The 144,179-nt window shown below is 41.6% G+C and overlaps 6 protein-coding genes across 9 annotated transcripts in view; 2 read left to right on the forward strand and 4 right to left on the reverse strand.

Moving 5' to 3' along the window:
* Positions 1-215: 215 nt before the first annotated feature.
* adck1 (aarF domain containing kinase 1) lies at positions 216-82,660 on the reverse strand. Of its 2 annotated transcripts, none has more exons than XM_074660768.1 (11): positions 82,422-82,660; positions 79,583-79,722; positions 76,946-77,029; positions 43,499-43,702; positions 31,921-32,079; positions 29,823-29,981; positions 28,599-28,715; positions 25,760-25,909; positions 20,489-20,686; positions 3,618-3,811; positions 216-1,026 (listed from the first exon to the last, which is right to left on the reverse strand). In XM_074660768.1, exons 2-11 carry the CDS (start codon positions 79,712-79,714, stop codon positions 867-869), a joined length of 1,557 nt encoding a protein of 518 aa, XP_074516869.1. In that variant the 5' UTR covers positions 79,715-79,722; positions 82,422-82,660; the 3' UTR covers positions 216-866. The 2 variants fall into 2 exon arrangements, with proteins under 2 accessions (XP_074516869.1, XP_074516870.1); XM_074660769.1 differs by lacking the exon at positions 82,422-82,660 and adding an exon at positions 80,633-80,761.
* A 2,169-nt stretch (positions 82,661-84,829) lies between these two features.
* On the reverse strand, positions 84,830-88,078 carry slirp (SRA stem-loop interacting RNA binding protein). Its single transcript, XM_074661613.1, has 4 exons — positions 87,941-88,078; positions 87,630-87,688; positions 87,057-87,164; positions 84,830-85,272 (listed from the first exon to the last, which is right to left on the reverse strand). The coding sequence occupies exons 1-4, from the start codon at positions 88,005-88,007 to the stop codon at positions 85,204-85,206; spliced, it is 303 nt and encodes a 100-aa protein (XP_074517714.1). The 5' UTR covers positions 88,008-88,078; the 3' UTR covers positions 84,830-85,203.
* A 1,173-nt stretch (positions 88,079-89,251) lies between these two features.
* On the reverse strand, positions 89,252-93,748 carry alkbh1 (alkB homolog 1, histone H2A dioxygenase). Its single transcript, XM_074660939.1, has 6 exons — positions 93,579-93,748; positions 92,406-92,514; positions 91,689-91,851; positions 90,864-90,954; positions 90,214-90,407; positions 89,252-90,013 (listed from the first exon to the last, which is right to left on the reverse strand). Exons 1-6 carry the CDS (start codon positions 93,714-93,716, stop codon positions 89,557-89,559), a joined length of 1,152 nt encoding a protein of 383 aa, XP_074517040.1. The 5' UTR covers positions 93,717-93,748; the 3' UTR covers positions 89,252-89,556.
* Positions 93,749-97,051: 3,303 nt separating this feature from the next.
* Positions 97,052-104,581, reverse strand: ldah (lipid droplet associated hydrolase). Of its 2 annotated transcripts, none has more exons than XM_074660604.1 (8): positions 104,424-104,581; positions 102,927-103,068; positions 101,611-101,745; positions 101,273-101,442; positions 100,854-101,094; positions 99,020-99,102; positions 98,096-98,854; positions 97,052-97,794 (listed from the first exon to the last, which is right to left on the reverse strand). In XM_074660604.1, the coding sequence occupies exons 2-7, from the start codon at positions 103,066-103,068 to the stop codon at positions 98,666-98,668; spliced, it is 960 nt and encodes a 319-aa protein (XP_074516705.1). In that variant the 5' UTR covers positions 104,424-104,581; the 3' UTR covers positions 97,052-97,794; positions 98,096-98,665. The 2 variants fall into 2 exon arrangements, with proteins under 2 accessions (XP_074516705.1, XP_074516706.1); XM_074660605.1 differs by having other exon boundaries at positions 97,052-97,806.
* Positions 104,582-108,384: 3,803 nt separating this feature from the next.
* On the forward strand, positions 108,385-135,072 carry apoba (apolipoprotein Ba). Of its 2 annotated transcripts, none has more exons than XM_074661614.1 (29): positions 108,385-108,583; positions 109,346-109,387; positions 110,037-110,149; positions 110,270-110,415; positions 111,683-111,830; positions 112,040-112,192; positions 113,557-113,681; positions 113,764-113,840; positions 113,946-114,402; positions 115,799-115,943; positions 116,060-116,206; positions 116,348-116,565; positions 117,781-117,988; positions 118,083-118,253; positions 118,409-118,612; positions 119,430-119,603; positions 119,719-119,924; positions 120,036-120,218; positions 120,439-120,569; positions 121,245-121,455; positions 121,619-121,791; positions 121,895-122,067; positions 122,449-122,570; positions 123,255-123,628; positions 123,941-131,509; positions 131,646-131,757; positions 132,835-132,867; positions 132,981-133,167; positions 133,311-135,072. In XM_074661614.1, exons 1-29 carry the CDS (start codon positions 108,526-108,528, stop codon positions 134,469-134,471), a joined length of 13,221 nt encoding a protein of 4,406 aa, XP_074517715.1. In that variant the 5' UTR covers positions 108,385-108,525; the 3' UTR covers positions 134,472-135,072. The 2 variants fall into 2 exon arrangements, with proteins under 2 accessions (XP_074517715.1, XP_074517716.1); XM_074661615.1 differs by having other exon boundaries at positions 116,354-116,565.
* Positions 135,073-136,342: 1,270 nt separating this feature from the next.
* Positions 136,343-144,179, forward strand: part of hhipl1 (HHIP-like 1) — a 10,038-nt gene continuing 2,201 nt past the window's right edge. The window contains exons 1-7 of the mRNA XM_074661616.1: positions 136,343-136,954; positions 139,600-140,246; positions 140,338-140,481; positions 140,694-141,022; positions 141,846-141,972; positions 142,747-142,892; positions 142,990-143,071. Coding sequence (XP_074517717.1) covers positions 136,655-136,954; positions 139,600-140,246; positions 140,338-140,481; positions 140,694-141,022; positions 141,846-141,972; positions 142,747-142,892; positions 142,990-143,071 — 1,775 coding nt within the window. The 5' untranslated portion in view covers positions 136,343-136,654. The remainder of the gene's footprint in view (positions 136,955-139,599; positions 140,247-140,337; positions 140,482-140,693; positions 141,023-141,845; positions 141,973-142,746; positions 142,893-142,989; positions 143,072-144,179) is intronic.

Consider the following 144,179-nt stretch of genomic DNA (forward strand, 5'->3'; position numbering starts at 1 on the left):
CATACAGATTCTATAAAGTACACACTATGTATTCAACTATTCTGTTTTGGCATTTAGCATACATTATATATATGCTTTATACAGCGTGGTTACAAGTAGAGTGTCCCTTCTTAGTGAGGAAACTTTGTCAAAGTGTCATTACCTCCTGGAACATGTCAGCAGATACAGTACGTAAAGAGAAGTAAAACAGGAGTGCAATAAATTACATTGTACACTTGAATTTTACCATTTTTTTGCATACTTTTAATTAATTCACTATGAAATGATGAAACATTCCAAACAGTTTTGTTCCGCGTGTGTATTCCAGCTCACAGGAAGTGGATGGATGAAATAAGACAATAGAAATGGTATAGCGTGTCACCATCTTAACAAGGACTACAGGTCATGTTCTACTACAGCAAATATAAATTAAAAATAAATCAGAGCTTTGACACAAACGAACATGAGTATGGAACTATTTCTTGACAAACTAACTAACTTCATCCATCCGCCCAGTACTTCTCTGCAGCATCTCCACATGGTAATGTACCGTACATAATTATACACAAGACAATTGTCCATGTCAATTTCAAGTTTATGGGAAATGAGAGTAAAACAATAAGTATTTATCTTGAGTAAATTAAATACAATAGAAAAGAATATCTCAATACTGCCGACTGACACAAAGACACATCAGTATGTTGTGTCCTTGTATCTGTCCATAGAGGTACAGCTTGTATCATTAACATAAGTGTGTGTGTGTGTGTGTGTGAGAGCACATTATTCAGACTGTTAACATGCAGTGTATTATAAGCCCCCTTGAGAGCCAACAGTTCCAGCATGTTGTTAATGTCCCAGTGGGATGCGCAGATGTGTCCACATGTGTCTCAATGCAGAAACCCCAGCAGAGCAGTGAGCCAGTGTCCCAACGTGGAGCTCTTCAGCCACATTGCCAGTTCATACATGTTGAGTCTCCACAGGCCGAGCCACTCTGCCAGTGTGATCTGTAGATGCTTCCTCCTGGACTGAGCCGTACTCCTCTTGTGCCTGACAGCCAGAGAAGGAACGGGGTCAAAGGTCAGGCACAATTTTAAGGTATTTGGATGAATCATCAAGCATTTTTTTTTTTTTTTTTTCAATTCTGGAAAAGCTGTGAAGACTTGGACAATACTTCTGAGGTGTGAAATAAAATAAACAGCTTAACAGAAATTACATCTTGAAAATGTAAACAAAGAATTGATCTATAGACAATAATTCCTCAAAATGTGTATTTATTTAAATCCTTGTACTTGGGAAACGTCGTATACTTTTAGGTGGCGTATGTGATTCTAATCCAGTACATTTTTTGTCAGATTCAGTGAATGTCTCCTCGCGGTCCTCTGGCTGTTGGTTCTGTCTGAGCGCTGTGTTCATCCACAGTCGGCTCTGTAAATGGGACCGAGCCACTAGGGCTGAACCCAGTCTTATTTCTTACATTAAAAGCTTCAAGTGAGGTTTTCGAATGAAGCCTTGAGACATTCAAGGCTTCATTCGTTATGTGTGAGCCTTCCTCTGTGTGTATGCGGCAGCAAGTGGGAGAGCAAACTGCAGTAAAAATGATCCGGGATCCAGATTTGGGACCGGCACCTCCTTTGTCACTATCAAAATCTGTGAATTAATTTTGTGTAATATTTAATGTTATCTGTTATGTCATTCTTTTATTTTTTCCCATTGAAGTTACTCGTAAATCACTAGTTTGCCTATATTTGATGTATTTTAACCTGCAGCGCACTCTCTCAGCGCTCCTCAAGGACATAAGGAAAGAGGGCGGTTTCTACTGCTGACAGCACATGGACACAGTGTGAGTTGTAGAAAAGGTTCTCCTATACAATCCTGGAGTTGAGGTGTGGGAATGAGGTAACACTGCAGGATCTCCTGGTTCCTGTATTACATTACTACCCATGCCACTACAGTTGGTTAATATTTTATAGGATGTGCTTATTCAGACAAGCTCTACCACTGTCAGCAGTGTGTCTGTGTGTGTGTGTGTGTGTCCAGAGCCCTGTCCTTCAGCCATCAGCTGAGAGCTGAAGTGACAGCCCACATGTCCCCTCTCTCCCTACCTATAGTGGCAAATTTCAATTTCTCTTCCAAAGCTACTTACTTGTCAGCTTAGTTTGTGTTTAGTTCTGCCGGTGTCACCATTCCACTGTGTGCATACATCTCAGAAACTGAAGCATACAGTATTATTCACAGCTCCTCCAGGAGTCGTGTGTAGGTTTGATGTTTTACTGTGGACAGTCATTTAATGGACTGTCTCTATAACTGTAGCAGAATAGTAACCTAACAATGGTCAAAAGACTATTTTGAGATAAAACTGTCTCAACACTCCTACTTCCACAGTCTAAAAGACATTTTCAGAAATCCCTGAAGACCTAAATTTGCTTTAGTTCATTGCTTGGTGGCGTTTCTGCTGAAGACGCTCATCACAAACAAATTCACATCCTAGACCAGGGGTCAGCAACCGTTACTATCAAGAGAGCCATTTTAGGCAAAGAAAAAAAAAAAATCTGTCTGGAGTCGCAAAACATTTGAGCATTGTGATGAAGGTAACACAGTTTATAATCTAAAGTATATAGTATATAAGTCTAATGCAGTGAGGGCCAAAGAGCAAATGTACGACGGAGTATTAGGGCCAAAAAAATCGGAGATTTCCAGAATAAAGTAATAATATTACGAGAATAAAGTCATAACTTTACGAGAATAAAGTCATAACTTTACGAGAATAAAGTCCTAACTTAACGAGAAAAAAGTTGTAATAGTATGAGAATAAAGTCATAACTTTACGAGAATAAAGTCATAACTTAACGAGAAAAATACTTGTAATATTACGAGAATAAAGTCATAACTTTACGAGAATAAAGTCATAACTTTACGAGAATAAAGTCCTAACTTAACGAGAAAAAAGTTGTAATAGTATGAGAATAAAGTCATAACTTAACGAGAAAAAAGTTGTAATATTACGAGAATAAAGTCATAAATTTACAAGAATAAAGTCATAAGTTTACGAGAATAAAAGTCGTAATAGTATGAGAATAAAGTCATAATTTTACGAGAATAAAGTCATAATTTTACGAGAATAAAGTCATAACTTTACGAGAATAAAGTCATAATTTAACGAAAAAAAACAAAAAACGTAAAATTACTCCTTTATAATATTATGACTTTATTCTCGAAATCTCATATATATTTTTTTTTGTTCCCTCAATGTGGCCCTAATACTCTGTCGTACCGTAATACCATAGACCTACAACAATGATAAATAAAAATGAAAATCCACAATAAGCCACTGGAGGGGCTAAAGAGCCGCATGTGGCTCCGTAGTCGCAAGTTGCAGACCCCTGTCCTAGATTAACAATGTGCAGACTCCAAATACAAATAAAATGTCATGTAGCAATAGAAAAGTGCACCGATCTTTGCTTCTAACAATGCCATCTGGTAGCCAGGCTGCATGTGGATTTGTACTTGAAGTCACAATCTATGCAGCTTAAACAGATGACTCACTGTGTAGTGTTTCAGTGTGACTTCTGGTGTGAATTCAGAGCATGACGAAATGTCTCATGAAGATAAAAAAATAAACAGTGTACAGTGTTTCTGACCTGGCCATGGCCCGTATGCAGCAGCGGGACATGTTGATGAAGGACGAAGAAGAGGCTCTGGTCTGTAAGGTGGTCTCGATGCCCCTCAGTAGGTCATTGGTCTTCAGCAGCAGCAGCATCTGCCGGGGCACTCGATTCAACAGCTGGCTGATCTGGGGAAGGTATAGCGCTGCGTTGGTCCGTATCTCAACGTCCTGCCGAGGGAGACAGACAGGAAGACCAATCAATCAATCAGACTTTATTTATACAGCACCTTTCAAACAAGTCAAATGCAATTCAAAGTGCTGTACAGACAATTGACAAAATGTATAATGTTAATGCACACCAAAACAACCAATATAGAAGTTCACTGAATAAGAAACCAATAAAAGATGGGTTTTTAAGATAATAAAAGTTAAATAAAATACAAGGAATAAAAATAACAATAAAAATAAATAAATATAAATTACGAAACTACACAAAATAAGCAGATTATATTAAAATAATGAAATATTAATACAATAAAACTGAATAAAAGAGATAATAATGATCAGCAATAAAATGTTGATTAAATAAAATAGAGTAAAATAAACACTATAATAAAATAAGTATAATCAATGAAACCATAAAATTGAAAAAACACTACATAAAAGCCAGACTAAATAGATGGGTTTTTAGTTTACGTTTCAGTTCCTCTGGAAGGTTGTTCCAGCGGCTAAAAGCAGCATCACCAAAATGTTTTTGTTCTGCTCTGTGGAACAACTAAAAGAGAAGCACCGGAGGATCTGAGGGGCCTTCCTGGTTCATAAACCAAAAGCATTTCTGCAAAGTAGTCTGGTGCAAGGCCATGTAGTGCCTTATAAACTAATACAAGAATTTTAAAATCAATACGAAAACCAACAGGTAACCAGTGTAAAGACTTTAAAGGGGGCATATTGTGCTCATTTCCAGGTTCATACTTGTATTTTGGGTTTCTACTAGAACACGTTTAAATGCTTTAATGTTCAAAAAACAAATTATTTTTCTCATACTGTCTGTCTGAATATACCTGTATTCACCCTCTGTCAGAAACGCTCCGTTTTAGTGCATTTCAAAGGAGCGGCAACGGAATTGCGTTGCTAGGCAACAGCTTGGGTCAATGTTTACTTCCTGTCAGCTGATGTCATTCACATACACTGCAACAGGAAATAAACTGGGACACATTTAGAATGTTTATGTTTAAAACCGTGAAATTGTGGAAATATTGTAGATTTGTGACATCACAAATGTACAGAAATCCTGACGGCTTGTTTCAAATGCACGGTTTTCTGAATACGGGCTGTGTGTATTTCTCTGTGGATTCAGTGTTTTGATACTTTCACTGTATTTATATATCACATAAACCTGCTTTATAATACAAAAGACATGAAAATCTCACTTTTTACAATATGGGACCTTTAAATAGTCTCTTAACTGGTTAGATTATATAGCCTACTGATGTTTTCACTGATTTTGACTGACTCGATCTCTTCTGGGTGGATGCAGCCCACCTTCTCTTCTAGGTACGTTAGGGCAGGACAACATATAATTTGCTTTCATGATTTTTATTATTAGCATGTGAGTCATAATTCTAGCTAACAAGGTGGGGAACAAGCACAGGAAACTTTTAAATGTACAATTTGCCTGATAATCAGATGAGATGACTGGCTCTTTGGCTACAAAGCTCTGATTGCATGGTTGTTTTTTTCCAACCAGAGGAACAGTGGTCAATGAGCACAACACCAGTCCTATTAATCACTGAACACATCAGAGATGTGGGTGGTGACAGGTGGTGATGAGGTCTGGAACCAGGCAAAAAATAATGTGAAAAACATGCTGTGCCAGAAGTGTTTTTAAGATCGTAAAGTTATAGTTGCCCATGTGGACAGCCATGTCGCCATATCTATCTATCTTGAGAAAAAACATACGCAAACATCCAAGTAGAAACTGACTGAAACCTTTTAGTATAGTTCCACGTTTTAAGAAGGAAAGTGTGGGTTTTTAATCAGATACAGAATAATTGAACAAAGAGTAATGAGCACCTTGGACTCATCCGTAAACTCAGAGTACTGTCTGTTGCCCAACACCTCCTGTTGTTTCTTCACTACGCTGAGCTTAACAGTGTCAGACCTACTGACTCCAAAAATCATTAGCCTCCCTATCTGAACTCCCAGACCTCAACAAGGGGGAGCCACAGCACTCATCATAGCAAATTACACTTCACATCGCTGCCGTCTGGCCACAGATACAAGACTTTGAAACGGAGGAGGGCTGCATTAGCAGGAGCTTTGTCCCTTTCTGTCATAGCAGCCCTAAATAAAATACCTGACCACTGCTCATTGAGATTAAAAATCTCTTTTCCTGTCCTGGCCGAGATAGGCTGCAGCACAGTTACACGGTTGCAGACATAAAACAAACACAACAATTGAAAACGAAGACACAGCAAATTACAGAATCAAAAGGTATCAAAAAAACATTCATCAGCATTCAAAACATCTGCAGCCAGATGTGCCTTAATTCCAAGTCTTTTAGAAGCACTTTGAAGACATTCAGTGAGACCAGCTCTCCAAGATTCAGGTCATTTTGTAGCTGATTCCAAGAAGAGGGAGCAGCACACTGAACGCCCTTTTTCCCCAGTTCAGTGTGGACTTTGGGGACAGTTAGTAGGATTAAGTCCTGGGAGAGAAGACGGTAACTTCCCGTGCTTTTTTGAAGGATGTAGGTCCGTAAAGGTAAGATGGAAGCAGACCAAGAATAGCCTTATAAATAAGAATATGCCAGTGGTTCAGTCTACGGGTGGACGAGGCAGACCATCCTACATACTGTACAAAGAGAGATGGTGTGTAAGGGTAAGCATCCGGGTCCTCCAGAATCTGTAAGCCACACTTTATAATAAGATACAAGTTTGAACCGAAACATGTAGAGCGGTGGTATTTTCTGAACAACTTGCAGAATTGATCGGTAATTTTCCAGATATAACAGATATCACTCAGTCGCACTAGAACAGTCACACAGACGAAGAGACCGGTAGAGACATGCTGCCATCTTGGTGGTCCTGTTAGTGACTAACAAGTAGGGATGCACCGGGTATGTATCGGGTCTGATGCTGTGCTCATGTCCTCGTACTCACAAAACGGCTCCGATACAACGGCACTGATACCACTTTACGGCAGCGTGACGTTAACCTCTCGTCACCATCTTTCAGGTGCTATCGCACACGCTCACGCTCCACCTCTTCTAACAACCATGTCATGCTAGCTTGTCGGGGGATCCATATATGGGCATGTAGGGCTACAGGAAGAAGCATGAATGAGTATACAGTATGTACAGTATGTATTTCCATATGTCCAGCATATTTGTTTTGCGTATTTGTATGTTTTTCTGTCAGACGTGAACATGTCTACATTGTGAAGCAGAGATCTAGCGCTCATTGCCGTGTGCGTGGGCTACAAGGCGTGTCTGAACGCCACAAATTGCAGCCAAAGTAGTCCAGGTGAAGGATGAGGGGATTAAAACGAGAATAGTACTGCAGAAATGACGACATAGTGTAAATGATGAAGAAGAAAAAGGAGAGACAGAGACAGAGGAGAGACGGAGGGATGACGTCTGCCTCCATGATAACTACTTGGTCTCTTTGATGTTGAAGATGGCTGCTTGGTGTCCTGCTCTACTCTGCTTCAAAGGCCTCTCCCTGCTGCACATCAACACTATTAGTCATGGAACAAAGTGGACCGCAAGCTTACAAACACAGTCATTTAGCGATCTTTAGACAGAAAGTAAAATCAGGAGGTGTGCAATCTCTACAAGTACAGGACATTACAGGAGAGAACCCAACAACGGTGAAATTACAAGCTAATTGGAAAGAATGGAGAAATACCTCTTTGTATCATCCACAACTCAGAGCAGTTTCATCTGTTTTTTCCGGCCCGAATCGCACTGAATGCCGTTCTTGCTTTTGGCGTGTCATTTGTACGGCATGTGGTCTGTATTGACTGTAATGTTAATGTATCGTCCGCTCAGAGATGGTGATGTAGAATATAAAGTGAGAGAGACTGCTCATTGCGGGTGGGAGGAGAGGTGGACGGGTCCAACACACACAGGACTTTCAACCAGGAGGCTGCTGGTCATGTCCCAGAGTGTTGTTGACTTATTTTGAAGTCGACGTTTGTGACGTGTTTTCTGTGCTTCGGTTATTTTGTTTCCGTGCGTATTTTACTTAGTTTACGTACTTATTTTAAAAGAGATTTTTATGCTTTTTATGTGGATGTCCAATGAGTGCTGATTAAAGCATTACATTCTTCAGTTTGAGCTATATTGACCGAAAAACTTGGTACTTCTGGCAGCTATGGGGCGCAATGCCGCTCAAAAACGTCCTTGTTCTCTTCACTTGTGTTTGGTTTCCACCAGTGAAAATGCACTGGGGTGTCATGGACGAGGATTTTTTACAGTGTAGATTTTACAGTGTTTTGGCTGCCTCAGATATTGAGCCGGAGAGGCCACTCGAGGCTGCTGCTGCTGCAGCGGGGAGGATACGGCCAGTGGGGACCCTCCAGAACCTGAGCTGTCGAGAGCAAACATCGACTGGTGGAGCCTTTGCTCAAATTGCCCTCCGATGCCAACAGAAACAGATTTTTCTGCTGTGATGCGTGGGCAGTTTTTGTCGGATGCTGTTGCCGACGCAACCCAGAGAGCGCGAGCCGTGTGCGTGTTACTATGTATGAAAGTTTTCCTCCTCACTGAGACAGAGGTGTGCCAGAGACCTTCTCCAGCATCCTGAAGATGCAGAAATGAGCAGAAATGAGCAGAAATGAGCCGCTGCTCAGCGGGCCGCTGCACGGCAGAGAAAAACAGCATGTAGAGCCGGCATATTTTCATCTTAACTTGGGGAGTTAAGGATTCATTTCGACCAAACCCGAGTTCCTGACTGTTGGAACAATGGAAACATAATGGACTAATGGTTTCATTTTGTTTCTGTCCAGTTTGAATGAAGTGTGTTTTACGAGTTAACAAGACAATTCAGCCCGTCTTAGTTCGGTGTACGACAGAAACATGAATTCAGAAGGTGTACATTTGAATTTTTCTGATAAGTTGTAAGAATAGTTCCTTAATTGACATTTTGTGAGTTTATTTTTGTTAAACTAACCGTAGTTTCCTTGCGTTGAACAAACAAAGAGTGGGCGGTGAAAACTAGATGTTTGAGAGTGCTCTCGACCACTCCTCAAAAATATTCTCTTACCAAAGAGAAGAGCAAAAATAAGAAAAGATTGGTGAATCCCAGAAATCAATGGGTACTAACAAAATAAGAACAAATCGTGAATCTGAACAAAAATGTGTTCTTATATCGCCTCCTAAACGAAGCCCATTATTTGTCAAGTATTTACATTTTATTAATAAAAATCCAATAATTTCATTTGAAGTTTATTTTTTAAAACAACAATGCGTGCAAACTTTTCCATAGCCCTGTATATGAATAGTGTGAGTGTGTGTGTGTCAGCATTGTCAGAGCTGTCAGTCCAGATAAACAGAGAGCTGACAGGCAAGCACACAGAGAGACAGACAGCTAGTCAACATCCTGACACAGATAAACTCGCTCTCTGCTCTCTGTCTCCTGCCCACAGGAAGTGATGTGAACAAACAAACAGCATCTAGTAGCTCAGAAAGACCCAGCCAGTGCAAGTCCTGAAGCCGGAGAGAGAGCGACAGGTGAGCCACCTGCCAATCACAGCTGTCAATCAGCGCCCACGTTGCAGACATCATATGAGCCTTGTAATATTATTGATGGAGGAACAATTTACATGAGACCAGAGGAAAACAGTTATTGACTTAGCATTTCTAGCGAGAAGGTGATGCTTTCTGACATACCAGTTTCAGGCCACCACTTTTTGCAGTGTGTCCCGCACCGTTGGCACAATAGTCTGCCCGTATCGGCGGCTTTTTCTTCAGTAGTATTGGACATTATATATCATGTATTATGTATTTACATATATATATATATATATATATATATATATATATGTACTGGATTCATCCTCCAGCCATGGCTTGGGTCTTACTGTAAATGGCTCAATATAAATGTGACACTACTTCCTGTATAGGCATTGAGCATTGAGCCCTTAAAGCCCCCTCCAGTGTATTTTGGCATTTCTATGATATTCCATATTTTATTGAATCATTTCCTGACTAAGTTGATTAGCTTCACTGTTTGCCAATTTTTTTTGACAAATAACTTAATTTTGTGCTCAAAGTAAAAAAAAAAAGAAGGTTGTTGGTAAAATGTGAATATGACATATGACTATAGTAGAAGCTGCAGGTGAAAGGTCATCCTCCAAGCTGCAGGTGCACTCGGATGTAGTTAGCTAGTTAGGTGTAGTTAACTAGTTATGTTTAGTTAAGTAGCCCAACTTGCTGCATTAGCTAACTGAGGGTTTTCATTTTATTTTTAGATTCCTCCACCTTAGTTTAGTGTTTATTTTCACCATGAAATTTGTGTGTGTGGTAAACGGGTTCAGTCAACGCAGTGAATTACACAAAATCCCACCGTCAGAATCAACACAACACACTGACTGTCTCTCTCCTTCGCTCTCTTCTTTACTGTTTTGTCTCCTCTAGGAGATAAATTAACAGAAAGCAGCCGATACCGGAGGTTTGCCGGCCTCCAACAGGTCCTAACGACAGGGAGTGCACAACTTTCAGCCCAAAAGAAAACAAGAGCAAAGTCCCGTTAGAGAAATAAACAAATCACAGTGCAGCCCGGTGCGGTGTCGGTGCTGGAGCTGAGGAGAGAGCGGCCGGTGCTGGTGGACGGTGCACCTCCAAAACATCCCGAAAACTGCATTTCAAACAGCGGACCTCTGCAACATGTCTATCCGTCTTCCGGTGCGCTATGGCCGGCATGCGGCGGTGCGGCGCCTCGGTGCAGCAGCAGCCTCGCCAGGAGGAGACGGTGAAGAAGAGAGCGAGTGAGAGAGAGAGTCGGCGTGTTGAGATAATTCTGGTCTCATTTGTGGTCTGATAGTTAGATAGATGAACAGTGAATTCATCTAAACTGGGTTGAAAAATTATGCAGTCTGGTTACCATGGTGATGAATTACATCTGACTATTAACCACTTCCCCATGCTCTGTTTGAGAAAGAACGTTAACCAAAAACCAGGAAGTAAAGCTGGCTGGTAAACATAATTAGCTGATGCAGAACAGTTGCCCATGTAGGAGATGAGGTAGTAGCACAAATCCTTCCTCCCTTATTGTCCTTGAATCATTAGTAACCCCCCCCCTCCCCCAAATTACTTCCCACCTCTCCATGTCTTCTCTATTTACTTAAAAAAAATCAAAACCAATAGTTACCAGGGTAAAGACATAACCCCCCCCCCCCGCCTCCCCAGTCCAAATGACAGGGGGCTGGGTGTTCTGAAGTGCTCTGCTGAGTCCTGCTTGGGGAATAACAATTACTAGCAATTACAGGAGGTTGGTTAGCGGGCCTCACAGCTGTCAGCAGGACACAGAGGAGGCGACAGTGCTCTCATTTGCATCTGAAAGCTTCAATAAGGACATATTGTATTGTGAGTGGTGCGATAAATAGGCCGTGCAAAAGGCAAAGGGAATGCAGTCGGAGGGGTATGGGGGGGGGGGGGTCTGTGCCGGTGATTTTTCTTTTCTCCCCAGTGTATTAGAGAGTCTGCAGGATAATTTCATACAGCAGGCTACAGACATTAGGAAATGGTGGGCAGCGACAGAGGGAGAGGAAGATAGATCTGCTATCACCGACGCCGGTTTTACTCTGCAGAGCGGGGCTAATGCAACTGTACTCAGGACATTAACAAACATACACCTGTTGACTACTAGGTGGTCAATTTTGAGGTTGGAGGAGAAAGTGAGAAGGTGTCCGACGAGCCGTAGTAAAAAGCCTTTGAATTAACTGTCAAGTCATTGTACTAGCTGGATGGCATCTCTAGACATACTGTCACTCATACACCAATCAGCCATAACATTGTGACCACCTGCCTAATACTGAGTAGGTCCCCATTTTGCCGCCAAAACAGCCCTGACCCATCGAGGCATGGACTCCACTAGACCTCCGAAGGTATGCTGTGGTATCAGGCACCAAGACATCAGGAGCAGATCCTTTAAAGGTCCCATATCGTGCTCATTTTCAGGTTCATACTTGTATTTTGTGTTTCTATTAGAACATGTTTACATGCTGTAATGTTGGAAAAAAAACTGTATTTTCCTCATAGTGTCTGCCTGAATATACCTGTAATCACCCTCTGCCTGAAACACCGTTTTAGTGCATTTCAACGGAATTGCAACAGAATTGCGTTGTTAGGCAACAGTTTGGGTCCTTGTTACTTCCTATCAGCTGATGTTATTTTACATCCACTGCAACAGGAAAGAAACTGGGACACATTTAGAATGTTCATGTTTAAAACCGTGTAATGGTCTAAATATTGTATATTTGTGACATCACAAATGGACAGAAATCCTTGAAATCCTTGTTTCAAACGCACAATTTCTGAATACGGGCTGTGTGTATTTCTCCGTATATTGAGCATTTTGATAGTTTAACAGTATTTATATAGCACTTAAACCTGCTTAAACCTTGCACTTAAACCTTGCTCCCACTGGGTCAGATTTTTGAGAACAAAATAAATTACCATAACTATGCAGACGACACACAAATTTATATAACTCTATCACCAGGAGACTACAGTCCAATACAAGCACTGAGTGAGTGCATTGAACAAGTCAATAATTGGATGTGCCAGAATTTTCTTCAGCTGAACAAAGACAAAACTGAGGTCGTAGTTTTTGGAGCCAAAAAAGAAAGATTAAAGGTTAGTGCTCACCTACAATCTGTGATGTTAAAAAGCTCAGACCAAGCCAGAAACCTTGGTGTAGTCATGGACTCAGACCTGAGCTTTAACAGCCATATTAAGACAATTACAAAGACAGCCTTCTATCACCTGAAGAATATAAGAAGAATTAGAGGACTGATGTCTCAGCAGGATTTGGAAAAACTAGTCCATGCATTTATCTTCAGCCGACTTGACTACTGTAACGGCGTCTTTACCGGTCTTCCTAAAAAATCGATCAGACAGCTGCAGCTGATTCAGAACGCTGCTGCTAGAGTCCTCACTAAGACCAAGAAAGTGGATCACATCAGTCCAGTTCTGAAGTCTCTACACTGGCTGCCTGTCTCTCAGAGAATTGATTTCAAAATACTGCTGCTGGTTTACAAAGCACTAAATGGTTTAGGGCCAAAATACATTTCTGATCTTCTGCTGTGTTATGAACCATCCAGACCTCTCAGGTCATCTGGATCAGGTCTGCTTAGTGTCCCCAGAGTCAGAACTAAACATGCAGAAGCAGCGTTCAGTTTTTATGCACCAAATATCTGGAACAAGCTCCCAGAAACCTGCAGGACCGCTCCAACTCTCACTTCTTTTAAAACAAAGCTTAAAACTTTCCTGTTTGCGGGTGCCTTTTATTCTGACACTGCACTATAACTTTTACTCTTTTGAGTTTTATGCAATTTTAGCTTCTATCCTAGCTTTTATTTTTAGCTTGTTTTTATTTTCTAATCTTTAATGTTTTAATGTTTTTATGTTTTTATAACTGTTTTAATTATTTCTTGAATGTTTCTGTAAAGCACTTTGAATTGCCCTGTTGTTGAAATGTGCTATACAAATAAAGCTGCCTTGCCTTGCCTTGCCTTGCCTTATAATGTAAAAGACATGAAAGTCGCACTTTTTACAATATGGGGCCTTTAAGTCCTGTAAGTTGCGAGGTGGGGCCTCTGTGGATCGGACTTGTTTGTCCAGCACATCCCACAGATGCTCCATCGGATTGAGATCTGGAGAATTTGGAGACCGGGTCGACACCTCGAACTCGTTGCCATCCACATGATGTAAAAGAAAACGTGATTCATCAGACCGGGCCACCTTCTTCCATTGCTCCGTGGTCCAGTTCTGATGCTCACGTGCTCATCGCCATCGTAGGCGCTTTTGGCGGTGAACACGGGTCAGCATTAGGCACCCTGACCGGTCTACGGCTACGCAGCCCCATACGCAACAAACTGCTCCTCCCTGTGTGTTCTGACACCTTTCTATCAGAACCAGCATTAACTTTTTCAGCAGTTTGAGCTCCAGTAGCTCTTCTATTGGATCGGACAACACGGGCCAGCCTTCCCTCCCCACGTGCATCAATGAGCCTCGGGTCTGACCCTGTCGCCAGTTCACCGGTTTTCCACTTTTGGTAGGTCCTGACCACTGCAGACCGGGAACATCCCACAAGAGCTGCAGTTCTGGAGATGCTCTGACCCAGTCGTCTAGCCATCACTATTTGGCCCTTGTCAAAGTCGCTCACATCCTTACGCTGGCCCATTTTTTCTGCTTCCAACACAATGTCTAATATATCCTCCTCACTGCCAAGTGCCGTTGTACCGAGATAATCAATGTTATTCACTTCACCTGTCAGTGGTCTTAATGTTATGACTGATCAGTGTATATATTGAACAAAGCCTGAAGCTGTGAAGAAACCACATGCTGTCTGATTCCAGATGTTATTGTCCTGACGCCAGGCTACCAGAGTGGTTTGTTTAGGAGACAGTATTACTATCATGGCTCACATGGCACATTCAGCATAATATGCTGACATGAAGTGTCCATGTTTGTTTCCACTTTCTGGCCCTTCCATATTATTTGGCAGCAGGTCACACATATCAGAGCGGAGCCTTCTGAAGAAGTCTATGTTGACTTGGATGCTTTTGATGCCTGTTCAGGAAGTGGAAATGCATATAATACTGAACGTATACCAAGACAACATGGTAAACATGGAGGATGTGTTGAGTTTGAGAATCAGAAAAAACGTGACTAAATATATGTTTGACTTGTCAAAACACTACCTGGTTACATTTTAGACTAATGCCTTTGTTTTTAATGTTTAGTGGAGAAACATTCATTAAAAAGAGAAATATCCCCGCGTATGTGAAAAAAAAGGCACCGAAAAGCCACAGCTCTAAAAGCACTCAACATGTGCTTAGTGCATGTGATTGCATTAACACTAATGGAATGCATCATCAGTTGTTAGAAGCAGGACTTGAAAAAAAATTATCCATGCATAAGAGAGTGAAAAGAGGAGAGAGAGAGAGAGAGAGAGAGAGAGAGGACGAGAAGGGAGAGCAGAGAGGAGACGTCGGGAGGGGACAACAAAGACAAAGCAGAGCAGAGGAGTGGTGGACGGAGGACGTCTTCTTAACTCCAGAGTGCTACACAATCAACAAGTGTGTTCAAGTAGAGGACACTAGAGTGGAGTCTGCCTAATGGTGTGTGTGTGTGTGTGTGTTTGCGTGTGTGTGTGTGTGTGTGTGTGTGTGTGTGTGTGTGTGTGTGTGTGTGTGTGTGTGTGTGGCCTAAATTGATGGAAGAGCTTTCATCTCAGCTGAAGTGGGAGACAGAGGGAGGGAGAATAGCACATCTCACTTGCACACATTCTCACACTGGAATATAACTATTATGGTGATGAATGCATAAAAATGCACATACACATACACACACACATGCACACGCACACACAGACACACACGCACACACACACACACACACACACACACACGCACACGCACACACGCACACGCACACGCACACGCACACAAGAGCATATTCTGTTCCCTAAATAATGTGCAACCTGGCAGTGAATGAATGAATGAATGAACACAAAACTAACCAGTCCCTAAAACTCTCCAGTTTCCTTCCTTGCTATAAGACATGATGTCATAGTTTCCCCCTCTGCAGCCGTTTTGTCCACAGACCTGCTTTTATTGCGCCGTGAGAGCCGCGAACACGTGTTTCAGTGAGCTGTTAGATGAACAGCTTTGTGTCTGTGCGAACAAACACACCTCCAGCACATCACCAAGGCAATCATCAGCTCCTTTTTACCTTGCTATGCTGTCCTGTGGTGAAACCTTTCACACCATGCTGTAACGTTGGCTGGCTGCTCAGGGGAAACTCATTTTGGCCACTTGATACTCCGTCTCATTCTTTTGTTCGGTGCTTATTACACACAAGTGAGAATTAGAGGTAGGGGGTGGGCGATATTGCAAAAATATCTTATCACAATTTCTTTTTCAAGCTGGTTTTAAAGACAATTTTGCAAGTTACTGAACATTACAACCAAACTAATTTCCCCATTTAAAAAAATAAGGACAAAAAATAACAGATCATTAAGTATGAACAGATTTTAATATAAGTGTGAATATTTAACAAGAATTTAGACTTGGTTTAGACTTTTGCATAAATCCCATCCCAAAATGAACATTGGTTTCAAAAAGGTAAACACTCAAGTAAAGTGCACTCTTGCTACATAACATTAAAGGAAGTGAATTTGGAAGCTTATTAGACACAGATCCGCAGGTGGAATATAGACAGCCGTAATAATTGCTACTGTCGGCTCTCGGCAGATAGGAGGGTCGACACATCACTGACAGAGCCTCTAAATCAGGGGAACAGTGACTGTCAGTGATTCGGCTGTTTGCACAGCAGCCATTATGCACATAAATACAGAGTCCGTCCCCCTTGGCTCTCTAAAACGCTGTTCTGGACGGAGATGGTTGTGGTTTTAAAAGTGTGGATGTAGCCTTAGGCACAATCAGGACTTGGGTTGGGTTAGGGAAACACTGTGGCTTCTGTAAATATTATTATGTTAAGGTTTGGCAGTGGTCATGGTTAAAATAATAACCACCTGGTTAAGGTGAGGTAAAGATCATGGTCATGGTTTAAAGAAACCAACCTCCTGCTGACTTTCTGGCTCTATAACTACATCACACTCTCTCCTCCACCAGAGGGCTTTGTCACTTCACTGAGATCACTTTTACTCCTTTATCTTGCCTGAGAGTTCTTTGAGAAATCACAGTGTTTTTTCCTTACCTTACTTAATTATTACCACAATTTATTACAGACAAAACACACCAAAACAAAAACAGAATGCAAGCGTAACAACAACTTTTAAAAAAAAAAGCTGCTGCCAATAATCCCAACAACACTCTGTGAGCTCTTTAATGGAGCGATACCAACGTCCTCTGTGCTGTCAACACCAGAAGAAAATAAATGCATTTTGAGAGAAAAATACTTTTCACGCCTGTTCCATCAACGTTGACACATGGTCCTGCATCTACATTATCTCAATATGTGTTAACAACAATTAGAGAAATTAAAGAGCAGTAGGCAGTGGACACAGAGCAGAGCAGCAGACAGGACATGAAGGAACAAAGTAAAATCCCTGAGCTGAGAGGAAACTGGAGGAAGCACACATGAAATCACACACACACACACACACACACACACACACACACACACACACACACACACACACACACACACACACTTATCTTTTCTACCATGGAAATTACATCATGTGGAAGATCAGATTCAATCCTGATCCACCAATCCGTACATTTATGGTTATTACCTCCGCAAAGGCCGAAGGCCTATAGGAGGTTATGTTTTCACCGGTGTTGGTTTTTCCGTTTGGAGGATTACTCCAAAATTCCGCGATGGATTTGAATGAAATGTTTTGGAGGGGTGGGGTGTGACACAATGAACAATCCATTCAATTTTGGTGGCGATCCGGATCATGATCCGGCTTCGGGAATTTTTTTTATAATAACTATGCTCAGCCTGTGCATTAACACCACAGGCTTTAAGACATGCACAGTGTGACTGATGACGCGTTCATGACGTGTCACCCTGCCTCTTTCCTTCTGCCTGCAGAGAGAGGTACAGACAGCGGGGGACACCTCCCTCCGGGGGGTGGAGGGAGGGGGGGGACACCTGTAGAATCGGCATTTTTTCACATTAAACTCAGAAAAATTACAGTTGAGTTCGACCAAAGCACACTTGGTGATTGTTGGAAAGAGTAACAACGACGGTTTAGGTGAGTTTTACTTTGTTTCTGTCCAGTTTGAATGAAGTGTTTTACGATGCTCCTTATGCGTACAGCTGATCTCAACGTAAACAAAAACACACGTGGATGATGGCGCAAGCTGAACGGAGATATATATATATACGTATATATGGTTCTATACCACGCTGGCTGACTGACAGCTGGGAGTATCCTTTATTAGGAGAAGTCCAGTTTGTAATTTTGAAGTTAAGCTTGCACATTGTTTGGTAAATTAAAAATAAATTGATAAATCCATTAACATATTGGTAGTGTCATTCTTCAGAGCACACTGATACTCATGTTGAGCTTTCTTTTTTAAATGTCACTTTGGCAGTAATTATGCAGCTTAAAAAAAATAAACATTTGTATACTGGTGTCCCTGAACTTCCATAACGTCAAACCTGAATGTTACTCAAATATCTTAAAATCTGTTCTTCAATAATATATCTAATATCAGTTTTGACTGATTCAATGTTTCATGTTTCATCAGCACCCTCAGGACAAACAGTAGTATTAATGCTACATCATCAGTGTGTCACACTGCAGGCGGAAGGTGCGATGCCATCTACTGTGTATGTGCTTTACTGGACTGAAATGTTCAACAAAAGAATATTATCATTACCTTTTTCTTGGTATTTGCATCTCGATGTAATGTCAGCTCTGATTCCCCAAATATATACATTTCATTTTTAGAAATACCAAAAAGACACAGGGAGTTATTCATGTATTAGTCCCTGCCAAATTCTGCCTGGTACTGCCCGTCATGTGTGAGGGGGTGGCACGCTGTAGCTGACTGCAGTGTAGTGTAGTACTTTTGCCAACTTCAAAATGTTGCATAAGGGAGGTAAAAATAAACCCTCTGTCGAGCACAGATGGCATTGTGGAACCCCCTGTGGGAAACGGGACATTTGCAAACACACACAAACCGGTTTTACGCCAGTGGATACCATCTTATCTTGAAGAATAATCTAATACCAAATAGTTCATTCATAACGTTGACATTCACATTCTAAATCAACATTTGATTTTTGCAGTTTACTGTTTGTGTCTAAAGCTGGTATTTGTGCACAGTGTCAGATTAATATCCGGCTACGCTAATATAATTAGTCTTATACTATTTATAGAGTTAGATTCCAGCGGTGGCTGTGTGGGATTTCCAACTCTTGTGATCCAAACATGTCCAATAACTCCAGAGCGTTAAGTCCAAAAGTTTAAATTTATTGAAAAAAGATCGTTGTAGTCATTTCCAAAATTCACGACATATTTTTAGCTAACAAAATATGTTTGCTTTAATCCATATTTGTTGGTGTTTAGCCTTTCAGAAACAACATTTTCACTGCTCTCCTGCCCGCTGCACACAAACGGAGGAACGCACTGATGAGTTATATTCATTAAAGAGAGTTGATTTAAAGGTCCCATATTGTAAAAAGTGAGATTTTCATGTCTTTTAAATTATAAAGCAGGCTTAAGTCCTATATAAATACTGTGAAAGTATCAAAACACTCAATCCATGGAGAAATACACACAGCCTGTATTCAGAAACTGTGCGTTTGAAACAAGCCGTTAGGATTTCTGTCCATTTGTGATGTCACAAATCTACAATGTTTAGACCATTTCACAGTTTCAAACATAAACATTCTAAATGTGTCCCAGTTTACTTCCTGTTGCAGTGTATGTGAATGACATCAGCTGACAGGATGTAAACATGGACCCAAGCTGTTTCCTAGCAACACAATTCCGTTGCCATTCTTTTGAAATGCGCTAAAACGGAGCGTTTAAGACAGAGCATGAATACAGGTATATTCAGACAGACGGTAGGAGAAAAATAATGTGTTTTTTGAACATGAAAGCATGAAAACATGTTCTAGTTGAAACCCAAAATACAAACACAAACCTGAAAATGAGCATGATATGTCCCCTTTAACTCATTTAATCCGGTGAGTCCCTTTATTCAAACTAAGGATTTTGTCAGAAGATTCCCCAAAAAATTTTTTAGGGTCATGAAATATGACAACAGACATTCAAAACTTCATCCGAAAACCTTAATAGAAGCTTTGAATGCAAAATAAATGACATTCAGTACAGCCGTAATAATAACTCTGGTCATGTTAATGTTTAGCGGTAGTATTTGTAACTCTTTGGCTGGAAAACTAGTGTTGGGAATATTTGCTAACCTAACAGCTAACCTGTTAAACGACATGGCCAAAAGCACGTGGCCATTCCAAAGCCATGGGCATTAACCTCCTTGAGTGGAGGCTGTTATAGCAGGTCTCAGTCAAATTTGCTCCCATTCAGCTACAAAAGCATTAGTGAGGTCCAATTCTGATGTTGACTGATAAAAACCGACTCACAGTCGGCTTTCCAGAGATTGAGGTCAGTAAAGTTCTTTCACACCAAACTGGGAAAACCATTTCTTTATGGAGAGGGCTTTGTGCACGGGGACAAGGTGAATCAGGAAAGGTTAGAAAAAACAAAACTTTATTTATCCTGAAGGACATTGCTGTGCAGCAATTGTTTTGTTTTAGTAGTATGTGTAAAGCACTAAAGCGTTTGAGTCCCTAAATCAGCCTTAGGCTAAATTTGCACCCAAAATGCTATCGAAGTTTAAATAAAAGGGTAACTTCTACAAGGTCAGAAAAAAATGTATATCTAGCCATGCAGATTTCAGTTTTACTTGCAGAGGTTGGGAAACATCCACCAGATATCCAGCTTTAATACCCTGTCTACACCTGATGCATTTCAGCCGTCATGATCACCATCTTGGGCACTCCACGTGGAACTGCAATCCAAATGTATTTTTCACTCTTCAAGTCTCTTTTCATCCAACTTGTGTACTGCCTGATTTGCTTTATGAGCCTCTGTGAAGCCCTTTGTAACATAAATCAAGTTTTAGTTGAATAAATACTACGCACATGTGTGTGTGTGTGAGCTCATACAGTACCTCAGAGCGTGTGACGGGCACAGAACCGATGCCGGCGTTGACGGCGGCCCAGGACCGAGCGGTGAGCACGCAGGCGAACAGCGGGTACAGATCTCCGGCTCCCAGTCTGAGGCTGTAACGCTCCACCCCAGACATGTCACCGTTAATCAGAGCCTGCCACAGCCGACAGTAGTTCAACCTGAAGTCTGGCTGCAGGACCTGGAGGGGGACGGGATCAGGTGTCCTTTGTTAGGATTGTATCTACTCCGTTGATCATTTATGGTAAACCGTTAAGACTAAATTGTATTTGTATTGCAAACAGCTGTATTTCTGTACATAAATGTTCTGCATGTCACACCCTCCTGGTGAAGATCATCACTGGCTAATTCAGAGATTAGTACGCACACACATGAAGCATAGTTTAAGCCTTAAACTATGCTTCCTATGTTATCCTTAAACTTTAAGGCATCAATTGCATTGCATATATAATTCAAATGTGAATTCTTATATCACATGTGCCGCTAGTATGTGTTAAAGGTCCCATATCGTGCTCATTTTCAGGTTCATACTTGTATTTTGTGTTTCTACTAGAACATGTTTACATGCTGTAATGTTAAAAAAAACTTTATTTTCCTCATACTGTCTGCCTGAATATACCTGTATTCACCCTCAGTCTGAAACGCTCCGTTTTAGTGCATTTCAAAAGAATTGCAACGGAATTGCGTTGCTAGGCAACAGCTTGGGTCCATGTTTACTTCCTGTCAGCTGATGTTATTTACATACACTTCAACAGGAAACAAACTGGGACACATTTAGAATGTTTATGTTTAAAACCATGAAATTATCTAAATATTGTATATTTGTGACATCACAAATGGGCAGAAATCCTAACGGCTTGTTTCAAACGCACAATTTTTTAAACGGGCTGTGTGTGTTTCTCAGTATTTTGAGTGTTTTGATACTTTCACAGCATTTATATAGCACTTAAACCTGCTCTTTAATATAAAAGACCTGAAAATCGCACTTTTTACAATATGGGACCTTTAAGGTGTATTTGATGTAAGGGATAACGAGGTGTCCATTATCAGGAATTAATATGATGGGGAGGCCAAGTCCATTAATTCCTGATAATGGACACCTCGAAGGTGTATCACACACTTTACAACCTGTGTTAATGTAAATATGTTCATTTGTGATTATTTAGGCATATTCATATATCTGCTGTACATTTTAACAGCAAGTTGTTAGAACTTCATTTTACTGAGTTTTCAGCCAAAAACACCTTGAGTCCTTGCAGTCTAGCAAATTTGCTGGATGCATTTCCTTCCTCATAAATCAACTGCAAAGCCATTTTTAAAAACATTTCAGATCTTGCAGTGTTAACATCCTGCTCACAAGCCGTCTTCACTGTCTCTGCAGGTGTGTTACTGCCACCACCTGTTCAGCGGAACAGCATGAAATCAACAGCAGGATGTAATCGCGGCGCCCACATGCTTGAACATGTGCATGTGCTGATCCTCATGTACAATACAAACAAAACGAGGACCCACTCATAAAAAACACTGTTCCAGAGTTTATATTTAACCTAACCTGCCTGTCTTTGGACTGTGGGTGGAAACCTGAGCTCCTGGAGAAAACCCACACAGACACAGACACTCTGTCTATAGAATTATTGTGTGGATTTGTTTTGTTGTGATTGTACAACACAGGGATGCACAAAGAAATGCAAGTTGTAGTCCCTTTAATGCTTCACAGTAAAAAAACAAAAAACTGGTGGAACACAGAGGATGAGCTGAGGAAAGAAGCTGCTCTGTAGTCTGGTGGGACGGCGGCGGATACTTCTGGATCTCTTGCCAGACGGCAGCAGGGTGAACAGGCTGCTGATGGGTGGGTATTATCTTTTAAAGGATCATCACATCAGGCTCATTTTCACGTTCATACGTTCATACTCCTTGTTCTGTGTGCCTGCATATAGCTTTATTGACCCTCTGCTGGAAACGCTCAGTTTTAGCGCCTGTCTCTTTAAGGCCCCCACCTGAAAAAGCCCAGTCTGCTCTGATTGGTCAGTGTTTCCCATCTTCTGCATCTGTGTTGTCAGCATCATTGCAGCCCAGGAAACAGTGTAACACAAGCCCCCAGGAAGAGCGCCGGTCGCCGATCCCGACTTTCGTAGTGGCCAAACGGCGGTACTGCAACTTCTGTGTCCGTCACGTGATGCCATTGGGCCCAAAAATACTTTTTCTCATAGACTTATATTGGGAAAGAGACGTCTGTAACTCAGCGGATCATTTTTTTTTAGGTGAATCAACTTCCCAGTGGGAATACCTAAATAGCCCTTATTTAAAAAATTAAGTTTTTAAAGTTGTAAAATGAAGTAATAGCTGAATCCAGAGTTATTTCCCTTCCTCCCTTCATGTTAATGAGACCCAGACCGAGGCTGGAGCGCCAAGCTGTGATGACGGCGTGACGTTGGGACCCCGGTGAACGAGTCATGTGACCGAGCGAACGCTACTGCGCATGTTCCATGTGCCCAAGATCCGGGTACTTTTCCAGGCGGGAAGTCAAGCCGTTTTGTCTTCATGCGCCACTGAGCAACTTTCATAGGAATGAACGGGGCCCCGCCTCCAACGTTGTATCCGGTTCTCTTAATACATCCGTGGTGTAACAAAGTCTAGCTGTGTTTAGCTGTGCTTCACTGTGCCAGAAATCCCAGAGAAGAAGAAATCAAATACTTCACAACCACACATGTTCCAGCGGGAATGTGATCCGACATCGGGGAGAAAGTAACAATATCGCAAATCTCAGATTACAGGTTTCCCTGAAGTTTGGCTCCGGTAAATACTGTGGTTTATATCTCTTTGCTAATAATGTTAGCTTTGTATTTATGCATAAACTGTAAACTGTAAAAAATAGGGCTACATGCTAATGTCACAGTGTTATGCTTTTGTAGCCTGTGATATTCTGGATGGCCTGTCATGTCTCCCCAGTCTCTCCTGATGCCAGCGTTCAGTCTTCCAGCTCTGGTGATGTTTGTGATGTATGCTTCCTTGGCACCTCTCCATTCATCCAGGCCTTTCTGGTTGGGGAATGATTTTATTGTCTTATATTATTTGCTGATGTCACTGTTGATCAATGTGGTTCTCCTGGGTGATGGCATCTCTGAACAGGGGCGGACTGGGACCAAAATTCAGCCTGGGTCTTTGAGATGTAGAGGTCCTTTAATGCGAGCGGCTGGGGGGGTGGTGGTGGGAGGGGCAGTATATAGAGCTAAAGTTCGATGTTCGAATGCAAGTGACTGCAGCACGACGCTCCCTTTCTGTGCAGCCTCTCCGGTGAGGGATGGATTAACCTGAAGACTAGACACAAATATTTACCCGGTGCTGAGCCAATCAGATTTCAACAAAAACGAGGATCAGTCCAAAATTATGAGGGGCCGCTTGCACCCCCCCCCCCTCTCAATATTGAAAGTATTAGACTGGTCCAGTGTGACAGGCAGCGGTCTGCTGCTGGGAAGGCCAGGCTGGCCCATGCCTGGGTTGTAAAAAAGAAAAAAAAGAAAGACCAGCCGCCCGGGAAAATTCCTGAACAGTCCTCCCCGTCTCTGAACATGCACCAGTCTGTCTTGTAGAACCGCTGTAACGTCATCTCTCCACACTGTTTCGTATGGTTTGACCCTTTTAATCAGCAGGTTGGGAGGAAGTTGGCAGCAGAAGCAGCAGGGGGAGAGAGGGAGGGCTTCGTAGCTGCCAGGAATATTGATGTAAACATGGTCCAGGGTATTGTTTCCCCTGGTGAGGGTGTGGACACGCTGGTGAAATTTAGGTAAAACAGATCTGAAGTCTGTTTGATTAAAATCACCAGCTACAATAAAAACACAAATTATGGATTCTTTCTGTGTGGGTTTATATTTAAGTAATTTTAATACTCCTTTTATATTGTAGTGAGTTTATATATTCTTTATGATAAGTCATATCATATCGTCATATTCAGTATGCTGCTGCTATTAAATATCTTTGAACTGTTTAAACTGCCTTAAAAGGACCAGTGTTTAACATTTAGGGGGGGATCTATTGGCAGAAATGGAATATAATATTCATAATTATGTTTTCTTTAGTGTATAATCAACCAGAAAATAAGACTGGTTGTGTTTTAATTACCTTAGAATGGGCCGTTTATATCTACATAAGGAGCGGGTCCTCTTCGCAGAGTCAGAGACAAATTCACACACTGGATCTAGAGAGGGACATTCACGTTTTCTCGTCGGCCACCGTAGCTCTCCAACACGCTTGGAGCACGGGAGACGCTTTAGGTGGTTGCAGTCTGCAACCTCACCGCTAGATTCCACCAGATCCTACACACTGCTCCTTTAATAAAACAGCTTCTGTAGGTGGTTTTAATCATTGTGATCCAGCTCAACAGTAAAAAAAGGAGTTAACTAATGAGCTCTTTCACATTCAGTCCACCAGCTAAGAAACCTCCAGACAAACTCCAGCACCTTACAAACACATGCAAAATGTAGAATCCAGGCACAGGCACACTGGAAAGGACTGTGTGTGTGTGTGTGTGTGTGTGTGTGTGTGTGTGTGTGTGTGTGTGTGTGTGTGTGTGTGTGTGTGTGTACATGAGGAGAGGATTAATATTCTACTCCAAAATGACAGCTGAAATCAGAAGTCATTAGAAATAAATTGGTGCCATTATGGTCCAAGGAATGTCTCTGTGTGTGTGTGTGTGTGTGTGTGTGTGTGTGTGTGTGTGTGTGTGTGTGTGTGTGTGTGTGTGTGTGTGTGTGTGTGTGCGTGCGTGTCAAAGATGAAAGAGTTGCATATTTATCAGTAAATTGTCTTCATGACTACAGGAGCAAGCAGTAAACGAACTCATGTCAGACCTGTGGACGTCTGCGTCAGTCTGCGGGTGTTTGTAAAAGCAAGTGTTAACAATCAAAGAGTGAGTGTGTGTGTGTGTGTGTGTGCGTGTGTGTGTGTGTGTGTGTGTGTGTGTGTGTGGAACATGAGAGTGCACATATGCGTCTGTATGATTAAGGCCGCGGTGCACACTGCACCCTGATAAGAACAACATCAAATGAGTTGTTTATCAAAAAGCTTTTATCCTGCTGCAGCTCTAATAAAAGTGTTTGTGGCATCCATGTTTTGTTTTTTTATGTGCATCTTGACTGTGTGTTTGCTGCTCTACCCGTATACTCAAGGCCGAAGCCAGCAGCATGAAAAATGGGCTGTAATCTTACAAACTAATGGTATTTTCTTTATGCGCGGGGCAGCCTGGTAGATTTGTCACCTGATAAAGGCCGTGATCGAGCAGGGCGATCTCCGTCTTCTTGCTGCGGGGACACTTTCGGACCAACACGTTGCCCGGGTGCGGGTCGCAGTGAACGAAGCCGTGGACGAAGATCATTTCACTGTACATCTTTCCCAGGTTCTCCGAGATCTGTTGGGGATGAGACGGAGAAAAACAAGGTGAAAACATGCAAAAATGGACAGAAATTACATTTAGAAGACAACAGAGCTTAAAAATATGAACTTATCACGTTTAGCGTGGTTGATTTAATTGCTATGGTCTCACCTTTAGTGAGTGTGACGGTATTAGTTTATTGTTGATCATTATTAATGATCTATGCACTGTTAGAAGAACTGTTTTAGACATGGGGGAATTAGGAATGCACCGGTTTATCGGCCGAACATCCGTATCGGCCGATATTCACCTTGTTGACTTGTTGACTATCGGCAAATAAGATGCCGTTCTCCGATGGCAGTGGCCGATGATTATCTGTCGTGTTGCATCAATTTTGCTCCGGCTTAATGTCGTTTTGTTTGTTTTTGATCGGTCTCGGCTGAAACGGCTTTTGAAGCAGAAAAGAGAATATGTTTCATGGTAAAGAAGGTTATATTTGAGGTTGTTTCATTCATTTGTATAATTGAATTTGTGCTCGTTCAAAGACGGTGTAATGAAATGCTGGATGACTTTAAAACAGCTCAGTTCTTTTAATCTTGTGAAGGGGCTCATTGCATGGGTGGAATATGGTTTCAGAAAAAGACAAAATGCAAGTCTTATAATGAAAATAACACTGTGGTGTTTAAACTACATTAAAATGCCTTTATTGTACATGGCAATAATAATTTAAAATGACTAATGCAAGGCCACTTGTTTGTAAGCCCTGTAATATCGTCCAAGGGGTTTTTATAGTCTTAATTGAGATCAGTGGACGAATGGTATTTATTTAGCCCACACATTTAATAATCTAATCATTCTAATTACTCTAAAACATAATAATAATCTAAATTTGATTATATTATGTATTATTCATGTGTTTTTTTGTATGTTCCTCAAATTTAAAACTTAGGTTTCCTTGCGTTGGACAAAAAATTATTGGACGGTGAAAACTAGATGTTTTTGTCTTATCTTGGTGAGAGTGCTCTCGACCACTCGTATAAAATGTTCTCTTACCAGAGAGAAGAGCAAAAATAAGAAAAGATTGGTGAATCCCAGAAATCAATGGGGTGCTAACAAAATAAGAACAAATCATGGATACGAACAAAAAAGAGGAAATTTGTTCGTCTTCCTGCGTGAGGCCCATTGTGTCACAAATTTCAAAGGCTCTGGTGCCACTGAGTTTTATAAATGTAGTTCATTCACTGCAGGCTGTCATATCTGAAATCTTACCAATATGGGGGGAGAATGCAAAAAATCAGTAAAGCAAAGCACTGTCCCATTCTGGTCACGTCAAGGGGCCGAGTTCAGAGGGAAGTCTATTTGGGCCCTCATCCATCTTGTGATTACAGACAGAGGGTCCAGCATGCACCACTGCCACCTAATAATGCCATCCATCCTGTCGCTTTGTGCGTATGTGTTTTATTACGGTATGTCCTCTATCTACTCATCAGCTGTCTTATTACACTCATCATCTCTGCGTAATGCTCGTGTAGTGAGTCCCTGTCTGTATTTGTGTGTGAATTTATGTGTTCATGTGCACATGGAAAGCCCAATCATTTATTTATTTATTGTGCGGTGTGTATTTGTCATTGTCTTCTCTATCTGTGCTCCTTGAGAGTGTGTGTGTGTGTGTGTGTGTGTGTGTGTGTGTGTGTGTGTGTTATTCAAGTCAGTCGACAAACAATTTCAGATGTCATGACCACATATGTATGTATGATACCAACAGTATTGTCTAAGTTACAACTTTGCAAGTTACTTCATCAATTCTATGAATAAAAATTAGGATTAAAACATTTTTGAATAATATCGTGGGCCAGCATTCGTACTTCGACTCTGTAGGTACTACTCAGATATAACACGCATGCATTCGGGCTGTGTAGACACGCTGTTAAAGCTGAAGTAGGCGAGATTGGAGCAAATGTGATTAAATTATAATGATTCTTTTTATAAAACGGTTGCTATATCGTGACAGTAGTACATGAAACAGGTAACCTGAAAAAAAATCATTTGTCTCTGTGTCCTCCGGTGCTCCTAACGGCATCTGCAAGATTTCACAGACCGGAGGAAAACAAGCAGTAAGAGCTGATCTGAGGTCTGCTGTCCAGCTGCTGTCTATGAGAGCCGGCTGTCAATCACTCGCGAACTCCGACCAAACGGTCAAACTAGGCAGCGCTGATTAAATAATATATAATCAATATTATGTTACGTTAATGCCTATTTCTCTCCTCAAATGTCCTCAGAATCATCTTGTAGTGCACGGTTTAGCTGTAAAATGAGAAAGTTTGTGACCCAGCAGCCATGTTGAGATCAGGTTGAGATGTCTTGAAGAAACGCCAAGTACCGGTCACATGACCGGAGCACTGAAATGACCTGTGATTGGTCAAAGTCTCCCGTCACGGGCTACATTTTCTAAAGCCTGAAAACAGAGCCATGAGGAGGTGCAGAAGTCTAGTTTTCTCTCAGAACACTTGAATTACAATATGATGAAAGGTTATTATGGAATTTTTGCCCAATGATGTCAAAAATATACTGCCTACTGCCACTTTAATGCGTGCATGTGTGTGTGTGTGTGTGCGTGTATGTGTATGTGAGTGTGTGTGTGTGTGACAGCACCTGGATTATCAGTCAATAAACTATAAATTTCAGTAACCTCCACACACACACACAGCAGGGCAGCATGCGGTACCTCGTTGACATTGATGCCGTGTTTCTTCATGTAGTCCTTGTCGTTGACCTGCCCCCCCTCAAGAAACTCCATGGTGAGGATCCTCTTTGTGGACAGCTCCCAATGGATCATGGGAACCTGTAGAGAGAGAGAGAGAGAGGGATAGAGGAGCGGTGTGTGTGTGTGTGAGAGCGGTCTTACAGGTGTCTTACAGGTGTCTTACAGGTGTGTGACAGGTGTGCATTAGGTGGAAGGTTTGGGTTCAGATAGCCAGTTCAGCAGTAGTAGGGAAGTATACAAATATAAGAGCTTTGAATCAGTGTGTCTGCTAAATTGATAATATCATTATTAATATTAAGTCACTATTTGAAAACTACTATAGCACAACCCGTTTTTGCACTGCAGCTATATTACACAATAACAACACCATTTACTTGCAAATATTAATAACAAATGTTTTTTTTTCGTCCCTTTGTCCCCGGCTCCTGACAATCTACTTTACTCAGTTTAATGCTGATTGATCAACAAGTACAAAGGAACAAGAAAAATCTAAGGGCGTTAAATCCTAAAAAAAAAAATGGCAAAAGACAATATCTGGTTTTGTCACATACAGAGCAGGAGTTATGGACTGTCAAAAGTTTGAAAAATGTGACTTTTTAATTATTATGTTAATTTTAGACCACCACGCTGGCCAACTGGAGTTTTAATGGATGTATCGGAGGGCATTTGCACAAAAATTATCTTTCATTCTGCCAGGTTTAATGTCTCTTTCACATGCCAACTAATACAATTAAAAAATGCAGAATAAAACGAAGCCGATGACAGACAAGAAGAAGACAAAACCAAAGAAGTTTTTAGCTCTGTGGCTTTTGAACGTCGAACAAAGAAGAAGTCTAATTCGCTCTCACCAGAGTTAATAAAAAGTTCTCAAACAGACGTATTAAGTAAAAGGACACCAGGACATTAAATGATAATGGACGTGAATTTGCGGCGCTCTGCTAACCCTGCTCTGCTGCCGGGCAGCACAGAGGAAGCTGTCATACACGGTGTAAAGGTCTGACCTCTATGAACTGTATGGAATACGATTTTAAATACCTTAAATTGAAACAGACCATTTCTTATTATTCTATTGTATACTTATTACCAGCTGTTTACTAGAGTCCAAACTAAATCCCACTGTGGACTCCATAGGTTATTATACCAGGAAGCCTTGTAGAAATGTATGTACTGTAGGCATGTGTGTACCTTGAGAAAGGGGAAGTGGCCCAGCATGTCGGCCACCTTCTCAGCATTGTGTCCTTCATTAAGGAAGTCCAGCTCTAGCGGCATGTTCTTCTTAGCCTCTTCCACCAACCACATGAAGCCGAAGTCTGGGAAGACCCAATGGACCGCCCTCAACATCGCCTTCAAATTACAAATCACAATCTGTCTCACTGTCATGTACAATAGAACACGCATAAACATATACAGTGATGTCAGTATGGCCCAATTCCACCCCCCCACCCCTTCACCCTCTTCCTACCCAATTCCACTCCGTTTGCACGTTCGCGTGGAGGGTCCGCCATATTAAGTGCCATTCCAAACCAATAAGCGGGAAGTGGGTTATAAAGCCCTTCAACAGCGAGCCTGCATCAATGCCGACTTAGCCAGCTGCCCTTATAGATGACGTGCAGCGCCGTTTTGTATTCGTCATGGAACACGCTCCGATGTCAGTTCCGTGCGACTACCGGTATAAAATTGAATTGTAAACTGCTCAAACTGATAGGCATTTAATTTATTCTACTTTATTGTCATACAAACGTCAACAACATAACGTAAATAGATTGTATTTAGGATCAAATATACCCTTGTTTAAACTAGAATATATAAAAATACAACATATATTTATTCTTTTTTTACCCTGTCAGGAGTTATAACCCCATAATTTATTATATATTCAACTGTGCAATACTGACTTAACAGTACAATAATTTAGTGCATTCATTCAGCTGTGCAATAATCTGGTTTACTCCGGCATTAACACTGCATTTATTTATACAGTACATTTAAACTAATATTCTTATTTTACACTATTCTTGAATTTGTATAAATGCGTGCAGTTATATCATTTGCATAGATCCCATTTTTTAGCAGTATTATTTGCACTGCTGTTATATATGTTTCTTATTTATATTTTCTCTTTCATCTATATTTCTCTATTTTTATATTTATATTTTAGAACGGGAGAAAAACGGACCTCAATTTCCCCCCCGGGGATCAATAAAGTATTTCTGATTCTGATATTTATTTCCTTGCTGAAGAGAGTGAAGTCCGTCCCAAAGTGGCTGCTGTATTTCTACCGTCCAACTTAAAGAAGGGTGCTTCACTAAGCTGTGAGTGTGACTACAAACGGAGTTCACTTCACCACGGAGTGGGAGGGTGGAGGGGCCGGATTGGAATTGGGCCTATATATCAGGACAAGTGCACTGGATGGGATTCTGTACTGAAAGTTCATTACTGGGTGACAGAAAACCTGCTGTCAAACGGTCCATTAGAACCTTCAGCTGTGTTGTGCTTCCGGCCAAACTGAAGAGGCACACATCTGGATCGGTTTATCAGTCATGGTTAGTAGCACTCAGCCTGTGTAAAAACAGCTGGAGCATGTCTCGTGTGGCTTTGAAGGAGCTTTGTCAAAATCGGATGATGTTTTCAGGGTTATCTGAGCAACCCTATCGCCTGTAAAAACCCTGATCCTGGATGTCACGTAATTAACTGAGCGAGATGCTGGTGATTGGCGCCTCTCGACATAGACACCAGTTTGATCAAGTAACGGTAACTCTAGACAACTGTGTGATTTCTCTGAGGTCAACAGCCGAGATTCTTGGTGTTACGTTTGATCCTACTCTCTCTTTTAAGAGAGAGGACACACAAAAATAGCTAAAATCAGGTATTTTCTGTCTCTGGCTGATGCAGAGATCCACATTCACGCCTTTGTTTCTTCCAGACTGGATTGTTATAACATTTTGTCGTTGGGCCTGCCACATGTTAGCACTTAAAGTCTTCATATGGTTCACTGCAGCTAGACTCTTCTCTCTCTCTTCCATTCTCTCCCTATTAAAGGGTTTGTTAGGAAGTTTTGTCTTATCTGAAGCGATGATCTAAAGACAGAGGATGTTGTATGCTGTACAGATTGTAAAGCCCCCCTGAGGCAAATTTGGGATATCGAGCTGTAAAAATAAAACTGACCTAACCTTTTTCTATGTCTTCATTTTTCTTTTCTTGCACTCTTTGCCAGTTGCATGTTATGTCACTGAGAGAGAATAACAAACACCCCCCAACACAATTTAACAGACACAGGGCTCACCTCCATCACCACTATGTCCCTCGAGCTTTGGCTCTGGACTTTGGGGTGTTGGACCTTGATGGCCACTGTCCTCCCATCATGCAGCACTGCCTTGTGGACCTGGGCTAAGGAGGCTGCACCCTGAGGCTTCTCCTCAAAGGAGACAAATAACTCTGACACCTGCAGGAGAGAGATAGGGAATGGAGGAGACAAGAGGGTAAACACAATGATAAAGAAGATGGGAGGGAAAGGGGAGTGGAGTTGGGAAGTGGAATATGAGTGGGATCATCAATCTCATCATCTGGATTTACAAAGCTATTATTAGATAGTGTACAACCGAAGGAGACTAAACTCATTACAGACAGAGAGGCTTTAGAGAGGGGTCTTTATATATTTTTGTGTGACGCACTAGAAATGTTTGAATGAAAAATACTATACTGTATTATATATACATACATATATATATATATATATATATATATATATGTATGTATATATACATACATATATATGTATATATATATATATATGTATATATATATATACACAAACACACTCCTGTCTATCTGCATGACAACATGAAATACAATTACAATGTAAGAGATTATTGATATAATAATTTGCCGTCAGCAGCTGTTTCCAGCTGTACACATCATGATCATCTTACATAACTACAATTTATGAATCAGTAAACTCAGAATATATTGCATTTAAAGGTCCCATATCATGCAAATTTTCAGGTTCATACTTGTATTTTGTGTTTCTTCTAGAACATGTTTATATGCTTTAATGTTAAAAAAAAACCTTTATTTTCCTCATACTGTCTGCCTGAATATGCCTGTATTCGCCCTCTGTCTGAAACGCTCCGTTTTAGCACATTTCAATGGAATTGCGTTGCTATGCAACAGTGTGGGTCCATGTTTACTTCCTGTCAGCTGATGTCATTCACATACACTGCAACAGGAAGTAAAATGGGACACATTTAGAATGTTTATATTTAAAAACTGTGAAATTGTCTAAATATTGTAATTTGTGACATCACAAATGGACAGAAATCATGACGGCTTGTTTCAAATGCACATTTTCTGGCTGTGTGTATTTCTCCATGGATTGACTGATCGATACTTTCACATTATTTATATAGCACTTCAACCTGCTTTATAATAAAAACAACATCTCACTTTTTACAATATGGGACCTTTACAAATTACTGAGTATTAATATGATAATAAGGTGGCTCCATTCTAGAGTGTCAGAATGAATGCTGATGTGTCTTCTTTGTTATTCTTAACACAGGAGTCTTCAAGGAAACACCCGTCTCCCAGTTGGTTTCACTCTATACACTATACACTAATAACTACAGGACCAACTGTAACAATAAAATCTGCTGATGAGCAGACGGCCGACTGATGAGTTCCTTTTGTGCTCTAAGAGAAATTCCATTGAACAAAATATCAACAAAACTAGAAATACAGCCTCACAGTTGTATGCTTCCACCAACCAGTCAAGTGTCAGTTTACATCCATGTCTGTCCAACATGTCACTGCTTCATCATTTTATGTTAGACATTTGTGTGAAATTGTCATAATTAGCATATGAATTCTTGAGTTCCTGGTGAGGGCCTGGTGACCTTTGACCTTTGACCACCACATCTAAATCTAAAAGTTCATACTTGAGTCCAGGTGGACGTTTGTGCCAAATTTGAAGAAATTCCCTCCAGGTGTTCCAGAGATACCGCGTTCACGAGAATGGTCCGGACAGATGGACAATGTGGCCGTGGCTGTCACCGGCGAGTACGCTTAATGAAGGAAAACAAACAAACCTATGACAGTGCTTAGAGAGAGGAGCGATACCAGTATAGATATTGGGAACAGTGGGAGTCTGAAAAAGACTCTGGACCCAGATTCAGATCATAGGGACCATTAATAACATCAAGCCTTGGCTGCTGGAAGAGGCATATTCATCATAACCTCAACATACAGAGACAGATGCTGTTGCCTTTTGATATACTCTATCCACCCACAAACCTCTATCACAGCACTGAGCATTAAGCGCCCAGTGTACCCTTTGAGCAGAGGTAGTCCCTCATCAGCCTCCACTCGTCTCTGTGGACACACAGAGCACACACACACACACACACACATACATAAATGAGTGTGTGGGTTTGAAGGTTAAAGAGGCTCCCCTAGGGACCTGGAGTCATTAGAACAGATTTATTGTGTGCTTTGGAAGCTCCACACTGCCCTGAGGCCGCCCTGCCTCATGGATAGAAACCTGTTAACTGAACAAGAAAAGGCCGCCTGCAGCATCTACTTAGCTTCTACACATTGCATTGCCTTCATATTTTTTAAGTAGGTGGTGTTATTCTCAGCACCAGTGATGCTGGCTTTCACCAGATCAACCTCAACAAGGGGCTGCGTCTGGCTCATTATTAACCACTAATACACTACACGTAGATACCAGGATACACTACACCGAGATACCAGGATACACTACACCTAGATACCAGGGTACACTACAACTAGATACCAGGATACACTACACCTAGATACAAGGATACACTACACCTTGATACCAGGATACACTACACCTAGATACACTACATCTAGATACCAGGATACACTACAACTAAATACCAGGATACAATACACCTAGATACAAGGATACACTACACCTAGATACAAGGATACACTACACCTAGACACCAGGATGCACTACACCTAGATACCAGGATACACTACACCTAGATACCAGGGTACACTACAACTAGATACCAGGAAACACTACAACTAGATACCAGGATACACTACATACAAGGATACACTACCCCTTGATACCAGGATACACTACACCTAGATACACTACATCTACATACCAGGATACACTACAACTAAATACCAGGATACACTACACCTAGATACAAGGATACACTACACCAAGATACAAGGATACACTACACCTAGACACCAGGATGCACTACATCTAGATACCAGGATACACTACACCTAGATACACTACACCTAGATACCAGGAAACACTACACCTAGATACCAGGATACACTACAACTATATACCAGGATACACTACACCTAGATACACGGATACATTACACCTTGATACCAGGATCCACTACACCTAGATACACTACATCTAGATACCAGGATACACTACAACTAGACACCAGGATACACTACACCTAGATACAAGGATACACTACATCTAGACACCAGGATCCACTACACCTAGATACCAGTATACACTACACCTAGATACCAGGATACACTACACCTAGACACCAGGATACAATACACCTAGATACCAGGATACACTACACCTACATACCAGGATGCACTACACCTAGATACCAGGATACACAACACCTAGATACCGGGATACACTACACCTAGACACCAGGATACAATACAACTAGATACCAGGATATACTACACCTAGATAGCAGGATGCACTACACCTAGATACCAGGATACACAACACCTAGATACCGGGATACACTACATCTAGATTATAGGATACACTACACCTAGATACCAGGATACACTACACTTAGATGCCAGGATACACTACAACTATATACCAGAATATACCACACCTAGATACCAGGAGAACAGCAAAACAAAAACAATCAGGCAAGAGTGGCTTGGACTGTGTAACAATACTATATTCAGTTTTAACAGTTTTCTTCATCTCCTTGTATTTTTATATCTGGTATATTTTTTTGTACTTTGTACTACTAACTTTTTTACTGCCTTTTTACTAACATGTTTTGCACTATGGAACTGTGATGCTGGAAACTTGAACTTCCCTCGGGATCAATAAAGTTACTATCTATCTATCTATCTATCTATCTATCTATCTATCTATCTATGTGGAACATACACCTTTCACCAATAAGACTAGAATTACCGCCTCATGGTTGTATACCTCCGCCAACCAGTCAAGTAACAATTTACACCCATGTCTGTCCAAAATGTCATCACTTCATCATTTCATCCTGTTAGACATTTCTGTGAAATTGTCAGAATTAGCATATTAATTATTGAGTTATGGCCAAAAACATGTTATGTGAGCTCACTGTGACCTTGACCTTTGACCATCAAATTCTAATCAGTTCATCCTTGAGTCCAAGTGGACGTTTGTGCCAAATTTGAAGAAATTCACTAAAAGCATTCTTGAGTTGTTGTGTTCACGAGGTCCAGACAGATGGACAACCCGGAAACTTAATGCCTCCGGCCACAGCTGCCACTGGCGTAATAGAACCTAAATTGCCTATGGAGAGAAGAGCGGGTCAAAGCCGGATAAAGCCAGAGCTGCTACCATCATCACCAGCCTCGCATGACGCAGCTCTCAAGTTGCAGGGATGTCAGGTGGAAGGTAGGTCTTATTATCAAACTTCACGCACTAGGATTCAGAGGTCAAAGGAGAGCAAGAGAGGCCGCCGTAGACAGGGTTCGTCTTTACTCAAGTGTTTGAAAAGCCAAAGCATCAGTCTAAAAATGGCAAAGTTATTAATATCATTTAACCCAATCTGTCTAATTTTTCACATGTATGCAGCTTGGTCTTTGGAGATATCAGCCTTTAAATGGCTAACACAACATGGTTTCCCCAGAGGTATGGCATTCATATCACAATATACGACCGAGGCCTTCATTCTTCCTCATCATCTACTACAGTGTAGTATTCAGCGTGCTCAGCTTGTGTTGGCTTTGGCTTCCTATTCATACTTCAAACTGTACCATGGGGGGAATTCCCCTGCTGTTTGTACCTAGTGAAACATAAAAAGAGGCTAATTTGAACACGATGTTGGCCCATCAGGTAGAGGCTGAACATGAGCCCCGTAGAAGATGCCGTCAGATGATAAATTATGCAAGCAGCACAGGATCCTGTGTGGGAACAGCTGAGTTATTCATTATGCAAATATGCTAAATGGAATGAAATCGTCTGCACCCACCGGTGTCTACCTACTACGACGACGAGCATCCAATGGGATCTGACACGCCGAGGGTGCTTTCGTGGGTTAAGGAAACATGTCATTTCTCAGGTGGGCTTGTCACTCGACGCAGCAGCGTGAAATCTGAGGAATCCTAGTGAAGTTTAAACATTTTTTTTTTAAATTAAGATAACTTTTAGATACTGTTAAACAAATTAACGGTCAAGCTCTGTCATGTTTGCAACGTTTGTAGTCCTGGTTGTGTCCCCAGTGCCCGGACTCTGGTAGCCTCTGGTTCAAACACTCTCTTCCCACCCAGTCACTGCTCATGTTAATCTCAGCTGTGGAGTTAATAAACATGGTAATGTATGCGCGTGGGCCACGCTCCCAGAAGGCAGACCCGCAGTGACATACGTTCCCCGAAATGAGTTATGGCACAAATAAAACGGCCCCTGAGGCCTCACAGTTGGATGGCAACACATCGGCGTCTGTGTCGGCGCGGCAAGGTGGCCATTTTGGCTGCTGGCGGCCGGCCACGGCCCCAGCTGGATGAAGACACATAAATCATTACAGCACAGAGGAGAATAAATGAGAGAGATTGCTTCACTGAGGAGAGGAAATCAAAGTCTCTACTCTAACATCCCTGTCCGACTGTCTTAATATAAGGCTCGGAGGGTCTGAATCTGTGTGTCTATACACACTGTACATTCTCAAACAGTTTCATTTAATTCTACCGCAGAGGGAACTGGGCCTTTAGGGGGCAGCTGTGGCTCCTTTTAATCACAAGGTTGGTGGTTTGATTCCCAGCTCCTACCGTCTGCATGTCCAAGCGTCCTTGAGCGAGACACTGAACCACAGGTTGCTCCTGATGGGCAGCTCTGCCACCATCTGTGCATGGAATGTGTGAATGAATGAGTGAATGAGTGAATGAGAGGCAAATGATAAAGCGCTTTGTCTGGTACGGTAGAAAGACTTTATATAAATGCAGTCCATTTACCATTTAGTTGAAACAGCCTAATACTAGACAAACCTTTACTGCTAACTTAACTAACCCCTGCAATTTCCCTTGTGTTTTCCACTTGCCTGTGTTTCTAGAGTCCCTTTCCCACGGGACAATAAACCCACTAACACCTGGCTTTTGTCAATTGGCTTTTCATTAGCGGGACAAATGTCTCTGCAGTAGTCACAGGTATTTATTGGTTCCAGCTACGATCGGCAGTGATGGAAACATGACACCCGGGTGGACGCGCCGATTTTCACCCCTTTTCCGGCGCGATGCTGTGTTGAAGTGAATATATCATAAATAAAATCAAGAGAGATTTGGACAATTATTATAATTTATTAACGTACAAAACATACAATTAATATGCTCTCCTCAAAGCCAAAAGACTCCAGTCAGACAACAGGAATTTGACCTCAATTATCATCAAACACACTCATCAAAACCGCCTTGGTTAGACTTCCCACTGTTCCAACAATCACCTACGCTGGTTTGACACTTTGAAAGAGGGATGGAAGTCTCCTTCCTATATGAACTTTTGCATCCAGCAAATAAATCCGTCATGGAAAGAATCAAAGTAAGCTACAGACCACACTATCTGAAGAATTCAGGAGAGCAGCTTTAGAAGCAGTTCATTCTTCGTCCTCCTGCGCTCGGCTAAGTCTGATTCAATTTAAGGTGCTCCATAGAGAGCACTATAGCAGGGCTAAGCTCTCCAAAATTTACCCAGACGCAGATGACAAATGCGGTAGGTGTCCGCCATCCCCATGCGATTTAACACACATGTTCTGGTTGTATCCCAAATTATTTGGGTTTTGGGAATCAATCTTTCATGCAGTATCTGAAGTGCTACAGTGCAATATCACACCATCTCTGGAAGATCTGCTGAGGACAACTTCCCAACTAATATCCCCAAAAAACGTGATCGCTTTCATCTCCCTACTTCCTCGTATAGGAGAATCCTCCTGCTCTGGAAGTCCCCCCTACCCACTTCATTTAAATCCTGGTTATGTGATGTCTCGTCTTTTCCTGACATATGAAACGATTAAGTTCACTATGAGAGTCTCCTTGGACAGATTCTACTCCAGCTGGCAACCGCTGATTGACAGGTTGCCTACTGACGAAAGTGCACCGTATTAATACATTCTGAGCCTACACCTAATGCATCCAGCCCTCTATGACCTTTTAATGGTGCTACGATGTCCTGGGTGCCATGTCTGCCTACTGACCCCATATCAGTTCTGTTTGGTTATCTAACTACTTATCCACTCAGATGACATCGGTGCTTTGGTTTTGTTAATATTGTTAATATTGTTAATATCTGTATATATGTGTGTATACAGGTTGGTGTGTCCCAGTGTACACTAGTCATACTATACACTAGAAGTCTAGATTTATAAGCGTAGTTATCATTATTTCATTATTTGTATTATTTTTTATTTAATTTTTTTTTACTTGTTTTACTCCATCATTTAATCTACTCATTTATTTATTTGTTTTATTTTTATTTGTGGAATTATTATTATTATTATTATTATTATCATCATTATTACTAATTTATTTTTCATTGACATCTGTCGGTTTATGTATGTAGGTGCGTTGAGGATTGTTGGATTAATTGCTTCATAGTTCTCAAACTAGTGAGTGTGACACACTGATGTGTGTCATCACCATAACAACCACCAACAATCGCCATTTACTTTTGCCCTCGTCAAATGACAATGGCAAAGTTTAATGTCCGTTCTACTCCTAATGTATTTCTATGGGTTTGCCCATCCATCCTGTGTGATATTGTTATATTGAAGTACCCCTCATTAATAAAGAAAAGTTTGAAAAGATTATGCCAACATGAAGAGTAAATTAAATAATCCCAATGCCTCAAAATATGAATAAAACAAGGTGAATAGTTTAAGCAGGATAATCCAGTCTGACCCATGTCGTTACTAAACATAAGAGCATCAGCGGAAAGGCTACATGTTGGCTCAGTGTGGATGATGTCAGTTAACGTACTGCCACTTCCTGAATCTCCATGTCCACAGATGTCCCTCCACTCATGCCACCCTGCCTTAACCCCAAGTACCCATGATGCACTCGTATTTTTTTTTTTTGTTATGTTATGCCTCAGCACCAACTAAGTGTAATATTCAGCCTGGAAACAGATTAGAAACGGATATTGGTGAAAACGACATATTGCACAAGCTGGCCTTTCAGCACTTTCACTGTAGAGGGGAGATGACAGCCAGAACTAAGGCAAAGCTCTCCAAATCCATGCACAGTGGGAATGCATGACACCACAAATGGTGCTAAAAAAACAGCACGGCACTACTCACCGCTTGTGTGAGAATATCCAACAGACGTGAGAATGCATACACGTGTTACAAAAGAAGGCTGCTCCCCTGACTCTGCTCATCAGTGTCACTTCTTCTCATGCAGCTCCTAAAGGGACCAGGGGCTCATTCATTCACCGTCTCTTCAAGGATGATGACATCCCACACAGATACAGGAGGAAATCAAACTGAATGAACACCATCATTAAAAGAAGATAAAGAAGAAGAAAGAAGAGAAAATTCTATAGAAGTGGCTGAATGAATTACAGGGGAGCAATTTGACTGCAATTGCAGCTCATATTCATCTTATTAGCACATCCCACTGGTTACTAATTGTTTTATATGAGAGGAAAGATCATGTATGCTTTCCATTATTGCCGAACTTCCCTTCAGTGTGTGTTGTTTCTATCCTCATCACCAAGGCTTGTCTGGATAATACCGGATGCTGCTTGTAGGCCTGTCATGTCAACTGTCAAATGTCCATTTTCAAAGGGGTCCCTTGACCTCTGACCTCTAGATATGTGAATGAAAATGGGTTCTATGGGTACCCACGAGTCTCCCCTTTACAGACATGCCCACTTTATGATAATCACATGCAGTTTTGGGGGCAAGTCATAGTCAAGTCAGCACACTGACAGCTGTTGTTGCCTGTTGGGCTGCAGTTTGCCATGTTATGATTTGAGCACATTGTTTTATGCTAAATGCAGTACCTGTGAGGGTTTCTGGACAATATGTGTCATAGTTCTGTGTTGTTAATTGATTTCCAATAATAAATATAGACATACATTTGCATAAAGCATAAAGCATCCCTTTTAAGGTACATTTTGAACAGATAAAAAAAATGCGATTAATTGCGATTAAATATTTGAATCGATTGACAGCCCTAGTAATTTTTGACCTTCATTATCTTGTAAATGAATGCTTGTGAAATATACATGCTGGCCTGTTTAATGTTGCATAAGAGTGAATGCTGCCAACCTACAAAATCCTTCAACTTACTAGTGATTGAAGTGGTGATTTCTGGCTATAGTTATTATTTTAATTATTAATCCGAGTTCCATATTGATAGTTTAGTATGAGACTACATTAATTGGGTATCATTTTCTCTTTGTTAGGAAGGATGGTGCCCTGCGAGTTGACTTAATGTAAATTAAATCATATTATTCAATATAATTAATAATTAGTTTGATAATTACTTCTGATAGCCATTTGAAAGCCTTTTTGAGCTACTGCACCGACATCATTTGGTACCCCGTTATTATTCATAGATAGTGATAATTTATTAATAGAAATATATTTATATTAATTGATATTAATAATTATCTTTAATATTTGCTAATAACCAGACATGCGTCCCCAACAACACACAGATGAACTTCATTCTAGTGCCGTCATATAAAAATCAAATATTGCCACAAAACAATATCTCTACATATTGAGTGATTGAACACACCGGATACCTGGCCAGGTATGTTCCAGGTATGTTCTACCTATGTTCCAGGTATGTTCCAGGTATGTTCCAGGTATGTTCTAGGTATGTTCCAGGTATGTAGCAGGTATGTTCTAGGAATGTTCCAGGTATGTTATAGGTATGTTATAGGAATGTTCCAGGTATGTTCTAGGAATGTTCCAGGTATGTTCTAGGTATGTTCCAGGTATGTTCTAGAAATGTTCCAGGTATGTAGCAGGTATGTTCTAGGTATGTTCCAGTTATGTAACAAGTATGTTCTAGGTATGTTCCAGGTATGTTCCAGGTTTATTCAAGGTATGTATCAGGTATATTCCAGGTATGTTCTAGGTATGTTCCAGGTATGCAGCAGGTATGTTCCAGGTATGTTCCAGGTATATAGCAGGTATGTTCCAGGTATGTTCCAGGTATGTTCTAGGTATGTTCCAGGTATGTTCTAGGTATGTAGCAAGTATGTTCCAGGTATGTTCTAGGTATGTTCCAGGTATGTTCTAGGTATGTAGCAGGTATGTTCTAGGTATGTTCTAGGTATGTTCCAGGTATGTAGCAGGTATGTTCCAGGTATGTTCCAGGTATGTTCCAGGTATGTTCTAGGTATGTTCCAGGTATGTTCCAGCTATGTAGCAGGTATTTTCCAGGTATGTTCTAGGTATGTTCCAGGTATGTAGCAGGTATGTTCCAGGTATGTTCTAGGTATGTAGCAGGTATGTTCTAGGTAAGTAGCAGGTATGTTCTAGGTAAGTAGCAGGTATGTTCCAGGTATGTTCTAGGTATGTAGCAGGTATGTTCTAGGTAAGTAGCAGGTATGTTCCAGGTATGTAGCAGGTATGTTCTACGTATGTTCTAGGTATGTTCCAGGTATGTTCTATGTATGTTCCAGGTATGTCAAAGGTATGTTCTAGGTATGTTCCAGGTTTGTTTCAGGTATGAACCGCACAGCAACATCCCTGACAGCATATATGGATTGGCCTATATGGGTCTATGGTATGTAGGGAGCAACATGTTCCTGGATTTGCTGATGTAATGCACTCAACTAAGTATCCACACACACACACACACACACACACACACACACACACACACACACACACACACACACACACTGAGGAGTGTGCGGTAGAGGGAGAAGACCAATGTTGTGTATCTGAGAATGACAGAACAGTTGCCTCCAGCAGGCTCTAAAAGGCTGTCATAACAACTAGTCTGAAAGCAAAGTCGGCGCTCGGCACTAACAGCAGCATTAACAGCTGCATCAGGAGTACGGCTTGGTTATGAAATGAAACGAGGACAGAATGTCAGACATACCCACTTCTGCTTTATCTGCCTGCCATAAACCACAATCCAAATCAAACCATCCAACTACAAACCCAAAGAAATACTCAGATAAATGAGTTCAATAAATCCATTTAACATTACAGCATATGTTTTGTCTTGGCTCTGCATGAATGAGTATTAACTTTGACTATTCTACTGATGAGTTTAAGTCCCAACAGCATTTAATTAGTAAAAACCTCTGAGAGCAATTGTCGTGATTTGAGCACCTTCACTTCTAACAACAACTCAACCTAATAAAACATCAGGCCGATTTAACCAAACATGTCTTTTTCTTATGACGTGAGATTATTAGTTAGATTAAAGTAGATGTTGATTGATGCTGTATATGCTGGAGGGAAACTAAAGCATATTCAGCATTAAAGGGGAACTACGGCCATTTTCTAAATTCATACATGTAATTTCTTTGGTCTAATACAGTCCAAAAAATATTAGTAAACCGGAACAACTGTAGAATCACCTGAATACCAACAGAAAGCCACCCGTAACCGTTACAGAGACAGGGATAGTCTATTTGAACGTACCTCCTTTCCGAGGTCTTCTCTGATGACCTGCTGGATCTCCTCTATGCTGCTTTGAGGAGCTTGGCTGTGGAGCACCTGCAGCGTGGATGTGTACTCCTCAGGCAGCAGGTAGCCCAGAGCGCCGAGGTGCTGGCCCACCTTGATGAAAGTACCCCGGTTGGCACAGCACAAGTCTCGAAGACGCTCCGCTGACCGCAGATGCACCTAAACATGTGATGGAACAGAGAAGACAAACAACACGTCAGAAAAAAAGCAGACAAAGTGTCGAGGACTGCAGGGAAAATCAATATGTTTTCTTCTCTTGGAAGCACGAGTGCATGAAGGAGATATCTCATTATGCAATTTGAATATTTGGACCTGAGGATGGAGCCAATTAGAGTCTCTTAGAGTATGTTTCCTTGCAATCTGACACAGCCCTCTCCAGAGGTCATTTGTAGTGACTAATCTCACACAGCAGCAGAGATCTGAGACTGAACAGAACAGGGAGAAGATCAACGACGGATGTGTGTACTACAACTCTGAGAGCTTGAGTTCTCCTCTGGTCTATGGTCAACACTGCTTTCTCTTACATGAACACAATTGTTCCCTTATTCTAATATAACACAGATCTGAAATGATGATTAGACGGCTCACACTCTTCTGTAGTCCTTCCAGCAGCCAGTCTGGGGACATTACTGGCTGCTGGAAGTGAATCCTTCAGAGAGTTCATGATTTCCTGTACAACTTGTGTTTCAGCACTAAGGAAGTGAAATCAAAAGAAAAGTAATGTGTGGGTCCAGTGTGTGGTCCAGCAGACCGCAGGTGGCTGCTGAGGCCTGGAGAGGGAAAAGGGACACTACTGTCTAAAATCCCTTTGTATGCTGGAGTATTAACGTAGGGATCAGTAAAAAAAAATAAAAAAATCAATGAGACAAGAAATTTACTAATAAAAATAAAATAAATATAAATATTATTTATATTTATTTGAATTAATTTTATTTTAAAATAAATATAAATATAAATATAAAATGAATATAAATATATTTAAATTTATTTTATTTTAAAATAAATATAAATATAAAAAAAATAAAAATAAAATAAAAATATTCCATGTTATAGTACAAAAGTATTGCAAAGTTGAACAAAAGCACAACTATGATACTAACACAACATAATATACAGTACGTATGAGAGGAACATCATCAAATGACACACTATTATGATTAAGGGCCCTTGATGGTGTGTGTGTGTGTGTGTGTGTGTGTGTGTGTGTGTGTGTGTGTGTGTGGTGGCCCCATCCCGTCTGTCCCATTACAACCAGCTGGAAGCGATAATGCTTATAGAGAGCACATCTCCTGAGACCAGTACAAATAAAAAGCCGTGAAATTAGCTCCCCTTAACCTCTGTAACCCCAACTACACACACACACACACACGCACACACTCGCACACACACAAGGCAGGCTCCCACTGGACCGTTTGACATGAGTGTCATCTGGGCAATGATGACAAAGCAGTGGCGGGAACAAGTCGCCAGAGATTACCAGATGAGCCTTTTTCTCCTCATGTCTGACCGGGTGGAACAGGGGACGGAATAAATAAGCTTTAATGCAGAATTGGTAGAACAGTTCAAGTGGTTTATCACACAAAAAATGCACAGATATTATTTATACAAATTCGATTTCGGGGTTGAATTCCTACCCCACTTTCATAGTAAAACCTACGTTATAAAGCTCTTAAACCAAAACTAAACAAACTAAGGTGATCCTAATATTTGGAGGATAATTAAAACAACACAATGGGTTTTTGTTTTTTCGTTAGGGCCACATAGGGGGGAAAAAGAAACATCTGAGACTATTAATTGTTATAATCTCAAGTCAGTGTATCTTTTGGTCATTCACAAAAAAATTCAATAACTTCAGATGTATGCAGTGTACTACCATCAAAATTACTTCACACATAAATGGCCTCTTTCGGATAATACTACAACACTTAGTTTGGAAAAATATGTTTTTGCATTATTTTGGTGATTTTGTATTGGGAAAAATATATGAATATTTTTATTGCATCTCTTTTCAGCGTTGCACTTCGTAGACGGTCCCTGACCGCTCATCTCACAGCCGGCTGCACATAGAGATCAATGTTATGTGTCCAGCTCGAAGTTGTCTACCTCACTACGGTTAGAAAGAGCCCTCGTTTGTGTTTTAACAACGTTTCGTTTATGAGTTATTGATCCGGGAAGTTCGAATCTGTCAATATCTTTCCAACTTTACGGAAGTTTATTCTTCTGCAGTCGTGTCTTTTTCTGTGAGACACACTCTTTTATTGTTTCGAAAAAATATGCACTGATCCATGTCCACATCACCTTCAGTTACACAGCAACACAGTACTTGTTTTTTCTCTCATACACAGCACCTTCCTCATTCCATGGATGTATGCCTCTCTTACGCAACTTCCGGGCATTTTTTTCGTTTCTGTTTTCTAGTGATTATATTTGTTGTTTTTAAAAATAGAAAATTAAAATCAACCCGTTTTTTTAAAGTTTGGTTCATCCCTTTTTGACCCTGATAAAGAAAAATGCCTTGTAATTAAATTTTAATTTTGGGATTTTAAAAAGAAAATCAAATAACCGCTCCTTTTTTGTATTTTAATATCCATTTGTGAAAGGAAAATCGAATGACCAAAAGATACACTGACCATCTCACAATGCTGGGAATAAAAAAAATTAAATCTGAGAAAAATGTCCGAATCGAAAATTCGAACAAATCTTACAATTTTGGGCCTGTTCTCAGGTTGATGTAATAAAATAGACTCCTCATTCCTTCCAATCTGATATCTGATAATAGACAATTTCCTAAGGCCTTCATTGTCTTTTGTAAAAACAGAAATTCAGCACTGATGGTCATTTTATCCAAAGCCTTTTTCCTTCTTGATATTTTTTAGAAAAAAAATATGAAAGTGAACAAAAGTCTTTAAAAAAAGGCTAAATAATTTCAAACACTTCTCATACATTTTAACTCCTTATCTGAAAACATGCTGAAGTTAAAGTTGTTAGTTTTTTTTTTGTAAAGTAATGTACATCAGGTGTGTTTCATTGCGATTTTGTGTACATTTGCCATAATTACTTAGCTGCATGGATGCCCAAGAGTTAATAGAGCATTTTGATAAAAACATTGCACCTTATCATCACTAGTGGACGATATGATTTTATATTATATTATAACACTGTCTACATAGATAGTTAGACTTAAACTTAGAAAGGACAAGGCCTCTCTGCTTCATCCTGATGAGATTAAATGAAAAATGCATGAAAAATATTATTATTATTATTATTAGATTGTTCAAACTAATCTGTTTGAAAGACATATGAAACAGAAAGAAACTAAGCTGCTTATCCACGTTCAGCCAGTTGAATGGTTCATAGTGTCAGTCTGATAGTGATAGTGATCATGAATAATGAAAGGCGTGTTGGAGTACTGTATCCTTATCAATAATTATCACCAACAAATCAGTGATCTCAATTGAAACCAACCGCCTCGGCCTTCAAACGGCCAGATCGCATGAGGTCACGTCGGAGCCTTTCTGCGTGCTATGAGATGGCCCATGGGCTCGCAGCCTAATCATCACCTTCATCATCACTCCTCTCCCTCCTCTCTCTGCCAGTAATCAGTACGCTTTGTCCGACGGAAGGCGGGCTCACAGCTTGAGGATGACATCACCATGGCAATGCTGCTCCGCTGACAGCCGAGGGCTACGCTGCTCTGGGATAGGCTTACGCTGGCCTCCGCCCACCATCTCCACACGCGCGCCGTCCAATCAAACGGAGCGCTGGCGAATTAGACACACGGGTTAATTTGTGGTACAACACGGAGACAGGAGCTCAGTGCAGAATGCCTCTGGGTATCTCTAACACTCATCCTCCTCACACAGTTGGCAAGGACAGTAAATAAAACGCTGGAGGGCTGTGTGTGTCTGTGTGTGTGTGTGTGTGTGTGTGTGCCTTGGAGGGTGGCGTGTTGATGAGAGAGGGTGAAAGAATAAGGGAGCGAAGGCTAGAAAGACAGGAGAAAGATAAAGCAGGGAGGAAGAGGGGGGAAAGGAAAGTAACGTGGGGGATGAGTGAAGGAAGGAGAAAAGATGGACGATGGGAAGGAAGGAAAGAAGGAACTATAACTGGATCACATTTTCATCAGTTTCTTTCGGTTACTTGTCATGCTAAAATGGCCGTCTATAGTTCAGCTTTTAGAATTGTGTGTGAACAAAGTGGATGAGAAATGTGTAAAGAGGCAGTTCAACAACAGACTACGTCAGATGTGCAGGCCTTCCAGAGGGGCGGCCATCTTGATTTCAATCATTGCTTTGGTTCAGAGTCATTTATCTGGGATTAAATAAATAGCAAAGGGGGACTATTTTCGAGCCCTAATCCCATTTGGGAAACGCATCTCCGGCCTTAAAGATATACTTGCTTATAACTACGAGTGCGGACGACGCTCCCTCGCGTAACTGCGTCTGTTTGGAGCGTCGGTTGTGTACGTCCTCAGAAATCAACACGAACCAAGCCCCCAGGAAGAGCGCCGGTCGTTGATCCCAACTTTCGTAGTGGCCAAGCGGCGTTACTACAACGTCCGTATCCGTCACGTGATGCCATTGGACCCAAAAATACTTTTTTCCCATAGACTTACATTGGGAAAGAGACGTCTGTAACTCAGCGGATATTTTTTTTTTAGGTGAATCAACTCCTCAGTACGAACACTCTAATAGTCCTTATTTAAATCATTAGGTCCTAAAAGCTGTGACGACAGCGTGACGTTGGGACCCCGTGACCGAGTCATGTGACCGAGCGGACGCTACTGCGCATGTTCCATGTTCCCAATATGTTCCGGGTACTTTTTCCAGGCGGAAGTCGAGCCATTTTGGCTTCATGTGCCACCAAGCAACTTTCATAGGAATGAACGAGGCCCCAACGCCTCCAACGCTATATCCAGTTCTCTTAATACATCCATGACACGAACGTGTAGTCAAAAGCAAGTATATTTCCAGCCTTACTGTGTATGGGGTCTGTGCTCTGAGCACTGGACCGGAGAGAGGCCAGACACACGGCCACCTGACGGTAAAGATCAGAGTCAGCGCGCTACACATATTGGCCGTCATCTTTTCTTGTAAAATGTCTGGTGTAATCGGTAACACCGGTGTTTATTATTATTATTATTTCCTCACTGTCACATCCCTAGTTGCTACTGTACATTGCTAAATTGCTATTTACCAGTAAGTTGGCTGCACAGAGCCCCCCCACTCCCCTCCAAGAACCCTCCACTAAGCAGAGCAGCATGAGCAGCCAGGACCAGTGATGCTAACTGGTCTTGATGAAGGTCAAGTTCTGACTGAATGAATAAAGACCAGACAAGAGCTCCAGTCATCTGCCTCTATATATAATAATGAAATGACAGTGTACTTCACTGGCTCAATGTCTGCCTACTTTTATCCAAACACAAGTTGTTCTGTGTGTTCTCTTCTGGTTTGCATATTGTGTGAGATTATAAAATCCAAAATGTGCCCCAACGCTTCCCTACATTGAAGACGTCTAGATGACTCCAGTGTGTATGTGTAAACCTCAGTTCCAAGACTTCCAAGACCAGACCAACAAGCATGTAGCGCACAGAAACAACTAATCCACTATCAGATACTGTTGGAATGTGTATGGACAAGACTGTCAAAAGTCAAATCACCAGTTACCAAAAGAGTAAAGGTCCCATTTACCTCGCCGTCAGACAGGCCTTTCTGACGGGGGACTGAAGCCATTATATCGCTCTCTTCACAGCCACAAGACTCCATTCATAAAAACAGTCATTTTACCTCTCAGAACATGGGAGTATATACTGTACATACAACTCCACTTCAAAAACTAACCCTTTCAGTTATTTCCAAACTTAGCACAGCTAACGTTGACTCAGCTAGTGCTAGCGTTCGCATTATTCATAACCTTATTGATTAGCTTACTGTGCTAACCTACGTCACTGCTTTCTGCTAATGGCTGAGTGGGCGTTAACATTTGAAAAAAACAAACACAGCAGAACACAGATGGATCCACCCTTTAAGTGGACAGTGAATGCTCAGTCAATGAGGCACCTTCGTGGGTCTACGATAAGGTCATGGTCAGACCAACATTTGTAGAGCATAAAATTGACTTCTTGTCACTGAGGCCACTGTGTTGATGCTGTCGAGGTGGTAAGCTCTGGTCGCTTCAGGGTTTACACAGACGCTGCATTATTAAACTGATCATTTTAACATTCAGAACTTCAGAATCAGATCACAGGCTAATTTAATAAATTAAAATGAAGGTGGGAGATTCTTTTTTTACATTACAAATGTGGTTACCCTGTTAAACCTCCGCTCTCTGTCATTACCCATACTGTTTTTTATTGTTGCCAAATTCACAAAGAAAAAGTTTATTATTATTATTTATTTTAAAGTTTATTAAAGTTAATTTACAGATTTTATATAACGAAATAATAATAAATAATAATAATAATAATAAAATAAATAATAATAATAAACTTTATAAATATATATAATATTACTGACTGTCTCCACAAAAATATTTTTCAATACACAGAAAAATAGTTATCGTTGTATATAAATTAAAACAAAATCTGCATATAGAAAAATAAGGTTCACAAATATATTTCTGATGCACACACAAATATTTCTTGTTTTAAATAAATGTAATAGAAATCCACAAATATGTGTACTTAAACGTATTTGCAATCAGGGATCAGATAGACTACACATCTGTAAAGTTTTGTGACTGCATCTTACACAGTTATGACGCTATCGCGGTGACAAAGTCTGTCCACAGACAGAGACAGAGGCAGAGGCAGACAGAGAGACAGAAAGAAAGACAGTGGTAGTTCCTGCTACAGTAGGCGTCTCCAGAACCACATTTAGCCATGATGACTCACAAAGAGAAAACAATAGCTGGTAAAGCTGACATTGAGATGGGTTAGCTATCCAGCGTGGTCAGGAAGGCCGAAGGAGGTGACTGAGTGTAAATGGGGCCGATGAACTTGAATGAATTTTTAAAACAATTTGTTGTATTATCAGCAGCTTCAATCCCAAAAATATCCTACTCAGTTTTGAAACAACGCTATGGTTTGATGAGGACTGTTTCAAAGCAGTGCTTGGCTTCTTGCTCCTTTTGTTTTTAACTCCGTCTCTTTACGTTTGTAATTAAAGCGTTGGCCCCGGGGCCAGGTCCCTGTAGTGCAGGTCGGTGGACAGCCTTCCGATGCCATTAAGCACAGATGGCAAATTGTTTTCTAGGAATCACTCCTCCCCTCCCCTTTGTGCTCTCTGAGTGTGTGCAAGTGTTGCAGGGAGAAGCGGAGAAGCGGAGCCACGGAGCCAGCACACCACACACAATGGTTCAATCAATTCCACACAGATCCTCACTGCAGACACACACAACCAGCTCAACCAAACTGATCAGAAAATACACAACTAGATTGTGTTTATTTATCCAGCTTCATTCATTCAGTGATTCCAGCTCCTCACTAAAGACTACGGGTCACAGTGGCCAGCTGCCCGTCCATATGTGAACTGAAACAGGTTTTGCTTGGACTTCAGGTCGGCACGCTGTAAACAACGGCAGGCTGACAGAACTCTTACCCACTCAATCGGATTAATTCCCCAGATTCAACTGCTTTAAACTCGATAGGATTGCCGTCAAGAATATGGAAAGGAATAAACTAAGAAAAACTAACAGTAAAGTGATCACAAGATCAGGAAAAAATCCAGAAATCAGCCATGAAGTGTGACGAGGATGCTAACCCAGCTAGCTCTGATGGACTATGCTATACTATATACTGATGGAAAGAGTGAGCTGACTTCTTTTTGACATGCACTGAGAACAGTGTTGTCCATACAATGCTGTATTTGTGGCGGCCCATATATTGATTTTCTATTTTTTTACTACTTGTGTGGTGCCCATTACAGCGGGCCGATTGCTTGGCCAACCCGGTAGCACTGCTTATCCCTCGTTGACGTTGAACACAGGAAGACAAGTAAACTGACCTTCCCGTGTTCACAGTGCTGGTCTGAATAATATTCAATTAGTTAAAAACATTTAGATTTTCATGTTTTTTGATTCTCTGGTTTCTTAAAGGGACTGTTTATAAGAATCAGAAATGTCTTGTTAACAGCGACACCTGTGGCCGTTAAGTCAACGAAAGTCAGCGTCCCGTTGCTCGCGCTCGCTCTACATAGACATGAACGAGCATCGCTCAAAACAGTGAGGCGACACACGTCAGCTAAAACCACAATATCACTCTTTATTTCACCTGCTTGGCAGTAATGTTAGCTGACCAGACGAAGGTCTCTCCATGAATCAGTGCTGATCCTAGTGCTGGCTTTTCCTGCCTCAGCCTCCCGACCGTGATTGGAGGGAACTGGTCTGGTCTGGTCTATAGCTTGGAGCCATAAAACCCCTCTATTAGATCTTTTTTAGGACATGGCAGGGGAACAGTCAGTGTTTTGGGATTTATTGTTGGTGCAACCAACTACACAGCAACTCTTCAGCATAGCGTTATCACTGTTAGCGGTTTGTTTAAAGTAGAAGTTTGGAGACATGTTTCAACTCCTTCTGTTTACTCTGTTACCGTCTATGATGGACATGGGATTGGTTTCCCCAAAAAGGGGGTGTGGTTACAAGAGCCTATACTGTGGATGATAACTCTGATGACATCACAATGACACCATCAGGGTTATTTTCTCAGACTTGACAAAGCTCCTCCACAGCCAAAGAAGACATTAGTATGAGTAGTACTAACCAAGACAAGTAGTAATAACCAAAACAAGTAGTACTAACCAAGACAAGTACTACTAACCAAAACAAGTAGTACTAACCAAAACAAGTAGTACTAACCAAAACAAGTAGTACAACCAAAACAAGTAGTACTAACCAAGACAAGTACTACTAACCAAGACAAGTAGTACTAACCAAAACAAGTAGTATTAACCAAGACAAGTAGTACTAACCAAAACAAAAACAAGTAGTACTAACCAAAACAAGTAGTACAACCAAAACAAGTAGTACTAACCAAGACAAGTACTACTAACCAAGACAAGTAGTACTAACCAAAACAAGTAGTATTAACCAAGACAAGTAGTACTAACCAAAACAAAAACAAGTAGTACTAACCAAAACAAGTAGTACTAACCAAGACAAGTAGTACTAACCAAAACAAGTAGTACAACCAAAACAAGTAGTACTAACCAAGACAAGTACTACTAACCAAGACAAGTAGTACTAACCAAAACAAGTAGTATTAACCAAGACAAGTACTACTAACCAAGACAAGTAGTACTAACCAAAACAAGTAGTACTAACCAAGACAAGTAGTACTAACCAAGACAAGTAGTACTAACCAAAACAAGTAGTATTAACCAAGACAAGTAGTACTAACCAAAACAAGTAGTACTAACCAAAACAAGTAGTACTAACCAATACAAGTAGTACTAACCAAGACAAGTACTACTAACCAAAACAAGTAGTACTAACCAATACAAGTAGTACTAACCAAGACAAGTAGTACTAACCAAAACAAGTAGTACTAACCAATACAAGTAGTACTAACCAAGACAAGTAGTACTAACCAAAACAAGTAGTACTAACCAAGACAAGTACTACTAACCAAAACAAGTAGTACTAACCAATACAAGTAGTACTAACCAAGACAAGTACTACTAACCAAAACAAGTAGTACTAACCAATACAAGTAGTACTAACCAAGACAAATACTACTAACCAAGACAAGTAGTACTAACCAAGACAAGTACTACTAACCAAAACAAGTAGTACTAACCAATACAAGTACTACTAACCAAGACAAGTACTACTAACCAAAACAAGTAGTACTAACCAAGACAAGTAGTACTAACCAATACAAGTAGTACTAACCAAGACAAGTACTACTAACCAAAACAAGTAGTACTAACCAAAACAAGTAGTATTAACCAAGACAAGTAGTACTAACCAAAACAAGTAGTACTAACCAAAACAAGTAGTACTAACCGAGACAAGTAGTAATAACCAAGACAAGTAAACTGACCTTCCTGTGTTCACAGTGCTATAGGTCTGAATAATATTCAGCATTAGTTAAACACATTTAGATTTTCAGATGTTTTTTTAATTCTCTGGTTTCTTAAGTTAATATCCAACAATAGATTAAATAATGATGTCTTATTGTGCAGCAGGAGTCAGAGGTGTGAGTGTGTTGTGTGCAGCTGGACAGCAGAGAGCAGACTCTATACTGGGAGCCCAGCTGCTGTAATTGATTTCTGCTGCCACACCAGGGCTAAATGACTGGGATTAGTGGACTATGAACAAGGCCTATTTATTATTGGGATGCTCATGATTAGCTCGTTACTCAGCTCACTGAGGCTCATCTAGACGCCTGTCACAGGGGGAACGAGGGGTGGGGTGGGGTGGGTCGGGGGGGCTGTGTGTGGATGTGTGTGCCGATCTAAGCCCGTGTAGTCAATAGGCCTCGTCTACAAGTATTATAGCAGCGAAGCCATTCAAAAGGAATCCTCCGGCATTTAATACAATGATACAGAATGTATGGTATCTAAATACACCGAGGCTGAGCTGGGGCCCTCTCTGCTGCTCCGCGTATTAAAAATGTCATTTATTTGAACACAGCCCAACAGCAATACAACAAGGTGGGAAAAATACAAGCTATTTGTTATCTCTTACAGCCGAGCATAGACGTATAAGCTCTCACTGTGCCTCTGTGATGCTGCTGTTTTCTCGCACTGGGATGTGAGAGGAATAGTAACAATATGGGACTCAATGTCAAATGTGGGGGGGAGGGGGGGGAATGGAGGGACGACAGAAAGAGAGGTAGTGGTAGTGGTGGTGGTGGTGGTGGTGGTGGGTTGGGGTGAATTTTCACTGGGAGCCACAGTTAATTTCATGCTCTGCACTTTATAGTCATGCTTGAGAAATTGTGCCTCAGTGTCACATGAACAGTAGAAACACTCTGCCACAAGCCAGTGGAGAGTCCGAATCAGTGAGGATCAGCAGAGCTACTGTTCACTGCTCAAGTAAACAGAATATAGTAGGGGTGGGAAAAAAAATTAATTCTCGATTTTTCTTTTCCTTTTTTTTTTTTAATGCCATAATCGATATATTTGCTTCATCTGAGTCTATGTGGAGGGAGAAGGAAGTTACCGCTTGTATTGTTGTAGTTTGAGTAACGTGACGTCATATCCGTTCCGTATCCGTCAACCAAAACAAACCACAGTCAGCCGAAAAGAGAAAGTATTAAACGTTGGAGGGTCAGCGTGGATACGACCTTCACCCTCTCATTTTAAATCCAGCGTGGTAAACACTACACATCCAGTAAAGTATGGAAACACTTTGGGTTTCACACATTAACAGGAAAAGCAGAGCTAGACATCACAGCTAAAGCCGCATGCTAACTCTGCCACGGACAGGAAACGTTATCGTATCGCGGTAACATGCGGTCGAGCCTGCCGTCGCTCTGATCTCCGTGGTCGAATGGGCCGACGCTACAACTGTAGAGCACCCATATACTGACATTTATGTTCTCTGCATTCAAACGGCCCCGATGGAGCTGACCATGGATGTATAAAGAGAACGGAGCTGACGGGAGAGCTAGAGACCACCTTGGAGAAGTTAGAGGAAGTATACATGTGTGACTACGTCTGGTTTTCAAAATAATGTGTTAACAAAGGGAACTGTATATAAAAAAATACATATATAGAAATAAGATTAATTGGATTATATTTGCCAGAAGTATAAAACATGACATGTCTCTTATAAATTAAAAAGAAAATAGCACTAATTTATGAGGGAAATGTCTTTATTCCTTGATTTTTGGGTTGCTGGAAAAAATGTAATAAATAATTCCTGACAATTACTGATATATTTGACTTCAGGACATCTCTGACTCATGCTGAAAAAATCAAACAGGACAAGAACAGACTACAACGGACAGTCAGGACTGCAGAGAAAATCAGTGGAGCCAGCCTGCCCTCCATCCAGGACGTCTACACCTCCACAGTCTGTGAAACTGACTCACTGCAGACCCTTCACACCCTCCTAGACACAACCTGTTCCAGACTCTCCCCTCTGGGAGGCGCTACAGAACACTGGACACAAGAACAGTTTCTACACCCAGTGGTGTAGAGGAAGAAGGCCAACAGGATTATTACAGAACCCAACATCCACCCCAGCCACAAACTGTTCTGCCTGCAGCATCCGGTCCCGCACAACCAGGCTCAGGGACAGCTTCACCCTGCAGCACAGAAGACTACTGAACTCCAGAGCTCCACAGCTCATCACTTGACCCTTTACCTTTATTTACCTTTATATACGTCACATACTGTTTTACAGATTGTTACACCTCTGTGTATATTTACTGTATATATTCACACACACACACACACACACACACACACACACACACACACACACACACACAACACACAACACACAACACACAAAATTCCTGTCTATACCTCTATATATATATTTTTAGTACTTCTCATCATTACATACTAAATTCCCGTTTACACCTCTGAACATATATGACTTCTCATGTATATACAGTACATACTATATATACATACTACATCCTGTTTACATTCTGAAATACTGTCTTCAACTAAATAACCAATTTACAAATTGACCTTTACATCACCATTTTATATTTACTTATATTTATTTTATGCCTTAGATTATTATTTTGCTTTTACTTTTGTGATTTCCCTTTTTTATATATATGTATTTTATAAGCGTTGTTGAAGGAACCTGAGACCACAAATTTTCATCAATGACTGCTTTGCTGGAATTGACAAATGACAAATAAAGAACCTTGAACCTTGAGATGTTTTAATTTATTTCTCATTATTTCTCATATTCTATTGTTGGTCATTGGTGCTCTTATATATATATATATATATATATATATATATGTATATGTAATACTTATATATACACCAATTTTATCACAATTTGTGTACATAACAGTTTGGTCTATTGCGTACCTTTATGTTGTCCCTAGCTGTTTTCTTGTTGTTGTTTTTCTATTTCTTTTCTTTTTTTTAAGTACATTTAAAGAGATGCTTAAAACTGGTGTCAGTTCCTTGTATGTATGAACTTGGCAAATAAAGCTGATTGTGATTGTGATATGCAGGTGGTGGTGTCAGACTGGCAGTTGAATAAAGTCATTATCAATATCATGTTTTAGTTTGAAGAAGACTAAACCTGAAACACTCAAGTCGCCATCTTTTCTGAGCTCAGCTGCCCGTTACACCACAGAGACTGACCTCTGGTGGAGCGCGCTGTGCACTACAATACATCACATTAATACAGCATCATAGGAAGGGGAGTCTGTAGTGATGACTATACTGAAAATCATACCGTTGGTATATAGGCTAAGATAATACCGCTATAACCCTAATATGAAACAGAGCAAAGCAAATCCTATCAAGTGAAGCAGGAGACGGAAACTGCCGTTTAATGTTTGGTACTCCCACTTGATAACTTGACACAAACCATTCATTGTTTAGCAAAATTGATTAAACATTCAGTCAATCAACTTGCTAATTTAACAATTTCATCACTGTAAAAATAGTAGTGCTGAAGCTGTCAGGATTATATTTTGTCCTCCTATAGTGTAAACTGGCCTAGTTTGAATTCTGAAAAGCTTTAACAAATGCAAATCTAGTGATTCCACTAACCTTTGAAATTGAAAAAGCCACCCAGAGGCCTGTTTTGTCACACATTTGGAATATGCAAACCTTTTAATTCTCTACCCAAACACTCGGGGCGCTTTACAATCTGTACAGGATACGACACCCTCTGTCCTTTACAGTACGACCCTCTCATTGGATAAGGAAAAACTTTAACAAGAAAAAACCCGTTAACAGGGAAAAAAATGGAAGAAACCTCAGGAAGAGCAACAGAGGAGGGATCCCCCTTCCAGGATGGACAGACGTGCAATAGATGTCGTGTGTACAGAGTAACAACGTAATGAAAATACAACATAGACAATCCATCTGACAAAGAATAATACATGTAATGTGAACATATGTGAGAAGGTGGATCCAGGAGAATGTCAAGCAGCTTCCCAGCGTCGCCAAATACATAGAGCCAGAGCAACACAACCTCCTCTCCACGGCAACCAGATAGAGTCAGAGTAACACGACCTCCTCTCCACGTCAGATAGATAGAGCCAGAGCAACACGACCTCCTCTCCACGCCAGATAGAGCCAGAGCAACACAACCTCCTCTCCATGCCAGATAGAGCCAGAGCAACAGATAGAGGTAGAGCAACACAACCTCCTCTCCAAGGCAACCAGAGAGTCAGAGTAACACGACCTCCTCTCCACGTCAGATAGATAGAGCCAGAGCAACACAACCTCCTCTCCACGCCAGATAGATAGAGCCAGAGCAACACAACCTCCTCTCCACGCCAACCAGATAGAGCCAGAGCAACACGACCTCCTCTCCACACCAGATAGATAGAGCCAGAGCAACACGACCTCCTCTCCACGCCAGATAGATAGAGCCAGGGTAACACAACCTCCTCTTCACGTCAGATAGATAGAGCCAGAGCAACACGACCTCCTCTCCACGCCAGATAGATAGAGCCAGGGTAACACAACCTCCTCTTCACGTCAGATAGATAGAGCCAGAGCAACACGACCTCCTCTCCACGCCAGATAGATAGAGCCAGAGCAACACGACCTCCTCTCCACGCCAGATAGATAGAGCTAGAGCAACACAACCTCTTCTCCATGCCAGATAAATAGAGCCAGAGCAACACAGTCTCCTCTCCATGCCAGATAGATAGAGCCAGAGCAACACAACCTCCTCTCCAAGCCAACCAGATAGAGCCAGAGCAACACAACCTCCTCTCCACGCCAGATAGATAGAGCCAGAGCAACACGACCTCCTCTCCACGCCAACCAGATAGAGCCAGAGCAACACGACCTTCTCTTCACGCCAGATAGATAGAGCCAGAGCAACACAACCTCCTCTCCACGCCAGATAGAGCCAGAGCAACACAACCTCCTCTCCACGCCAACCAGATAGAGCCAGAGCAACACGACCTCCTCTTCACGCCAGATAGATAGAGCCAGAGCAACACGACCTCCTCTCCATGCCAGATAGATAGAGCCAGAGCAACCCAACCTCTTCTCCACCCCAGATAGATAAAGCCAGCGCAACACGACCTCCTGTGTAGCACAAGGCCTGATTCATTTTCTCTAGCAGTCCTCTGTGTTTTGTTTAGGGCATCTAGATGTATTAGTGAAATGTATCCTCTCCCATCCCTGATGCAATTGTGTTTGAGTTCTTGAGGAGGGTAAAGCCTTCAGACTGAGCATGTTAAAGATTTTGGGCAGCAGTGTGCAGTGTTACATGTTGCGGAGCGGACACATCGGTGGGTAGTTGCCGACACAGCTAAAATTATTATAGGCTGAATTGATTACTTTATGACAAATATATTTATTTATATACGTAAGTGCACAACATGATAATGTAACTCATATTTGTTGTTGCTGCATGTGATCCATGGTGCATTCAGGAACTCACAATTCTGCCAATATAACATATCTCTCCCATCAACAACCATTGGGATCATATCTGGTCTGTTCTAGCTTCAGCAACAACACTCAGCTTTTTCACACTTTGTTTTTGGTGAGAGAAAAAATATATATATTTTTTTATATCAAATATTTTCTCTTTATTTCCAGCTGTGCCATAATGGATATTTAGTCTCATGCATCAGGTAAACACAGTCTAAACATATCCAAAAACCTCGGAGTCTTTTATGTTGAACAATACTGTAGTACAGTAACTACAGAAGTCAGTCTGAAGGCAATCTGCCACAGCTAAACATGTGGAATAAGTTATATGGAAGGATAATAATTTGCACAGACTGAAAAATAAAAGCTGTTTTTTTTTATTATTCATGACACATCATATCTGGGTAGCCACTCCTTGAAAAACATACAACATTCAGATGTCGTGCCGTAAGGCGCTATGCCAGCTGCCGTTTGACTCCTCTGCCCCTGGGTGGCACAGTGACAACGACAGTGACGGAAAAATGGAGTATTGTTGCTGCTGCTGCTGCTGGTGATCAGCTTGTCAGTAGTGATCTAACTACAGCAGGCAGCTGGGAAGCAAATGTTAAACGTTCCCTCTTCTCCACGTCCCTTAAGGATTCACCACCTCAGACTGCCTGATAAGCTGAGCTTCTCAAGGTCAGCAGTCATCCAGCCCCACCCCAGCATTTACATAGTGTGTCCCTCAGAAGAGGCGGCGGGGAGAGGGGGGGGGGGGCACTTATCTGAGCTGAGCACACTCCTGTTTTTTGTGGGAGAACAACAGTGCTGATGTACAGAGGGATGTGCTGACATCTGCTGTTGGAAAGGTGAAGTGCATCCCTGTCTAATAAAATCAAGAGAATGGTTGAGTTACCACATTACTGGTTACTACAGTAAGTACTTTCACTACTACCACTATACTTAAGTATAGCTTTTTTATTACTTAACATTTTACTCTGCTATATTTCAGAGAAAATATCGTACTGTTTAGTGCACTACGTTTATTTGACAAGTAGTAATTGTTTCCTCACCACACACTGGACATCTCAACTTGTTATCCTTCTTCATTCCGTGTTGAAAGTATTGATAAAAAATCCGTCAAGTGCGACTAAACGTTTTCATTGGTCGCACCGGTGCACCTGACATTTAGCAGGTCTGTCTCTGTGAGTATATATGTGGAACCTCACCTGGTACTGCAACCATAAAAAATGAACAGAACTATTGATTCTCTTTTCATCAAGAGAAATGCTGCAGTGTTCATTAAACCTGTCCTTAACCGACCAGCCCAGACCGTCATCACTGGTCATCAAAGTGTGAGTGTGTGTGTGAGACTGTACATTTAATAACAAAGACAACTTAACCGCTGATTTCTTCTCTGCTTCGATCGATCGCCAAACAGCTGATCTGTAGCTACTCAACCACTCCCTCGCTACACACAAATTACATGACACTACTCTGATACCAATGTAGTATGTAGACATGTGGCTACCCGATGGTACCGTAGGGAGACTAAACTCACTATCGATGATGCTACACCGTGAACAACAAATCTGTGTTGAAATCGGCAGGACAAGAGGAAGAGAGTATACTGGGCGAAGGTCAAGTATAACATTATCATCATGTGTTCAAATGTAATCTTGAAAAATATAGAAACTAATAATAATAATTACCATTGTTTGAAGGAGATGTTTTCATAGCAAAATAAAATATATAAATATATAGGATATTATGACCTGTTTAACTTAACAAAAAACTGTATGCAGATAGTAATAAAGGTGTGGATGTTGAAGTGGGGTTTATTGTTTGACTTTTGTTTTATACTGTGGTATCAAACTGGTGGAGAATCATGGAATTCCTCTGGTTTTGGTATCGACTACTAAATGTTTGGAATTGTGACATCCCCAGTGTAGGCCAATGGGAACTGACAAAATGCTTAAAATGTATTTGTGCAGTGCAAAATTGTGGGTGCACCTAAATAAAAAAGTTAGTCTGGAGCCCTGATATGGTAACTTTAGTAGCAGCAGAGCTCAACTAAAAGTATTTCCAGGGGCGAGTAAAATGCCCCGTCAGGATAGTAAATCTAGAAACTCACTGACCCTATCGGGCAGAAGCTGCTGATGGAAGTAGCTAAGGAGTGAGTCATCTTGCTTCCTTCTCAGCTCTCTTGAGAGTTGCACATGCGCAGTACCAGTCGGGCAGAAAATGGCGTCAGGTACAGACAAAGTTTATGAGCATCTATGACCAACTGTCTCCTTATTCTGATTTATTTACTTCAATAAAGTTTAAAAATTACACTTAACTATATTCTTTGTTGTTACACGGCTGTGTTGAATAACCGATTCTGATTGGTCAATCACGGCGTTCTGCGGTCTGTAACTTCTGTATAGCAGACCGTTGCTATGTATAACAGACCGTTGCTATGTTTAACAGACCGTTGCTATGTATAACAGACCGTTGCTATGTATAACAGACCGTTGCTATGGGCGCAGCTCCGATGTCGGACTCTGGAGGACCGTTTTTGTGTCATAATATTGATTTCTTCAGTAAGTAGCTGTGTAATAAGCGAGGTAATGTACAGCTAGCGGGTCATTGTTGTGAAAGAATCCCCTCTATGGCGATGAGAGACCGTGCAGCATCGCCCTGTCGGGGATTCTTTCACAACAACGACCTGTTCGCTGTACATTACCCCTTACTTGTTATTTGAGGACCACTAATAAATAAAACAACCTGTATAGGGGCAAATAAAAATTGACCGACTGGGCAAGTGAAAAAAAATCACCATTAACGCTGAACCCCTAGTACTTGTACCAATACTAGTACAAGTATTATAGCACCATTAAGAGTAGTACTAGTTGTTGCAGTAGAATTAATTAGTTGTAAAACATAAGACATTCTTTCTGACTAATGTTGTGGTGAATCTGTGGTGTCTGTATTATTGCAGGTCACATACTAATCAAGATGGTGGTGGTGGAGACTGATTGACGAAGGCTAACAACAACACAATTATTAGTTTCAGGTGATTACACACTAATGAAAACATAGTTATGAATATTATATTACATTTCTGCTAATAGATCTCCCAACATGTTACACACTGGTCCTTTAAGTGTGTACTTTGTGGCATCACAGTGGACGAGTGGTACAAGATGATACCATGTAACATCAATGTGCCTGATTTGAATCTGCATTTGCAGTTTTGGTCTTATCCAAACCTGAAAAGAAAGAGAGAGAGCTAATCTGACCCAGGAATAGGACCCAGGATGGTCAAAACAGACTCAAGGAGAACTTGCCCCAAACTAACAGAGCAAGAAAACCAACACTGGCAGCAGCCTGATGCTCCTCCAATTAATGAACCAGTATATAGAGAAGTACTACTCACACTGAAACATGGGCCTGAGACATATGGCAATAAAACAGAACCATACCCAGAACCCACTTAGGTTGAATAAAATGTCCCGCCCATAGGCGCCCGAGCAATGGAGCAAGTGGAGCAATTGCATCCCCATTATTCAGTTACGGGGGAGCAAAGCTAGAGTTGTGCTACCCCACTTACCCCTGCAATCAGGGGATTATATTTAAGCAGCCTATTAGGGCTGCGCGATAACTTCTTTCGATGGATAATATATGGCCCCAAAAATACCATTAATAATAATAATAAGACCATTTAATGCCACTGGTATAATGATAATATAATAGCATAACAATGCAAGTTCACCCTTTCAAAGAGCTATGAACTTTTAATTCTTAAAGGTCCCATATTGTAAAAAGTGAGATTTTCAGGTCTTTTACATAATAAAGCAGGTTTAAGTGCTATATAAATAGTGTTAAACTATCAAAACGCTCAATATACGGAGAAATACACACAGCCTGTATTCAGAAATTGTGCGTTTGAAACAAGCCGTTCTGTCCATTTGTGATGTCACAAATATCCGATATTTAGACCATCACACGGTTTTAAACGTAAACAATCTAAATGTGTCCCAGTTTATTTCCTGTTGCAGTGGATGCAAAATAACATCAGCTGACAGGAAGTAAACATGGACCCAAGCTGTTGCCCAGCAACGCAATTCCATTGCAATTCCATTGCAATTCCATAGAAATGCACTAAAACAGAGCGTTTCAGACAGAGGGTAAATACAGGTATATTCAGGCCGACAGTACGAGGAAAATAATGTGTTTTTTGAACATTACAGCATGTAAACATGTTCTATTAGAAACACAAAATACAAGTATGAACCTGAAAATGAGCACGATATGGGACCTTTAAGAATATTCAGACATTGGATTTGGAATGGGAAAAAATACTAAAAGTTTCTAAATAAATACACCGTAAATGAAGTAAAACCACACAAATGGACTTAACCAACTGTGGAACTGAGTGGCCTGAGGTTTAATCCCAGTAACTGTCCCTGAGAAGGCACTGCACCCTCTATCCTGTCCACACTCTGTGGGGAAGTGAGTCAGCTATATGAAGGAGCTATAGAAGAAGTCATTGTCACAGTAGCTGATGCGGATAGAAGGATATTTCCCCTGATGAGAAGTCACTAATCGAGCACTTTGATTTCCTTCCCCACAGAGCTTTCATATTACTGTGTGTGGCACCCTCAAACACATTCGCTGTAATAGGGGGTAAAAGACTACTCTTTATCTCTAACATCGGGTGGTTTTGAAAAGACAATTTGCATGATGCTATGCAGACGAGCCAAGTGAATCAGTGTTTTTATTCTCCGGCTCATCTGAGCGGTGAAAAGCCACCTTCAAAATGGCTGCTTCCCCAAATCATCTCTATGCTTCTGCCTTTCTCTCCTGCAGCTGAGGAAGCGAGGGGATCATTAGACATCAGTATCTGTTTGTTCTCGCTGTCACCATTTCCTCATCTCCTCCTCCCCCATATCCTCCCCTTTCTACCCAATCCCCTAAAATAACCTTGTGACTTGTAGTGCACTCATCTCCTCACGAGGCTGCTTTCAATCAAACACTATGGCTGTATTCGAAACCGACATACTACTGAGGAATGCAGTATGTAAGGGATAATGTACAGTGAGCGGGTCATTGTTGTGAAAGAACCCCCGACAGGGTGATGCTACGCGTCAGGGGTCTCTCATCGCCCTGAAGGGGATTCTTTCACAACAATGACCCGCTAGCTGTACATTATCCAGCTTATTACACGGCTACTTACTAAAGAAATCAATATTTTGACACAAAAATGGTACTCCAGAGTCTGACATCAGAGCTCCGCCCATAGAAACGGTCTGTTATACATAGCAACGGTCTGTTATAGAGAAATTACAGACCGCCGTGATTGACCAATCAGAATCGAGTAATCAACACAGCCGTGCAATAAGTACTGTATACTGTATACTGCATACTGCGTTCCTGAGTAGTATGCAGTATGCAACGGTTAAAGCGATGTATCTAGCAGTATGCTAGACCAGGCTTTATCCTTTAAACCAGCTCTTAAAGCACTGGACAAAAAAAAACTAACTCTTACCACTATTACAATATTATCAAACAATACAACTTTGATTTTTTTGTTTATGTTATATTTGTTTACGTTACAAGATACCGCAGGTTTAAACTATTTATTCTAACAGCTCACAGTGGAATAAGACAAACAGGATCATCAACGATGGGAGACGGGAAATCCAAAAAATATTGATCCACAACATTTACTCAAACTGCTTTTTCAGTTACAGCAACTAAACAGAGGACTGATCTCCCTACCGATATTAGAGTAATGTTAAAAAGGGTCATGTTGTCTCAGCAGGTATCTGTCTGCCCCATCAGAGGCTGCTCTTTCCCTCTCCACTCCCCTCGCCACTCTGCTACTCTGTAGCCGGTCTGTGAGCGTCACTGGCCGGCTCTCCAACGAGCTACGCCCGCGGGCGATTGTGAAGCTTTTCAACTCCAAAAAGGCAGATAAACACATGTTCCTGTTAATTTATTATGGACATCTGTGTTGTGATATTTAAACAAACTATCCGTCAACAAGGAAATAAAAGTCCCTCGTCTACAGACCGGTCCCTGGAGGGCTCCAGCTCATAGCGGTCTGTGAGCGTGACCGCTCGGCTGGAGAGGTAGCGACCCCTGTAGGTGCTGGTTAGCTGTCACGGCAGTTTGTGGAGCTTCTAAACTGCGACAACGTTGTTGCAAATCTTCGATTCGCCATCTAATATCGTAAAACTGTCAATATTCAAAATCTACACAGTTGATTTCTCTCCTCAAAACTTTTCAGAAGTGAATTTAATGATGAAATAGCTACAAAAAAATTTCATTTGTAACCGTAGCCTGTAGCTGTCCAGCGCTTTGCATTGTGAGATACAGTATGCGAGGTAGACTGGTCCGATGCATACTGGAGATTTTTTCCAAATCAGTACACATATGGGTATTTTTGTCATACTGTAGATTGTGTTTTTGTTTGCATACTGCATACTACATTTTGGCCAAATCAGTACGTACTACTAGTATAGTATGAGGTTTCAAATACAGACTCATCTCAGTGTATGTCATCACAGCCTTCACCCAATGGGCATTTTTACATTTGTTAAACTAACAAACAACGTCACACATTAAATATTTCATTATATTATATAACTACTATAACTACAGTATAGTGGCTTAACTTAATGGAAGGAATGGCTGTTTGCCAGTAAGCAGGACTTGAACCTGGACGCAGAACGTGACTGTTGATCATAGTGTTGCTTTATGAGCACACAGGCTCAGGATCTCTCTCTCTCTATCCATTCTTCTTTGAATCCTCTGTTCTTTTGATCAACTCTTTCTTAGTTGAAGAACTCTAATAATGCTGATGCTCACGTGACACACTGGCGGAGATAACAGTCACGTTCTTTTGATTGGACCAATATGAACTCCCACACAGAAATAGTTGGAAAAGATGTAGCAGTAACACACAACATGGGCTGTATTAGCAGATACTAACGTGAGGGAGAGCCGCTAGCTTAGAGGAGCAATTTGGACTCTACAAAACCAATCTGTGTTCCTTAAAAATTAACATATTGGTTAGTGGAACAGCAATGAATGGACAGCTGAGCCACTACCCCAAGGCCACAACAACATACTACTTTGTATGCAATGGGATGGGTTCTGTCTCATTTAATGGGAGACAGAATTGACATGCACATCACTGAATTCAGATAGACAATATATCAAGTTCACCTCAAAATCTGTATTTGATAAAGTTTTACTACATGTTTACATGAGGCATTTTGAAATCTCTGTATTTGAGGCACCCAACCCTCAATCGGCCCCCTACCAACCCTCAACCGGCCCCCTACCAACCCTCAACCGGCCCCCTCCCGACCCTCAACCGGCCCCCTCCCAACCCTCAACCGGCCCCCTCTCAACCCTAAACCGGCCCCCTCCCAACCCTTAACCGTCCCCCTCCCAACCCTCAACCGGCCCCCTCCCAACCCTTAACCGTCCCCCTCCCAACCCTCAATCGGCCCCCTCGCAACTCTTAACCGGCCCCCTACCAACCCTCAACCGGCCCCCTCCCAACCCTCAACCGGCCCCCTCCCAACCCTCAACCGTCCCCCTCCCAACCCTCAATCGGCCCCCTCGCAACTCTTAACCGGCCCCCTACCAACCCTCAACCGGCCCCCTCCCAACCCTCAACCGTCCCCCTCCCAACCCTCAACCGGCCCCCTCCCAACCCTTAACCGTCCCCCTCCCAACCCTCAATCGGCCCCCTCGCAACTCTTAACCGGCCCCCTACCAACCCTCAACCGGCCCCCTCCCAACCCTCAACCGGCCCCCTACCAACCCTCAACCAGCCCCTTACCAACCCTCAACCGGCCCCCTCCCAACCCTAAACCGGCCCCCTCCCAACCGTCAACCGGCCCCCTACCAACCCCTCAACCCTCAACCGGCCCCCTACCAATCCTCAACCGGCCCCCTACCAACCCTCAACCGGCCCCCTCCCAACCCTCAACCGGCCCCCTCTCAACCCTAAACCGGCCCCCTCCCAACCCTCAACCGTCCCCCTCCCAACCCTCAACCGTCCCCCTCCCAACCCTCAACCGGCCCCCTCTCAACCCTAAACCGGCCCCCTCCCAACCCTCAACCGGCCCCCTCCCAACCCTTAACCGTCCCCCTCCCAACCCTCAATCGGCCCCCTCGCAACTCTTAACCGGCCCCCTACCAACCCTCAACCGGCCCCCTCCCAACCCTCAACCGTCCCCCTCCCAACCCTCAACCGGCCCCCTCCCAACCCTTAACCGTCCCCCTCCCAACCCTCAATCGGCCCCCTCGCAACTCTTAACCGGCCCCCTACCAACCCTCAACCGGCCCCCTCCCAACCCTCAACCGGCCCCCTACCAACCCTCAACCGGCCCCTTACCAACCCTCAACCGGCCCCCTCCCAACCCTAAACCGGCCCCCTCCCAACCGTCAACCGGCCCCCTACCAACCCCTCAACCCTCAACCGGCCCCCTACCAATCCTCAACCGGCCCCCTACCAACCCTCAACCGGCCACCTCCCAACCCTCAACCGGCCCCCTCTCAACCCTAAACCGGCCCCCTCCCAACCCTCAACCGTCCCCCTCCCAACCCTCAACCGGCCCCCTCCCAACCCTCAACCGGCCCCCTCCCAACCCTCAACCGTCCCCCTCCCAACCCTCAATCGGCCCCCTCGCAACTCTTAACCGGCCCCCTACCAACCCTCAACCGGCCCCCTCCCAACCCTCAACCGTCCCCCTCCCAACCCTCAACCGGCCCCCTCCCAACCCTTAACCGTCCCCCTCCCAATCCTCAATCGGCCCCCTACCAACCCTCAACCGGCCCCCTCCCAACCCTCAACCGTCCCCCTCCCAACCCTTAACCGTCCCCCTCCCAACCCTCAATCGGCCCCCTCGCAACTCTTAACCGGCCCCCTACCAACCCTCAACCGGCCCCCTCCCAACCCTCAACCGGCCCCCTACCAACCCTCAACCGGCCCCTTACCAACCCTCAACCGGCCCCCTCTCAACCCTAAACCGGCCCCCTCCCAACCGTCAACCGGCCCCCTACCAACCCCTCAACCCTCAACCGGCCCCCTACCAATCCTCAACCGGCCCCCTACCAACCCTCAACCGGCCCCCTCCCAACCCTCAACCGTCCCCCTCCCAACCCTCAACCGTCCCCCTCCCAACCCTCAACCGGCCCCCTCCCAACCCTTAACCGTCCCCCTCCCAACCCTCAATCGGCCCCCTCGCAACTCTTAACCGGCCCCCTACCAAACCCTCAACCGGCCCCCTCCCAACCCTCAACCGTCCCCCTCCCAACCCTCAACCGGCCCCCTCCCAACCCTTAACCGTCCCCCTCCCAACCCTCAATCGGCCCCCTCGCAACTCTTAACCGGCCCCCTACCAACCCTCAACCGGCCCCCTCCCAACCCTCAACCGGCCCCCTACCAACCCTCAACCGGCCCCTTACCAACCCTCAACCGGCCCCCTCTCAACCCTAAACCAGCCCCCTCCCAACCGTCAACCGGCCCCCTACCAACCCCTCAACCCTCAACCGGCCCCCTACCAATCCTCAACCGGCCCCCTACCAACCCTCAACCGGCCCCCTCCCAACCCTCAACCGGCCCCCTCTCAACCCTAAACCGGCCCCCTCCCAACCCTCAACTGGCCCCCTCCCAACCTTGCCCATAGGCCTCAGCCACGGCCATCATGCATTATTCATGTCAGTTAAGTAAGCTACATTTAATTTCCCAATCATCTGTTGGCATGGCTTGTAATGAGATGCTAATAGCGGAGAAGCCTGAAGTCCCTGAAAGAGGGAGAGAAGGAGGGAGAAAAATAGAGAAAGAGAGCGAGGAGAGGCGTTTAGAAGGATTGCATAATCAGTCCAGAGATAAGGACCTATCTCCATCACCCAGCACTCGCTCATGGTTCTGCTCTTGTTTGGGTTCTATTTATGTGCATTTTAATTTCTCTAATTATTTTGTCTTTTAATCTGTCCCATCAGCACGGGACTGGAGAGGACATCTGGAAAGACAAAAAAAGAAGGAGGAAGGGGACAGATAGATGTACAGAACCAGCAGTGTGCATATGTTTGTGAGTCAATACTAACATGTAACAGAATGTCCATTACAGAACAGCGGTCGACTTTTTGACTAATAACATATAAACTATACAGTTTGCCCACCAGAGAGCACTGACACGTTCATTTATCAACTCAAGTACATATGATGGTCAGAGCTCTTTAATATCAAAATCTAAATAATAATAATAATAATAATAATAATAATAATTTGTTTTAAAAAATAATAAAAATAATGTTTATACTTTTTTATTTGGATGGATGGATGGATGGATGGATTTTATTGATCCTAAATTGGGAAATGACTACGTTATAGCATCAGGTTATCCAGGTTACTACAGTGACAAATGCATCGAGACAAGTACATAGCTTGGATCAATGGACCACATGGACCACATACCGCAACATTTATAGCCTAAAATTACTCACACACTTCCATCGTGTGTTTTAGTGAAGCATCAAGTTGATCATCTTATAGAGTTTGGTCTCTTTGAGAAAGTTTGTGATTCCCCTGAAAAGGAGGAGGAGGTTCAGGTTTTAGTCCACTGGTTGACTGAAGGCCATGACTTGATAGGCTGCATCCTACACTGACGGGGGCCCTGGAGACACACCTTTAGTGCCTCTTTTCCTTGTTTAATACCCACGTAATTTATTCAATTATTTGAATTATTTACTATATTCAAGCTCCTTCCTGACATGCTGATGTAGGACATGACGACAGAATTGCATCCTTTATCTATATTTGTGTGACGTTATCAGAATCCTGCATATACATGTTCACCCACATATCAATACTGTTTATGGTTGCAGTTCCTCAAGACTGAATGTCACCTTTCTGTCAACGTATCACTGAATTTGAAGTCTTCTGATACCCTCATGTGATAAAGACAAATTAATAAAGAAACTACTGTTTCTCATGCCTCTAATAGCAATAGTGTGGACTATTGCTGTTGAAAGGCACTGACGAAAGGCCATCAGATGTGGATTTAAGGATTACAACATCGGTTGGAACAGGGGCTGCATCCTCTCTCTGTCTCTGATGAGCAAACACCCATACACAACATGATGTCCACTGTTCTGAGCCTACGACTAACCTGTACTTTTCGCAACTGATCACCTCTAAAGAAGACACTCCTTAGAGCCCACAGCAGTGGATGTGCATACTACACTGAGTGTCTGTGTACATGGACACATCCCATACATTTAGACTACAAATCAAAATGGCAACCTGTCAACAAAAAGAAGAAGAAGAAGAGGTGCATGTGCCGTTGGCACGCTTATAGGTCTGTCCACCAATCAGAACTGTTGGGCTGCACAGACATTAGTATTGATGGAATTTACATCTCACAAACCACTGCAGCTACATACTGTAGATGCAGGAAGTATACAATTACCTTTATATGCCAAAAATATTCTGCTAACACCAACATCGTAATCGGTATATTTGTAAAATACAGTATATCAACTGAACCAGAAAACTTAGCAGTGATAATAAAGATAAACTTAACAACATAAGCCTTCAGTGTGTTTTTATATGAATTGCCAACTAAACACACACAATGTGCAGAGAGGGATATTTCATTCAGATACCTGAACCGGCCCCCTCCCAAACCTCAACCGGCCCCCTCGCAACCCTCAACCGGCCCTCTACCAACCCTCAACCAGCCCCCTCCCAACCCACACACATCCCCCTACCAACCCTCAACCGGCCCCCTACAAACCCTCAACCGGCCCCCTACCAACCCTCAACCGGCCCCCTACCAACCCTCAACCGGCCTCCTCCAAACCCTCAACTGACCCCCTCCCAACCCTAAACCAGCCCCCACCCAACCCTCAACCAGCCCCCTCCGAACCCTCAACCGGCCTCCTCCAAACCCTCAACTGGCCCCCTCCCAACCTTAAACCGGCCCCCTCCCAACCCTCAACCGGCCCCCTACCAACCCTCAACCGGCCTCCTCCAAACCCTCAACCGACCCCCTCCCAACCCTAAACCGGCCCCCTCCCAACCCTCAACCGGCCCCCTACCAACCCTCAACCGGCCTCCTCCAAACCCTCAACCGACCCCCTCCCAACCCTAAACCGGCCCCCTCCCAACCCTCAACCGGCCCCCTCCCAACCCTCAACCGGGCCCTTACCAACCCTCAACCGGTCCCCTCCCAACCCTCAACCAGCCCCAACCCTCAACCGGCCCCCTCCCAACCCTCAACCGGCCCCCTACCAACCCTCAACCGGTCCCCTCCCAACCCTCAACCAGCCCCAACCCTCAACCGGTCCCCTCCCAACCCTCAACCAGCCCCAACCCTCAACCGGCCCCCTACCAACCCTCAACCAGCCCCCTCCCAACCCTCAACCGGCCCCACCCCCGCAACTGAACCAGAAAACTTAGCAGTGATAATAAAGATAGACCTTAACAACATAAGCCTTCAGTGTGTTTTTATATGAATTGCCAACTAAACACACACAATGTGCAGAGAGGGATATTTCATTCAGATACCTGAGACCCAAGATTTTCATTGCCACCGATCAATGCTTGCTGTAATTGTTGTGCATATGATGAATAAACAAATTTGAATCTTGAAACTTGACACGAGAGGGTACAAACGGAACGGCTGAGTAAGACATTTTTAAGACCAAAATGGTTCTAATTAACTTTCATGAACTGAAAACACACCGTGAAAGGGTCAAATTTCTAAGAAGAGAACACGGACAACTCCCAGACTGGACATCGCGGTGGTAGCGACATGTCAATCACAAGGTAGCCACGCCCTGAAACATCCCCTGCTTTATGGTCTATTTGACTCTAAATGGGACCATAATTTACAAGTGCAATGCACGTTTAAGGCACTTCATCATTGGCTTCACTTTTCAGACCCTGGAGTTGCCCATTGTTAGCCTCCGTGTTCAGAGCTGTACAGGCAGGCCCGGCTGTATGGGTTGTATCTGCTGCGGTAGTGGACCAATCAAACGTTGCATTAAATCAAAGAACCCTTCAATGATTGGCTGTGAGCAAAACCATAAGACATCGTCAATCTTTTCTATATCTTGGCACAAAAAGGATCATTTGATGGTTATCGTTTGACTGGAGAAGTTTCAATACTAAGACTAGTACTAGGTTATTTCGGTCAATACCTTTGAAGTATTGAGTACCGATACCCAGCCATTGTCTGTAGTAGTTTTTGCATTGTGTACAGTGGGGTTTACGTTTTTGCCGGTATCACGTGTAGTTGTCTGGCAGATGAAATGATCAACGGCCAAAATGTCTGTTGGGAAATATGCCAAATTAATTAATTAATTAATTAATTAATTAATAGCATATTAAACAGCCTACTATTGTAAGATATGTTGCCAAGACAACTTAGATATAAACTTATAGGATACAAAAGAGTAAATGCCTCCGCTCCGCTGTGCTGTGCTTCTAATCCAATATACTGTTTGTCAAATCTCCTCCCGGTCCGCTGGCTGTCCAGTTGTGTGTGTTCATCCACAGCCAGCCGACTGTGTAAATATGAAACAAAGTCACTACAATGATGATATAAATAATGATTACATCTATGCTTCTTTCTTTCAGACTGAGACAAATTACAGAGACGAGGAGCGCGGCGCGGCGCTCGCTGTGAGTGTGTGCACGCTTGAGAGAGAGAAACAGAGAGACAGAGAGGGGAAGAGAAGGTGGACTGCACGCAATGTTTCAGTAAGATATTAAGAATAATTGTAACGTCAATGTCACGAATGAAGCTTCAAACTATTCAATAGGCTACAGCCCTCTGAGTCACACTATGCTATTTTGAGTGTGACGCAGGGGTTCTCCAAATTTTGCCCTCTGAGAGCTAATTTGACAAAATGAAGCTACTCAAAGCACCAAGTTGTACATCGCCAATAGCAGACATAATTTCTTTCTTACTTTTATGGTCCCTTAATAACGTTTCAGCCACCGCAGTCATCGCCTCTATTACAATTCTTCCATTTATGTGCGCCACTAAACGAAGCCTCTTTGTTTCTTTGGCCTTCTTCGTCAGTTTGGTAAACAGAGACTGTCGTCTTTTAACCGTTTGTTTTTGGCTCCTTTACCTTCTTTATTCGTAGACTGCTACCAGCCGGAAATTGACCCACTACCCATTTGATTTGGGTAGTAATTTAAACAGTTTTACAAAGTGACTTTGTGTCATCAAATTTATGTACATATTCTTTGAACCGTTAGCGAGCCACTCAGAAACGGGTAGCGAGCTTCCGATAGTTGTTGGAGACCACTGCATAACCCAATAGACTCCCATCATTCTCATTTATATCCACTTAAAAATGTGGGCAGATATGGATGTTTCCCAGGACGCAGGCTATCGTGGTTAACTTCCAGGTGAAGCTGGGTGATAAAGGGAAAGTTTTATCTTTAGAACAGAAAACATCACATTGTAACGCAACAACAGCAACTCCTTCGTACTGGTTATCAAGTGTTTCTTACAGTATGCGTTTTTTTTACACACTGAATCTGATGCGTTTTATTATTCTATTGGTGGACGATGGATAGCGCTAGTCCCAGACAGGGCTAATGAATGAGCAATTAGCAAAGAAGCTATCGTTACGCTGTCTCGAGAACCATCACCACTGTATAATCTTTCCTACATCCTTTGTTTTGCGACCATCCCTGATTCCAAGCTGTTCTGCAACAATCCATCTTTAAATTCAGCATCTCTGGATTCTTTACTTTGTTTGTCGTAAAGGGCTTTGTACTGGGCAGAGGAAGTCAATCAGCTTATCAGAGGCCATTTTGGATGACGAGGTCTGCACAGACGGTCGCTCTGAGTGGTCAAACTACGCTGACGGACGCAAAAAAAAACAACAGAAAATTGAACATTTGAAAATGAAAATGAATGACGAACGGAAGTTTTGAAATCGGTGCGTAAACGTGAACGACACAATGTGAAGATATTTATTTTGTGACAATGGAATTGGAAAGACTCGGTGCGCAAAGGCGTTTAGGGTTGAGAGGAATCACGGCAGAGCTTTAGATAGGTGCAGAGGACAAAAAGCTGTCCATCTGTTCTCTCATGTTCATCCACTCATTTGGCAGACTTGAGTGCTCCCATGCTTGTTCTGCGATACAGTCTAATTGGCTGTGAATGGCCCTTCGGTTCACTCAGGGCAGCCTTTTATGAGCTTGGAAGACTGGCTGCTTAAGTGGCTTGTGTGTGTGAAGCTCTTCACGAGAGGCTGAATAGCGGCGGCTGCTTCTGCTGAGAGATGAACGCAGGGTGACGCGTTAACAGGACAACGAGGAAGATGTGATGCAGAAACGAGCTCATTACAAACATACCAGAGGTTCCCATACATTGATTTATTTACGGCAGCCCGCCACAGTATCAACATTAACCGCCACATATTGATTTTCTATTTTTTAGTGCTGTGCCCGTTCGCGACGTGGCTGTTCAGACCCGATTACTAGGCTCCTGGTATTGCTGCAGAATCTTTTCTCTGCGAAATTTTTTTTTTTTTTAAAGGTCCCATATCGTGCTCATTTTCAGGTTCATACTTGTAATTTGTGTTTCTACTAGAACATGTTTACATGCTGTTATGTTAAAAAAAAACTTTATTTTCCTCATACTGTCGGCCTGAATATGCCTGTATTTACCATCTGTCTGAAACGCTCAGTTTTAGCGCATTTCGACGGAATTGCAACAGAATTGCGTTGCTAGGCAACAGCTTGGGTCCATGTGTACTTCCTGTCAGTTGATGACATTCACATTACACTGCAACCAGGAATAAACTGGGACACATTTAGAATGTTTATGTTTAAAACTGTGTAACGGGTCTAAATATTGTATATTTGTGACATCACAAACGGACAGAAATCCTGACAGCTTGTTTCAAATGCAGAGTTTCTGAATACGGGCTGTGTGTATTTCCCTGTGGATTGAGCGTTTCGATACTTTTACAGTATTTATATAGGACTTAAGCCTGCTTTATAATAAAAAAAACATGAAAATCGAACTTTTTTATAATACAGGACCTTTAAGGTCTCAAGGTTGGCAAGTAATGCCAAACGTAATTAAAGTCTGAATGTCTCATTAATATCTATTCTATTCACATGCTTTTCAAATGATATAAGAATATAATGAGAATATAAATAAATAATAAATCGACATAATAATAAGAAGAGGAAGAAGAAGATTAATCAACATTAATATTTACGAAGACAAATAGCCTACATTTTATTTGATGGGGGGCGGTAAGGGACCTGGATAATGGATAGGAGGGCCAAAAAAGTTTGATAATCACAGGTTTAGACAGAAAAATATACCGCAGGAAAAATCAGCAGTAAAAAGACACTAAACAAGTGTGGAGCTGCCGGGTTGTCGCCTCACCTCTATGACTTCATAATAATTAGGAGGCGAGTCTCCTCTCTGTGTTAAATCAGCACCATGCATTAATTCTAATCAGCATGTGTAGCCAGGCTTGACCAGCAGGGCCCAGGGGGCTGTACCAAGTGTGTGCGTGTGTTTGCGTGTGTTTGCGTGTGTGTGCGTGTGTGTGTGTGTGTGTGTGTGTGTGTGTGTGTGTGTGTGTGTGTGTGTGTGTGTGGCAAGCCATGCTAAACCATGCTCTTCAAGGTTCACTGCAGCTCTCTTGCTGCAGCGGAGCTCTCCGTGCACGTTGTGTCAGAGCAGGTGGTCTCTGACCTTTCCGGCAGCAGTCTCCTGAGTGGACCCGACTGAGCTGTGGCCTTTTAACAAACGGCAGCACAAATCACTCAATGCACACCGGCTGGCATTTACTCTTCTTACCTTTATTCTACTGATGGGATTTCTGCAACAAACAACATGTACGCTGCTTGACAGTCATGTCTACTTGAGGTTCATCTCTGAAACTTTTTTTCTGTTTTACTTCAGTCTCAGCGCTCTCATCAACCTGGTTTCCAGCTCTAAAAGCAAGAGGACACTTAGCTGCTCAGCAGCAAACAGCAGACAAGACACAGTTAGAGAGACTAGCTGGTGAACATAGTGGAGCATTTAGCAGCTAAAGAGACAGATCGTTCTCTCAGGAGTTGGTGGAGACCAAACCAGAGCCGAAAGAGGGAGCATATTGGACTAGCAGTCATCAGGTGAAAGAATGATCATGTTTCTCTACTGGATGTCTAATGATGAAACTGCATGCAAACTAATTCACCATATCAATGTTAATGTTGTGTTTACAGCTCCATTCTGCTGCCGTGGCAAAAAAATTCAGTGTTTTCTTCAGTTGGGAACAAGTTGTGATGTGTCACATAACAAACTATAGTTTGGAGATTGGATTTAAACCCCACTCCCTAAAACCCAGCCTAGTCTTGCGCTAAACTGATTGGTTCAACATGTGTAGCTGTGCTAGTGACGAGAAACAAGCGCCAGTGTTCAGCTATCAGTACGTTTATGGCTTGTTAGTGAATCTCAGTGATTTGGAGTTTAGTCTGGAATCACCAGTCAGTCACTCTCCAGACATATCGGTGTTCATTTACTGCTAATACAAACCAAACATTAAAAATGTTCCACCAGCGAACCAGCAGGTTCTTTTATTGTGAAGCAGCTACAGGAAATGCAATGTGTTTATCACGGAGTTAACAGAGCTTGTTCAATAAAAAGTGATCTAAACAACAAGATGTAGATATTCTGCTATTTGATAAACAGGGCAGGAGTGGTGAGCTGTTAGAAGTGTGGTTTCTCCTTTCACCTTGAAAGGTGTGCTGTGTGGAAAGCACGGCATGAACGGTCGCATGAGTCAGTGCAGGTATCCCCATCCCTATTGTAATGTGTTCACCTACCTTGGACCTGAGTGCCCAGTACTCCTCCGAGCCGTACTCCACATGGTTGAAAGCAGTCAGATAGTCGAAACTGATGACAGCCGTCTGCAGACAAACAGCAGTGACATGTAAAGAGCTGAGTAGTCAGCAGGTACACCACAAACAATCAGAAAATGAGCAAAAAATAAAGTATAAGTTTGGAGCATCACTGTGGAATAATAATAATAGGGTTGTAACGATACAATACGACTTCAATAGTTCCGATACGATTCAAGGACGATATTTGGCTAATCTAGAGCGATACGATACGATACGATACGATACGATACGATATGATACGATACGATACGATACGATACGATACGATACGATACGTTTCAATGATTTGAAATCCATACAGTAACTTTTTTTGAAAGTTCAATCAGAGTGACTGTGAAATAATTAGCTGATAATGGACAGTGCAGGTTAGGATTCCTCAAAGTTTTTCTTGTAAGGGAATCAGGGATAAATTACTGCTTGCACATAGATATCATGACGGGGAAAGGAAAGTTATTTTCTCAATGAAAAAACGACAGCGCACGGGGAAAGCGCCGGTGGGTGAAGCCGTCCTCATCGAGTGGATCGATAGCGCCTGAAACATGCAGCCAGCTTATGCAGACTGACGCCCGCCTCCCTCCACGCCGCTACCGGATGAGAGAGCGAGGAGACCAGTGCTCCGTTCGTCTGCATGCATGCCATGGATGCGAGCTCGCGCTGCAGAGGGCGGAGCTGGCAAGCTGGCGCATGTCTGGAGAACCGGAGTAACGTTTAACATTTCTTTACTAATACAAGAGCTAAAAAAACCTTTCATATAACGTTTGTCGTCCTTAAATACAAGGTGCAAATCCTTAGTATCGATACAATTGATTTTTGCTTTTCAGATTGATTTTATATCGATATACGTCTCCCGTGAAGGACAACTTGCCAAGTACCTGTCGATGTAGTCAGGTCGTAGGAATATAAATCAATACATCGATGTAGTAGATGCATCGTTACACCCCTAAATAATACTGTACTGACATTATCAGCTATAATGTCTAACCACTTGTATGAATGGGATGACTTGGTTCTGAAAGGGCTGGGTGACAGCATGGAGGATCGGCTAAACTAAGCGAAAGCAGTAGAGCAGTAACTACTAGCAGTTGGTTGACTGATGTGTCCAGTCACCTATCTGAAGCAGTTTCAAGTCTAAGCTGCAGAACGGGACAAACTTTCAAAAATCACAAACACCGCAGTATGCTTTTGAAAACTGGTGAGAAGTTATATATATATGTAGTATACAGAATGATGAATATTATAATAGAAGAAGCAGAGATATCAGTGGGGAAATTAGGTTATTGTGACAGCAAAAAAGCACTTTACAGCGAGGTGAAACACATACAACATAATCACAGAAGTAGAATAAAGTCAAAAGCTATAGAAACACATATCACACTATTAAACATAAAGCTACAAATAGGTGCCAGAATCATTATAGCTTTTGTAAAAACACATTTTTAAAAAACATGTTCAGTTATCAAAATACAATTACTATCCATTATCCATGTTGACGTTTTAATGATTCTTTGTCTCATGATTGAACTATTATGAATTAGTTGTTATGTGTAAAGAAAGGCTGTTTCTGCTGAAAAGCACATGAAAGCCCATATTCTGTGCAAGAAAGGTCTGAAGATAAGAAGTAAAACACCTGGTAAGGTCTAGCTGACTGAAATGTGCCATTGATAAGCTAATCATCAGTGTAGGGTTGATGTGTAGCTATAACGGCCATTCATTGGTTTGTTCGTGATGACTCCATTTTTCCAATGATGTGATTGGTCGGTAGTCGGGCTGTTGACAGGTTTTGAGCTGATCGCGGGTTAGCTGTGCAGCATAGGTTACCACGGTGATCTACTCCAGTTAAAACAGAGCCTGTGTCCTTATACCTAAAAACCTGACTTAAAGGAGACATACAGTATCATGCTCATCCTCAGGTTCATACTTGTATTTTGTGTTTCTACTAGAACATGTTTACATGCTTTAATGTTCAAACAACACATTATTTTCCTCATACTGTCTATCTGAATATACCTGTATTTACCCTCTGTCTGAAACGCTCCGTTTTAGTGCATTTCAACGGAATGGCAGCGGAATTGCAGCGGAATTAAGTTGCTAGGCAACAGCTTGGGTCCATGTTTACTTCCTGTCAGCTGATCTCATTCACATACACTGCAACAGGAAATAAACTGGGACACATTAAGAATGTTTACGCTTAAAACTGTGAAATTGTCTAAATATTGTAGATTTGTGACATCACAAATGGACAGAAATCCTGACGGCTTGTTTCAAACGCACAGTTTCTGAATACGGGCTGTGTGTATTTCTCCGTGGATTGAGCTTTTTGATACTTTCACAGTATTTATATAGCACTTAAACCTGCTTTATAATATAAAAGATGTGAAAATCTCACTTTTTAAAATATGGGACCTTTAAGACCAAAAGAGAGCTGGCTCAACCCACTAGTCTTGCGTTGCGATACAGGTCCCTGGTCACAAAAACTGACAACATGTCAACCATAAAACATCAAAACTGTCCACAATTATGAAATAAAGACTCGGAGGGCAGAGGTGGGCGGGAACTCACTGTGGCCGCGGTTCGTCCAAAGCGGACGACACTCAGGTCATTGAGGTTCAGCTGTCTGTTGTAGAGGTAAAACCCAGAGGAGGCAAACACTGCTGTGGCCAAAGAGGAGACTTTGAGGAGTTGACCAGCCATCAGAGGAACTATGGGAAGAAGAATGAACATGAGGAAATATGTCCTCACAGACCAGTTCACAGAGTGACAGAGGTTATGTGAAGAGGTTACATGTGAAAGCAAATGAGAAAGGATAGAAATGTTAGACCAGTTTGTTTCAGAGCACAGTCATGGGTTCATCTTTGGTTATCACCGTTCACACAGACCTAGCACAGCAACTGTATGTTTATACACAATAAAGAAATCATGGTTGACAAAATATCCCCTGTGAGGGGAGTAAGACTGTGGTCTGGTGAAAGACCAACAATACCAGCCCACAAATGGAACAAATAAGAGAACATGTTTACATGTGGCTCAACAATAAGGATTGCCCGGGGCAAGTCAAATGTCTTTCTTTCTTCTCCATTGAGATTAAAATCTCTTTTTCAAGAGCGACCTGGCCAAGAATGGTGAACAGTATAAACAGTTTCATACACGCACATTAAAAAAAAAATAGATCAGCTCAAAGGTGCCGTACCGTAAAAGTGCAGGGAAGCCATATAATCCTATTTCAATCAAAACAAGTACAATTATCGATAGAGACCGTTTCTATAAATTTCACCATGCCTTTAAATTCATTTAGAGTGACTAGGTGCTTGAGTTTAAGTTTCATTTTGCAGGCTATTCCATGCAGATGGTGCAGAAAACATAAAGGCCTTCTTTCCCAACTCAGTTCGAACTCTGGGAACAGTCATAAGCATAGTGTCCTGAGACCATAGCCCATAATAATTGCCATGTTTTCTGGTTAGAAAGACAGATAAATAACAGGGGAGTCTACCCAGAATGGCCTTATAGATAAAAACATACCAGTGGCTAAGCCGACGTATTGACAAAGCAGGCCAATTTACTTTGGAGTACAATATACAGTGCTGAGTGAGGGCTCTACAGTTTGTAACAAACCTTAAAGCACCATGATATACAGTATCCAACATATGGAGACAATGGACTGATGCATTCATGTAAAGCAGATCACCGTAGTCAAGAACAGGCAAGAACGTCGCTTGAACCAGTTTTCGTCTGACATCAAGACAAAAACAAGACTTGTCTCTAAAATAAAAGAGAGGGGGTCATCAATTAAAAATCCCAAGTATTTGTATGTGGAGAGAATGCCTCAATTTGTTGACCTTGAGTAGTAACAATACTGAATCAACTCCATCTTCCTAGAGTTAGAAAAGACCATAAGTTTGTTTTTTCCAGCATTCAGTACGAGCTTCAGTTGGTAAAGCTGAGCTTAGACTGTGTTGAAAATGCAATGTTGGGCAAATCTAACAACTCACTTGCCCAAAAAGAATTGAACACATTTTTTGTTTTTTCTGGATGCATGATCTTCAAACTTCATTATTTCCAGGTGATAACAACATAAACACGTGCTTCATTGATTTGCAGCACTATAGCCTACTGACCTTTTAAACGTGTTGGAAACCAGTCAAATAAATGGTGTGAAGTACACAGACAGTGTGGTCACCAGTTGATCTGACTGCCTTCTGTCTTTAGAGCGACTGCTTACTGTATGCTGTGTGTGTGTGTATTATGCTACATCCATTGTAAATCTAGACAGAGTAATCAGGAATGCCCCCTCGACACAGTGGAGGTGGTGGGAGAGAGGAGGATGATGGCTAAGCTGTCATCCATGATGGAGAATGACTCCCACCCCATGCAGGACACCATCTCAGCTCTGGAGAGCTCCTTCACTGACAGGCTGCTCCACCCAAAGTGTGTGAAGGAGGGCTATTGCAGGTCCTTCCTTCCTGCAGCTGTCAGACTCCACATCCAGCACTGCTCCCAGTAGACCACAACCAGCACTGCTCCCAGTAGACCACATCCAGCACTGCTCCCAGTAGACCACAACCAGCACTGCTCCCAGTAGACCACAACCAGCTCTGCTCCCAGTAAACCACAACCAGCTCTGCTCCCAGTAGACCACAACCAGCTCTGCTCCCAGTAAACCACAACCAGCTCTGCTCCCAGTAGACCACAACCAGCTCTGCTCCCAGTAAACCACAACCAGCTCTGCTCCCAGTAGACCACAACCAGCTCTGCTCCCAGTAGACCACAACCAGCTCTGCTCCCAGTAAACCACAACCAGCTCTGCTCCCAGTAGATCACAACCAGCACTGCTCCCAGTAGACCACTTACACACCAAAAAACTGACAATAACCTGATATTTTCAGGTGGAATTTCATTCATTCATTCTCACTGTGCAATATCATTTTCCACTGTCTGCTATTCCCTTTGCTATTCCCGTACACTGCAAATTTCCCCACTGCGGGACTAATAAAGGAATATCTGATCTTATCTTATGATAAGATCCCCTTCCTTTATTTATTTTCCCACAATGGTAGTTTATATAGTGTTAAAAGTTTATTTTATTTTTTTATTTTATTTTTATCTTTTAAAAGGCTTAAGAGTTCCTCTACGTGACACACATATTTACTCAAACAGGCTCCAAAGATGAACCCGCTGTGTTTAAAGACAGTTATGAAATATTAAAAGAGGCATTCACGAGGACAGCTATATAATGTGTTCTCTTCCTGCCTTCAACAGCTGGCGGAACTACGACAACCACAAGGTCGCCTGTCAACCGGTCGCCTGATAAACCGCAACACCGGCTCCGTGTTGAAGTTGAACGTTAGTCGGTCAGTCAGACGGTCACATGCAGAACATACTGAATGTGAAACAAGCAGCTTACCGGAGTAGCCATGGATGTACACAGAGAACCACGCGCCTTGTCTTCACTTCCTCTCTTTTGGTTTTCACCGCAGAGCCTTTCCGACGTAAGAGCGAAGGATTCTGGGTAACGTAGTACTATAAGGGACGAGGCTGCGACAGTCACATTCGCTACCGAGCTCGCACGGTACTGTGCTCTTTAGAGAGAGAGAGAACCTCCGGTACCGGCTCTCTCTGCGGTACTGGAAGGGTAACACAAGAACTACACGTCGGTCCACCACGATGACGTTTTTACAGGCGACACATATGGTGCTCCCTGGTCATATAACATACAGTATACATTCCTATGGTCAGAGGTATGGCTCGTTAGTTGTGCAATCTGTTACCAAACACACATGATGTGTGGTTAATAATAATAATAACAATGATGGAGGTTATTTATAAGCAATTATTTACAAACAGATATAAATAAATCATAATGGGTCTGCAAATTGCAAGTAGCCTACAGATGGGCCCTAACAGGATTTTTTTATTATTTTTTTTTATTCGTTATTAAAAATATACACACAACAAGGCACTGTAAGTTATAACAGAAAACAGAAAAACAACAACTTTAGGTTGAGCATGGCCAACAACATATATCAACGATAACATTCAATGTGAATAAAAAATAAAGTAAAACTGGTCAAGGAACAAGTAATAAAAACTACTTGTACAAGTAATAAACAAGTAATAAAAACTAATATATATATATATAATACTGTCTTTAACTAAATAACCAATTTACAAATTGACCTTTACATCTCCATTTTATATTTACTCATATTTATATTTATTTTATGCCTTAGATTATCATTGTGCTTTTACTTTTACTTGTGTGATTTCCCCTTTTTATATATATGTATTTTATGAGCGTTGTTGAAGGAACCTGAGACCACAGATCTTCATTAATGACTGCTTTGCTGGTATTGACAAATGACAAATAAAAAACCTTGAACCTTGAAATGTTTTAATTTATTTCTCATTATTTCTCATATTCTATTGTTGGTCATTGGTGCTCTTTATATATATAATATATATATATATATATATATTATATATATATAAAATATATATATTATATATTATATATATATATAAAATATATATATATACATATATTATATATTCATATATAATATATATATATATATAAAATATATATCACATTAGATAAAAGAAGCAGGGCTCATCTCAAATTAATTTGTATATATCAAATAAAGAGAATAATTTAACAGCTTTTTTTGTCAGTCATAATCGACAATGATTTTCTTCATTCTCATTCTTCATACTAGTCAGACAGGGTTTAGTTTTGAGGTATCTGCATTTATGTATAAAAAATTGACTTAATAATAGTAAAATATTAATAACAAAATCTAAATTCTGATTCACAGCAAAGATACCAAATTTGTTTCTGTCAATGCTGACAGCTCAATCCCCTTGGATAGTAGCCAGCTCTGCATGTCATTCCAGAATAAACTTCACTGATTCACAATGAAAAAAAACACATGTTCCAAACTTTCAATTTCACTTTCACAAAACACACAGTTATTCATCACATCAAAGTTAAACCTCAGTCTTAAGAACTCGTTCGTTGGGTAAATCTCATCCAGGATTTCACCTTATAGGAGGGAGAGGGAATGAAATACATGTTCTCCGTATTATCTTAACCTCTTCAGCTTCAAATTCCTTGAAGACATAATTTCTCTTAACTGGGTTATGGAAGTATTCTCTTAACAGAATATTCATAATAACTTTTGGGCTCTAACAGGATGTAACTATTCCTGTGTCTTCCTGTAAACTCTTTGAAGGCGGCTGGAAGCCGTCGGGTCTCATTTATAAGCGTTGGGTACGCTCAAAACGGGGCCTGAAATGTGCTTACACCACTTCCCACGCAAAGGTTGTGATCTATACAAACAAACTTTTCGGGAGAACGTGCGCACATTTAGGGACACTCTGACTCATGTGTACGCACATTAGGGAGACGGGAAACTGGCGACGCATGTGTCGAGGTGGTGATTTGAAGCCAGACTGTGGAAATTAAATGTGAGAAACATCATTATACGTATAATGATGTTTCTCACACATTTAACTTCACTTCATCATAAACATTGAAACCAGCAGTGTTATTTGTGCTAATGAGCAATAACTGTTCCATAAGCACCTTTCAAATCTAAAATATATCAGCCAACTCAAATCTCTAATCAAATTCAGCTCAATATCTCATCAGCGCTGTCTCACCATCACGTTCCCTCCACCTCCGGAGCTCAGAGAGGGCCGGACAACCGACACTCGGATGTCCATCGGCAGTGATGAAGGAAGTACTGCGATCCTTTACTCGAGTAAAACTAGTTTAAACCACAAAATAAAATACTACATTACAAGTTGGAGACGATGGATTTGAACACTGTTTTTATTGCCATACACTGGAAATTAGTGAATTATGTTTCATAAACCTTATAAATTAGCATTCACCTGTTGATGGTGTGTGACAGGAGGGTTACAGGAAGTACAACACTATCACTGACAATCAATAAATACATTACTACTGGGCAATGTATTAAAACAACTCAGGCCCAGATTCACTGAATGTGTAACAAAAGGAAATCCATACAACGACTCTGCTATACTGCTCTAAATCGTCCTCATGACCCAACACAATTGCAGATATCAAAGGAGCTGAGGCAGTCTTTGCGAATCGGGGCTGAAGGAAAAACAATAGCACACGTTTGTCCGTCTCATCCACACAGAAGCATCACAGAGCTTCAGTCGTCTTCGCTCTCTTTGTTTGACCTCTGCCCTGCAAATGGCCGTCTGTTCCTCTGAACCTGGAGCTGAAAACAAACAACAGGGGGAATCAATAAGGACACCACACATTTCAGCTTCTGTCTTTATGTTTAGTAGGATTTCTAAAAACATTCATATGCTTCAATCAGCTGATATGTTAACGTGTACTGCCTTTTTACTGCTGATCATTGTGAGAAGCCTGATCTTTTATTATGACGGCGTGGGGGATTGGTAGCTGGAGAGATGCCAGCTCACAGCCTGGGCCCTACCGCGGTGTCCTTGCAGCCCGTTCTCATTTCCAAGGCGTAAAATACCGACGCTTTGTCACGGCCGTTGGCGTTCGATACCGCCACACAAGGCGCCCTTTAGCGGTGGTATGCGATGCACCAGGCTGTCCATTATCTACAATGTAAATTCATCTGTGGTAACAGTAAACGCTCAGCAGGTGGTGCTGTGGTGACGTGGTTTAAAGAGTGAAAGAGACACACCAGGCGGAAGGAGTGGAGGTGGATGGGTCCAACAAACACAAGGCTTTCATCCAGGAGACCTCTCGTCATGTCCCGTGTGTTAAATTTCACTTTCACGTTACAATCAGCTGATCGGTCGTGTCCCGTCTTCACAACGTCCAGGCACATTTTCACTCTACAAAACGTAGTGATTTGAAGTCCACCCATGTAGTTTTTTTCCTAAACCTAATTATAGTGGTTTAGTTGCCTGAACTTAAACACACATTAAGAACATGTTTACTGTGAGAGAAAAGTGACGCTGAGGGGTCTGACAAAGCGTCAGTATGTGACGAGTTGGGATGAGAACGTGTTGGCCCTTGAGCAAGGCACAGAAGCCCTAACTGCTTGGAGAGCAGACTATATCTACGTTTCGACTGCAGGAACTTTCCCCCAGAACTAGGAACCTTTTGAAGAACTCTTTGCGTTTTGACTGCAGGGACCAGGGTCTAGACTACTTTCTGAGAGTACTGGATCTTTCGGGGAGGGGTTTGCAGGTTTGACCATCGCTAATTGGTGAAACACACACACAGCGTTGCTTCAACGGCTTCAACTCGTGTAGCCTACTGCTTCATTCATAAACAAGAAAGTACTCGTTTAGGACCATTTCAGAATGAGGGGAGAGCATTTCTCTTTGTTTGATAACACTAAAAGTGAAGTTAGGCTCTGCTGTCAGCTTCTGACTCATTAAAAAAAAAGACAGAGAAAAAAAGAGAGAGAGAGAGAGAGAGAGAGAGAGAGAGAGAGAGAGAGAGAGAGAGAGAGAGAGAGGGCGATCGGTACAAGAGAGGGAGTGCAGCGCAACGGTGCTGTGAATGAGAGAAAGAAACGGTATTTTCATCGGTTACGATCTAAAGCACGAATAAATAACTATCAAACACTCAACAGATGATTTACTGCGGAGACAGACGCTCTTAGTTTCATTTCATTCATTATTTCCAACATGAAGCAGTAAATATTGTGAGATAAAAACTTTTTTTTCCAGCGTTTTTTTTAGAGTAAACAGGCAGACACACTGAACTACAGAGTGTGTTTACCGCTGTGACCACCAGCAGCCCTCGTCACATGTCATGTTGCTTTTTCATACATCAGCAGACTAATTTGTCTAATCTTCACAACTCTTTAGACCGTGTCGGAAATACAGACAACAGTGAGGTGAAGGAACCTTTTAGTTCCTTAAAAGTAGTAGGGACTAAAAAGTCCCAGGACGTTTTGGTGTAAAGCGGCTTATGTGGCAGCCCGATCTCTCTGGCAAAACTAAGCTTCTGTTGTGTTGTGCTGTGTTTATGAAGACTCCATTATCCACAAGCTTATCATTTGATTCTTACCTTTGCTCCCTCCAGCATGTGTGGGTCTTTCTGAAGTGCATTGTTCAGTCCTTCCTCTGAGAAGAATCCCACCCAGCAGAAGCCTCTGTGGAAGCCGGTTTCTTTATCCTGGTGCAACACACAGCAGACAGTTCAACACACCAACACAAGAAACTCATGCAAGAATAAATCCTGTTGATCTCTGGGATGGATAAACCAACAAGTTTTAAGTCTCTGTATGTTGAGTTTTTATACCAAAACGAAAAAAGGGGAAACTAATGGCTGCCTATAAGGAAACACTCAAAAATCTAAAACACCATGCTATGAACTGGAAACTTGTCATCAGCAACCAAAAGTAAGACATTTAGATTACATTCATCTTCATTGTCACTGCACACAATAAACATAAGTACAACAAAAAGCATCCAACCAGTGCAAACAGTGGCATACAGATAATATCCAATTTCATTCATATACAGCATGAACAATGGATCAATGACGTAGTACAGTAAGAAGGGATATAGACAGCACTAATCAATAGCAGATAAACAGTAGAATGAGTCATTCAGGCATTCTGATGCAGAGACAACTTACAAATGGAAGAAGACACTTCTTCACTGCGCCAAACTGTCCAAAGTACTCCCTCATCTCCTCTGAAAGACAAACAGAAACAACTTACTGACGAGTACTACAGTGTTATTAACGCTGATGAATACTGAGGTAACAGTTTATTATGAGGTCGACCTACACCTGGTCCATGCAGTGTAACAGAACAGTCAGACAGACAGCATGGAGAAGAGTCTGTGATCTAACAGTGACGGCTACAGACAGCACGGAGCCGTGGACTAAATAAAGCGAGTGTCCACTAGATAGGAGCGCTGATGTGAACTGTTTAATAGACTTACTGCCGGCCAGAGTCCATGGTATCTTAGACACGAACAACTCGAACACTTTCTTGGTCTGCGCCGCCATGTTTCGTCCTTGGTCTCTGACCTATGACGTCAAATGAATGCGACGGGTGACGCAAGGCTCGGTGAAGATGAGCTGCGCCAATCAGGAGGCAGCAGCAGCAGGGGGCGCTGACCCGCTGACCAGCTGACCAGCTGACAGCTGCCTTCAAACTGTTTACATTTTGAAATTTTGAAATTTTGAAATAAAAAAAAATATATATATATATATATTTTTTTTATATATATAAAGAATTTATAGGAAGACAGGAATAGTTACATCCTGTTAGATATATTTATATTTGTTTGTAAATCCATGTGGAAATGTGTGTGTATCTGGCATTAGATTCTATCCTTCATTATTTTATGTCTGCCTTGTAAAGCACTCTGTAATCAGCACTTGTTGTGATAAGTGCTTATAAATAACCTCCATTATTAATATTATCAACCACACAACATGTATGTTTGAGATATGTTACAGATGAAACCTTCATTGCACAACATGAGACTAATATCCTACAATCTAGTGTTAAATATTACACTTACATAGAAAATTGTGACTATCTATAAATGAACTTGCATTTATATGGCTCCTTTCTAGTCTTCCGACCACTCAAAGCGCTTTACACTACATGACAGCATTCACCCTCACACATGGCAGAGGCTGCTAAGGTGCCTAAATACTCATTCACACACCAATGGCTCAGCCTGGAGGAGCAATTTGGGGTTAAGTGTCTTGCTCAAGGACACATTGACATGTGATCCGGAGCAGCCGGGGATTGATACACCGACCTTCCGATTGGTGGAGAACCTGCTCTACCCTCTGAGCCACAACCGCCCCACACATGGTGTTTGCTGTCTAAACTAAGAGCCAATCAGCGCTTTGATTTGATCAGGTAGGTTGATAGACAGGTAACTTGGTAGACAGGTATGTCTGTCAGCATGTAATGTAATGAAAATGTCAATAAATATAACAGAAATGTTTTTGATCAACATTACCAAGCGTACCTTGAATTCATCTATATGTTCCGTGTGTGTGAAGCACTTTGTAACCGTGTGTTTTAAAAAGGTCATGTATAAATAAAGCTTTAGTTACTTACATCTTCATGCTCACATCTTATTTTAGCAGCGAAAATACATCAAACTGATTATGTATGAACTCAGACATTCCTCTACAGAAAACAGTATTAATCTCCTCAACTGTAGGAGGACTTTACATTTCTTAGATTTAGACATTTTCACAGCTTTCCCAATGACAGCAGCACACTCTGGATTTAGACGCTCGGCTTTAATGTCAATGCAAAAGTAGCCATTTTCATAAATAGTCCAATAATTCCAAATGTAATAACCGTATCATATAACATATTGTCTTTGAAATCAATAACTAAGTGTCTTTGTATCTTCCTGTTGGTGCTCTGACTGACCACGGCCATCTCGCGCCTCTTTTCCTTCAGTCTGGCCCTCAGCAGTTAAACACAATCAGTTGACTGACTCATCAGTCATCATTTCACTGGCTGCATGTGAGGACGTAAACAGACAGTTTGTTAAGTGAGTGTTCCGACAGGTGGTCTGTGTCATGTCTCTACAGTATCATCAGAGTCACAGCTACCACTCCTCTTCCTCTTCCCTCTCTCTCCGTCTGCTGCTTCGTCGTGGTACCCCACTGTCTGGTCTGCAGCAGTCCTTTGGTGAGAAGAAGGTGTTTGTGGGAAGCTCTGCCCGGGCCCCAGCACCTGTCTGACAGTCACATTCACTCTGGAGCTCTGGATGTACCTGGAGCACACGGCCCAGTCCTCCTCTGACACCGGCTCCACCACGGTGCTGTCCTGTAGGGACGAGGCCGGGCGGCAGCAGCCGTCCGTCTCTAAAGCTCCGTGTCCCCGGGGTGCTGAAAGGATGCGTGGGACGGCGTGGTAAAGGAGGCGGCTCTGTCCCGACATCACCATCACGTCTCCGCTGTGCATGTACATAGCGGTGGGGGGGTCCTGTCTGTGGAGGCCTCCCAGGAGGAAGATGGCTGACTGTCCAAAACTATCAGGAAAGACAACAAGATGTACGGTGAGGGGGTTGGCATACTTATAGTTTCTGTAGTTAACCAGGTAATGAAGACTTCTTCCTTCCCATATTACAACATCCTGGATTGCTGGAACAATAAAACAAAACAAAACTAAATAACTATTGGCATTGTGTGGAAGAATTGCTTCCTCTCAGCAGCGTTCTCCCCGCCTCACCTGAATGACAGCAGCGGTCGGCTGTGATCTAGTTCTGATTCATCCACATGGATTCCCAGAGATGAATCTGATTTGTAGAAGTTGAGGATTCCAGCCTCTGCGTTGAACCCCGGGAACCCGCAGGCAGCGGTTATATGCGAGGACAGCAAGTGGACATCAGCTGGGAAAGGAGTGTAACGGTCGGCAGAGTAAGTCTGTGAATGGAGCAACAAAGGAAACCGTTGAACCGTTATGCTGAGCTACATGAAGTATAAACATTTATAAATCAGAGCTGAACGATTTTGGAAAGATCAAATTGAGATCATTTTTGACTGATATTGCAAGATGATTTGTGATGTTAGAGGGAATGTTTTGATGTGAATGTGCATAGAGCACTGACTGTGTGCTACATCATGGATCACTGGAGCTTTCAGTGGCTTTAATTGTCTGAGTTATTTCTGCCACTCAGTAGGGGTGTGACGTCAGACTTCACATCCTCATAAAAAAATACTAGAAAATATTTGAGATGTGAATGAATTAGAATTTTGTGATAAGAGGTAATGTAAATAATATACTGATAAACTGTATATTTATGATCAGAATATTGGTATTCATTTCTGCGTTTACAACTCTACATCAACTGAATTCTAGCAACAGGACCCTCTGCTTACCTTGGTGTCCCAGTTGTAATGATATCCCAGAGTGACCCAGCGCAGCCTGTCCAGGAGAGTCTTTGGTTGTCTCTGTCCAGAGGGAGGACAGCTGTGGACGAATCAAACGCGGCACACTTAACAGAGGCAGGCTGCTGGGAAGCACCACCAGTACAGTAGCTCAGTCTGTAGGGACTTGGGGAACCGGAGGGGTCGCCGCTTCAAAGTAGGGAGTGTGGACTGGTAGCTGTAGAGGTGCTAGTTTGCCCTTGAGCAAGGCACCGACCCCCTAAAACTGCTCCCTGAGCGCTGTATAGTAGCTGCCTTCTGCTCCTAATATATTAGGATGGGTTATCTAAATTTCACTGTGTGCTGTGCCGTGCACAATGTGTGACAATAAAATTGGATTTGCTTTTACACTTTTAAACTGGATGTGGTAAAAAGAGTACTCCACCACCGATTTAGTAATGCTCTCCTATAACATTGTCAGCAGGTTGAATAATGAAACAGCTGTGGGAACTAGAGCTGGACCAAGGTGTTCTAGGAAAATGTTGCATTTCAGACAGAGCAACATTTTGAAGGAACAAACAACATTTTAGGAAATATGCTTGTTTCATTTCCTACAGAAGAAGATCAATATCAATGTTATCTCTGTGTGTGCAGTAGATCTGTGAAGAACTGAAACTAGCTCAGCACATAAACGAGAAGCAGAGGGAAACTGATAGTCTAGAAATGTAGGCCTGAGTTAGGCGAGCACTTTCTACCTTCACTTCTTTAAGGCGTGACACAACGACAGTTAACTGGCCCAGGTTTGGGATTAGACAGATCCTGTCAGAATTGTCTCACCTGAGGCCATGAACACTCTTGCCCCAGATGTCCTGGGTGTCAGAGGGAGACATGTGCATGTCCAGGTTGCAGACATTGGGCTTCTGAGGGTAGTTCTTCAGACACTGTCTGACCCAGAAGGGCTGGGAGCCCAGCAGGAACGGGTTAGAGATGAAGATGAACCCTGAGCAACACACAAACAGAACAGCACAGGGTGAGAAATCGTGATTAAGATTACACCCATTATTATACACGTTAAAAATACTGATGTACAGCAGTATACCATAATGACAGAAGATGCTCGGACATTGAGTCGGGTGACAAATTAAAGGAAAAACCTGAATAAATAAAGGGAGAGATGAACTGCAGATGCTTCCACACAGAGCTTGAGGGCTTACCGAATGATGAATATGGAAAATGATGTCATATGCTACGGCCTTCACATTCACCAGATCTCAACCTAACACCTATGGGTGCTCTCCACCAACATCATCAGAACTCCACATGTGGGAATATAGTTCCACACACTTGGACAATCTCTGAGCAGCAGCACTGAAGTGGTTCTGAAGGATCCTGCTGATGTTGCATTTTCCTTTCATTCATCATACATCTCTATTTCACTCCATGCCACTTTTCTCTCCAAGAAAATACTGCATTTAGTTTTGGTCTAAGAGTGTTGAACTCTTGGTTTTTGGTAATTAACTAGTCTGTCTGTCTCTCCATGTGTCCTGCGTTTACCTGGGTAGCCCTGCAGGCCGAAGGCTCTCCAGTCTCTGACGGGCTGTAATCCAACGCTGGCAGCATCCACATCACTCACTGCACAAGGGTCCAGTACAGCTGGAACTATCTATCAAACACACAACACAACACACAAAGGAACAATCATTAGCTATATGTAAATACTAAGCCCAGACACAGCTTTCCCTCCCAGTCAAAGGTGGAGGCTGTTAGAGACCCTGTGAAATCTAATGCAACTCAATACAACATTAGAAGGTGTACCTAGTGTATTTTTCCACTGCTATTTCTATCTAACATGTGTACATTACACATACATGGGTAACCTAAGTTCAGTGGCATTATCTTAACTTTGCTGTTGTCTTTTCCTAACTCCTTATGAATTAAGTGCATCCTTCCCTGGCTCCTTTCTCCTATTTAGGCTAAAGGTGACAGGTTGAGGAATGTGCATTTACAGATATCCAGCAAGCTGTCATACTGCTACATTCATCTACACACTATTACGGGCAGTCCCAAAGCTTTTATCTTAATAAGACCTTTTTATAATAATGAAGGTTATCTACATAGCACTCATCACAACGAGTGCTCATTAAGTGCTTTACAAAGCAGACATAAAATAATAAAGGATAGAATCTAATGCCAGATACTCGCACATGTCCACATAGATTTACAAACAAATGTAAATGAATCTGAACGAGGTATATCTGACTCTAAACAAGACCTGTGGACAATCATCTCAGTGCTTTAAGACTAATGAAAGGACAACATGTAAAGTGTCTCCTCAGAGCTTATGAAGAGCTGAACATATATGCTGATGACCCCTAGAGCTACTATGGAAGAGTGCAGTCTTATTATTATTTATTTATTTATTTATGCATTTATTTTTTTGTTCCTTGAATTATTTTCTACCCTCTTTGATTTGTTATTTTATTATTTAAGTTGTCTTTCCTATCCAATTGTGCCTTCCAGAGAGTTGTTGTTATTACTCTCTAAGTATCATTCAATAGCCCAACATCTCAGAATGACTAGACTAGTGTATGGAACACACTGTTTCCCTGTAGTGTCCTCTCATCAGTCCTCACTACTCTCACATGAATCAACACAGATCAGTGTCTAGCTGTACCTCGAACCCTCTCTGACATTAACCCGGGCTGACCCGGTCCGGCTCCTCCTCACCTTGTCACCCGGTCCTCCTCTGGAGAAGTCGACGACCTCGCTGTAATCCGGCGGAGGGTTTCTTCTCTTGTAAAACTTAAATATCTTCCTAAATGCATCTTCTCCACTCTCCACCAAGGAGACCGCCATCTTGGCCATGACGTCATTCTTCTTCTTCTTTGGTGTTTATTGGCGGTTGGTAAACCAGCTTAAAGGTGCATTACCGCCACCTACTGGACTGGAGTGTGGAGCTGTAGATTTGCAGGGACATTAAATTCTCTCCATTATTCCTCTTGCCCTTAAATCATTAATAGAAGATTGTGTTCTTTCCTAGCGGATCATTTAGTCCTGATATTAATTCCCCTCTTTCTTCATCATACCTGTTGTACTATGATAATACTATAAGAACATGCTTGACAGTTTCTGGTTTATTACAGTGTGTGTATCGTCCAGTTGGGTGCTTGTTTGGTTTAATCCTGTATATCCTATTCACAGATGGGTAATGACCATCTCTTCCCTTGAGCTCCTACATGTTTCTGAATACTCTACAGATGTGTCCCTGTGTCACTTAAAGGTCACATATTATACTCCATTTAAACTAGTTATTATAGGTCTCAGACACCTCCAAACCATGTCTCTGAAGTTTTTTTTTCAAAAAAACAATCAGATCATGCATTCCAGCATGTCTCTATAACCTCTGTTTCAGCCCATTTCCAAAAGTGCTGATTTCTGTGTCTGTAGCCTCTGTCTCCTCCCACTCTGCTCTGATTGGTCAGCGTTTTCTGTCAATCAAACGTCCTCAACAACACAGTGTCACCCTCCCCGCCCCCCTCGCGGCCTGAGAGCAGGGAGAGAGAGGAGCTAGAATAGAGCTTATAAACCACTTTAAAGTTTATAAACCAGAAACTTCACCCAGCGCACATTACCGGAGGAATCTGATCAGAAATCGGCGACACATGATGAACATCTGCGGTCCAGATTCCAGGTTTTCCTGATGGTTTCTCTCAGGTAAATAATGCTGTTTATATCTCTGTTAGTTAGCTCAGTGTTTACCTCATGCATCAACTCTGTAAACCGTAAACATACACTCTGTTTTACGTCTGTCTTTACAGATCCATCTGTGAGAAATGACCGACAGAATCATCCCAGAGGAGAGCAGACAGCTGAGAGCAGACAGCTGTGGGCAGATGGCTCTGTTTACATGGAGATACAAAGCTAACCCGGTAGCATGTAGCTAACCCGTTAGCATGTAGCTACATGCTAACGGGTTAGCTACATGCTACCGCTATGACACGGTGTGTAAACACAGCGACCATCAGGGTGGAAAATAGAAGATGTGAAACAGTAGTCAGTTCATTATTTCTGCTAAAAGATAAATGTATGGAAGATCAGAGTAATGGTATATTATTTACAGTAGTAGCTGTCTCTGTGTTACCATGACTACAGACCACCGGAGCTTAGCTTACCGTAGTTTACCAGAGCTGAAGACTTTCTCCTGTACCATGTTAACATAACTGCAGGTGAGATGATTACAAATGCTGTGAATAATTAATATTGTCATCTGTCTACTCAAATAAAGTTTGACTGTGAAACAGAAATGTGTTGTGTTGCTTACAAGTCACTATTTACTACCTGTATTCTGCTACATGCATGACATCAAATATATATAATATATAAATATCATCTGTTTAAACAGTGTAATTACATAAAGCCTTTGTGAAAGAACATGTTATATTTAGATGATGGGAGTACATGAAGCCTGTTCTGCTGTTTCTTGCAGACTAACTGTAGGAGCTACTTTGCTCAAGTTCGGTTGAGGAGGAGAGACAGTGACGCGCTGTGGGGCGGGGTCAGCTACTGAAGGTTCTGCTCTGGTTCGACCAGGAAACCCTCACGTGACTTGCATTCCCTAATGACGTCAGAATACAAGGAAAAAAGCGAATTTTTTTTCTGCACCCATTTCCGGACAAACGGAGGAGGAGAAAAAGAGAGAGGATGTTCTTTTATGATACTATGGTGGCCTGTAGACACACTGGGGACAGATATTGATGTTTAAAAGACATGGAAAAGTGCATTTTGCATAATAGGTGACCTTTAAATAACAATATCATTGCCAGGTTTTGTGCATGTAGTCCTTAATGATAGTTTCAACCTCTGCTTTACTTAAAGGGACTATTTGTAACTTTTTAAGCGTATAAATGTAGCGGGTCGCCACACATGCGCGTTCGCATATGCGCGCTCGCGTGTGGCTGGAGCCTCGTCTCCGCTGCCTGCTCTCCTTCACTCAGAATGCGCGCGCGTCCTCGCTGTCTCACTCCACACTGCAGAGGAGTTAGTTTAGCTCTGAGAATATCTAGTGAATGCACAGCGGACGTTTGTGCAGAAATAACTGCTGCAGTTCCTCCAGACCAACAGAGGTTTCCCGTGTCTTGTGAAGTGACGGAGCTCTTCAGAGAGTTACGTTACCCTCTCGTTACCGACCGGGTGCCGGTGTCTCCTCTGCTCTCTCCGGCTGCGGGCGGAGAGAGCAGAGGAGACATGCTGCAGAGCCCCGCTGCTTCAGCCTGCACTTAGGCAGGAAAAGCCAACACTAGGATCAGATCTAAATCATGTTCATGGAGAGACCTTCGTCTGGTCAGCTAACATTACTGCCAAGCAGCTGAAATATAGAGTGATATTGTGCTTTTAGCTGACGTGTGTCGCCTCACTGTTTTGAGCGATGCTCGTTCAGGTATATTGAGAGCGAGCAAGCGCGAGCCCGACGCTGACTTTCGTTGATTTTACGGCCACATGTGTCGCTGTTAAGAAGCATTTCTGAAAGTTACAAATAGTCCCTTTAACGGTATTTGTATGTCAATTAATAATTTTTTGACCAATATATCTGCCCTCTCATGTCCTTCCACCCCTACGTGAGCAGGAACCCACAGGAAGGAGATATCCAATTCCCCACAATGCAGTCTGAGTAGCACATTGAAAACCTCATACAAGATGTCCTGCCTGCATGACCATTTTCATTTCATTTTCATTATTGTCTTCAACCCATTGTAATGCTAACATTATTCCAGTTAGTTCAGCAGTGTATACGGAGAGGTAGTCAGATATTCTCTTTTTCACTGCAACCTCACAATGAGGGATGAATATAGCAGAACCTGTGAGTCCAGTCTTTGGATCTTTTTAACCATCTGTAAATAAGAACACCTTGTGTTGGTGTTGGTCAATATGGTTTTGTACTATTTGTCCCTTTGGCATCAATTTGGGTTTGTCTTTTAATTTTAGCTGCAGACTGGTATCTCTTTCTGCTACTATAGCACTTGTACTAGTATTAATACTGTCCTAAAATTTATAATTTTGTTCTCAAATGTACATGTTTGGACGTTTCATTGCATAACAAGCTTCCTGAAAATGTATGTTTATATATGCAAATGAGGCAACATCTTATCAGATTAGTGCTAATCTGCAAACATTTCATTTTGTTCACATATCAGAGTCAAAAGTTTTTACTGAGGGAAAAATCTCTTTGTATCACTCCATAAATCAGAAAATACTTTCAACAGACAAAAAAAGATACATTTTCTCCATGTTTTTAGGAATAAAATGTGATATACAATATATCAGGCTCTGAATGATATCTGAACAAACCCTCTTTAAAAACCTTCAGAATATAGAGAGGAATGAAACTGGAAAGTTTGGTGGATGTCACTGAAGTGGAGATTTCTGGCTCAGAGTCTGAGAGAAAACAGACTTTAACAATATGGATTGTAAAATTCACTGTGTTTTGACACTACATTTCAAAAAGTTTAACCAACATATATCACCATGAAACTTCCCCCGTTGATTACTGACATTAAGACAATTACATCTGTATTACAACCTTTCTGAAATGTTATATTGAAATATGTCAATGAGACATTATCTAATGCTAACTTTGGGTGAATTTAGGAGAAATCTACAGACACAAAGTGAAGTAAAATGAACACCTAAATGTGTTCTTTGGATGTTTTCTTTCCACTAGTCTGAAATAAGACATGTCATAGAAGCAAAATATCCCCAAATCTCAGAATTGACCAGTAGTGTCTCCCCTTAAATAATCGTTATATATACATCAAAACATACAGATCATGTTTTCACTACAGACCCAGATTGATCATGTTAAAGGTAAAGTTGGTAGTATTACCTCAGTATAGTATAATCACTTTTCTATCATGCTTTTAAGTTCTTTCTGAGTGTTATTACACGGCTGTGTTGAATACTCGATTCTGATTGGTCAATCACCGCGTTCTGCGGTCTGTAATTTATTTGTAACAGACCGTTGCTATGTATAACAGACCGTTGCTATGGGCGAAGCTCTGATATCGGACTCTGGAGGACGGTTTTTGTGTCAAAATATTGATTTATTCAGTAAGTAGCCGTGTAATAAGCGGGATAATGTACAGCAAAGGGTCATTGTTGTGAAAGAATCCCCTTCAGGGCGATGAGAGACATCTCCTGTCGGAGATTCTTTCACAACAATGACCGGCTTGCTGTACATTATCCCTTACATAATGACTTGCTCCAGTTCTTATAGCTCTTATGTTGTCATCACTTGTTCAGCAGATTAGTTCTTACAATGTCTGTTTGTGTTTCAATCATCAAAGGTTTATGCATAAGTTAGATCACTATATATTAGTACTATACTACTATACTAGAACTAGAACCAGTTTGGAATTAATATATTAGTATGTATATAAATAAAACAATTTCCTTCAGTCTTGGTTTGTGAACCATACAGTAGATAAGCTTCACTTGCTCTGTTATCAATCCTGTGTGATGCTATGTGTTTTCACGGTGTGCTTGGAGCCCTGTGGCTAAACGGTTCAGCACTTTCTCAATCACATGCCATCACAGCACAGTACAATCAACACAAAGTCAATCAATGAAAAATAAAAGGCATGGAAGATGAATAGCAACATTAGGAACCACAGTACGCCATTATATCAATAAAACATTATAAATTCATGTTTGATATTTCTTCAGCACTGAGCTTGCATTTTCCACTCCGTTCCATGATGAGAAAAGTCCTCCTGGGCCGGATGCAGAGTGTCGTCATCAGTGTTCATGTCAGAGTGAAGTCATGTCCTCAAACCTACACTGATCCATTCAAACACCATTTTGGCAACTTGTCTTCCTGTATCCAGGACGAAGGCGTGGCGGAACCCGTTCTCACACAGTCTGAAGTCTCCGTGAGGGAAGTCCCGCTTGATGTCGTGATAATACTCCACAGGGCACCAGTGGTCCGTCGCTCCGTAATAAAACAGAAGCTGAAATGGGAACACACAGATAGTTTACTGCTGGTGTTGAGTTCTACGTTTAATAAACAATGACATAGCTACATAGAGCATGTTGTCTCATGTGTTTCTAAGTAGCTATTAAGTACAGTGATTATGTATATCACCATGTGATTATAGGTCCGGGCCTTTTCTTACCTTTTCAAGGTGTTTCTCGATGGTTACGTTGTCTCTTTCCAGAACTTTCTTCATCTCCTGACCCCCCATGTACATGGCATTGGCTATAAGGAGAAACAAATCACACTGTAGTCATTGCTTTATTTCAGACATCCTAGAAATAGTAAATGACACACAGGCTCGTCGTTTCACAACTCACAGAGTACATAAAAAAGGAAGATTCCTGTTTGTGTGGTGGGAATCAAATAGTAAAACTGACGGCTTTCTTTAAGCGTTGTTGTTCTGACCAAATAACATCTTAAAGGGTAACTTTGGTATTGTTCTACCTAGGCCCGATCTTCCCATGTTTTTGTGTCTAACAGACTAATAGGGACAATAAATTCTGAAACTAGTCCAGTATTGACGGAGAGCGCTGCAGACGGCAGCTGCTCACAGGCTCCAATGGAATTCTATTGGGGCAAGCTGGTACCGTCATCTACGTCCACTAACAGTGCTGCTTTTTGCCATGTCAGGCTCTGATTGTTATTATAAGTGTCTGACATTATGGAAAGAGTCTCGCTCAAAGAGAAGTGTCGTTGTGAAATCTGACGAGGTGACGTGTTGCTGGAAGACAACGGTGGAATAGTGGAACACGTCCACAGTGGAAACGTGAGAGTTTATTGTGTTGGAGTACAGAAAGCGTAGCTTAGTGTTAACTAAAAGATTTTCAATGTCATAGCTGAATATTTAGATGATTTCATTCAAAATGTGGATGAGCTCTTTAAATTTGATGGCCGCCTGTATTTATTTGAGCCAGAGTATACGCACATTCAGATTTCACAACGACACCTTGACACTTTGAAGGTAAAGAAGAGGTTTTATTTCTCAGTAGGGTCCTTTCCATAATGTTCTCAGACACTGCTAATAACAATCTGAGCCTGTCGGCGGCAACGACAAGAACTGTTAGTGGACGTATCGTCACATTGACGCTGCTCACTGCTTACAGCGCTCTCCCTCAATACCGGACCAATTCCATAAAATCGTTGTCCCCGTTAGACACTCAGACACAAAAGAACCGAATTAACCCTGATCAGGATCCTGACAGAAGTGACTGCTTTTGCCCCACAGACGCACCAGGCTGGAGTGTCTGTGTCATGTCATTTGTGTTTGCGAGGTGCATCTCTCTCCTTATTGCATAGGCATTTCAAGGAGGATGGGCACAAATTAAAAGGAGACATGTTAACAGAGGCTGATTATGTATTCAGTTGGATTTAGTAAGGTCATGCAACCTCTATTGCTTTGCAGAAAAAAAAGAGTCCACCTCTGAAGAGCCGGTGTAATATATACAGTATATACATATATCATAGCACAGATAAGATTTATAGTGGGAGAAATGAAATATAGGCCTATTAAACCAGTTCAAAGTTTATTCCCTACAGGTTAGCAACTGTACGTTTCTTTCCTTCGATGAGACATGTCTGTATAAATGTGGCATTATATGCTGGGCACTGTAACATTCAGAACAAGGCAAAAGTGAGCATGGCTCACATACCCCTGCTCACTTACTGACCCCTACTAAAGTAGGGCCAAAGGTTTTGCCCTTTTGGAACTAATGGAATTAATGGGGCATTGACTAATTAACTAATGGGCACCCTTGACTTCTGACCCCCAAAAGGCACAACCAGACCAAACTGTCAACCATCATACCAAATTTGAAGTTCCTAAGTTAAATAGTTTCTGAGTTCTGCTCCGGAAAGGAAAAGGATGGACAGAAGGATCGAAGGACAGACAGAAGGACGGACACGCAGAGCGACTACGTTGTCGCGGGGGTATAATTAGAAGCATCACAGGAGTAAAGAGAAAAGCATTAACCAACCTGCACAGTCTCCACTGAGTAGACCTACAGTGGGCTGGACTACGGTGTGGTCCAGAGAGCGGATGCCACCTAACACCAGTTTGATCAGGCTGGCTTTGAGTCCCTCAGGCAGCAGAGAGAGCAGGAAGAGAGGCAGGTAGGCCACGTAGCGCATGTGACACAACACAGGGGTCATGACCTTCCCTTGAGGAGTCTGAGCCATGCGCTCGATGGTGGGGAACAGCATGATGGCCTTTATGACCTGTAGCAAAAAAACAACGAGGTTACAAAGGATTAACATAACATAACAGAGGTCAAAGATTCACAGAGATAACAACTTGTAAATTATGGAAACCCCTCTGAATATAAAAAGGGACTTTTCTGTGTTATTCAATCTGCTTCCTTTTATCATAACGACCACACTGGGTATCACTACTGACCTTGAGTTCAGGATCTCTCTTCATCATGTCCAGAATAATGTAGCAACCGATGGAGTGTCCCACCAGGACCAGACTGGTTCCTCTGGGGACATGTCTCCTGAGGAAGGCCAGCTTGTGTTCAATCTGCCCGTTCAGACCAAACACGTCCCGCTCTTCTGCTGAGGATGCGTCTGCAGAGACAAAGTTAAACATCCACACTTGTCTCTGTCTAAGGTAGAATCTTAACTTTAATTACTCATTTATAACAACTTTCTAAGGTTAGCTGTGGTAGCGTAGTTATTCATGCCCTCTCTATTAATGTATTAGATTAACATGGGAACCCTGAGATGAATCTGTACCTTCGACCATGTCCATGGAGTCTGGTGGTGCACAGTGGCCAGCGTGGCTCACAGCCCACACTGGGTGGCGGTATCCAAACATACTGTGAAGTGTTTGCATGAAGGTTCTGTAGAAGCCCACAACACCTGGGTTACCTGTATGGAAGACAGCAGAAGACGAGCACATTCAACATCTGGATCATTTAAACTAAGTATGCTCCTCTCATGTTCAAGCTTTCAGGATACTGAAAATAAAATCACCATGCTGTAAACTTCAATATGACATCACAGTAAAATGTTACAAACTGTGAAATTCAACATTAACTGGAGTTAAATGGAGACGGTTACATCACTTGTACTTCACTACTCATGGTGCTATATCAGTTCTACCTATTTTACAGTATGACAGAGAACACTGTTGATGTGTGAATTGGGACGACCTTTTGAAAGATCTCTGCCTACAAAGAAAAGAGCGTGAGCTGCAACTCCTACCACCCTCTGTGCCTTGTGTATCTACCCACCATGTATGTTCTCCTGTGCTGTAGTAATACTACCTAGCCCCAATGTTTCTATACATTAGTTAGTTTGCGGAACCATGCAAGCACAGCTTTGACTAAAATAATTAAAGTCATAAATCAAGATTTTGATGCAGGTGGAATAACACGACATTCACTCCATCCTAGCAACCAAAATAACAAGTAGAATATGGTACTAGATAATGTCAAGATTATCATCTGAATAGGACAAATATAGTTGTTATTCAGTTTTTACACACTATTTGTCTGCTTGACATGCAAAGGAACAGGAAGAGAGAAGGAAAAGGAGAGAAAAGCTTTTCAAAACGGGCATCAAGGCGTGGATAAAGCAGAGAAGAAGCCCTGCACTTATTCCATGGAGAGTGAAGCTGAAGGAGAATCAGGAGCAGATGAAGAGATGGCTCATCAAGAAGGAACTGATCTAGCTGATCATTTGTAAGTGGCTGACATTTGTTTTCAGTATATTTGAAATACAAATGAAAATATGTACATGGATCGTTTTTATATTTGAACATTTGGTGTTCATTTGAGCAGAGTGAATGTTTTTATTTATTTGTTTTTACCTTTATTTAACCAGATAAGTCAATTGAGAACCAATTCTCATTTACAATGACGACCTGGTCAAGAGGCAGCGACAGAAGGCAAAGCCTTACAAGATATTAGAACATAGAACATACAGTATATACAACTAGTGCAATAAAACATTAGACTAAAATAAAACATCACAATATATACAACTATATATATTAAACCTTGGAGGGTTAAATGGTGAAATCTATCCAGAATGTTAGTCCAGCTCACCTGGGATGATGAGAAGAAGCACCTTGTTGTGTCCAGACTGTAACTGACAGGAGCCAAACTTGAGGACCTCTGTGATGGCTCCACAGCAGTAGACCCAGTCCGTCTGTGGTTCGTCCCTCAGGGGTGTCTCCATGTTGTCCATCTCATTACATTAGAGGACGGACGGGACAATATGAACGGCAATTCAAAAATAAGTCACACTGATGCCCTTTGAGCACGTTTACTCTCATGGTAAATAACAATTACATGTATACAGATCTACACTGTATTACATTAATGTAATACTAACCATGTATTATCATATTACTGGCTCTAATAACACTATTATAATAATGTAATAATACTAATCCTGTATTACCATATTACTGGCTCTAATAACACTGTATTATAATAATGTAATACTAACCATGTATTATCATATTACTGGCTCTAATAACACTGTATTATAATAATGTAATACTAACCATGTATTATCATATTACTGGCTCTAATAACACTGTATTATAATAATGTAATAATATTAATCCTGTATTACCATATTACTGGCTCTAATAACACTGTATTATAATAATGTAATAATATTAATCCTGTATTATCATATTACTGGCTCTAATAACACTGTATTATAATAATGTAATACTAACCATGTATTATCATATTACTGGCTCTAATAACACTGTATTATAATAATGTAATAATATTAATCCTGTATTACCATATTACTGGCTCTAATAACACTGTATTATAATAATGTAATAATATTAATCCTGTATTATCATATTACTGGCTCTAATAACACTGTATTATAATAATGTAATACTAACCATGTATTATCATATTACTGGCTCTAATAACACTGTATTATAATAATGTAATAATATTAATCCTGTATTATCATATTACTGGCTCTAATAACACTGTATTATAATAATGTAATAATATTAATCCTGTATTATCATATTACTGGCTCTAATAACACTGTATTATAATAATGTAATACTAATCATGTATTATCATATTACTGGCTCTACAGGTTGTTTATCAGGTCCAAAGGTGATGAGTTTCTTCCACGTCAAAGGTTAAAAAGCGAGTCGTGCACGTGTGTCAGTACTATTCAAAGATTCATTTAAATACACTAACCTTAGTAATAATAATAATAATAATAATAATATTAATAATAATAATATAGTAGGTTGTAGACTAACACATGTAACAAATGAGTTCATAATTAATGACATTTCAATTTGACTGATACAACCATTGCTAATGTGTTGCTGCTTAATGTAATATCTTATTTGTATTAATATGTACAGTTTATGATGCGCACCTCGCTCTAACAACATGGAGTCGTGTTAAATTGACAGATTTTCGCCTGCAGTCTGGTGTAGAGGAACACCAGCATTAGTTCAGATAACACAAGCTGCTGATTATGAATCCTAGTAGCTCGTCTTCTGACGCTCGCTGACAAGTTGAACGTGAGCCAAAGTGAACTGTTACCTGTTGACAGTGAAAGGAATGAGCTGTTATCCTCCCCGTTGACTCATCGCTGTCTCCTGCAGGGATGTAAACAGAATGAACGGTCTCCTGTCTGCTCAACGTGAGGACTTCCTGCTCGATTGTGATTGGTCAGCTGAGCGTTACCATGGTGGTTACCATGGTTCCAGCTCCATACTGCCCTCTATACTGCTGGAGTGGACGTGGAGGAGAGGGGAATGGAACAATGTATTCAAATATTCAAATAAGCTTTATTGGCATGAATGTTCAGGTTACATTATTGCCAAAGCTAAATTACATATTAATGAATAATTACATTTCACAAGAAATAATCACAAAATAATCACAATCATAATATACCAAATACATTTTAAGTATACATTCTTTTACAGATGTAGTCAATCAGAAACATGTTCAAATCTTGTAGCACCTCTTATGGCAACAGTCAACATATTTTGCAGCTAATATTGCACATTGATTTTTCTCCCCACATAAGTATGGTATTTTCTGAGGATCGGGGAGATGGATGAACTCAGGATATACTGTATGTTATTTATTTTTTCAAATAAAACATCCTCTCACGCCCTTATATTTCTCACAGTACAGTAAGAAGTGAGATTGTGTCTCCACCTCTTTTGTATAACAATGTGAACACAGCCTGGCCTCCCTGGGTAGTCTGTTCTGCCTGTGATGGCCTGTTTCTATGACCATGCTGTGTCCACTCAGTCTGGACATTGTCAACGTTTTTCTAAGTTTACTATCAGTCACGGTGGTGAGGTACTCCGTGTACTCTCTGTTTAGGGTCAAATAGAACTCTAATTTACTTTGTGATTTGGTGGTTTCGTTCCAATATTTAATATAATTTGGGCCAGATTGTTTGGTGTCTGTCCTGAAGCCCTGGTGTTCGGAGGGCAGAGCTTCAGGACTAACTGGCAGAGAGGACTCTTTAGTAACTGACATATAGGCAGCGACCTGCTGTAGGCTGCTCTAACAAAACTCTAACGCAATATCTCAGGAGCACCTTGAGGACATTTTTTTTCAAATTTGGCACAAACGTCCACATGCACTCAAGGATAATAATAATAATAATAATAATATTATTCATATTCATGCAGGAGATGCAGCTCAAAGTTCTTTGACGTGATAAACTCCTTTCCCATTGGATGAACTGATTAGAGTTTGGTGGTCAAAGGTCAAGGTCAATGTAGTCAAGGTCAAACCTCACTTCCGTCCCATTGTGAACACGATATCTCAGGAATGCCTTGAGTGAATTTCTTCAAATTTGGCACAAATATCCACTTGGACTCAAGGATGAACTGATAAGAATTATGGTGGTCAAAGGTCAAAGGTCACCGTGACCTCACAAAACACATTTTTGGCCATAACTCAAGAATTCATCTGCTAAATATGACAATTTCACACAGATGTCTAACAGGATAAAATTATGAAGTGATGACATTTTGGACAGGCATGGACGGTAATTCTAATTGCAAATTGAAAACATTTTGAGGAAATTAGTTCAATTTTTAAATCTTTTTTTTTTTTTTTTACCTTTTTTTGGAACATGAAGACATGTTTGGGAAATTCAGGTCATTTTTCAAAAATGAAGTAATTTTAGTATAGTGAAGAGTTTTTTTTGTTGAGAAATGAAGTAATTTAAGTTAATTTTGGAATGTGAAGACATTTTTTTAAACAGGTAGTTTATCAAAAATGAAGTCGTCTTTATAAAGTGAAATCATTTTTGGAAAGTCAAGTCAATTTTGAAAAGTGAAGACATCTTTTGGGAAGTGAAGTCATATTTGTAAAGTGAAAATATTTTTGGGAAATTAAGTAATTTTTCGAAAGTGAAGAAATTATATAGGAGGTCAATTCATTTTTGAAAAGTAATTTTTAGTAAAGACATTTTTAATAAAGTGAATTCAATTTTGAAAAGGGAAGTCATTTTTGGGAAATGTACTCATTCTGAGACGTGAGGACACTTTTTTTATTTTTTTGGAAAGTGAAGAGAAAGTGAAACACTTCAAAAAATGAAGAAAGCTAATAAAACCCCTTTTGTGAATAGGCTTAGCATGAGGTGGTGAAAGGTGAATACTGGCCAAAAAAATAATGGATGTCCCATCTGGCAAAAACATTTATCAGCTGCATGTTCCAAAACAAACTACTATGAGCTGGTCAATGTGACAAGCCTCACCAGCTCAGATAAGCAGGACTTCTTCCTACTACTTGGTGTAAGTGGGAGTGTGTTTGGCTGGCCTGGCTTGTTACAATGTGGACATTTGGTTCATTGATAAGATCGGTATACTAGGGATGCTAATTTTAGATTTATTTTTTTCTTACCGATAACCGACACTAGTTAACCGATTATTAACCTTTCACTGACAACATTAGTGCGTCTCATTCGACGGTGCTATTTTTAGTGCATAACAAGCCGCTCAGCTGCAACGATAAGTCGATGCTCAAACAGGTTAAATCCATCATTTATCACCAGCTGCAGTGTATGAACACAACAGACGTCTGAGTCCCCGGTTCACCGTCAGGAGAGTTACTGTAGCAGCCACGATGCTGCGTGTATTGTCCCAGTAAGTCTCCAACGCATCATTTAGTTTAGTTCAGCAGGTTGTCAGCTGTGTGTCTGCCTGGCGCAACGATTGCGAGTGTCCAACAAACCGTGTGTGTGGTGGCGGTGAGAGTGGGGTTGTCGGTGGTGTTATAGCTGTGGACGTAGCTGTAGCATTGTGTGTGTACAGTTTATTTGTCGGTGAATAAATGCTACAACTCCTCAAGACCCGAGCCAACTTCCTGTATCTGTAACTCCGGCTCAGACTCCCCTAAGGTGGACTGGTAAGGTGGACCAGCTATTCTCCTTTAAGTGACGTGCCGCTCCTCTGAGTTTTGCTCAGCTTTTTATTTAATTTGTAATATTTCTTTTAACCGTTTAACCGATAGCGTTAATCTGTTGTTAAAATGTCAGTTAACGGTTAAACGGTTCATTCTTAACATCCCCACGGTATACACATCACAGCTACTGCAGGGTTTAGACTGAAGCTGCAAGAAACTGCAATACCTGCACTGGCCAAAGTATTTTTTTATATATTTACATTTTTATATATTTTCAGACACACTTGAGATATTACATGAATGAGGCCAACATTGCATATCTGAAACAAAAGATGGTGCTAGTATAATGTCCTCTTAAGGTTTGAGTAAATATGTTTCATTCTCAGATTTTAAATTCATTTCATTCACTTTTCATTCACTTTTCTTAAATCATTTCTTAAACAACATGCCATATAAAATATATTACAATATAATATAAATAAACAAGAAACACATACAAGTCTTATAAAGGGTCACTACACTATACTGTGCTTTACTACCTATCAGTAAGTCATCATAGTGACCCATACATGCATTTATAAGAGATGAAAACAGCAGAAAAGTGAGTGGATATATGTCTAGGAAAGAAATTCCAGCTCAACTACCTTTGTGCCTTACCTTAAAAGATTACCGTCACTTAAAAATCGACAATATTAAAGAATAGGTTGAAGTTAGAAAGGAGACAGAGTCATTACCAGGCTGTTCAGACCAAAACAGAAGAAACAAATGCCATAAATAGGAGAGATGTCCAATTAAAGGCTGTAGTCTGGATACATCTCTAAGTCTGTGTTGCTACAGTTACATTATTATAATTATTATAAGATCTCACCAGTAGTCTCTCTATAACCACATTGAGTCTAATATTCCATGAGTTATTGACCAAATCATAAAGTTGATTGTTACATTACCACAGTCTGGTTCATTGACTACAACTGCATTTCATTGTGCAAACTTGTATTAACAAAAAACAATGTATTTAGTAAGTATCTAGTAAAATCTATAAATCTTCACCTAGAGCTGCTAGTTACCACTCAGTAAACTTGGGGGCTAGTCAGAGTTTGTACTTTGAAACGTCCCCCCAGGCTTTGCTGGTCCTGTGTACCTCTGGTTGTCAGCAGGGCTGGCTCATGGAGGGACCTTATAAAAGATCTATGTAGAAGTGTTGAGGTATTAGTCAAGACTGAGAGGCTGAAGAACACAGAGGAAGAAACCCTTTTTCTTTAGCCCAATGATGGGTTACAGCGAGCTGTGTCTGTTACTGCTGCTGAGCAGCTACACGTTGGCTCGTAAGTAGGAATCCATTTTCATTTGAAGTAATGCATCGCAATCAAATTTGTGCAAAATCTTAAGAGCATTTTTTTGGCAATAATTTGTCATTTGGATCAAACTAATTTGTAAATGTCAAGACCTTTTTCTCAGCAGACATTTTGACTTGTCATCATAGCACGGGCGTTAATAACATGAATGTGTCCCAGTAAATCATGGCAATGAGCCAGCATGACCAACACCAGGACCCTGAATTGTTCATTATTTACCTCCTGTGCATTTCATGTCAAAATGTCTTCAGTGAAGAAGGCCTGTATAGGTGTGATAGCTCCAGGGTCCCGCATGGCTTACTGTGGCAAAGTAAATGGAACAGAGCCAGCAATATTTTTTTATTTTGGACTCAAGTTTTGAATTGGCATTTCTTAAATTTCAGTGTTGACTAGTATCCTTACACATGAGTGTGTGACCATATACAGATAACAATGATGCAGTTGTTGCTCAGTTTGCAGTTTAACAAATATAAATCTATGTGTTATAAAATTATCCTTTCAATCAGTAAGAGAACAGAACATAAGAAGCAGCAAATGAAACCTGAGGAAAAAAATAGAGACCCATGACCAACCCATTGATAAATGAAGGCTTGGTGCTAAAGTCTGTAATAACCTCCATGTTATTGCCACTGCTGGTGATTTAAAGGGACATAACACCCAAAATATACTCTTGCCTTAATAAACTTATGCTGATGAATCATTTCTATGACCCTTTCACTCTTTGTTTTCCAGAGGACGGCAACGAAAATTATGAACAAACTTCAACATGTCCGTGTAAGTTGCTTTAAATACACATCAGTTATATTCACATTAAATGTCCATTACTCAATCAACACAACCTTCAACATCATTTTCTGAAGAGATTGTAATACTATTCTGTACTATTTTGGTAAAAATGGAAAAATATAAATGATGCAAAACTTATATAGTACATTTCAAAGGGTTGATAATGCCCCCAAATTGATGTAATTACAACACTCTGGACTTTGTCAGTTCCACTGAGGGACTCGAGAGTGTGTGTGCATAGGGTAGATGGAATGGGGGGGGGGGGGGGGGGGGGGGGGGGGTGCTATGTTCTTGCAAACAGACACATTGACCTGCTAGCAGATCGATGGTGGCTGTGCTCAACTAACAAAGACATGACCTGTTTTCTGGAGATAGCAGCACGAGCTGATGGACTCTTGCTCCTTTGCTGTTTATGAAATAGAAGTTGTTCACCAAAAAATCATTTAGCTGCTACTGGGTCCAAAGATCTGCTACGACGTGATAATGTATGAACAGGATGATCCTATACTGTAGGTGTAATATAGGAACATGACCTCGTCTTCAAAGGCAGGTTGGGCTTGAAATTATTTGATCAGAACTTAGAGCCAAAGATCTTAAAGAGTCAATATAACCATGTGGTACCATTACCTTATTGCAGTGGCATCCAGATTCAAGACCTATAGGAAATATGTGTACCAGTACACCACAGAGAGCAGAAACGGTGCGACGGGCATTGCCAACCTGAAGAACGGCCCTAAAGTCACTTGTCAGGTACATGCATGTTTACGTGTCCCACTTTGTCAGGTCACTTGATAACAGAACGTTCTTATCTGAGCTCAACTCCCTGTCTCTCCATTGACCCTATGTGTCTGCTATCACATGAATCTTTAGGTAGAGATCGAAGTCCCCCAGCCGTGCAAATTCATCATGCACACCAGGGACTGTGCTGTCAGCGAGGTCTCTGACATGGATCCCCAGGGCCAGCCGGTCTACAGGCAGGCCCTCGGCTCTGAGGCCTTCCAGGCGGCCATGGAAAAGTTAGTGCAAGACATTCTTCACATGATCAGACATACATGCAATAGTACAGTTGTTTGTAAAGCGCACATACACTTTAAGTGAGTTGCATGCACGGTTTACTGGCACTGGAGATGCTGTCCCCCTGCCCAACGGCACTTCAGTGGATGTTAATGCAGGTCTATTTGTGATGTTATGGTACCAATACTTGGAGCGGCCAAAAAGGATGAAAGACTCACGCTGCAGCAAACATTTCTCACATTATATTACACATCATATATCAAACAAGTCTTGTTGAATATGTGACGTGACCAAAGACAAAAAATGTTTCCATAACAGGTTTGTTGAGAAGCCCAATGGATTTCTGCTCAAAATGTTCCTGACCATGTTATGACCATAAGTAGTTCCGCTGTACAGGGAAAGTCACTCCAAAACGCATTGTAACACATTTATATTTATTTATTTAACCAGGCATGATTATAGAAATAGCAGAAATAATAGTAGAAATATGACCACTACTAATAATAATAGCAGCAGTGGATATAATCGCATGATAATAATAATAATAATAGCAGTAATAGTAGCAGAAATATACTATACATGAATGATCATGTTGCTCCGTAAAGTCTGAATGCGTTCACCATATCATAACCTAAAAGGTGATCATTTTGTCACAACTTGTTTCTGTTGCCTCCAAGTAGCCACGTAAATATAAATATATAAATATGCTTGTCAACTGTCCTTTAAATATTAAGCTGCAGCCAGCAGCCAGTTAGCTTAGCAGGAAAACGGGAAACGGGGAAAGCTAGCTTAGCTCTGTCCAAATGAAATCCAGCTACCAGCACCTCAAAAACATCATGTCCTCGCTGTTAGGTTGCCAGGCAACCAGTGGAATTTCACTCCAGGAATTTCCAGCCAAGAAATAGTCCCCCACACAACCCTCAACAAAACCAGAAATTGTTGTTTATACACTTTTTGTATGGATTAAATAAAGAAGATATAGCGTGTTCATTAGTGAGCTTTATAGGTTCTGGTATATGGCCATTCATTGATAAACATCAATAAATCAGATATGAGTCAATGCGTCTTCAGTGTGAATAGTTGGGATTCATGTTGTTGTGATGACATGTTTAGTGGAGAGACCGTGGGATGTTCGACCCAACAAATATCTGCAGTGATGCACAAGCAGAACCGGTCTGGTCCAGTTTTCAGACTGAGCAAAATCCCTCTGGTAGTTCCATAGTGTGAGCCTATACTGAGTTAAATGGCTGATGTATTTTCTTCACCCAGGAACCCTCTGAAGTTCACCGTGGATGAAGTCACCAGTATCCAGCTTTACGCCGAGACGGACGAGCCAGTCAACATCCTCAACATTAAGAGAGGAATTGTTTCAGCTCTCATGGTGCCGGTCATGGAGGATGATGAGAACAGCCTCATGGTATCTTCTGACAACCCAAATGTTTCTTGTTCTCAGGTTCTCTCTTGGGAAAGAGATGTTAATCTCAATGAGACAGCCTGATTAAATAAAGATGAAATAAAAATAAAAATAAAATGAATGCACATGAAAATGAAATGTCTCCTGTATTTCAAAGCTAATATTCATGAGCTTAATCCCTCATTTGTTGTTGTTTTTCTTTTCTTTTTTAGAGCACAGTGCATGGCCAGTGTTTAACAGACTACCTGGTGAATGTCATGAAGGATATCGCCACAGATGTGACACTGTCCAGAGATCTGTCCCAGTGTGACCAGTTCTACAGCAGGGAGCTAGTCAACAGCCCCCTGGCCCTGCTGCAAAAACTGGTGAGATATGAGTACTTGCCTCCATAGCCTCCGACTGGATACTGTCTTCAATACCATTATACTGGGCGGCTGTGGCTCAGAGTTAGAGCCGGTCGTCCACCAATCGGAAGGTCGGCGGTTCATTCCCCGGCTCCTCCAGTCCTTATATCGAAGTGTCCTTGAGCAAGAACTGCTCCTGAAGGCTGAGCCATCTGTGTGTGAATGAGTATTAAGATTAGATACTGATGGGCAGATTGGGACCTTGCATGTAGTGTAAAGAGCTTTGAGTGGTCAGGAGACTAGAAAGGAGATGTATAAATGCAAGTTGAAGTCTATTGTGTGATGAAGGCTTTAGTAAAATATGATAACCTTGCACAGCAGCTATGTCGCGATGTCACGAGATCACGCAAGAATCGCAGGACCAAATTTAAAAAAACGTAAATCCATCTTGTCAGGCTTCAAGTGATGTATTTGTGTCCGGCCAGCCAGAGCACGGACCAATCAGTGAAGAGCTACTGGCAGCTACGGGTGTGGTTTAGGTGTGTGAGACGACACAGAGAGGTGACTGTTCGTTCTAAACAACAATAGCGGCTCCTGAAGAGGTTAGTGTAGATGTTGCAATAGCATCAGTTATAAGAACTAGAGTGTATTTCTTCATCGAAAGAAGAGTGGCACAGAAGTCGTTAATTTGACAGATAGTTCATCCTGCCCTTTTCCAAACAGGAGTTCTACGAAGACAGTATGACTTTATTAAGCCAATCAAGTCTCATGTTGTCTTTGTAGAACTGTTCTGAAAGGAGCATTCTCTTTGCTTTCTTCTACGTACCTGAAGGTCAAAGGTCAGTAGACTCCAATAGATGATCATGAAATATCAACGAGTTTAAATTTCTTGGCTTTCTGGATCTCTGCCAACCTTAAAATGGAAAGCAGGGCTTTAAGTTGGTTTATCAGAGATCAAACTTTTTGTGGAAACTCAAAAAGTTTGGAGTTTCAAAAGGCGTTGTGATCCAATATTTTTAGGTCCAGTTGTGGAAAGCGAGCTAACTTTCATTATTAGTTTGTCTTGGTTTGTTTCTGTTTGATTCCTGCATTTTGTGTTATCGCGAGAAGCCAGCTGCCTTGCAAAGTATGTGGAGGCATGCGAGAAAAAAAGTTTTCTTCAAGAATGGTGAGCAATTGGTATACAAATGGTCATTTTGTGGGTGAAAAATAACTGGTTCCATCCCAGTGAACTGCTGATCATTGTACATAAAGTGGTTACTTTCCAGTTTCGGTCTAAAATATGTGACATTTTGGTGCACATGTTTTCAAAAATTTAAATAAAATTGGATTGTGACTTGAAACATTAACATTAATACACAAACATTGTGGATTTTTGTTTCCAGCATCGCCCCATCTCTAAACTGATTACAAGCACTCAAAACTGCAACTACCAGTTTGATAACAAGGGAAAGCACATCATGGCAGCCATCTGCATGGAAAAACACATCTACCTGCCATTTACCCATGAGTAAGTCATCATCTGAGTGCAGATTTGTGTGTATATCATATACTGTTGTGCATTTTGCATCACCTTCTAATCTGTTTTGCAGGGACAATGGATTATCATCTTTGGTTACCCAGGATTTCATCTTTCAAAGCTCCAGAAGGATCAATAACAGAATATTTGGTAAGTGATCATTTCAAGTATGTCTGCTGTGCCTAACATGCATAGTTTTAGTTCACATCTGTCATTGGGAAATGCAAAATGATTACGAAATATGTGTGTACACAGATGTGAACCCCAGCCAGAGCAAGCCATTCCACTTTGAAAACCCTGAGGATAAAGCTCCAGTCCAGACGAAGGACGCTGTTCTGAGCACCCTACAGGAACTCGAGGCTTTAGCAGGCACAGACCAGGGTCAGAAGAGAACCAGCCTTTTCCATAAGCTGGTGTCCAGCCTGCGCGTTCTGAGGAACGAGACCCTGAGCCAGACGGTCACTGAGATGTTGGATATGTCACGCTGGCTCACCTGGCAGGCCCTGTTCCAGTGTGGAACCACGGAGTGCACCAGCGCCATCCTCCAGGCTATCAGGACCATTGATGGGTTGCCATCAGAGGTGGACGCTCTAGTCTATGGGCTGAGTCTACAGGCTAATCCTGATGCCGCACGTGTCCGAGATATGCTCAGCATGGCTCAGTATAGACAGAGCAGGGCAATCATGTATGCTCTAGCCAACACAGTCAAGAAGTAAGTAAAATATTATTTTTAGCCTTAAAAAACTGATAGTTATGACATAGTCAGTTATGTATCCATACACCCATCCATTTTCTTCCATTTATTCGGGGCCGGGTCGTGGGGGCAGCAGGCTTAGCAGGGAATTCCAGACGTCCCTCTCCCAAGCAACATATTCCAGCTCTTCCTCTTCCGAAGGCGTTCCCACACCAGACGAGATATATAGTCGCTCCAGCGTGTTCTGGGTCTACCCCGGGGCCTCTTACTAGTTGGACATACCCGGAAAACCTCCAAAGGGAGGCGTCCAGGAGGCATCCTGATCAGATGTTGAACCACCTCAGCTGGCCCTTTCGACGCGGAGGAGCAGCGGCTCTACTCCGAGCTCCCTCTGGTTGTCTGAGCTTCTCACCCTATCTCTAAGGCTGAGCCCAGCCACCCTACGAAGGAAGCTCATTTTGGCTGCTTGTATCCGCGATCTCATTCTTTCGGTAAATACCCAAAGCTCATGACCATAGGTGAGGGTTGGAACGTAGATGGACCGGTAAATCGAGAGCTTTGCCTTCCAGCTCAGCTCCCTCTTCACCACAACGGTCCGGTACAGCGCCCGCATAACTGCGGACGCCGCACCGAACCGCCTGTCCATCTCCCGCTCCTTTTTTCCCTCACTCGTGAACAAGACCCCGAGATACTTAAACTCCCTCGCTTGGGGCAAAGACTCACTCCCAACTCGGAGGGCGTAATTCACCTTTTCAGATCCTGTCCATGACAATCACAAACAGGATCGGTGACAAGGGACCATCGTTGCCATTCCACAGGCACTGTCCCCGACCTCCACACGACGAATGTCCAGAGCCTTCAGCATCTCAGGGCGAATCTAATCCACACCCGGCGCCTTGCCGCGAGGAGCTTTTTGACTACCTCAGCGACCTTAGCCAGGGATATAGATAAGTCTTCAAACTCTGCCTCCTCTATTGAGGACGTGTTGGTCGGTTTCAGGAGTTACTCAAAGTGCTCTTTCCACCGCTTGACAATATCCCAAGTCCAGGTCCACAGTTCTCCTCTCCTGCTGAACACAGCCTGAGTCAAGCCCTACTTTCCTTCTCTGAGTCATCTAACGGTTTTCCAGAACGTCCTTGAGGCCAAAAAAAGTCCTTCTCCATGGTCTCCGCAAACTCCTCCCATGTTATGTGTGGTAGTTATGTTTTTTTATAAATATTACTATATATTTATTTTTATATATTTCAAATGTAAAAGACCTGCAAAATTGTAATAAAGCAAAGCCCTTTGTGCTGCTACACAGGCTACACACTGCTACAGGTGAACACTAGAGGGAAATACTCTCAAATGTAACATTTTAGTCTTCATCCAAACCAGAGCATCTGATTCTATGTTCTCCATCTCTGGCCCACAGGTTCTATAACGCAGAGGTTTCTCCAGTGGTCACAGATGTGTCAATGTTCATGGAAACACTCTTAAATGACTGCTCAGGAGAAATCCTTGATGATGGCTCTGACTCTCCCGCTGACCCCAAAGAGATGTCCTTCCTTGTACTGAGGGTACTAATCATTCAAGCATCTAACTGACTGTATTTCTGGATTGGGTCAGCTATTGTCAGGGAATCGGACTCATGGGTGCAGTCCCCAAATGAATCCTTTTTTTCTCTGATCTCCAGGTTGTTGGTGTCATGGGTCAAGCCATGCAAGCTGTCAGCCCCAGCCTGATTTCCTCCATTCTGCGGTGTGCCAAGAAAACCGACATTCCATTGTCAAACCAGAAGGCAGCTATACAGGCCTTTAGGTTGATGGATATTAACGATGAGGTACGACTGCTTCACACTAACACATTTAACATCGTCATTGAAGGGTGATGATGACCTCAGCATATGTTGTGGTATTCAACTGACCTTTTTCACAAATCCACATATATGCAGTATGGATGTTGTAATTTAACATTTGCTCAACCACAGGTCAGAGACATTTTCCTGGAGGTGTACCAGGATGCTCAGAGCCCTGTTGAAAAACGTGTAGCAGCCTACCTGATGGTGATGAAGAACCCAGACCAAGCCCTGGTTAGAGACATCCTGAACAATTTGGAGGATGTGAGGGACGAGCACCTCAAGAGCTTTGTGGTCTCCCACCTGAAAAACATCCACAATTCTGGCGAGCCACAAATGCATCAGTGAGTAGTTGGCCAGCAATATTAGCTAGTTAATTAACTGTGCAATAATATGTAAAGCTTCTTGGCACATGCAATTGTCTACTGTTGTGATAAAATAACACATGTCAGAATTCTTATTATATTAATATAATACCAAAGCACAAAACCACAGACCAACAGAGTTAGCGATTAGCAGCTACTTAGTGAAGAAATTCAAACAACTAGCAGCTAAAGATCCAGGTATTTTTCTCAGGAGTTGGTGGAGATCAAAACAGAACTAAAGGAAGAGTGAATACTAATCTTACATTTATTAGGTGGCCACAAAAACAAGTGAATGTTGCCATGTTTCTGCTGGACATGGGCAATTTATTGCTAACCCGTTAGCCAAAGTAATTCTATAACTTGATTAAAGCTGAAGTAGGCGAGATTGGAGCAAATATGATTAAAAAGGTTATTTTTATAAACGGTCGCTATATCGTTACAGTAGTACATGAAACAGGTAACCTGAAAAAAATCATGTTCCTCTGTGTCCTCCGTCGCTCATAACGGCATCTGCAAGATTTCACCGACCGGAGGAAAACAAGCAGTAAGAGCTGATCTGAGGTCTGCTATCCATCTGCTGTCTATGAGAGCTGGCTGTCAATCCCTCGCAAACTCCGACCAAACGGTCAAACTAAACAGCGCTGATCAAATATGGATCAATATTATGTTACATTAATGCCTATTTCTCGCCTCAAATGTTTTCAGAATCATCTTGTAGTGCACGGTTTAGCTGATTGCACAGCCAATAGGAACGCTCTCTCAATGAAATGACCTGTGATTGGTCAAAGTCTCCCATCACGGGCTAGATTTAAAGCCTGAAAACAGAGCCACGAGGAGGTGCAGGAGTATAGTTTTCTCTCAGAACACTTGAATTACAATATGCTGAAAGGTTATTATGGAATTTTTGCCCATGTTGCCAAAAATATACAGCCTACTGCAGCTTTAAATGTTACCGTAATGTGTTCAATCAATGGATGCAGATTTAAAGATAACCCCTTTTGTATATTTTACCTTTAATAAATCAAAGTCAACATAAGCATGTTCAGTGGGATAATGGTGACAATGGTGTTTTGAATCATTAAAAGGACAGAATCATTTTGGCAACAGCCTCTTGATTTGAGAGAGAAAACGGAATTATTGTTGTTTTGGCACTGTGTCGTCTTACTGAAATGTTCTTTATTTTCCTTACTAAAGACTCAGGGAGTACATTGAGTTGGCCTTGACAGACCAGCTATCACCCACAAACGAGGTATTTGATGGCAAGTCAAGCAATTACAGAATAGAATCTCCCTTGGGCTCAGTGCAGAGCAACATCATCTTTGATGCCATGGACACCTTACCTAAGGAGGTTATGCTGGAGACCACGCTAAAGGTTTTTGACTACAGCTATGACATCTTTGAGGTATGTTTTCAATAGCGTATTTGTTATTATGTGGTGAAAACACACAAATTGGGTTTGTAAAGATTTTTAAACATTCAAAATCTCCCACTTCAAGGTTGGTGTTGAAGGAACAGGATTTGAACCAACAATCGATGCTCTCTTCGGAGAGAACGGTTTCTTCCCTGACTCCATCTCCAAAGTCATGTACTGGGCAGGTGACAAAGCCAAGATGTTAAGAAAGGTTATGGATAATATCACCCCTGAAAGAGACAGAATAAATAGACAGGTGAAATGTTTTTTGGACACATCATACAAACTGTGCTTATCTATGCTACCACATGAATAAAACCCTGCATCTCCAACTACATTTTACTTGGTATGGAAGCTTCGTTGTGCATGCATGGCCTGAAACTAACACATACACTTACAATATCTCTCCAGGTCCCAGAGGATCTCCTGAAAGATATCACATCCAGTGTCCAGAAGCTCATGGATGACGTGCGCTTCTCTCCAGCCCCTGAAGCCATTGCCTATCTGCGGCTTCTGGGAGCTGAGATAGGATACATGAAAACCAGCGACATGAAAAAGATGGCTGAAACTCTGTCCATGTACTACCATGTTTTCATCAAGGTGCTACCTGCCCAGGTCAGATATGTTGTTTGCGAACATCGATTTTGCAAAAAAAGAACAAAATGGAGAACAGAACTGAAAAACATTTTTATTTCCACAAAACAAGTCATGTACTGACCACGCACCAATCTTCCTCGGGGTGGCAGGTGTATCGACGAGCCTTTCTACTTTTGTTTGAGACTTTAAAAAACAAATCTAATCTAAATTATCCATAACTACCTCTAACACATCTGATTGCTTTGGGTAACCTACTCAGAAGAAGCTACAGTTCATATGTAGCAGGTGCATGATTACATTTACATTAGTTTCACTAGCAAGGACCGCACCATCAACAAGGTACGATTTTATTGAACGTAAACACAGATGATGCTTGTGGTTTGTCCACTTAGTCGGATGCGGTTTGGTTGAGCTTCGATCGAGGATCTGCCGTAGCGCCCGGGCACGACCGATCCCTCAGGGACCCTACGAAGAGATGAGGAGATTAGGGAGAGGTGCGGAATACGAGAGCGGAACAGGAGGAGTGGGTTAGGCGGGTATTTATAGGAAATACAGGAAGTGGCTCATTGAGGCGTGGTCCTGCTCCCGAAATTCTGCTTATAGCTTCAATAGTTCTTTGGTCAGGTTAGCTACCGACTTAAGCCACAACTCGGTGTTGTGGACTAAGAGTGATTGTGTCCCACAACAATATTTCATACGATAGCTCTTCTTTGCCTGATGTTATAGCCATTTACAAAAGCCTCAATTTGATAGTGGACCTCCATGATGACACTATCCATGGTTTAAAGAGATTTGCTGACATATTCACACAACCTGTTTGTTTTCTTTCCAACAGGCTTTTATTGCAATGACATCTAGCACTGAAAATGAAGTCTTCGCCCACTACATCTTCATGGAGAATGCCTTCTCTTTACCCACTGCCTCTGGCTTCCCTCTCAAGTTCTCACTAGCTGGTGTGTTTGCACCTGGTGCCAAAGGAGGCCTGACTCACTCCTCTGCCAGCACAACGGTAAATTAGCTCCTCTTCATCTTAGTTTGTATGTAAAATCAAATCTTTTTTTTACGGTGGATGTCCCTTGTAAATTGCTGTTTACAGTCATTCTGTTGTATCCTTCTCCTTGCAGACTGACTTGTCCTTCATGCCTTCAGTTGGGCTAGAATTCATCACCCAAATGGGTGTGCACATCCCAGACTATGTGGAGGCTGGGCTTGAGATGCACACTAATATGTACCATGAGAGTTCCCTTAATGCTAAGGTCACCATGGGCAGAAACCAGATGAGACTGTCCATCCCTGCTCCGAAGTCAAACACTCAGTTGTTCAGCATTAGGTCAGTGGCACTTGAACCTACCTCCAAATGACACCAAAACACTTTCAGTGGTTGCTAGTGTCGTGTTGTTCTATCTCACCACTTCTACTCTATTTTTTTTTATAAATGCAGCAACAAGCTGCTGTCAGTGTCCTCCGGTGAAACAAAAATAGTGCCATCCCCGGTGGAGGACCGGACCGACTCAACTGACTGCCAGCCCCTTTTCAGTGGTCTGAAACTCTGCACAATAGTGCGTTACTCCAATGCTACTTCAATAGACCAGACCACATATTATCCCATGACCGGAGAAAGCAGGTAAGAGGAAGCTACTTTAGCAAATCTAACTTGAATCCTATCAGTCTTTTTGATTTTTTTTTTATTGAAGTAGTTTCTATTTTGGTAACTTATATGTAAATAGTTACTTTAATTGGTTGATATTTGAATTACCTCTAATGCAGTACTCTGTGATATTAATTGACCAGGTAGTTAACACACTTAACTAGAGAGTTTCATGAAACCTGTTTTGTATTCTCAGGTTTGCAGTTGAAATCCAGCCGACGGGAGAAGTTTCAGAGTACACGGCCACCATCACTGGCGAAACACTCAGAGAGGGTAAAAGGGGTCGTCATAAAGTAGACTCTCTGAAGCTAACCCTGAGAGCAGAAGGTACTGTTAATGTGTGTGTGTGTGTGTGTGTGTGTGTGTGTGTGCGTGCGTGTGCGTGTGTGTGTGTGTGTGTGTGTGTGTGTGTGTGTGTGTGTGTGTGTGTTCCACACCTCAACCAATGTTGAGTGCCAATACAGGAAGTAGTGTCCTTTATGTAGAGAGGTGGAAAGTAAGGTTGTTGAGTTTGAGGTGATGGATGAGCGTGCAGCAGGTCTTACTTCCATGCAAGAGATTGTTTTTAAGACAGACCTGCAAATAATGTTCGCCTTTTGATTAACAGTAACTACAATGTATTTCTAATCTTAACCAAGGGTTTTAGTTGCCTAACCGCAATCAAATCTTAACCACTGTTTATTTACCATTACCAAAGTCTTTCCCTAACCTTGACCAAACCATAACTGCCGTATTTGATATCGCATATGCCAAATTTGAAAGACTTTGTGAAGGCGTTTGACATAGAGCATAGTCCTAGGATTTGCGTAACCATCCCAGGTTGGTATACGGGCATGCACTGGGACTGTAATGGTCCACAATGAATGAATGTGTGCCACAAGATCAGGCCCTTATTTATCACTGCATCCTCAACACTTGCATCCATGACATTGATATGGGCACCTGTCTTAATAGATGTTGAAGCCACCGGTTGCCACTGAGTTTAATTTCTGCTGCTACTAGGGAGCGATTTGTCAGAGGTCACTGCGTCTATGAAATACAACCGCAACAAGAACACTCTCACCACCGAGGTTGTCATTCCCGACTATGATGTGGAGGCAGGCATCAAGCTGGCTGTAACTGACAGTGATGCCAAAGGAAAGAAGATGAGAGGTATCACTATTGACGTCACCAACAGGAACATCCCACAGTTCACTCTTGTTGGACACACAAGGTACATAGTTCTACAAGCCTTCAATCCTTCCTAATGATAGACAATGCTGAAGTTTCAGCTATGCTGTCTGGTTGCTTGACACTATTTTGTTTTAGTAGGTATGAGAGGATGAGAAACACCAACACCAGTCTTACCAACCTATATGTCTTTGTTTTAAATGTAGACTTGCCATGATGAAGGATGCCATGCTGCAACTCCAGATGGCCATTCCCTCTCTGAAAACTGATGCCTCAGTCACTGCAACCCTGAGGAGCGATGAGGTTGCGCTCATGGACATAGAGACAGTCATCAACCTCCCTGAGACATCCTACCAGCAGAAAGCTTCCCTCAAATACAGTAAATTCCAGCCATCACTCACAGCTTTAACACAGAAGACAGATGTACTGTAGAACATTCAGTCATTCGTATATTGTGGTGCATTTGGATATTCTCTTTACAGATGATGACAGGTTTGAGGTGGAGCTGAAAACGGACCTGAATTCAGAGATTCAACTGATCCCAAATTTAGAGGATCATCACAGGCAGCTGCAACAGCTCATCGATACTATCCTGGACCAGAAAGTGGCAAAGACTGATATTAAACTTCGTCACATAATCACCAAAGGATTCGAGGTAGCACTTTGACATTTGACACTTATTACCTTCTTAAAGGAGCTAGTGTTTTCAATACCGATTGGTTGTTATGTTTGTCCTTTATGATATTTCAAAGATTAAAGCATATTGGTGAAAAGTTAGTCCATGGGCCAAAGACTAGTCAGTATGTCACTGACTAGTTTTTGGTGTGGATAGTGCAAACATGTTTTATTTAAAAGAGTACTCTGATTTAGTATCGCACTCTTATAACATTGTTGGACTCGTTGGACAGTTAAGACAGGATAAGAACCAGAGATATGGTCTTTTTTTATTATATGCATTACATTTTTCTTTAGTGCTCTCAAGCTTTACAGTTTTTGTTTTAAGTGAAATGTTGTCTATCTTCATGTCACCTTGAAGGCAGGTGATATATGGTTAGAGAAATTGACAGCACGCTTCCCCTATCTCGCAAAGCTGCGAAGCAAGAGGAGCACCTCAGATCTCACCCTGCCTGCCCTGCCTGAGAAACTGTTCATGCACTCGTAAGTGTTTACAATAGAGTTTAATGTCCTCATGAAAAGGAAGTTACAGCGTCTCTAGCTGCTGTACTGTGACTTATCTCACAGGGAAACAGAATATTTGAGCGGTGTATTACAAGAGGGATTTAAATCAAATAATTCACATTTGATTGGGTCGCTAAAAAGTGTGCAGGCTTAGAGTTTAACTCAAGATACTTTTGCCCACTGATATCCAAAAACACATTTTCTCCATACTCTCCATACTGCTCTGTTAGCTACTTCGATCAAAGAATGTACATTGATTCGATCCAGAAAACAATTGGCTGGCTAACTGCTCAAAGTCTCATTTGATTGGATGAATTTTATTTAACACCTCTGAGTGCAGGATGAGTCATCAAACATTTGAAAGCGTTTACAGGAAAAAGAAAAGTCATTTTCTGATTTTAATCAGATTTTTGATGTAAAAATACAGTTTGTTTAACATATATTTGGCATATAACAGGAGGTAAATGAACAGTTAACAAAAGGACACAGGATTAAAACTGGGACAATGTATTTTTCATTTCATGGGGACTTTAAGAACATTACTTGATTTTAGGTATTACTGAGCATGAATTCCCCATCCATCTGCAGTTTGTTAATACATTTTCAGATGCAAAGTCCAAAATTTGAACAATATTGAGTTTGCATTTTCTTTTACTTCAACAGTGACAGCTTGTTCCGATACCAGTTCAACAAAGATAAAATGGCCATCTCACTTCCTCTTCCACATGGAGGCAAAAAGTCAGAAGAACTGAACATCCCAACCACTCTGTCTATTCCCCTTATAGCTATACCAGAGATAGGCCTAAATATCCCGGCCAAAAACTATCCACTGCCATCATTCACTATACCGCCTTCTTTGGATTTCACTGTCCCCCTTCTCGGTCTGGCAGAAGTATCCACCAAGATAAATAGCAACGTCTACAACTGGGAAGGCTCCATCTCTGGGGGCAACACCACTGTTGATGTCCCAAGCTACATTGCACAGTACAAGGCTATGGGCCAATCACCCTTCAACCTACTGTCATACAAACTTGAAGGTAAAGGTCTTCTTAAAACGCCAGTTCTTAATAGTTAATGAATAGTGGTTTGGGTGTTTTGTTATATTTGTTAAGAGAAAAAGGCATGATGGATAAGATTTGAAAACTTTGTGCATATTTAGTTACTGATATAAATTAAACTTTTCAGGAAAGATGTGAATTGGAGCATGTGGTTGTAGTAAGAGCTTTTAATAAGGTGCAGCAACTAACATTTCGGCATAAAGCATGTGCTCATCATAACTTATTCTGTATCTTTGCCTGTGCTGTTACAGATACAGATAATACTATCTTTTCTGTCTGTCTGTTTTCAAGGAACCGGGATGATGACGGGAAAAGCTGATGATAATCTCAAGTATCTTCTGAATAGTTCCTTCAGCCATAGTTTCATTGACACAAGCTTTAGTGTCTTAGAAACATTAAGGGTAACCAACAAATTGAATGCAAGGGCCAACTATAGGATTAAAGCCTCTAGTCCAATAGGCCTGCAAGCCTTTCTCTTCTACGCTGCTCAGTCAAGTTCAACTCTAGATTCAGATGAAGTCTCAGGAGATGCCACCATGGACGGATCGCTTCAAATGGGTTCATTCTACACCAATACCTCCTACAGCAACAGCTACAACCTGCGTCCACTAGACGGAGAAGGAAGAGGAGAGTCCACCCTGCACTTCACCTCGCCATTAATTGAAGTTCACAACATGATCCAGGGAGTCTACGCAAACTCTGAGTTGAACATTGTGTCCAAAACCAATGCCCAGAAAGACGTCCTCAAGCATGTAGCAGAGCTCAAGTATAAAGATGCACAACTTACCCTAAAGTGCAATGCCGTTGCCACAGCCATGGGTAAATCACTCAATAACAAAGTTGAGCTTGGTGTGTCAAGCCATATGGCCATCCTCAGAATTGAGTCACAGGCAGATGATGACAGAAATAGGGCATACTCACTTATAACAGGATCCCTGGATTCAAACGGGCTTGACTTAAACTCTGAAGGTTCCCTCACCTTTGACACAGGTCGTGGAATGCACAAAGCTTCTGTTATGGTTGGCAGAAATGGTCTGACCACAAGTGGAACTAACAGCATTCAGTGCAGCCCCGTCACACTGGAGAATATCTTTACTTGTGCCATAGACAACAATGGAGCATCTCTGTCCTCCAGGACCAAAGCAATGGCTGAGGAGAGCAGAGGAGAGTTGAACATTGAGGGTAAAGTCACAGCTGACGAAGCCTCTTTAAATGGTGTCCTTAAGGGCCATGCATACGATGCAACCACAAGAAACAAAATGGATATTGTACTGAACCGTAGGGCTCTGACCTTCATTGGCAATACCATGGGAACATTGAAGCAGATGAATACAGAAAATAGCCACACACTGACCCTCACTTTGTGGACCCTAGCCCTCCACTCCAAGACAAACAACTTAATCTGTGAAGATGTTTACTACAAGCAAGACGCCAAGGTTGATATGAAGCCATTTGTCATGTCATTTGATGTGACAAATGACCTCAAGTTGTATGATGTCAGTTTGAACAATGAAGGCCACATGAAGCTTGAACCAATTAAGATGGATCTGAGTGGAACTATAAAGGGAGCTTACGGAGAAGAAAACAACATTAAACATACCTATGAACTCAATTATGATGATATGGCTGGTACAATGAAATACAGCACATCTGGAAATGTAATGGACGCCCAGCTAAGTCACAACTGTGAACATGAGTTTGCTGGACTTTCCTCCAAGTCAAACTGTGAGGCAGAAATAAATTCTGAGCCTCTACGTTTTGACAGCACCGTTCGCACCATGGCACAGCCTTTCAGCCTCAGTGTTGATGCTCTTGTCAACAGTGATGGAGAAATTAATCTATATGGGAAGCACACTGGACAGCTGTACAGTAAGTTGTTGGTTAAAGCAGAGCCCCTAGCTTTTGCATACTCACATGACAGCCGGGTATCAACAACACATATGCTTCCAAATGGGGAGTTATCCACCAATTTAGACAACAAATTTGATGGCCTCCTGACACCAAGTGACCAATCTCTGACCTGGAAAGTAAAATCTAAACTGAATGACCATGTTTATAACCAGGACATCAGTACTTACAATAATCCAGAGAAGATTGGATTTGAGTTTTCAGGAGTAATGTTAAATGACATTTTCAGCAAATTGAGCAGAGACAAAAGGTCAGAAATACAAGAATTTAGTATGGCTGGTTTCCTCAAGTATGACAAGAACAGTGACTGTCATATCATTGACATCCCATTCATTGAGAGCTTTCCTGTTGCTTTTGAGCAGCTTAAGAACACACTTGTACAAGCCTTAGAATCACTTCAACAGTTCATCAACAATTTAGATATTAATCAGCTAATCACTAACTTGAGAGCCATGTTAGAGCGGCTACCTATGCAAGTGAGTGACTTTATGCGAGAAATGGACTTGGAGAACAAAGTGAATCTAGTAAAAGCAAAACTTGATCATTTGATCAATGACTTTGCAGTAACAATGGATGACTTTGAGGTTGCGGTGAACAACTTGAGAAAGAACATGGAAAATACGGTAATGGACATTGCCACCAAAATGAGAGACCTCATCCTTACAGTCAAAGACTATGTCAAGGACGGACAACTTGCTGACAAGATAACAAATGTACTTTCAGAAATTGAAAATCAGCTTCAGGCCTTTGATGAGAAGTATGGAATCAAGCAGTCACTCGTCATAGCACTTGAACACATCGAGGACATCATCAGACAGATTAATTTACAGAAGCTCACAGGAAGCAGTGCTGCGTGGCTGCAAGAACTTGATTCTAAATATGGAATCATTGAGAAAATCAAAGACGGACTGTCCAAAGTGAAACAAGCCATTGAGAACCTTGATGTCAACATATTTTTCCAAGATGTAAAGGATTACCTTCTCTCAATTGATTTGGCCATGTATGTTGAGCAGCTATCATATACAATCCCCTCGTCAGAGATAGCAAAAGTAATGGAATCTATGAATGATGTTATTGTTAACTGGATTGATGAATATGCAATCCCCCAAAAATTCAATACGGTGTATTCTTACATTAGGGATATACTTTTAAAATACGGTCTTGATGATAAATTTAAAGAATTAATGGATCAGGTTGTGATTCTCATCAAGGAATTCAAAATTGAAGAGACTGTGCAGTCAATGGTAGATGCTCTGAAATCTATCAACTTTGAATTTGTTTATGATAAAATTATGCAACTTCTGCACAGTGTGACAAGCCAGCTCGGAGCAATTGAATATAGGAAAAGCATTGATGACCTTAATGAATATATTTCTTCAGTGCTTAAGTCAATGAAGGAATTTGACTACAGTGCATTTGTTGATGAGACCAACAAGAAGATTGCTGAACTTACAAACTATATGAACGAGCAGGTTAAAACATACGAGATTGTGCAAAAGATTGAGGCAGTTAGGGAATTTTTCAGAGAGATCCAAAGTTCAATCTTCACATATTTGGATGAACTCAAAAACACAAAGGTGGCTGACACTGTTAAGAAACTGAAAAATGTGATTGACACTACATTTTACAATGACATCAAGATGAAAGTGCAGGATATCCTTGAGGACATGCGACAAAGAATCCTTGATATGGATATCAGAAACGAAATGTACATTTACCTCCAAAGAGCAAGTGAATCCTACAGCAACGTGGTGGCCTACATTTCTGTGCAATTAGACCAACTGATAGAGAAGATCAGGAAAGTGGCCAGTGACAACGAGATCATCATCCAGATGAAGCAAACCGTAGATGGGGTTCTGGGTGCCATGAAAAGAGCTGAGATTGAAGTTCCCACTTTTACAGTACCTCTCACTGACCTTACCATTCCAACATTCACAATCAACCTGAACAAACTGCAGGAGATCAGTATCCCAGCAAAAATTTCAATCCCTGAGTTTACCATCCTCAACTCCTACACAATTCCTGCCTTTACCATAGACTTTGATGAGATCAAAGCAAAGATAGTTGCAATCATCGATGAAATCAGAGAATTTGAGATCCAAACACCTGACCCTGAGGAAATCTTTGGTGACCTAAAAGTTCTCTACCTATCTGAACTACCAGATCTCACCTTCCCAGAAATAACTCTATCAGAAATAAAATTTCCAGCCATCAACATCCCCAAATTAAATCTGAATGACTTTGAAATTACAATGCTTCCAATACCAGAGATCAAATTGCCTGAGGTTCCCAGTGACATTTGCATCCCAGTTTTTGGCAAACTCCATGGAGAATTTAGAGTGAACTCCCCACAGTACATTCTTGAAATGACAGGGAAGATTGAGAACTCAACGTCCACACCAAAAAACCCACAGTTTATAGCCACTATTACTTCTCATGCTAAATCACCCATCAAGCCCCTTGAACACACCTTTGAAGCCACTGCTCAGTTGGAAGCTCCCAGAATGAAGAAGTTGCTATTCACAGAAACAGTGAAAGCTACACATGTGGCCTTCTCCATTGATCATGAAGGATCCTTGACACTCACTGGCTCCTCTGCTGAGGCTCTGGCTAAGACTATTACCAAGGCCACAACCCAAATGTACATGGCAGACTTGGTCAACAATATGGCAGTTGCATTGAAGAATGAAATCTCTGCAGCCATAGACACAACCTACAACCACAATTTGGACATCCCAGCAATTGAAACTTCAAGTCAGGCATCAATGAATCAGAATATAGCAGCCACCATGGAATCAGGCAGACTAACTGTGACCGGTGCAACTACTGGTGATGGAAAGTGGTCCATTCAAGACTACTCTGATGAAGGTACACACAAAAGCAGTGTAGAATTCAACATCAATTTTAGCACTGCCAAGTTAGCTTTTGTTGGAGAAACAGACTCTAAGGCCATTAAATCCAAGCAAACACTTACTGCTGAATCAGTGATCTCAAGCCATATCACTGTTGAAGCCAGATGTGAAACTGAAGTTCCATCTGTCAAGAAGAGTGTCATGGTTTTAAATGGAGAGGCTCATATTGGGGACTTGAAAGTTGCGATGACAGCCTATCATGATGCTGAATTCACTGGAAGTCTGACTGGATTCATGGCCAACTCGCTGGAATTCATGGCCCATCCATTTGAGATTGTGCTCGATGTTAAGAATAAAGTAAATTCAAAAATGTTCTTCCCCTTGAAACTTACTGGTAAGGTCGATCTCCAGCATGATTATGGTGTCATCCTAAACTCTGAGAAGCAGCGTGCTTGTTGGTTTACTTTGGCAAGATTCAACCAATACAAGTACAATCACAACTTCACAGCAGAAAACAATGAAATGGACATCTTCTTTCACTCATCAGCTAATGGAGAGGCTAATCTGGACTTTTTGACTGTTCCTCTATCAATCCCAGAGATAACTGTACCTTATTTTGAGATTAAGACCCCTGAGGTCAGAGACCTCTCTCTGTGGGAAAATGCTGGATTTGAAACTTTGCTTACCGATCCTCAACAGTCCTTCGATATAAACCTGAAGCTTCATTACTACAAGAACCCTGATACACACAGCTTTGAATTACACCTTGAACCAATTTACGATGCAATTTCGGACAATGCCAACATCATCCAGGCTAAATTTGAACAATATAGAGACAAAGTAATTGCACTTCTAAAAGATTCGTACAACCAAGCAAAGGCACAGTATATCAAACATAAAATAGACACCTCGAGTCTGCCTCCTAGAATCTTCACTGTCCCTGGATACAAAATACCATTCCTCAATATTGAGGTTTCTGCCTTCAGGGCTGAAATGCCAGCCTTTAGCTACTTTGTTCCCAAGGAGGTCAGTACACCAAGCTTTAAAGTTCCACCACTGGGTTTCTCTGTGCCATCCTATACCCTTGTGCTACCATCTTTGGAGTTACCTGTCGTCCATGTTCCGGAAACTTTAAGTGAAATACAGCTGCCCACTTTCACACTACCAAACATTCAGAACAACATTTTGATCCCAGCCTTGGGTAACTTAACGTGTGGCTTCTCCTTCAAATCCACTGTGATTACCTTAAGTGCTAATGCTGACCTTTATAACCAGTCTGACATTGTTGTTCGGTTCGGCGGTTCCTCAACATCTGTGTTTGATATTTTTAATGGAAAAATTGATGGCACCACCAGTTTGACGAGGAAGAGAGGAATAAAACTGGCCACCACTGTGTCCCTGGAGCATAACAATGTGGAAGCAAACCATGAATGTACTGTTACCCTCACCAAAAGGATCATGGAAGCTTCTGTAGCCAACACTGCAAAAATCAATCTACCCTTCCTCAATCTAGAATTGAGTCAGGAACTCACTGGAAATAGCAAGACCAAGCCAAATGTTGCTTCCAAGAAAAAACTGAAGTACTTGTTTAAGATTCCTCTGATTGAGTCTGTAGGCAAAGGAAACCTTGAAGTGAACTGGGCTCTGGAAGCACTTTCTTCCTATGTGTCACTGGAGACCTCTACTCAAGGGAAGTCAGACATAATGATAATGAACAGTTGTAACTTCGCTGGAGAACTTGAAAATAAGGCTTCTTTCTACCTTAATGCCAATGGCCTGCGTTCAACTTTCAATACTGCCTTAATCTCAAACATCGACAAACAGGAGAAACAAAAAAGAAGCTTAAACAGTAACATCTTCCACGTGGACGTGGATAAGAACTTGGCTCTTGAGGTCTCCTTGCGGCGAATCTTTGCAACAGTTGATTACACCAGCAATAACAATGTTGATTTTGCGTCTTTCAACACAAATGGAAAGCACATTGTTAAAGGAGAACTAGAATTTTTTCCTTTAACAACCTTCAAGACTACACTGAACATTGATGCAAGTCAGCCAAGTAGTTTCGGCCATGCTGGACTCATTCAGAGCATCAACCTTGCCATCAGCTCAGAGAAGCAGTCTTTCACTTGGAGCGGGAAGCAACAACTGGCATCTCTGGTCCATGCTTGTGATTTACTCGTGTCCAATGATGAATCTGAAGTACGCGTGGACTTGACTGGATCAGTGGAAGGCCACCTAGCTTTCCTGAAGTCAGTTAGGCTTCCTATATATCAGAAGAACCTCTGGGATGTTCTAAAGTATGATGAGGTCACAAATATGGACAACTTACAATTCCTTAACATATCTTCCAGCATTGTGTACACAAAGACCATGGATGGCCAGAATTATACAATACCATTTGAACTATTTGAAGACGGCATCACTTTGAGCGTCCCTGAGATTAGCATTGCAGTGCCTTCTTGGATAAAAGAAATTTCCTACTCCATAATGAGGATAGACCCCCGATTCGAAAGCCTGTATGTCCCTGATCATCTCATTCTTCCCCCTGCAATCTTAATTCCAGCCTTTGATGTGCCATTTACCAACTTGCATGTGGAAACCTTTGGAGTTGATCCTAAGAACTTTCACATCCCTGAAGTCATCACCACTACAGCTTTTGAAATCATGCTGCCTGGCTTGCCAATAATGTCAGTGCCCAGTTACGATATCGTAACAGAGTATCTGCAGGGGAAAATGTCATTCCTTTCATTTAAGATGCCACTAAATGAAATCACAGTCTCATCTTTCAGACTACCAAAATCCTTTACCATTGGAGAGCACTCTATCAGCCTAAATGAAATCACAAACCAGGTTTCAAACTTCGAACTTCCAACCATCGTCATCCCAGAGCAAAAAATTGAAATCCCTGAAACTGTCTTACATCTGCCTTTGAGTGTGTTTATTCCATCTTTTGGAGTGCTTAGTGCCACTCTGAAGGTTTCCTCACCTATTTATAGTCTGTCAACAACTGCCAACCTGGAGAAAATGGACTCTAGCCTTGTAACTTCACTCAATTCCATCTGTATTTCTACCATGGTCTTCTTGGAATATGACCTCAAGGGTAAGTTAGGCACACACACACACACACACACACACTGTACTTTACTTTATTTTATAGGGTAGTTTTGTGTGAACTACTAGATCTTAGACATTGATATATACATATAAAATATTTTATTTTGCTTATGTCCCCTCAGCCAGTGCAACCCTTGGATTTGATAATGGAGGAATCAATCTAAATGGGAAGTGCAACTTGATTCACAGGGATGTAAATGTTGACTGGCAACATGTTTTGGCACAAAACCTGAGGCAAGTGTATACATTATATTTTTTTGCATCTTGAATTTCCAATTAGATTGGAAATTAAATGTATTTGCTTAATTTAATCTCTATGGAAGCCCATTGAAAGATTAAAAATGTGATTGATTAATGATGTAAAAAATTCTATATGCATGGGCATTTTTTATCGTGAAAAAAAAGAAACTTTATATCTTTGTTTTCTTTTACTGTTATAAATGGGCTTTCATACATATCAATTTGTAGACGTATTCTATATATTTGTTTCCTGCATCTTATATATGATACACACCAAGGACTGTATTAACAAACATATGAAGAGTACTCTCACTTCAACCCGCCTTACACCTGGCATTAAAATGCGTCTCATATCCAGATTATATCCAGATTTGATTTAATCTGATTACATTTACACCTGGTATTAATATGTGTTTCCAGTGAGATCTGATCGCTCTGTCCAGCTCAAACAGAGATAATGTATTTCCGCCCATTAGTGATGCATCGGTCGGGGTGTTTTAATACCTGCACCCACTCGACCCATAATGAGAGCCAATCCGCACCAATCAATCACTCAAACCGACCCGAAATTAGCCGTCATTCTCCATGTCGATTCATGCATAGTAGCTAGTTAAACTGTTATTGTTGTAATCAAACTGCTAAAATACACGTTATTCTTCTGGCATTTTTGTCAGTTACCAGTTACAGCTTTTGGTGCAATTATCAGTTAACTCTGATTTGCATGTAGCCCTGCAAAACCAAACTCAATTGCAATCACACTCGGGATCTGGTTAAAGAAGATGTGTATATGTGGCTAGGTGTAAATGAAAATGTATAAAATTGTATCTGCTTTTAATCCTGATATGAGACTGTCGAAATGACAAATGTAAATGCGGCCACAGAGACCTCTTATCTTAGGTTTGAAATTATTGGCCAAGGCTAGGAGAGCTGTCAGAGCTACTCCAAGGAAGAAATTGAGAATCCTTATTTTAGGTAGGACGTCTGATTGGTTTTGTTTCTAGATACTACTCTTGGTTGATCAAGGTAAATTGATTTACTGTTATATAAATACAGCTGGGTTTTTTTTCTCAGGATGAAGCGCCAAACCCCTCTGGCTGATTCGATGTAAGTTTTTTTTGCCCAAAGGCTGATTTTTTTGCACAAGAGTTCTCACTCATAGGTCAACCAAAGATGCCCTAAAAAATACATCTATTAACAACTGTTTCTCTGTTTTAAAGGGAGTCTCGTCATACACTCAACGTTGACATCACTAGCCCAACATTTGTTGATGCGAACTTCCGCTTTGCTTCCCACAAAGATGGCATCACTGCAACTATGTCTTATCCATCGTCTGGTTTCCTTGGATTACAGTTTCAGCGAAGGTCTCTGTCACAGTTGTATGGAAAACTGTTCAGTCGGTACCCGGTAAGACACTTTTTAAACTGCTTTATTTGCATATGGTCGTCCATAGAAAATTATTTTTAAATCTACAGATGGATTTATGCCATATAGTCCAATGTGACAATGTTTAAATAATTATTCTTCTCAATTTCTTCCCTCCACTTCAGTCTACTCCTGAAACAGATACTGATGTTTTCACTGCCAAAGCCACGCTGAGAAACTCTCAGAAGTTGATTTTACAGACGTCATGGAATTTGGACTTCCTCCATGATGTGATGGAGGGTACCAAGGACAGGATTCCTGCTATGACCGATGCTGTGCTCAGGTTCATTAACAAGTACCACTCCGCTCACTTTGGCTTTGATCTCAACCGTGGTGGCCTGAAGCTGAAAAACACAGTTTCCAATGTCATAGAGAGAGCCTATCATGAGGCGCCTATGTCTTTTAGCACACTGCAGAATTCAATCGAACACCTCAGTGATCAAGGATTAGAAATGTACAGGAATACTTCTGACAGCTTGATGTCCGTGAGTGTGCAGGGTGTTAAAGACAAGGTTAGACAAGAAATTAGACGCCACGAAGGCAAGATTCGTGTCTTGCTAGAAGAAGCCATACAGTTCTTGAGAGACATAAGGGTTACATTGCCCGGATCTGGAGAGAATCTCTCGGGTCTGGAGGTGTTCTCCCGAGCTGCTAAGTCTGTATCAAGAGCCACTGACAGGGCAATCCAAAGGATTGCCGACCTCGTGGAGAAGATTTCAAGCTATATCAGAGGAGTCGAGTTCACCATACCTGGAACTGATGTTGTTGTCAGTGGAAATGAGATCATGGATAAATCAGGGTCTTCTATGAGTTCGATAAGACGTTTAGTGCACAGGGGATTCAGTTTGCTGGATGAAACAGTTATTCAACTCGTCACGATGATTGCTGAAAAGGCGGAGAATTTGATCACCTATCTAAAAGCTCAAAATGTGGAAATTGGTCCTCAAGTCGATGCGATCTATGCAGAGGTTCTGCAGTCTTCAAACCAGCATACTGAGGAGGCGAAGAGATATGTGGCTGAGTATAAAGACCATGCCAAACTGAAGATTCAAGAGGCTTATAACGCTCTTAGCACGGAACGGGTAAATAACGATGCCATGGAGTTTCTCGGAATTTTGCAGTCATATCTCAATGGAGGACTTAATGAAACAATAGATCTAATGAGAAGGACATCCCAGAGCACAGCACCATACATTAGAGTGAGCAATAAAAAGATGGACTTTGAAATTCCTTTACCCTTCCTTTGGAAGTCTTTCAGTGAATGGCCGACACAATCCAGTCAGTAAGTCACGGCCCTCTTGATAAAGTAGTTTCATTAAGGCTGACCCGATTTATGTCTCTCTGAAAAAATACTTTTTGTTTGATGCCAATAAAAATGTGTTTAAAGGTACTATATGTAACAATTTTTATTAATTGCTTTGTATTGCCATTGTATGAACAGATTGTAATGCAACTTAAAAACTGAGACCATTCAAGACTTTCTGAAGTGCCTATAACAGCCTATAGACTGATTTCTATGTTAAGGACTCGAGATGGTTTTGCATCGTAACGTTAGCTGATGAAGTAAGTAAAGATAGTAAAGGTGATATATGATTGTAATGTAATGTCGCGTCACTCTTTTGGCTGATGCCCAGGATGATCGCTCTAGCCTACAGAGATGCTGACTGCAGTTCACTTAACGGCCATGGGTGTCATTAATAACAAGGATTTTCTGAAAGTTACATATATTACCTTTAAAGGTTTTCAAACACACATGAAATATATACAAGTTATTCTAATGTAAGATTTCTTTAAATTTGATGATTTAGACAATTTATAACCAACCAATGTTTTCCATCTAAGTTACTGTTTGTTGACGGTATTCAATTAAACAATACTGAAAACAGATTTTTGTGTTTGTCATATTGTCCCAACATTTTCTTAATAAATCAATATACCAGAAACCTCTGAAGGTCTGTCAGAACTATTAGTAGCAAAGAGAGATTTTTCTTTAATGAAATTGATACTGTTAATGGAATACAGCATAGTATTACCAGTACTGACCTCCAGATGTTGACCAGACACTGGAGTACGGCTGTTCTGTAAGTGTGGAAATTAAAGGTCCCATATTATAAGAAAAGTGAGCTTTTCATGTTTTTTTTATTATAAAGCAGGCTTAAGTCCTTTATAAATACTGTGGAAATATTGAAACACTCAAGCCACAGGGAAATACACGCAGCTCGTATTCAGAAACTCTGCATTTGAAACAAGCTGTCAGGATTTCTGCCCATTCGTGATGTCACAAATACACAATATTTAGACCCTTTACACAGTTTTAAACGTAAACATTCTAAATGTGTCCCAGTTTATTCCTGGTTGCAGTGTATGTGAATGACATCAGCTGACAGGAAGTACACATGGACCCAAGCTGTTGCCTGGCAACGCAATTCTATTGCAATTCCGTTGCAATTCCGTCAAAATGCGCTAAAACGGAGCGTTTCAGACAGAGGGTAAATACAGGCATATTCAGGCTGACAGTATGAGGAAAATAAAGTTGTTGTTTTTTACATTACAGCATGTAAACATGTTCTAGTAGAAACACAAAATAAAAGTATGAACCTGAAAATGAGCGTGATTTACAAATAAATAAATAAATGATATGGGACCTTTAAATATTAGAGTAGATAGGGAAATTAATACAAAGGTAAATAAAAAAAAGAAGCAAATTAAAACAGGAATCTCAATTTGTGTCACATTTTATCAATTAATTAATGCCAACATTTACTTTTAATATTATTTTTGGTACATTTAATGGCGTAATTTATCGAGTTATTTATTTATTTATTTTTTATTTTGGCAGGTTTTGTCCTCCATATATAGTATGGTGACTGTTGTTATCCAGCAGTGAGATGATGAAGGCTGGGTAAGGTCGCCATCTGCTGGGCAGCAGGAGGTCACATCATGATTATTCAACTAGAATGTGTTGCAAAAGATAATATTTAAGACAAGAAACTACAATAACAGAAGAACCCACAGTCCCACAATGCACTGCGTGCCCTAATTAATTACAATTCAGAAGACTGGACTGTCAATGAAAACAATAAATGTGATATAATGCTGAGATTAGAGGAGTTATTGTGGACTGTGACGTCACGTTACTGCTGATGATGATGTTATTATTATATCAGACAGCAGTCGACCCGCGCATGGACCCGCGCGCTCGGTGGCTTCCTCCCATGTTGTGTGCAGATGTAGCAGGACACTCAGATTCAGACGCTGCAGCCAGAGGACAGACAGTCCAGTACCAGGACCGGGACCAGGACCAGGACCAGGACCAGGACAAGGACAGGTTGACACAGCTGCTGACCACGTCACAGGTCCACATAGCGCGGATGGTTGGAGTTGGAGTCAGAAGAGCAAAGTGCGCACAGGAAGTCGCTTCTGTTCTTCTGCACAACTTTGTCCTCCATGGTCTCCGACGCACGCCATAATGCAGCGGTGTTACGGCAAAGTCCCGGGTCGGATGCGGGTCTCGCCTGTGGGCATTGTGTTGTGTGTCTTTCTATCGTTATGTCTCGCACCTGTAACGTCTCACCCGCAGTGTCTGGACTACAAGCCGCCCTTCAGACCGCTGCAGGAGCTGCAGTTTTGCATCATGTACAAGGAGTTTGGCTGCTGTGATTACCAGAAGGACCAGGAGCTGATGACTAAGTACTACCAGATTATGGATCATTTTGATTATTATGGATATGCCAACTGTGCTGGGTCCGTCCTGGAGCTGCTCTGCCAGGTAACGTTATAGACATGCAGCTGGGGACAAAGGTCTCTGATGGGATTTGTCCCAAAACGTCTCTATCATGCGCACAGTAGTCTGACAGGATAGCCAAAACACTGAGATCTGTCATGCGTAAAAACACTATATCGATAGATAGATAGATAGATAGTAACTTTATTGATCCCGAGGGAAATTCAAGTTTCCATTATCACAGTTCCATAGTGCAAAACATGTTAGTAAAAAGGCAGTAAAAAAGTTAGTAGTGCAAAGTACAAAGTACAAAAAATATACCAGATATAAAAATACAAGGAGATGAAGAAAACTGTTAAAACTGAATATAGTGCAGGGTAACAACTGTGATACAGGACTGAAAAGTGAATATAGTGCAGAAGAGACTGTTAAAAATGAATATAGTGCAGGGTAACTCTATATGAACTATATGAATAGTAAAAGAGTTCAACAGAATGATGTGATCTTACAGTCAGTTTACAGAATGTAAAGTCCAGCTGCCTGATGAGCTGAATGGAGGTAAAGGTCACAGAGAGAGAGAGAGAGAGAGAGAAGGGTTGGCAGCTTTCAGTCCTCTCACATGTTGATTGAGCAACTGAGGCTGCAACATATTATCAGGCAGATGTACCCAATATTACGCAATACAGGCTCACCACTCTAGACATCTAGACTGAGGAAGATTTGGGATTTTTTTTTTATCTATGGACCTATTTTCATAAGAGGAAACACCAATTAGTCATAACTGGATATTTCTTGTCCCATCACTAGTGTTTTTTGTCTAGTTGACTGTACTTTTTGTGCACACTTGGGAAAAAGTGTAAAGGAGTTGTAATATGTTTATGTATGATATAAAGTTTAGTCAGAAATATGCCTTAGGGGAGAGTGGGGTTGGTTGGCACAAGTGTCCATTAAAGCTGCAGTAGGCAGAATGTTTTTGGCATCATTGGGCAAAAATTATATAATAACCTTTCAGCATATTGTAATTCAAGTGTTCTGGGAGATAACTAGACTTCTGCACCTCCTCATGGCTCTGTTTTCAGGCTTTAAGTAATCTAGCCCGTGACGGGAGACTTTGACCAATCACAGGTCAGACAGAGGACACAGAGGAACATGATTTGTTTTTTTCAGATTACCTGTCTCATGTACTACTGTCAGGATATAGCGACCATTTTATAAGAATAACTTTTTTTAATCATATTTGCTCCATTTCTACCCCACTGCTGCTTTAATGTAACTGATAATGTAGATTTTGATGAGATATTTCAGGAGATTAAAAAACATTTTGAAAGATTAATATAATTAATTCATTGAATTAAATGTTCAAATTGTTTCTGCTGGTTGCAGTTTTAGCATTTTTAAACATTGTTCCAGCCAACCCTGTGATACGATGATGAATCATCATGAATCACCTAAATTTAGAAAACATTTGTGTACATTAAATCATTTATTGATAGCTGAGACCTTAACCCTCCCTGGTTAGAATATTCATTCAATAACAAATGATGCCAGAGAAATACAGCACAGAGTGAAAAGTGAGCCAACCAACCCCGGTCTCCCTAATTACTACATTTATCTGCAGACATACGGTGACATGAAACCCCCATATTACAATAACCTCACCTCAGTATTGTGTAAAATTATAATTTTTTCTTATTTAGAAAAGTAAAAACAATGTCAGAATGTCAAATTTATTCAAAACAATACCTTAAAACAACTCATTGTCTCTTTTGAGGCTGCCGAATAACATTGCTTTCTGTGACTTTCATGATATATATATGATATATAGGTATGCATGCATGTATTGTATGTCCAGCTCAAAGAGTGTGACATAAGAGGAGCCCCTCGTGTTAGTTGACAGTTATATTATTGATGACAGTACTAAAGTTTCCTTTAAACAATGGAGAATCAATTTGAAACATTTTTACAATCAAATCAGCTAAACAAACAGATCCTTTATTGTTGCCTACCAAGATTTGATTTCGCTAAAGCTTCTACAATCAATATTTTTATGCGAACAGTTGATGACATGATGTGTAATGTGAGAGGGGTCAGCCGTGGTGATGAACCCACAAATAATTATCACCTGAGACTGCAGTTACCCTCAATTCCATTGTTTTGGTTTTATGAGCCGTGACTTTAGTGTTTTATTTCAGTCTTGCTGCTGTCGTTGACCCTGTTTCAGCAGCAGGCAGCTGTACTCTGTACACTACTGGCCCAGCACCAACCAGCAGACGGACACAGTTAGCGATTAACTGGTGAACTTAGTGTGTATCAGGAGTTGATGAACACAAAAACAGAGCTAAATTAAAACACATCAGGTGGACAGAAACATGATTTCCAATGAATACAAGTGTTGCTCTGTATTTGCTGGATGTGTAAATAGGACATTATGTGCTACCAAGTTCACAATATCAACTTAAGAGGTGATAATCAATTCAATTTATTTTTATATAGCGTCAAATCATAACAGAAGTTATCTCAAGAGGCTTTTTTTATAGAGCAGGTCTAGACCGTCCTCTATAATTCTATAATTCTAACTCTATAACAATATGAGTGTTGACATATTAAAAAACAGTTAATGCAGGTTTAAGGAAATCTACATACTACACATCATACTCAGTCATCCTCTTTATTATCTCTCCTCACCTCAGGAATGCTCTCCATATGCAGCTCACCTCTTTGATGCTGAGAATCCGAGCACCAGGACCAGGACCATCCCTGGCCTCTGTCCTGACTACTGCTCCCAGTTCTGGAAGAAGTGCAGCTCCACCATCCCTTACCTGTCTGACGACCCTCACATAGCCAAAGTGAAAGAAGACCAGACACGTCTCTGCCAGTACCTGGAGCTAGACGACGTGGACTACTGCTACCCGCACCTCCTCAGCAACCAGAAGCTCACCCAGAATCTGGGCCGGGTCCAGTCAGACACGGACGGCTGTCTGCAGCTGTGCCTGGAAGAAGTCGCGAACGGGCTGCGGAACCCGCTAGCCATGGTGCACGCCAACGATGGCACGCATCGGTTCTTTGTGGCAGAACAGGTGGGCTTGGTGTGGACGTACCTTCCCGACCGGTCCAAACTGGAGAAGCCGTTTTTGAATATTACCAAGGCGGTGTTAACGTCGTCATGGGAAGGTGACGAGAGAGGCTTTCTCGGACTCACTTTTCACCCCATGCACAAGTTCAATGGGAAGCTGTATGTGTATTACTCAGTGGAGGTGGGTTTTGACGAGAGGATCAGGATCAGTGAGTTCCACGTGTCAGCCAATGACATGAATGTAGTGGATCATGCCTCTGAGCGGTAGGTATGGACTGATACAGATGAGCAAACAGCAATTGGCCTATACCAGCTCTTTGTCTTGTCTTATTTGTCATGTCCATGTCCCCTCCAGAGTTATTCTGGAGATCGATGAGCCAGCATCCAACCACAACGGAGGGCAACTTCTATTTGCAGATGATGGCTACTTATACATTTTCACAGGGGATGGTGGGATGGCAGGAGACCCTTTCGGGAAATGTGGGAATGCACAGAACAAGTAAGATTTCCACAAAGATTTCTGAAACTAGACACCCTCGAATGATCTTAAGTAGCAAAGGATGCAACCAATATGTAGCAAAGAACCTTACAGTGCTACTGTTTGATCAATGTTTTAGTCATAATAATATATACACTTAGTTTATATTTATGAAGAGTAATTGCATGTTTCTTTGCAATTGAGATGAAATATGACTTTTTTTTCTACTTTAGGTCAGCCCTGTTGGGGAAAGTTCTCCGCATTGATGTGAATGAGAATGAGAGAGGCCCGTTGTACAGAATTCCTCCAGATAACCCCTTCATACACGAGCGGGGGGCACGACCCGAGGTTTATGCTTACGGTGTCCGCAATATGTGGAGGTGTTCTGTGGACCGCGGTGACCCTCGCACCAAAGAGGGCAAAGGCCGTGTCTTCTGCGGGGACGTGGGCCAGAACAAGTTCGAAGAGATCGACATCATCGAGAAAGGTCGAAACTACGGCTGGAGAGCCAAAGAGGGCTTCTCCTGCTACGATAAGAAGCTGTGTGCCAACAGCTCACTAGGTAGGCATGCTCTGGTCAGTCCATGGTTACCCTCCTTCAACTGCAGACAACAGTGGTCTCCGACTGCGTTGTACTGAAGGGCCAAGACTGTAGAGCACCACGACAGCTCTCTGCACAAACTACTGTAACTTTAACTATCTGGATGAACTCAGCTTCTGTAGTGTTTGTTTGAAGGAAAAGCTGCAAGCTCTTGGCCCTTGGTAGAAATGCTGCCACATAGTAAAAAGACATGAGCTCATCATTACAACTAATCTAACTGCAGTGGGTGTCAGAGGGAATATTGAAAGCAACATTTGACCAGCGTCTACCAAACACAGAGAACTTACACCTTTCTGTCGGCAAAATGCGGCTCATTCTGTTGTCACAGAGCAGACAGTTATTTAATCAGTAACCATAACCTAAGACATGATTTACTTGCCTAACTGTAATTCTTTTAATGCATCACAAGTCACTTCAGATGTGCCTTGTTAGTTGGAACTGCATTGTTCTTTTTACTGTGTATCACTGTCATCATGGCAATGTGTTGTGATTGCTACGCTCATTTCCAATAATATTTATTAAAAATACTTGCAATCTATTTTTAACTTTTCGCTGGCCCTGACTGCATTTGGATTTCATTCGGACATCTAATCATTCGGCATAATCACATGATGGCGTTTACAAGTTTGACTTGAAAAATAAATTTCATATTCATCTTTTAAATCTGTTTTCACTCAGAATAGTATGTTTAATTAGGTCAACACATGGATTCATTGTAAAGAAATGGCTAACAGAGAGAGGAGAAACTCAGTAATAACAATAATGATTGGGTTTTTTTTCACAGATGATGTCCTCCCTATTTATGCGTACCCTCACAAGATGGGCAAGTCAGTGACTGGTGGCTACGTGTACCGAGGCTGCGAATATCCCAACATAAACGGCATGTACATATTTGGAGACTTCATGAGCGGGTAAGAGGGGTTGAATCTGGTGAATAGCAGATTTTCTTTGTAATATAACACCAAGCTTAGAAGCGTGTGTTTTTGCTATTTTTTGAGTAATGGCAACGATGTGATGTCAGACGTAAACCTGAAGATAACTGGTATACATGGAGGTGTTTGTTTGATGCATGAAGACTGTGAACTACTTGTTATAAGCCTTTTTGCAGTACATATAGGCCAGTATAAAGTGGCTAAAATCACCTCCACCTTGACCAGCGAACATTAAAATGTCAGTGCATAGGTGACAATAATGTTCTATATGAAAACACTCTATTCTATATGATGAATACTTTTACTTTCGATACGGTACATTTTGCTTCTGTACTTTTAGTTAAGTAAAGTTTAAATGCAGGACTTTTATAATGGAGTATTTTCACACTGTGGTATTGATACGTATATATCTAAATGGTCCTGGTGGAGAGGAGGTTCTGTTTGGCGATACCTGGATGCTGCTTGACATCCTCCGGGATCCATTTTCTTCATTTATGTTCACATTCTATGAATCATTTTTGTTTTTCCTGATCTGAATTGAGGGTCAAAGGACAGAGGGTGTTGTGTGCTATACAGATTGTAAAGCTCCTGAAGCAAATGTTCTCTAAGGCTGTTTTAAAAGTACTTTGGGAAAAGTAGGAAAATATAAACCAAAGTAGAAGTAGACAAAGACTTAAAAAGTTCACACAATGCTTCATCATAAAGTAACAGTGCAGTGCACGTTGGAGATTGTAGATTTCATTCCTTTTCCAGGCGTTTGATGAGTCTGAGGGAGGACAGAAACACAGGGAAATGGAAATACAATGAGATCTGTATGGGGATGGGCCTGACCTGTGCCTTCCCTGGACTCATCAACAACTACCACCAGTACATCATCTCCTTTGCAGAGGATGAAGCTGGTAATGTGTGAACACATGCACACCCTCAAACTGAGTTTGCACTAGCTGTAATGTGTAATGTCCTGTTGATGTAGTGTTTTGTTTTTCTTTCCACCAGGCGAGCTGTACTTCATGTCGACTGGAATACCGAGCGCTACGTCACCTTCAGGAGTCATTTATAAAGTGGTGGACCCCTCGAGGTGGGTATTATGGACACTTAGGGGACACGGGGGTGGCTGTGGCTCAGGAGGTAAAGCGGTTTACAGTCCACATGTGGCAGTGTCCTCTGACTGAACCCCATCTTGCTTCCGATGGCTGTGCTGTTGTTGTGTGAGTGTGAATGTTTATGGCTCCTGATGAGCAGGTGGCACCTTGTGTGGGGCCTCGGCCACCGACAGTGATGGAAAAAGTATTCTGATATATTACTTAAGTAATAAGTAAAAGTAGCAATAGCATAGTGTAGAAATTACAAGTAAAATTCCTGCATTCAAAATGTTACTTCAGTAAATGTACAAAAGCATCAGGATCAAAATATACTTAAAGTACCAAAAGTAAAAGTACTCATTATGCAGAATAATACAGATTATTTTATTGTATGCTGATGATTGATGCATTAATGTGTTCATGACTTTAATGTTGCACCTGGTAAAGGTGGAGCTACTTTTGTCTAAGTAAGGGATAATGTACAGCTAGCGGCTCATTGTTGTGAAAGAAACCCCGACAGTGCGATGCTGCACTCTCATCGCCCTGAAGGGATTTCTTTCACAACAATGACCCGACATTATCCCGCTTATTACACGGATACTTACTGAAGAAATCAATATGTTCACACAAAAACGGTTCTCCAGAGTCCGACATCAGAGCTGCGCCCATAGCAACGGTCTGTTATACATAGTAACGGTCTGTTATACATAGCAACGGTCTTTACAGAAATTACAGACTGCAGAACGCCGTGATTGACCAATCAGAATCGAGTATTCAACACAGCCGTCTAATAATTTATGATAATATATCATCCTTTATTATTTTGTCTTAATAATAAGAACCTGCAAAGAAACTAGTTACTTAAGTTATCAAATAAATGCAGTGGAGTAAAAAGTAGAATATTTCCCTCTGAGATGTAGTGGAGTAGAAGTAGAAAGTAGCATAAAATGAAAGTACTCAAGTGAAGTACAAGTACCTCAAAATTGCACTTAATTACAGTACTTGAGTAAATCTACACAGTAACTTTCTACCAGTGTACGAATGTGTGTGTGAAAGGGTGAATGCTGGCTTGGGAGTGGTTGCTAAGACTCACTTGTATATTAA

Source organism: Sebastes fasciatus, chromosome 15 (genome assembly GCF_043250625.1).
Source record: "Sebastes fasciatus isolate fSebFas1 chromosome 15, fSebFas1.pri, whole genome shotgun sequence".
Lineage (NCBI taxonomy): Eukaryota > Metazoa > Chordata > Actinopteri > Perciformes > Sebastidae > Sebastes > Sebastes fasciatus.

Excerpts from the sequence above, each read along its gene's own strand:
- apoba (XM_074661614.1), top strand. The coding sequence starts at position 108,526 with ATGATGGGTTACAGCGAGCTGTGTCTGTTACTGCTGCTGAGCAGCTAC. Across the intron at positions 113,682-113,763 it reads TACCTGCCATTTACCCATGA|GGACAATGGATTATCATCTT; the intron begins GTAAGTCATCAT and ends TCTGTTTTGCAG. Across the intron at positions 116,566-117,780 it reads GGCGAGCCACAAATGCATCA|ACTCAGGGAGTACATTGAGT; the intron begins GTGAGTAGTTGG and ends TCCTTACTAAAG.
- slirp (XM_074661613.1), bottom strand. The coding sequence starts at position 88,007 with ATGGCGGCGCAGACCAAGAAAGTGTTCGAGTTGTTCGTGTCTAAGATA. Across the intron at positions 87,689-87,940 it reads ACCATGGACTCTGGCCGGCA|AGGAGATGAGGGAGTACTTT; the intron begins GTAAGTCTATTA and ends TTTGTCTTTCAG. Across the intron at positions 87,165-87,629 it reads AGAAGTGTCTTCTTCCATTT|GATAAAGAAACCGGCTTCCA; the intron begins GTAAGTTGTCTC and ends GTGTTGCACCAG.
- adck1 (XM_074660768.1), bottom strand. The coding sequence starts at position 79,714 with ATGGCTGGTCAACTCCTCAAAGTCTCCTCTTTGGCCACAGCAGTGTTT. Across the intron at positions 43,703-76,945 it reads ACTGGGCACTCAGGTCCAAG|GTGCATCTGCGGTCAGCGGA; the intron begins GTAGGTGAACAC and ends TCACATGTTTAG. Across the intron at positions 28,716-29,822 it reads GCCACTTCCCCTTTCTCAAG|GTTCCCATGATCCATTGGGA; the intron begins GTACACACATGC and ends CTCTCTCTACAG.
- alkbh1 (XM_074660939.1), bottom strand. The coding sequence starts at position 93,716 with ATGGCCAAGATGGCGGTCTCCTTGGTGGAGAGTGGAGAAGATGCATTT. Across the intron at positions 92,515-93,578 it reads GAGGAGGACCGGGTGACAAG|ATAGTTCCAGCTGTACTGGA; the intron begins GTGAGGAGGAGC and ends TGTGTTTGATAG. Across the intron at positions 91,852-92,405 it reads CGGCCTGCAGGGCTACCCAG|GGTTCATCTTCATCTCTAAC; the intron begins GTAAACGCAGGA and ends TGTGTTGCTCAG.
- ldah (XM_074660604.1), bottom strand. The coding sequence starts at position 103,068 with ATGGACAACATGGAGACACCCCTGAGGGACGAACCACAGACGGACTGG. Across the intron at positions 101,095-101,272 it reads AGAGAGATCCTGAACTCAAG|GTCATAAAGGCCATCATGCT; the intron begins GTCAGTAGTGAT and ends TTTTTGCTACAG. Across the intron at positions 98,855-99,019 it reads TCGAGAAACACCTTGAAAAG|CTTCTGTTTTATTACGGAGC; the intron begins GTAAGAAAAGGC and ends TTCCCATTTCAG.